We start from the raw sequence: 123,939 nt of genomic DNA on the forward strand, positions 1-123,939 counted from the left end.
TCCGTTTTTGTATTGTACGACGTCGAGAAGCTCCCCACCGTGCCCGTGGTGATCACATACTGCGACGAAATCTCCTCGGCAATCGTGAGAACCATATACAGCGTGATAACCCACTGCCGGCGTCACCTCCTGAGGGAAGTCATTCTCGTCGACGACCACAGTCAGATAGGTGTTTCCATTACATTAGCATACATGTGGTAATAGTAGTATGTTTGTGTTTAATGGCGCAAGGGTATCTGCGACCAAAGAGCGCCAAGACTCTGTTAGGTGGTCTTTCTATGTCCGGTTTGTGCTTAAAATGTGTATGAATTTAGCATGAGTATGGCACTGCCCAAAAAACTATATATGGGTGCAGTGGACCCGTAGACTAAAACATAAAAATGCTTATAATGGCGCATGAGAGGAACAATGTTTGATACATGACGCCACCTGGAGCCTCAGATCATACTACGCAGCCAGGCTCCCTGTGCGCACAAAAGTCTTCAGAACCTCCCTGAAATAGCAGAGTCAAAGGTCTGAAGTCGCGGCCTATATGAAATGAGTTTTAAGAAATTGACATCTGCAAGATAAGTTAAAAGACATTTGTAAGAGGACATTGGTTCGTCTCCTAAGAATAGTGAAGGGTGCACGTGTAGTGGAATATTGTGTGTGTAGAGTTAGGGAAGTGTCGTTTTCTGGCATCAATCTTGGACGTACACTCAGTTAACACGTTCAGAACGTTGAGCCGTTCCCCACACTTGTCACTATCTCGTGGGAGTGGGCTATTCAAAAGATATGCGTGTGTGGCATGTGTGTGGCCTATTCGCAGTCTACAAATGGATACCTCTGTGAATCTATCTTGTTTCTCGTTGAGATATTTACCTATGGAAGGTTTAATTGCGTGTAAATTGTTGTTGAATTCTTTGTTTCATTCCCGTTGCCACATTTCACGAAGTATCCGTCGTATAGGCCTCCTGCGCTGCCCAGGGGGCGCTGCGCAAGCGGCTTCCGGGCAGTACTTCAGGGTAGTACAAAGCTGCGCGGGTCCCATAGGATCCCGTGTTGACAGAAGCAAAATGAGCTCGACGCTCCCTATTATTTTGCGACGTGGTCACCAGCTCATCCCCGACGCGTCCGATCTATTTCAGCGACCAACTTGGCAGTAGAGGAAAAAGCTTTGCAGCGCTAAACACGTTTACAGCGCCGACGAAAGTGCCGGGACCGTGACGGCGTCTGCTACTCGCAGGTTCAACGATCGATGGTCGTACGAAGTGAAATTTTAAGTGAAATTTCTAGTTTAAACTAATACTCTAGGTGACAAAGACTTCTCAAAAACAGCCAAGAAGAGTGACGCAATCGGCGATGATCGCCAGCGAGTCCGGCGGACCGCAGGCTCGCCTGCTGCGGTGCGCCGCTCGTTTGCGTACCTGCACACTATGCGTGCACTTTCGTTAAACAGTGCTCGTTTGCGTCGTCGTTACGAATACATGGTGCAGCGTTAGCTTGCCGTTTTGTTGCGTGTCTCAGTGACAAAATCAACAAAATGCCGCGACCCTCAGAAGCGTGAAATCTGTTTTGCGATTCCGAAATTAGTGGCCGTAAAACAAAGTGGTCGGGCGAACTAAGAGGCCGCTCGCTTTCCTTGTTTGCTCTCGCTTTACTTAATTACGCTCTTGCAGCATACATTCCCAGTTCGCACTTAATAGCGGCCGAGTTCCATTCAGCCAACACGGTGGAGGGCTGGACGGCAAATCGGGTGGGAGGAGGAGGGGGGCTTTGAATGCAAAGAGAAAAAAATTCTGCGAATTTCTAATAATATTTGACAATAATCTGGCGAAGTGGGAAGATTGGGGGGGGGGGGGGGGGCAATTCAATTGGAGGACGCCAATTCTCTGTTCTTGTGTCGCTGTCTAACTCCATTTGAAGTCGATCAAAACTAGCGTGTCGGCGTTCAGATTCGACGACCCCTGCACTAGAAAACCAACACAGTCAGTGATGATCGTATGTAAATATTCGGGGCCCCACGCCGTGTATGCGGCTGTGTTATGTTATGCTGTGTTATGTGATGTTACAGCAGTACACATCTCTGCAGACAGCGGGCGGGTGATTTGGTACATGTTTTGCGTCCTTTAATAGCGCTTAATTTGTTTATTTGGCGCTATTGCCCCACCTACTCGCTAGTATACATGTACCCTGCCGTTCGTAAATCGTGCGGCGTAAAACGTTACGCAAGAATACTTTAGTTTACGAAAATACGAAACAAAATTTCCACTCGTTTCAAAGGCGGTGCCAGGCCAGCAGTGTCAGCTGAGTCGGCTGCGCAATTCTTGCGTTCGCTTGCATGCTCCCGCTGAAGCAACCTTTTGCAGTTACCTCAGGGTATAGGATGAGCAGCGTTCCGTGTTTATGCTACTCGTGAATTTTCCTTTGTCGACCGCACGCAAGAAGAAAAAACTGTAACTGTCGTCAAACAGTTAAACCACCTGACCTGGCGATACTGTCCCACGCCGCGACCACCGCGAAAGCTCGCTCAAAAGAAAGCCGACAAATCGCCTTCTTTTAGCGGATATTATTTTGTTTAGCCTCTGCAACTACTTTAAGGGCTATTTCATACAGTATGCAGTCATTTAAACACGCCACAAAGCGCCACAACCAACTTTCACTCTGGCTTGTAATTGAAAACACATGGAGGGCGGCGAGGGTCGTCTGCTTTTGTACTACCCAGAGGCGTTGGCCGCTAGGGGCGCTGCATGTCGCCAAAACTCCAGCGCAGGAGGCCTATAGCTGGTTTCATGTCCAGATATGGAACCAGAGGTTCATCCACGCCATTGCGAAGAGCAGCTGCCGCAGCATAGTGGTCGGCGATTTCGTCTCCCCGTATGCTGCGGTGCCCCGGCACCCAGCACACTACTATCATCATATCTGAAGCATAAGCCGACATTATCTTCCTAATGAGCTGGTTTAATACAGGGTTTTTGCTTGGTTTTGCCAAATGCAATGTCAAATGCTTCATTAACTTCTGGTGTATTACCTCCTGACTAGAAAGTTGGACGCATTGCACCTGTGTTTAAAAAGGGCGACTCCATGATTCCTGGTAATTATCGTCCCATTTCCATTACGTCATCTTGTTGCAAAATTTTGGAGCACATTATAGCTAACTACATTACTAAATTTCTTAACGACAACGGTTTATTATCTCCCTTCCAGCATGGCTTCCGAAAAGGTTTTTCTACTGTCACCCAACTAACCTCTTTTGTTCACAGTTTTGCAAGCGTCCTTGACAAGTCCGGCCAGGTAGACGTAATTTTCTTAGATTTCCGCAAAGCTTTTGACCTTGTTTCTCACGCACATCTTATGCGCAAACTGCAGTCAATCGGACTTCCTGCGTTCATAACAAACAGGATTTCTTCCTTTCTATCCAACCGCATGCAATATGTCAGTGTTGAAAATGGTTGTTCCAAATCTTTACCTGTGACATCCGGTGTTCCGCAAGGCAGCGTACTAGGTCCCTTATTGTTTTTAATATATATCAATGATATTGTTAATGTAATCACTCACCCAGTTCAAATCAGATTGTTTGCGGACGAGTGCATTCTGTTTAACGAAATAACTTGCCCCGAGGACCAAATCAAACTTAATTCAAACCTTCTTAACGTTCATACATGGTGCACAAAGTGGAATATGCAGTTAAATGCAGAAAAATCCGTTTTTATGAAAATTACCAAAAAGAAACATAGTTTGTCATTTTCATACGAGCTTCCCGGACAACTGCTTTTCGAGGTGATTGCTTACAAGTATCTTGGTGTTACGATTACAAACAAATTAAGCTGGAACGAACACGTTTCTAACATCTGTACTTCTTCATTTCGCAAACTTTGCCTTTTTCGACATAAACTTAAATTGGCTCCGCCAAGTATTAAACTACTCGCATACACCTCGATGGTAAGACCAAAACTTGAATACGCATGCTCAGTCTGGGACCTGCACAAGCAAAAAAAACATTCGGGCTCTTGAAATGATACAGCGCAAGGCTGTTCGATTTATCTACTCGAAGTATCGCATGACTGACTCTCCCACTAATCTGATGAAAGAACATGGCATCCAAACACTGCAAGCACGTCGTAAAATAGAGAGACTAAAATTTCTTCACCACCTCAAGACCAACAAACTTGGAATTAACCCTGACCAGTATATTCAACCATTGACAGCTCGACGTACACGGCATCGACACAACGCATCACTAACCCCCTACAGTGCCAGGACAAACGTGTTCAAATTTTCTTTCTTTCCGCGCACAATATCTGAGTGGAACGATCTGCCCATATCTGCTATCAGCTGCATAGATGAAATCGATCATTTGGAAAGTTGAAGTGATGTCTCTTTGTGTGTGTGTTCTTTTTCTTTTTTTTTTCCTCTGTTGGTATATTTTTACCCTATGTTGTCAGTGTGTTACACTTCAGTGATTCTGCCCCTCCTGCTTGGACCCCTTGTGGGGTCTGCAGTATGTCATAAATAAAATAAAAATAAATAAAATAATCACGACACTGAGAGAATCTGCAAAGATAACAGACTGTGGTATATTTGTTTTTTTGATGTACTCTACCGTAATTGAAACTGTGTACGCTTGTGCTGTAAAAATGCTACAGCTTCGGTTCAGTGTCTTTGTACTAGTGACGTTGGGGCCATGTGCAGCGTATATGAGACAGCAGAAGCGGAATTCGAAGCATCTGTGTATAAAGTAGTGTAATGGTACGCGTGTTGTAAGTGTAAAAAATGCTGTGAAATAAGTTCTCTTGGTGTGTTTGTTTTGCTGATTTGTCTAAAAGATACATCACAAGACACTGGACGCATGTTCCAAGGAACAACGAGGTCGATGGGAACAGTCTTGTATAAGTCATTAAATGAGACCCCAAGTTCCTGTACCTGCATTCCCGTTCGGAAAGGGAATGGCATGGTGATAGATGGACGGTTAGAGAAGAGATTGCTAGCCGACGTATCAGTGATGATCGAATTACATGGATGCTATCTTGGTAAACGATGCTATCTTGAGAGCATACGTTACTGCTGTAACCGTCCGCTGGTGCTCTAAGCACCAGTGATTGCTTTTCGCAATAAACACGTTTACTCTCTCTCTCTCTCTCTCTCTCTCTCTCTCTCTCTCTCTCTACACTCAACATATAGGCATTGGATGGAACTTGTCCGAAAGGCACCGGACGCAAGCCGGATCCCTAGGCGGAGGACTGGGTCCAACATTTTTAAGGCTGTTTTAGTGGCGGATCTATAAACGACACTGCCATAGTCCAGGCGCGATCTCACCAAGCAGTTGAAGAGACACGTTTTATCTGCTCCGTAGGACTGGTGGGACAAGATTTTCAGTATGTTCATTGGCATGATGCATTTATTCTTTAGTTGTTTAATGTGCAGAAGAAACGTACGTTTGTCGTCTAGCACGATGCCAAGAAATTTATGTTCCTTTTTTACCGGAATGGCCGCACCATTCAGAATAATATCAGGGCCAGGCTCTACACCACGCTGCCTCCAGAACAAAACACAGGTACTCTTTTCGGGGTTCACCTTAAAGCCATTCTCATCAGCCCACTTCGCAAGCCTGTTCACACCGAGTTAGACCTGCCGCTCACATATGGTTAGGTTACAGGATTTAAAACTTCATCATGTACATCACCCTCCTCTTCCCCTTCTGCTTTTGCTCCGATAACATGTTCCCCACCACGACTGACATTTTCGAAAAAAGTTAACCGCTCGGGCTGGAACCAACGTGCTTGCCTGAAAACCCATGACTGTTCCCCTCAGGTCACTGAGGTAGAACAGAAAAGCAGTATTAGCGGTTTCTCAGGATAGTTAAATGAGTGCTCCAAACGAACCAGTAGATGGCATTAGGGGGGGCGCGTCTAGGCGGCCACGTTCGTCAAATACTCATCCGGAAACGTGTGCGCCCATCGCGCTTTAGTTCCTTGAAACTATCCGGTGACACGTTCAACAACAGTGCACATGCACTTGATTCATTACTCAGCCCCCTAGACAAAACAGTGACTATCTGTAATGCAGGACGGCCTTTATATATAGATAGCGACCTGTCCATGCTCTGCGATTCTGCGCGCGGAATTTGATTTGGTTTTTGCTTTTTTTATCCATCTGTGACCCCACTGCAGCGGCCTGCACTGCATTCGATCCTCACTGATTAAATTGGTCGTCCTTTGTAGTCAACTATTAGACTGGTATATATGAGCTGCCTCGGCCTGTCGTCGTTGTTGTTTTTTTTTTCTGGGTCCATTGTGCTTGGCCTTTGCCGATTCACCCGGGGAGAAGTGAACCTTTTCTTTGGGCTCGATAGTGTTGTTACGTGAAGATCGTTTCTTTATTAAAGCGAAAGCATTACTTGCCGTGCGCCCCCATCTGGCGTCCACACGGCTAACCGGCACCGCTTGCTGAATTCTCATAGGCTTCGATACGTTTCACAACGGCGCGTACAATCAATAAAGCGCCAAGAAATATTTAGCGCGTTGTTCATGGCGTCGAACAGGAAAAAAAAACAGTATGAGCACTTTGCGCCCGCTCCCTATACTGCATAAAAAAATAGTCAATTCCAAGCGGATTGCGACACGTTTCGTAGCGGACGTGCGTGTATCCCAAAAAACAAAGAAACGCGCGCGCTTAACAAATCCCGCCTGTAGTCTTGGTTTGCCTTCACCTTCTGTGGAGGCGGTGTCGGCGTAGCATAGACAGTTATTCTACAACAAGTACGAGTCTGGTGTAGAGATTGTATACACGCAATAGTCGCACAATATACGTACAAATCTTGTCAAAAGAATCACTTTCGCGGGGTCGTCGCTACGAATATGCTGAGGAAACCTTCGCAATTTTTGCGTGCTACTTTCAGTGAATGCATTACAGCATACGATGGCATATTGGCAAGGGCAGATGGCAAGGGCAATTTCATTTCATCAGATTTCCGTGGAGTCGGTACGTGGACAGTGGCTCAAAAAGATATCCCGAAAATGACAATGATTCTCGTTGCAGGCATTGACCAGGGTGCGCTTTCACAGCCAGCTTTCCCATTTGTTGGGTTCATAAGCCAACTCGAAAGAGTTCGTATAAGGGTGGCAGAAATTATTATGAAAGACCCGCAGCCGCTGAAGCAGTTTTGTACGAAGGAAAGTTTGAAAGTTTCGCGTATTGTGCTCCCTTCCCTTGGAGGAGCCATGAAAACAAAATGCAAGTTTCGTTCATCCCAAAGATTGCGTCGTCAGAATAACACTAATACCACTTTTGTACCAACTTCACTAAAATAAGTTATATGATGAGGAAAACAGAGAATAGGTATCGGACACTTTAGCTACTTTTCCCGCACTGAACTTTGACGTATTAGGGATTCGCTTAGGGATTCGCTTAGGGATTAGGCTGGGCTCATAAGCTTGCAGAACGAGTTATTTGTGCTTAATTATAATGCAGGTTCTTTTCATAGCAGGAAGAATGGTTGGGTAAACGTTACGTACGCGCACGTAAATATATAAGCACCAGTGCGTACTGCGCCCACTATGCTTGCTATAACTGCACAGCAGACCGGCGCTTTGGTATCGCCTCACACAGCACTGGGCAACTGGCATAAGCGACATTGTCTTACATGTCCCTGTTTGTCGAGAATACCCAATGCTTCACAAAACGATTTGTATCAGCCGTACAAAAACTATCCAGGTGCAAATACGGTCAAGACCAAAGCAGGCGTAGACCATGGTCCTGAGCGTTATTGTGGCGCGATCTGGAAGGCTCATGTTAAACGACAAGACAAGATTTATTTGACCTCAAAGCAGTGCATGCTCATACAAAGGAAATTACAATCAGAAATGGCAACAATGCAATGTGGTGTGGAAAATGAGGAGAAAGCTCCGCAGATGCAGTTTGACTAAGCCCCATCTTAAAAAAAACACGAAAATGAAAAGAAAACAAGAAGGAAGACAGCAGGCAAGCTATGAAATTATTCTTAGCAAAAAAGGTTTCCGCGGTTTGTATCAAATGCATATATTTTTGTATATAACAACACATTCAAAGCACTACTTTCTTATGACCGCAGACTAAGTTTGTAAAACAATTTTTCTATCGCAATACGCTTATTTTACCAAAAAAAGAAGTCACACAGGCAAAATGATAACATTGTATGTGTGTGACAGACACAGGTATCCTATGGTCCGTGGTTGTGTACTACTACGACTGAAGGAGGAATAGGTCGCTCCCCACAATTGAATAGAGCAAAGGCTGGACCTGCAGAAAGTGAGTGCAGTTGTTTTAGAGTAAGCTTATAATTATTTATTACATGCGGAATGGCAAATTTTGAGCATTTCAAAGCCGTTATTTGTTCTCGGTGTAGGGATGTGCCAAAGTTCGCTGTGACGATTACAGCAAGCTGAAACATTTAGCTGTAAGTGAGCTAGGCTTTTCAGTGTAGTACTGTTTGGGCGGATTTCGGATTTTAAAAACATTAAAAGCCGATATTCATAAACCAAGTTAAACATAAGGACTTTAAATTTAGCGAATAAATGGGATGTATGGGCACTGTAACACAGATTCCCAACAGCACGCATAACATTTTTTTGGAGTGTGTATATCTTGTTTTTGGAGGACTCAGTTCCGGATGCCCATTTCAGTTAACAATAACGTAAATGTGAAGCGAAAAGTGTATGAAAAAGGAGAAGTTTAAAAGGAGTTGGTAGAAGCGACTGGCACCTTCTAAGCATACCCAGAGACTTACTTAATTTGCTGCACACAGCTTTGGTTTGGGAGTCCCATACCATATATTCACGAAAAACAACTCTTAAAGTCTTAGCAGTTTGGGACAGCTGAATTTCAGCATTGTTTAGGTGAAGTTTACTCAAAATTTCAGATTTTTGTTTTTCACACGAAAGAGAACCGCCTTAGTTTTTGCGCTGTTCATAAGGAGAGAATTTTGGTGGACTATTTGTGTAGTTTGCCTAATGTTTGGTTCGCTTTCAATATCAGTTTCTTGCAATCACTGCCCGAAAAAAATATACTGGTGTCGTCAGCATAGATAATATATTTTGCCGATTGATCTATATTTATATCATTTATGTAGACATTAAATAGCAGATGACCTAAGATGCTGCCCTTTGGTACTCCGCATTTAATTTTGTAGGGTGAAGAAAGTTTCCTTCGTATACATACACTCTGATGTCGATTCGTTAAATAGCTTTTAATTAAATCGTAAGCAATTCCCCTGATACCATAATAATATAATTTTAGCAGCAGAGTATCATGACTAATCCTGTAAAATGCTTTTGTAAAATCTACAAATATTCCTAGAGTTGGCTTTTTTCTTCAATGTTAACTAGTATAAATTCTTCTTGGTGAAACAAAGCGGTCTCAGTCGAGAGACCTGGCCTAAAACCATACTGAGAGGAATTTATTATGGAGTGTGAGTCAAAGTATTTAGATACCCTAACAAAAATAATTTTCTCAAGGGGCTTCAAAAATATGGGCAACACAGATATGGGCCTATAATCGTACGTAATATTTTTGCCCCGTTGTTGTGAATAACAACTATCTTAGCATTTTTCATTCGCTTAGGGAAAACTCCTGTGCCTAAGACGAGGTTATATATGGGAGTTAACGATGGCAGTAGTATATCAAGGACGAAGGCAACCGGCTCCATTTTTATACCATCGATGTCCTCACTTTTGCCTTTTTTTTAGTTTCATAAAAGCACTAGCAACCTCAGATACATCAGTGATGCGGAGGAAAACTGTAGTAGCTAGAGGTGCGGGCAAGTAGCCTATAACACTGGTGTCGTGGGTGCTTTCTAGAAAAGAGGTAAAGTGATCATTAAATTTGTTTGCTAGCGCTGCACCTTTGTAGACGGACTGTCCAATAGTCATTTCGCATTTGTTTGATGTAGGTTTGCGAAAAATAAAAAATGAGTTAAGTTTTTTCCACATGTGCTTAACATCTGTAATGCCATAAAACATACTAACATAGTACGACTTCTTCGCTTGTCTTAGGATTTTAGTTAGGCTGTTTCTATACGTCTTAAAACATTTGAATGCGTTTGGATCGCGGTTTTTCAAAGAAGATCGGTATAAATTGTTTTTAGTGTTAACCATCTTTGTGTGGGTTGACGCAATTTATGGCTTACGAGCCCGTTTTGCTTTGTTAGCTTCTATGTAGGGAAAACATCGTTTGTAAACTGAGGAGAACTTTTCGATGAAACGGTCATAAGCCGTATTTTCCGAGGTACATGCAAACACATCATCCCAAATAATGCAGGCGAGTTCGTTGCGGAATCTGGAAAAGGTATCCGTCGTTATGGCTTGAAAAGTAAGCTTTATGTTTGGTTCTTTTGGGCAGTAGTGGCGGTCGGAAACTAAAATATGGGCAGGTGATCGCTAAGTGATACTGCAACAGTAATAGAAACAAGGCTATCCAAAGGCAGGTTGGTTACGAAAAGGTCAATAAGTGTTGAGCTATGGGAAGTGATGCAGGTGGGGTCTATTACGACATTGAATGAGAAATGAGAACCAATGAGGGTAGATAATTCTGCCTGTCTGGGAGATTTTCGCAGCATATCAATATTTAGGTCACGCCGAGAACTAATGTGTATTGGTGTGCGTTTACGAACACAAAAATAGCATCCAAACATGAGAAAAAATTTTCCACGTCACCATTAAGGCGTCTGTAAACCACGACAAAAATGAACTTTCCACATTGTATACTTATTGCTTGAATATCGGCGGTGGACCAGGAGAGTTCGTGAATTTGTTTGTAGCTATGACATAATTTAGTGAAAGTGCAAACTCCACCACCTCTGTGCGATTGTCTGTTGGAACAAACCACATTATAGCCATTTAACCATATTATGTCATGGTCAGTGAACCAAGTTTCAGTCATCATGATAACAGGGAAAGAAAAGCCAAACTCGTCGAGAAAGATACAAAATTCGTCGTATTTTCTGCGAGTGGATTGCATGTTTAAATGCACGAACGTTAGAGTCGATACATAATTTTCTACAATCGTTTGCCCAAGCGGAATTATTCATGGTTGAGTTTTTCAGAGCGGCCATAGTAACGCGAGCACATGTGAGGCCGTGCATGCAATATAGTGATTTTGGGAAGTGATTTTCGACTCAAGAATTATATGTATTAAATGCACCAGTATTAACATTGGGCAGAGTTCGGCGACAGTTATACCTAAAAACCTACTCGCAGCTTTATAAACGTTGTCCAGGTACGTTTTCAGAATCGATCACCATGCCCAGCTAATTTCTCAGGATTCCCGCCTGATTACCTAGAAGGATTTATGGTGGGATTTTCGATCGGGTAAATCAAGTTTGGAGGGATCGCTTCATAACAAAACAAACATTTCCAAGTACTGCAACGTACGTAGGTGATTCCTGTAGATAGGTGTGCAGACAGGTGAATATGAGGACTTTAGTTTGGTTCCACGGCTAGTTGTAGTCAGTTCTTCGCTAGGGGTGCTCTATTTGAACCAGAATACGCTGAAGAATCTCTTTCTTCTTCTGGAGGTACACCGGGCACTGGAAAGACATCATGGTATGGTAGGCGCCCTCTTCGGTCACGTCCGGCAGCTCAAGGCAGGAGGCACAGCACTCTTTCGCTGCGTTGCAGTATTTATAGTAGTGTCTCCTTGCGTACCGCACACAGCGAAACTCTGCCTTCTCGCCTGGGAAGTGGATTTCCGTGTGTCCGATCCTTGCAGAATTCACACACGTTGGTACAAACGTATTATCGAATACCGGACAGCGTGTCTAACCGACGTATAGTGCTTCCTTTCTGTCATTTGCTCGTATGCTTTCTTTCCAGTTTTGATTACCGCTCTTTTTCCGGCTTTTCCCTTCCATGTCTTCCTGAGTTCGATGTCTTCCTTTCCAGCATTGATGTTGTTTTGTCCCACTATCTTTTCGACGATTTCTTTGTCTTCGATGTTATCGTCGATGCCGACGATCATGAATTCCGGTAGTTTGATCCGTGGCTTTCTTGCTGCTACGTCTCTTGGTTAAGTGCTCTTCAAGTCGTTTCAGCCCTTCTGCGGATGTAGATGACACAATCACTCCTTCCTTGCTCTGGCGGAGCTTGTCATTCCTGAGGCCAAGCTGGCAAGGGTGGACGTTCCTTTTAATCAAGTTCTCTAGTGCAGCCGGTTTTAGGTTGGCTGCAGTTAGAATCGAGTGCTCCTGTGGGCTGCTCTTCTGTCGTTTTCGCTGTTTTGAAATATTCAACTGTGGGGGCCTTCTGTAGTGCCTTGCTGTAGTCCGCTGTGTGTCTTGGACCTTGTGTTTCCAGTGCCTCAGTAAGTCCTTCCACTTTACCTCGAAGTCGACAGTTCTCCTCCACCATGTCGAGACACATCTTTTTCATGCTGAGGAAGTCATCTAATAACGAATCTGTTAAAGATGACATTCTTGTGTTTTTGTTGCATTGGACTCCAAGATCAATAAATTTCTTTATGACTCTCCTTTCTACTTCTTGAAGTCGTTCCCTTAGAGTGGAAACCTCTTCACCCTCTCCTGAACTGTCAAGGGTGGGTAGTCCTGTACCGTGTTTTGTCCACCGTCCTGGTTCTGCTTGCCCTAGGCCATGGCCGTAGCACAGTGAGACAGCTCGTTCATTTTTAGTGTCGTTTTGTCGTTCGAGCAGGTGGTCTTCTGTCCCGTATATTCTCCATCTGTTATGCCTCCGTAGATCTTGCTAGGGGTGTCGAAGCATGATGGAGTAGACTCACTGTTCTCGTCCTCGTAATCTATATTATATCTGTTGGCATCGTCTCTTCTTCACTTAGTTTTTTGTCTTATTTTTTCTTGTTTTTCTTTTGCTTCTTCTCATTTTGCTTAATCTTCCTCGTTTCCTTCAGTTGAGTCAGTTGCTGCCTCCTTAAGTCGCTTTTTTCTTTTTCCTGCCAAATTTGGCGGAACCGTATTTCTGGTCTAGCCACGTTGTTTCTCAAAGATGGCTGCGCCCATGTTTGTTTATTGTTTCTTTTTCTCTCAAGCGTGCATAACGACTTTTTGGGCTTTTTCTCGATTTCTTAGGCCGTTTTTTGTGCAATAAACGTCCACAGACTGTCTTCGAGCTCTACAATTCCTCATTCAACCATTTTTCAACGTTTGCGTGCACTTTTCAGCTTCAAAAATGCGTTCTCTGTCGCGTAGACGGCGGTATGACAGAACCTAGGATGATTTTGCTGTTCATGCAATGCTTATGCTGTTGAAGCGAAAATTGATGCTCACCGCCTGCTGTTCTTGTATTCTTTACCTTTGGAGAGTCTCCTCCCGGGGTGTTTGCGCTGTCTCCTTGTTCCGCAGGCAATTTGTGGTCTCTTGTACGCGAATCGCCCACGACTGTCGAGTCCTTCGATGATCGTTTCACGTTGTGCGAATCGTGGAGAACCGCGACCCGCGATCCCGAGCCCGCGCGCTTCCGGGGAGACTTGTGCGCTGAAACCGGACCGGCGCTCCGCTGGTTCGTCGGCGTCCCCCGAGATATGGCACCACCGATCTGTGCGGGCATAGGCGCGCGGGGGCGGGCGGCGCGAATGTGTGCGCGCGGGAGACGGGAGAGTCTCGTCGGAGACCCGGTAGGTGCTGGTTCGGCAGAACATCGCGGCGGTGATGGATACATGTATCTCAGTTGGGAACTTTGTCGCGCGCCGTGAGTGCCTGATTCCCGTTCTCGATGACGACCCGGACGGCGTGATTCGTGAACGCCGTCGAGCCGTGTGCTCGCATGCTTTGGGATTCCCCAAATAAACGGCTGTTCTTCGGCACTACTGTCTACTTTGTTCTCGTATCGGCGGACCTCACTGGGGTGCCGTAGGCATGGGAGCACGCGGGTTTGACACGCCGGGAGCCAGCGTGAGGGCCTACCCCAGAGTGCTGGCAAGGTCCCCGAGGAACCCCTCATATCCCACAACGTGTAAGTCAAGTCCGTCGTGTCTGAAACTTCACTCAGGGATTCTCTAAAGGTTACACTCACGATTCACTACTTCCATTTTTGAAAAATCAATGCTGAAATTGCTGAAAACTCAATTTTTTTATCAGAGCTCCGGTCCGCATGGAGCGCTCACCGCGCCCCCTAGGATCCCGCCGTTTCGTCGTCCTCTGCAGGCCCAGTGGGCATACTCACCATGCGTTTCAAATACCTGCCCTGGAAACGTCATCGCTGACGTCACGAAACACAGGATTTAGCAGGAGAATTGCATTTTGGCTTAAATTAGGTGATTTCTCACGGCATAACGCTTCGTTTGCTGCTGGACAAGCGCTGGGGGTGTTATAAAACACCTAATCTTTCGTATAATACCGACTTGTGTATTGTCTTCTGGCCACCTTAAGAAAATGGGTTAGCCCAAGAACGGTGGTGTTAGCCCTATGACGCCTGGTGTTGTAGTTACTACTACAGTTACTACTATGTTGTTGCTGTTTTGTACAAAACGAAGCTCTTCCTGTGAAATTTTGCACATACCAGACAAGCTTCACGCAAAACGAAAGTCCTCAATGTAAAGCCGAAATCGATACGCAAAGGTTCTGAGTGTTTATCTAGGCGGAAATTCTCAAAAATAAGGCATGTTAATCGAGCAGGCAGATATGGTACCATTGTGATTTACTTGTGTGCATTTACATTTGTATTCCTAAGACGCGGTTCTGGACTGTCCAGAAAATTGCAGGTGCTGGCCGGTATTGTAGATAGTGATCGGTACGGTCGGTGTCGATTGGTACAACCGCTGCATTTCATGCCAGCAATCGCGGGTCACCATGCGAGCGAAGTGAAGTTGGTGAGGTTGAAGAATAAATTTAAATCATGTGAGAGAGAGCGGCATCCCTACCCTGCAATTCTTTTGTGCGTTGGCTCCGGCTGGTGCCAGTTGTTATTGGCAGATGGTATATTGTCACGGGAGAGAGAGATTGGTTCTGGAACGGAGAACTCTGTTTTATCTGCTACCTGCACACAGCCCAGAGCGAAGAACTTCATCCTCATCACAAAAAGGTATAGTCCGGGCTACTTGGTGTCCACTTAGTCAGCGCATACCGCTGCGCATAATTAGCGTACCTAGTGTGCCAGTATAAAGAAGGCCATTAAGGAATGATCCTTGAATAACTGTGTTTACGGTGAACTCCTGCTAAGATGACCTGGGTAAAGACAAATTCTCGCTTATGCCCAACAACGACTATGCCGAGATGGGCGGGGTTTTATTCCGCATTATGGGCAGTTTGTTATGTTTTGACTATAATAGGAATGGACTTCTGCTTCCGTTTTTTCGTACCAGGGGAAATAGTTCAAAGTAGCAGACCCAATTTCCTCAGTGGGGGAAAAAAATCATTCCTATGAACGCAGAGCATTCTTTGCCGAGTAACCCTTAAACCCCGACTCCCCAACCGTGCTATGCCCTGAATTTGCACAATAATTCGTAATTATCCGAGTTAAAACATCCCTTCGCTGTAAATTGCGATAGCGTCAATGCATATAAGAGGTCGAACGTAATGTTAAAAATCAAGAAATACAGAAAAGAACAATTACAAATTACAAAAGTGAACGTACAAAATCAAAACATGGATATTATACACATCTTTCAAGAAGCAAAAACGAAAATAAAAAACACCAGACAAGAAAGGTGGAAACACAAATAAAAGTATCGTTGAAGCGGACCTTCATTTGCAGAAAAAAAATAATTTGTGGAATTATAACACTTAATCGTTATAACAACATAAATGAGGATGATTCGCATGGAATTTTAAACCAATAAAATACGAAAGATATAAAAATAAAAATATAATAGCAGCAAACATACAAAATCAAAAATATGCATCTTGCAACACACATACTGCCCATAAAACGGATATTAGAATTAAAAACCCCAAAAAGAATGACGGCAACATAGATAAATAAATCATGAAAACTAACAAACCCGGTGACGCCCTTCATTTGCATAAAAATGCAGAATTGGTGGAGTTAAGACTGTTAATTGCTATACCGTGTTAGCCAAAAAGCAAAGCTATAACACGATGAAAAAGAAAGCAATGTGGTTCCTCACACACAAATTTGCTGTAAACATCTCTATGAAGACAAAATTACTAGGTTTGATGAACATACCAGATAAAAAATACCTCCAAACGAAGACAAAAATAAAAATGCATTGAAAACCGATACAGGAATACAAAAACTGCAAACACGGCTCAACCGCTTGACGTCCTGCGCCTGAACGAAAATGCTTAATTGGCTGAACGTTTCTGAAAAAACAGAAATACCCAAATAGAAATAATTAAAAAATATAAAACCTAACTTTCAAAATAGAAAATATGTATGCTCTCAAAACGAAGACAGCCATAAAAAATCCAACAAAACAAAAACGGAAACATGAATTTAAAAAATTGAAAACGCACCGTGTAACGCCGTGCAATATAGTAACTAAAGATAATCGGTCGAAGGGAATAAAAAATAAAAATACGAAAAACTACATAATACAGAAAAAACACCAACGAAATAAAAATATGTATTTTATAAAGCGCGTTTAGAAAAAAGAGACAAGAATAAACATTTTTTTAAAAGAGCGACACAAACATGAATACAGAAAAATGTGAACAAGCCCTAGCCAAACACTGCGCCTTTCATCTGCGCAGATATGCATACATGGCGAAGCTAAGGCACCTAAAGGCAATGTTAGTGTAAATCTACACCCCTTGTCAAAGTTTTGTAGGCCACTCCTAAGCCTTCTCGACCACAAATAATTCACAGAATCGGCTTTACCTTTAAAGGGGCCCTGAAAGGCATTTTGAGCACACTAAATGAACTAGCGCAATCGTTAGATAGGGTCGTCAACATCATCTGTGCCAAGTATTACTCTTTTACGCGCAGCGGAAAGCTCACACTTTTGTTGCAAAGTTTGTCGCTTTTTTCTCACCCTTCCCTTCGTGTTTTTGACCGCCGCCATCTTCACATGTCTACATCATCGATGCCCATATGTTCGTCATGAGCTAGACATCCTGCTATTGGGCGGCTTTTTCACGCACTTCCGGCAAAGAGATGAGTCCTCTGCTCAGCATCGGCTCGCCCGCTGATCTGCCAGCGGAGTGCCGGAGTGTTGGACATTTTACGACAAACGAAACAAGTGTAATCAAACGCTTAACCGTTTGTATTGAATGCAACACGGCCATAGCACGACATGGATTTTATGTTACATGAGTATGTACCATAAAGAAAGCCCCGTGACACTTATTTGGTGCAATCGCAGAGAACGCCCTGAGCCGAATGCCAGGGTTTGACGCGTACATTTTATTCAACTTCAAAACAATCCAGAGATGCGTTTCGAACGAACGCAACGTCACAACATGCGTTGAAAGTCTGAACCGCGATTGACAGACGATGGGTTGCCTCCTCCTGCCCGTCGTAAATTCGGCACTCACCTCACACCCGGTTTGCGTGGACGAACAGCAAGTCACAACTCTGGCGCGCAAGCGAGAAGGCTTTTAGCCAGGCACACTACACATACCCCATGCGAGGTTGAGTCGTACGTCGTTCGAGAAAGATAATCCAGACCATGGGAAGCACTATCCACCCGCAGAACTAAAATGTCGCATTTCATCCCGAAACGAACGCGTCCACAACACACAGGAGGCGATGCACACACACACACAGCTTCGGTCACTGCATTGGCTTAGCTGCAAGCTTCGTTCGGACAATTAGCGATGCTACGACGATACAGAGCTGCGTGAGGACGACGTGCTAACCACTTCACGTATTTAAAAACACAGGGGCAAAGAACTAGGTTAATCGGAAGCAAAAAATATTTCCTCCATTATAGTGCCTGAAATATACTGGCTAGTGTGCCGAGGGCGGGCTCCAGGCGGGCGCCGGGAGTGATGTACGCGGCCGGCTGTAAGGTCCCTAGGGACCTTAGCCGGCTGCAGCTTGGGGCGCTGCCTTGCGGGAGTGTGCGCGTTCGTTCGGCCCGAGCAGATCGCGCGGTTACCTCCGAGCTGCGGCGCAGACGGCAGCGGCAGAACTTTCCATTCCCGCTTGCGACGAAAGCGAGCGAATGCGACGGAAATTCTGTCGCGCGACGAAAATTTGTCCCGACCATCGACCATTCGACAAAAACGATCGTCGCGCGACAGAGCGACGGAATTCCTGCCGCTTTCACTCGCTTGGTCGCAAGTGCGAACGGGCCTTTATGCGCAATCACATAAAACAAGCTCTTGCTTATCGCCTGAGCATACGGTTTATATCTGACTACGTTACACTGTGCTTGCCAGTGCATTTAAACGATGTCACTAGGTTTGAAACGTACGCGCTCGGCGTGCAGCTTTGTAAACGCAAGCGGCCTCACATACGCACGCTATTTTGCTGCTAATAGAGTTTTAGTACAGCGTTTGTGGCCTTTGCATACGCTAAACGCTAAATTTTTGCATCCCGCTACGTAAACACTGCGAGGGGAGTTTTAGTAGAGCGGTAGAGCGTCTAATCAGTTTTGCGTAGCGACACACTAATGCATACGGCGCCATCTGTCAAATGTTTTCCGAAATGTCTCGCCGGAGTGCCGGAGTGTTTGGACATTTTACGACTATCCAAACAAGTGCAAACATACGTTTTCCCGTCAGTGTTGAATGCAACACATGGGTGCAGCTTGTCAGAACACGGGTTCTCGCTGATCGAGTGCGGCGTTGGTTTGCTCTGCGCCTTCCCGTTCATCGCCGCTGATAAAGCGATCCAATCCGGCGCGTTTTGTGCACGGGTTCTGTGTCGGTTTAAAATGTCCTTTTTCACATGCCGCCGGTAGTAGGAATTACAACCGCTGCAAAATAACACCCGGCACCAGCGGGGTCACATCTGAGACCGCGCTTTTTGGATAAACAGTGCGCGGTGCACCAAAGGGAACGAGCGCACGATTCCCCCCGCGCGGCTGCGAATTCGCCGCCGATACCAACGGCAGCTACGTACACCGCGAAAGGGCAAGGCCAGGCCGCACACATGCGGCCAGGTCCTTCGTTCACTTTTCCAGCCTTTAGAGGAGTGTCCATGGGGCCAACAAAGATGAAAAAGCCGAAAGAGCTGGCCCGTAGCAGACGGCAGTCTGTGGGAGCGCAATAGCGGAAGTTCGTCACCGCTGAGGAGCGGAGCATCATGGGAGGCATGGAGGAAAGAAAATTCTTTCCTCCATGATGGGAGGGGAGGCCAACAGCGAAGAAACAGTTGAAAGGAGGAGGAAATACGGCGCGACGATAATGCGCGGTTTTTGATTTACGATTTCTCAGCTAATACTCATCGCTTTAACAAAATTCTTGCAGGAGGAGATTGCTAATACATTGCTTTATTTGGTTACATGTACATCCATGCATCGGCGGAAGGCATTTCAGGACCCCTTTAAATGTGACAAAAATATTTTAAGGCAGTAAGAAACACAGGTGTTTTCTCAAGCTTTCCTGCAGAAAAAGTTTCAGCCTCACTCGGCACGTAAGCTTGTACATTGAAATTTTTGCAGCCTCCACGTTTCTGGATTGGCCCACAAAATTTTGACAAAGACTCTACAAGGTAAGGCAAAAAAAAAATGGCCGCGTATTTGTTCCTTTCGTTGCGAATGTCGCCGAAAGGCGATAGTAGGCCGGCGACCGTGCCAAGTAAATGCCACCCTTCTCCTTCCCGCGTTGCTCTCCTGCTTCATTCCTCCCACGAAAAAACGCTTGAGGTCTGCTTAAGTCAATTTAAATTTACCGCGTTCTACTGCTCCAAGTCCGGTATCTCGATGCCAGCGCTGCCGTACGGCGGAGACGCGCTTTAGTTGAGGCACCCTACTACAACGTTTATAGAACCGGGTTGGCCAAACGAACGTAGGTCTCACCTAGTGGAACCTTTCGTTGCTATAGGCCTCCTGCGCTGCCCAGGGGGCGCTGCGCAAGCGGCTTCCGGGCAGTACTTCCGGGTAGTACAAAGCTGCGCGGGTCCCATAGGATCCCGTGTTGACAGAAGCAAACTGAGCTCGACGCTCCCGATTATTTTGCGACATGGTCACCAGTTCATCCCCGACGCGTCCGATCTATTTCAGCGATCAACTTGGCATTAGGGGGAGAAGCTTTGCAGCGCTTAACACGTTTACAGCGCCGACGAAAGTGCCGGGACCGTGACGGCGTCTGCTACTCGCAGGTTCAACGATCGATGGTCGTACGAAGTAAAATGTTAAGTGAAATTTCTAGTTTAAACTAATACTCTAGGTGAGAGAGACTTCTCAAAAACAGCCAAGAAGAGTGACGCAATCGGTGATGATCGCGCTTTAAAAAGCCAGCGAGTCCGGCGGACCGCAGGCTCGCCTGCTGCGGTGCGCCGCTCTTTTGCGTACCTGCACACTATGCGTGCACTTTCATCAAACAGTGCTCGTTTGCGTCGCCGTTACGAATACACGGTGCAGCGTTAGCTTGCCGTTTTGTTGCGTGTCTCAGTGACAAATTGCCGCGACCGTCAGAAGCGTGAAATCTGTTTTGCGATTCCGAAATTATATATAGTGGCCGTAAAACAAAGTGGTCGGGCGAACTAAGAGGCCGCTCGCTTTCCTTGTTTGCTCTCGCTTTACTTAATTACGCTCTTGCAGTATACATTCCCAGTTCGCACTTAATAGCCTAGAATGAGCGTCAGCAACGGCCGAGTTCCATGCAGCCGACACGGCGGAGGGCTGGACGGCAAATCGGAAGGGGGGGGGGGGGAGGAGGGGGGGGGCTTTGAATGCAAAGAGAAAAAATTCAGCGAATTTCTAATAATATTTGACAATAATCTGGCGAAGTGTGAAGATGGGGGTGCAATTCAACTGGAGGACGCCAATTCTCTGTTCTTACCTCGCTGTCTAACTCCATTTGAAGTCAAAACTGGGGTGTCGGCGTTTAGATTCGACGACCCCTGCACTAGGAAACCAACACAGTCAGTGATGATCGTATGTAAATATTCGGGGCCCCGCGCCGTGTATGCGGCTGTGTTATGTTATGCTGTGTTAGGTGGTGTTATAGAAGTACACATCTCTGCAGGCAGCGGGCGTGTGATTTGGTGCATGTTTTGCGTCCTTTAATAGCGCTTAATTTGTTTATTTGGCGCTATTGCCCCACCTAGCTCTAGTATACATGTACCCTCCCGTTCGTAAATCGTGCGGCGTAAAACGTTACGCAAGAATCATTTAGTTTGCGAAAATACGAAACAAAATTTCCACTCGTTTCAAAGGCGGTGCCAGGCCAGCAGTGTCAGCTGAGTCGGCTGCGCAATTATTGCGTTCGCTTGCATGCTCCCGCTGAAGCAACCTTTTGCAGTTACCTCAGGATATAGGATGAGCAGCGTTCCTTGTTTATGCTACTCGTGAACTTTCCTTTGTCGACCGCACGCAAGAAGAAAAAACTGTAACTGTCGTGAAACAGTTAAACCACCCGACCTGGCGATACTGTCCCACGCCGCGACCATCGCGAAAGCTCGCTAAAAGAAAGCCGACAAATCGGCTTCTTTTAGCGGATATTATTTTGTTTAGCCTCTGCAACTACTTTAAGGGCTATTTCATACAATATGCAGTCATTTAAACTCGCCACAAAGCGCCACAACCAACTTTCACTCTGGCTTGTAATTGAAAACACATGGAGGGCGGCGGGGGTCGTCTGCTTTTGTACTACCCAGAGGCGTTCGCCGCTAGGGGCGCTGCATGTCGCCAAAACTCCAGCGCAGGAGGCCTATTGCCGTTTTATTTCTGAAATGCCACAGGAGGTAGTGCTGGCAACAGCAGGGGACGGTTTTTTTCATTTTATGAGGTATTTAATTTGCTATCGCAAAAATTAAGCATCCATAGATTTTTTAATAAAAGAGCACTGCAAGCATCAGTTATGTATGGATTTGATACCTTATCTTTGTCTAATGTCTTGTTGTTGTTCAACAATGGTGACAAGTGCGAACACTAACACCGGAATTAAGCGTTTAGATTTGCCTTTGAGTATATAAGACTACTGCGCAGCTTTCGTTTCACTTGCCGAGTGGCTGAATAGAGTCACTGACAGACAGACAGACAAACCAAAATTTAATCGTTTAAGTAGCCCAAGAAAGACTGTCGTCTTTAAAAGAAACAAAGGGAAACCACAAGACCATAAAAAAAGCCAACATACATGGCCTCTCTAATGGCTATAAAGAACTCAGAACGAAGACAAGCGGCGTAAGAACGCTACGCATTATTATTCAATTCTCCCATTTCCTGACCAATTGTTTTTTTTTTTTTCACTTTTTAACAATAATCTGCGCTGAGCCAAACATGAAGAGGCTCCATTTTAGCTGTGGCAGAGAACATGAGCTACGCAAACGCAGTCGAGGTCGTGCTGAATGCACCAAAATGTGCTCGTTCGAATACACTGCCATTCTGGCATCGTTCTGGAGAAACCATATTAAAAGTTGGTTGTTCAGGCTTTCTCACTTCACCACCTTCTGCGCGGCACAATAGACAATTCTTCTTGCGGGTAGTCGTTGTGCAGTAAGTTCGCATTAATTTTACAACGTTCTGAGGGAGGGGAAAAGGGAGAACACCGGTGTGTTCGAGACTTCGGAGCACGTAAAAGATCCCCAGGAGGTCAAAATTAATCCGGAGCCCTCCACTACGCGCCTCATCGCCTGTGAAGCGTCGGCGCGTTAAACCTTACAATCAATCATCAATCAATCAATCAATCAATCAATCAATCAATCAATCAATCAATCAATCAATCAATCAATCAAATTTTTACAACGTTATTTTAGCTACTATATATCCCGTCACTTAAATATCCGTCTTGCCGAGTTCTTGGGATTTATTTTGTAAGGAAGGTAGAGAAAAAATAGCACTAATTCAAATAAAATATTCTGTAAATTAAACAAAACAGGAAACAAACATAATTCAGTTGTACGCGCCGTGAGCCCGCGTTTGTAGTTATCTTTCTTCGTTTTCTTTTGATGCTCAACAAAACCGAAGGACCCATGAATTCAGCTCCGCTTGTTTACTCTAATGGAAGGCGGAAAAGTAGCAAGTAAAACAAAAAAGGCTGCATAAATTCAGAGTATTTTCCACTAATGCGTAATCGTGATACCGCTTGTCTCGAGGTGAATTCTTTGCAGATAAATATGGCTATCAGTAGCAGAAAACTTTGGATTATTTTACCTATTGAAGTTTTCTTTTCTTTCTTTTTGCAAATAGTATAAATTTATACCATTAGTGCGATGAAGTGCCTTTACTTCGGTAATAATTTTTTTTTGAAGATGCAAGGCTTACTGCAGAGTTGGCCCGGCTCCACTATTTTTTATACGTATTTCCAACGTTGCTTTGCGGGCTTTTTGTTTAGTCTTCGTATTTTGGGGGAGAGGCATAATTTGCATATTTTTCGTGGATATGTTCGTTTTTTCTATGTTTCTTACTTGGTTGGTTTCTCAAAATTCTGTACTGCAAGTTATTTCTGTTCGCGCTATTAAAACAATTAAAGGTGTTACTTCCGCGAAATCTGCTTTTTTGCGTGTGTGGAAATTGAGGGCGTTATACGGTCCTGGCTGTGGGTGTACTCGCCAAAGAAAGGTACGCATTAAAAAATAAAGCCGTTACACTCATTCCGAAAGCTGTCGGAAGTGGAAAGCAGTGATTCGCCATAATGGGCTGTAACGCCGTTATCCACTCACTGCTACCACCCCACGCATTTCAAATTTCCCGCCTTCGCAGTGCTCGCGCGCCCCCTGCCTGAAACTGCGCCAGCGGGAGTTCTGTTCTTTTTGTACTTGTTTTGATTTAGTATGCCGGAGCTGTTTTGCGTCATTTCGAACGCGTAATATTGCGTCATTTCGAACGCGGGGATGGAGCTGGGGCGCGAGATGACCAAGACAGCTAATAGTTCTGTGACACGGAAAGGTCGGGCCTACAGGCTTCTGATCTGCTCCTCGCGGCAAAGACCCGCTTGAGCAACTTCTTGATCGTTATGTTGCCACAGTGGTTGCATACTTTTTTGGCTGTGTCTAGAGTGGCCTCCGACGGTACTATAAGCGCTCCACTGAATTAAAGTCTACTGGTGTTTACAAAAAAAAAAAAAAAAAAGCACCGTCTTGGTCTACTTCACACCGCCTTCACGTATAGTAACGTAACATGATCAAAGCAACCCAACATAAATAATTCAGTAGTTTTTCTTTTCCCCGTTTTTATTTCAGGTTTTTTTCCCGCTGGGCTCGAAGGAGGGAAATTTTGCCCTGTTTCTTTCACGTCCAAGCACGAAAACACCACCTTTGGCCGGTTACGAGTGTAGAATGCATTTTTTCCTCTGGGAAACAAAACTCAAGCCTGGCATATCCTCCTCGGTGGGTATAAGTCTTCCCCCAAAGGAAAAGAAGACCCAGGGCTTGTAGTTGTCGCAGTAAAATTCCGTGAAGGCATCATCATCATCGTAATTTCTGCCGTCGTCTCACCATCATCATCATTAGTTGCCGCTGAACCCACATGTTCGCCCGACCATTTTGTCAGTTCTGTCTGTGTCACGAGCACTCTCAGGATAGTTCTGCGTCGTATATCTTGCGACTGCCCCCGTTTACGCAAGAAAGCAACTCCTGTTGCAGCTCATCAGAGCATCCTCCTAACTCCCGCCTCGTAGTTTTGGGGGCCACAACTGACACCGAACCCCATGGCCTTTTTGCTTTTCAAGCGCCGCCGTTCCAGCATCATTCGCTTCCTCGTCGCCTTCATGATTGCCGGAGTGACAGTAATGTTTCTACAAAGCATCAACACGCCGGAAGAGAACGTCCCCTTCAGGCGGCCGTTCGTACAGAAGTACGACGCCGTCGTGGCCAATGGCGTCGTGGTCATTGGCGCCGACGCACCGCCCTACACGGGTGACGAGAGCCCGCTGCTCGAGGACGTGGACGACCCGGACGAGGCCGAGTTCTTCGCAAGGTTCATCCCTCACTGGGGCCAGAATGGTGCGGGAGTCTACTTGTCTGACGCCGAGAAGGAGATAGCTGACAAGGAGTTCGCCAGGGCGGGATTCAACGCGTACGCTTCCGATAGGATTCCGCTCAACAGGACGGTCGGAGAGCGCCGACACTCCAGGTAAGCACGACTAGCCGTTCGGCTTAATGCGCCTCTGGCGCCCACACGGCTTATTGGTTAGTTCAGCGCCAAAGCAGCCCGTATTCATAGCGTGCGCCTAAATGAATGAGGCATTTAGAGGGACGGCCGTGGGGGATTTCCCTGTCCACTCCCCTTTTCCCATCTGCGTACGTAAAGCAACAGGGTAAACTTATTGCCCACATACCCTTACTCAGTGATGTGGGGCGCACCCCCGAGAAGCATTCGGGAATTCGCCTGAGGTAATAACCAATAACACCCGCTACGCTCTTCCTCAGTCCATTGTTCAGACTTTCCTCGCTTCTCTATCTCCCATCACGACGGCGTAGTAAGCAGCAGGAGCAGAAATAGTGGATAGGGGGTGGAAGTTAGGGGGTTCATATATTAAACGCCGACATGCTTTCATCACATGCGTATAGGTATAGTTTCTGAGATGTAAACAGGATACCACCTTTCACCCCTCCTCCGTAGCGTTGAATAGCAGCTCCAGAAAGAAAAGCCCGGTCACTGCAAAGCGAAGAGGAATGGGTTACATAGATTTGCTCAGGCTAACTGCACATGTCCACGCTGTAACCGTTCTATGCATTATATATGTTTCAATTCTATTAACAAATCTTCTAGAGTACAGAATCACTTCTTGCAATTCTTACGGGTGGTGAATGTGAAATCATCAACTTCCAAATGAACCCCTTTCTGAGCTTTCCTTTCTGTTGTGGGGCTGCGGTAATGGTGGCAATTGCGGACGTCTGCTGCGCCGTTGCTGAACAACACTGAACGCCCACATCAGCACTATCTCTCCGCTTTCCCCATGGCTCCTCGTATGTCGAGCTGCTGCCACGCAGCGCCGTCCGTGTAGGACACCATGTTGGGCTAGTTGATGGCCATATACACAGATCTGAACTGCGCACCTGTTTGAGACCAAGGGCGGACAGATGCGCACAATGCATGACATGGAACAAACCTCGTGCAATGAACTTTCGAAGGAGGTAGACGCCTTGAGCCTTCAGACACTGCCGCCAGCGCCAAATTCGTCGTTTTCCCTCAATGGGCAATGTAGTGCTTTCGCATCACTAAGTCTGTGAATATAGTGTAGTGTCGCGACGGCGACGGCCACGAAGGGCAGTGCAGAGAGACGACGCACGCTCGTTGAAGGGGAAACCCAAGAAAAGGTTTATTCAAAATGGTGTCGCCTGTTATAACGCGATAACGGCCCCCTGGAGGTACACCACCAATATGCTGGTATCTGAAAAGCCCGATACTCAATTGGATTATTTGGAGCGTGGCTGGTTTGACAGCGTGGCCGTGGGCGTCGATGTGCGCAGCCGAGAATGGCTCCCACGTGACTGCGAAGCCTTCCATACCACTATCTTAGTACGAATTTGGACCTCGTTCCTAGGCGACGCACTAAGAAAGCTGACAGTGCGGTAGTGCGTGTGAGTACGGTGTTCAGTTAGCAATCAAGCACGCCTCCCACAGACCTCGCACGTCGGCGATACAGCCGGAATTCCTGGCTGAGAAATACTAGAAATAGCACAGAGATGGTTCAGTTGGGCATAAATGCTTTCGTATTCATGACTCAGAAGAAGAGCGGAGGTGCCCCAGCTTTCTTTTCTAGGAAATTTGTCCATTTCGTATGGTGGGAAACACAACCGAGTAACAAAACATAGGGGTATTTTACCATTTTTGAATGCGAATGAGGACGATAAAAGCATGATGCTTGTCCGCGCTCAAATCTCCTTTTGCAACTTCTATGCCTCGGGGGGAGGGGGGGGGGGGGGAATGCCTGGCCATGCATGGTTAACTGTACGCTTGCCATTAGAAACAACTATCCATACATTTTACTGTTCCGTCCTTGTTTCCTATTGCACTACGTGCATTGTTACTATGAAACACTGATCCCTCCCCTTCAATTTTTGCGCAGTTGCCAAAAGGTGGCGTACGATGTCGAGAAGCTTCCCACGGCATCCGTGGTAATCATATACTGCGACGAAATATTCTCTGTAGTCCTGAGAACCATGTACAGCGTGATAAACCGGTCCCCGCGTCGCCTCCTGAGGGAAATAATTCTCGTCGACGACCACAGCCAGATAGGTGAGTCCCTTACATTAGACTACATGTGGTACTGGAATCGGACACAATATTGCTTTAAATAGGACAGTCCGACAGACTACAGGAAAAGTCCTGCGGTATTCGCTAAGAGGCAGTACAGAGATATGTGTGCAGAATACTAAAACAATGTGCGATTCCAGACAATACAGCATTGCAGAACAGGAAGGTGTGTTCGGATTTAAACGTGCGGCCTTATCGCAGACCAAGTGCACGATTCCTGGCTTCTGTCAGAAAGACAAAAGCCAGGTGCGCCTGCACGGGTGGTTCTACTGAAGTATTGGTGATTAAGCTACTGTTCTAGTCCTTGATATGCGACGATTACATTGCGGCTGACAAAACATTGACCGCCGTACATTTGTATGTACCTTGCAACCGCAAATCATTTTAACCCTTTGATGCCCAGTGTTTCTCAGGACCAACCACACAAACAATATTTTTTTTCTCGCGCTTTGTGGTGTTTTCGACATTTAACATCCTCTATCGACAGACAAAGGATCCCGGACCCTCAAAAATTAAAAAAGTGAGGGAAGTACGTACTTTCATGTGCTAAAAAAAACGTTGCTTACGCCTGTCAACTCGCATTGTGCCCAGGTGACTCAATGGGCTAGTGACAGGCAATAGAAATTGTGCAATTTGTTAATATTACAACTGATAGCAATACATACTTTACGTTATCGTCTTCACTTGAACCATAAATCATGGTGATCAAGGTAGCTCTCTTGGTCAAGTCATATATATGTGGAGCCAGTGCCCAGTGCGTCCTAGTGTCCGTTTTAATGAACCAATTTTTTTGTGACTTCATATTTGAGATGTCGGAAGTCCTTTTAGATCATAAAAAAACTGCTGACACGCTTAAGCGAAATATGGAAGTTTTGGGAATCAAAGGGTTAAGTACAACATTGTATAGTCCTAGTGTGGTTTATCTCGGTTGGCACCAAATTTGGCCTGCCCGCGAAAATCGCAAACACGTCAAAATAGTTCAGATTCGCATAAAATGTCTCACGCACTTTCTGCGAAAAAAGGTACATTATTGGCTTTTAAAAGAAACTTTTCTGCGTTTTTGTCTGCATGGGAATCGAACCCGGGTCTTCGGGGAGTGATTAGAACACGCTACCCGTACGCTACAGCTTTTCCACATATCTGAATGAGCAAAGGTGTCCTCGGTTTGTGCGTCGATGGGGGCGTCACATAGTGCAGCCAAAGGGGTGGAGGGTGTGGAGGGCGCGTGCACTTCAGCACCGATGAACGCTGACTGTGGGTATGTAGTGGCGTGAAGTGTGGCCGGTCTGTCTGCCTAAGTTATTCGCACCATGTCTCATGATGGGAAACGCTTCAACGTTGCATGTATCTCTAGTCTTTGTACCGGCAAAATGTAGGTGACCACGCAAATACGCCATCAAAGGCACTGCTCCCGAAGTGAATTTAAGGCAGCGACGGGAGTCAAAAAATGAAGGAAGATGAGTGAAGAATTAGGTGCAACTAGGATTTAGCAGCAAAGAACGCTTTGAAAAGAATAGAGAGGGGAACCCATAACGCTTTCGAACTCACAGCATTCAAGAGGCGCAAGTGCACAGTGGAAGTTTTTTCTTTGCCCGTGTCGTGGACGTTAGTATTATAAAGGGCTTTAGGCTGTTCTGAAGACGCAGTGAGAGCCAGATAATGATGTGGAGGGAGGAATGGAATTACGGCTTTATTTGTCACCAGGCAATTTTCTGATTTCATTTTGAAGGTCTTTCTGTTCTACTGCTGGTTTAGTTTTTTTCGGTGTGCTGAGCTTCTTTCTTCGATACGTTATTGCTATATTTACCAGTGTATGATACAGTTATTTGCTATGTAAGGGTGCCAGGTCGATATCAAGCCGCATTTTGTTTGGGTTTTGTTTGCCACCCCTGACACTTAAATGAATGTAGTTCTTAATTAGGTAGAATTTAATTTATTGCCTATTTATAAGAGACACCACCGTCCCCAAGTATAAATTATCCCAAGATCTTAAACATCTGTCATACAAGAGCACCAATTATAACTTTTTTTTCAAGGTATAGGGTGCAGTTGAGATTAAAAGTACCTGTTCAATTAAATTCGCTTTCTGTGGGCGTGACATATCTGACAGAATATCTCCACGTAGCTTTATACACAAGTTCAGCGACGTTTTCTGGTTGATTAAAAACAGACGAGATGGCCGGCGGTCGCATGGAGCGCTTTCTGCGGAGGCACTTCCGGCCGGGCTTCGTGAAGCTCATCGTGCTTCCGGTTCGCGGAGGCCTGATCCGAGCCCGGTTCACAGGAGCCAAGGCGGCCTCTGGGGACGTCATCATCTTCCTCGACGCCCACTGCGAGGCCACCAATGGCTGGTGAGACTGCAGCCCCTCCCGGTTTTCGCTTCGGTTCGCTTCGGTACTCACACTCACCGAAAGCTGCGACGGTTGGATTCCGGTGCGTGTTTATGGGCAGCCGAAGAAACAGGGAAGCAATACGTGAGACAGGGAAGGGACATGGTCTACTCACAGCACTTTTTATGCGCCAACTTAGGACGCTCAAAGCGGCTTAAAGGGGAGGCATCTGTAGATCGGCGGAGTGGGTGAGCAGTGAGCGCCTGCCAATAAAAGCGATTTGTTCGGGTATATTTCTAGGCACCATAGTTCGGGGAAGAGCCGGTGGCCATGTTTTGAAAAATCACAGCCTAGGGACGGCAGTGCCACCTGGGCTGTACAAAACAAAGCGCACAGGGCGGTTCGCGGAATGGCGGACTAGGTACTTTGTCACTGTCAGTATCCACTCCAGGGGCGGTATTCTTGTGTTTTGGCCCTTTTGTGTCCGCTTAAAAAGTGTCCGTTTTGAGGCAGTCCCGATTGGCTAAAAGCGAACAACCAGATGTGACGTAACGCAAGCACGGTTCGTGGCTTCTCGGAGCAGACGATTTGAATTTGAAAAAAACGAAGGTCAATCATGAATTTTCCGGTTATCGCCTTGTTGTTGGCTCGCCGGCGGAACAGGTGGGAGAGAAGTAATTTAGACGCACTCGAAGTACCCGCAGAAGCATTTCAGCCTCTCGAAGGGGGCTGTGCGATGTCTTTGCTTCGAGCTCTAGGACGAACTTCGCCGTCTGCAGCGCGGTCTCAGTGTCGAGGACGAAGTGATATGCGCCCTTTGTTTCATCGCTACCGATGGCTTCCATTCAGCGATCGCTAGTGAAGAAGCAATATCGCTGTCGCAGCTTCCTCCGTGAGCCGGTGTATCCACTCCGTCGCCATCACGCAGTGAAATAACCGATCATCTGCGACATCGATAGCTGTCGAGCAGACGACCACAATTACACGAGCACTGGGCGTAAAATTCAGAACTGTTTATCGGTGCTTAACGATTATACGTACAAGCTTGACGTTGGTAGGCTTCACGCGCTACAGGTATGTCGTCAAGAAACAAAAATTCTCACCACTCACCTTTTTTTTTTTTGTAGATCATAACGAAAATGTCAACGGCGTAACGCACCATTCGAGGTTCTTGGAAAAGTTCGCGTCAGCATACCAAAAGTGCGTCCATGCCGAAATACGTAACGGTCACAGTCATTCACCGACCTCAAAACGAGGACCAAGTGCAAAAAAAAAACAAAAAACTGGGTGGCCGTGGCATTGTTTACACTTTACTGTCACAGGAAACAGCTCGCTTTGGACGTTCGTCCCCTTCCGGTTAAAAGGTTAAAACTTCGTTCGAAAAAATCTAATCGCGATTACATTTTCATAACACGTCCAAATAAATACATAAAAGATAGTTTTACATGGTTTCAGTTCATTAAAATGCTTTTACAAGGACAGTTACGGTATTATTAAAGGCCCTCTGCTTAACCGGAAGTACGTCACGATTAAAGGGACGCAAAACAGACGTTTTCAAAACAGATTGATTGATTGATTGTGGGGTTTAACGCGCCGACGCAACGCAGGCGATGAGGCGCGCCGTAGTGGAGGGCTCCGGATTAATTTTGACCACCTGGGGATCTTTAACGTGCGCCGAAATCTCGAACACACGGGCGTTTTTGCTTTTCGCCTCCATCAGAAAAGCGGCCGCCGCAGCCGGGAATCGAACCCGCGACCTCGTGCTCACGTTTTTAAAGCAGAATTACGCGAATACCGCCCCAGAGTAACACGTACGGCATCCCCCAAAACGAGAGACGAATGGAGAACTAATCTAAAGCCGCCTTTGGCTGACCCTCAGGCGAACCCGCATCGCGAGCTTCGTTCTGAATTTCTTGCGTCACTCAGAGGACCCAAGGTGATGATTTTTCTTTTCTAAATGGTCGCCGTCTGGCCAACTCCCCAATAGAACAAATCGTTTTTTATTTCCTTTCTAATAAGCAAGCACACGCCGCCGCGCTTCTTGGTGTATGACAAGATATACCATGAGATGGGAGATTCGTGTAAAGGTCAAGCTGGAATGAAATAGAGGGTTTGTTCAGAAAACATATCTGACGTTCACTCTGAATTTCTCCGTTCACAAGCTTACATAGATTATAATTTGCGGCACCGTGCAGGGGTGAAGTTTTCAGCGAAAGCGTCACTGGAAGGAATTTTTCACTCTTATTGTGAGTGCTACAGTTTGATTGACATAATTGGTTCTTGTGCCGCTCGGTCGGAGGAACTCTCGAAGTTTCATTTATTTGTAGGGCGCAGAAAGAGAAAGTACCATCCATTGATCCGTACCCAGGTGTGGCATTGACGTCAGGCTGGTCCGAAATGTGAACGTGACATTGCAAATACTATTTATTTCCACCCATTTCATGGTGGAAATATGTGATAAGCGAAGCTTCCTGTATCACACTGATGACGCTCGATATTGCGACAAAACGCACTGCAAGAAATCCAACTTTACACAGTGAGTTTCAGAAAACGATGATGGTGATAAGCGAAGGCATATCAAGCGCCCAAAGAAAATAAAATTCTGCAGAAATTCAAAGAACTGTATACTAATGCGTAGCATTCTTCTACCGCTTGTCTTGAATGTGAGTTCTTTATATTTTTTGTTTTTCTAAATCCTGTCGGGCCAATTTTCTCCATTTACGCAGATATAACGATTACAGGTGGAACTTCTGCGAAATTGCATTATTGGGGAAATGCAGTGCGTTGTACGGTTTGCCATTGTCTGTATTTTTGTAGTATTCCTATCTTTTATTTTTTCAATAAATTTTTTGACCAATTACCTTCGTTTAGGCTATATAACGATTATATTTCACTTTCACGAAATCTGCATTATTGGGGAAATGCAGGGAGTTACACGGTTCGCTGTTTTCCGCAGTTGTTTTATATTTTTCTTATTTTTTTAGTGTTTCAGAATTTAGTTCGACCAATGAACTCCATTTACGCGATTATAACGATGAAAGGTGGAACTTTCGCGAAATCTGCATTATTGTGGAAGTACAGGGCGTTACACGTTTCGCCCTTTTCCGTAATCTACATATATTTTTTTATTTTTTAGTTTTTTTAAATTTTGGTCGACAATTTATCTATATTTACGCTATTATAACGATTTCAGGCTGAACTTCCGCAATACATATAAGCATTTTTGGGGAACTGTAGGGCGTTATACGGTCCTGGCTGGGGGGGTACTCCGCGAAAAAAAAAATGTTACTCTTTAAAAACGCTTCCCGTGATTCGACCAGAACCTGGGTTTCTCTCGCTATGAAGCCAACGTCTATCTGACTGTGCCCTCCGACACGGTCGAAGCATTTTTCTTTTAATGCGCAGCTTTCTTGGTCTTTCTGATCGAGAACTCTGGTCTTTCGAGAACTTGGTCTTTCGAGAACTCTGCAGGAACCCCTACAACTCCAACGACAGCGAACGAATACCTCGTGAGAAAGCTGAACCACGGCCGGTCCGCAATCGCTCACGAACGCGTCCAGACCGGCCATGGCTGTTCAACCATCGTTGTCGTTAAATGAAGAACACTTTCGATAAACGCTTTTGCTATTTCCTTCGGGTCTGGAAGCACTGCGAAAGCTACAGTTATCACCAGCACGAAGCGGCACTGCGTGATTTGCTCGTCGCACCAGATACGCCTTCCGTTTCTGCTTTGTTTTTGTGGCTTTATTTTTAAAGTTGCTATCGAAAAACTTTCATTGCTGCAACTGAAGGAAAACCGGCGAACAGCCGCTACATGGCCTCAGTGTCGTAATTCGGGCCGTCGAACAACGTCAAGACCGGGAAAGAGAAAAAAAAAAAACTTTTGGGCGAGTTTCCAACTTATCTGATGGGCATAGAGCAGTAATTTTTGGCTGAGGTACTTTGCGTCCCCTAATCTAAGTACTGGGTGTGTTGGGTGACTACGTTCTGCAAGCATTTAAGATTTCAAAAAAAGTTGATAGAAGTGTTCCAGGGTCCCTTTGGGCGAAGGTCATGTGGCTTGGTTCCGTGTATTTTTCAATTATTCGTGTCTGGCAAAAAAAAGAAAAAATTGGCCGCGTATCTGCTTTTTTCGTAGCAAATTTCGACAAAAGACGATAGCCTTTATCGACCTTTGCCAAGTAAATGCCTCCCTTCGCTTTCCCGCTCACCTCTTATGTTGTTTCTCTTGCGTCGCGCTCCTCCCAAGGTAAAGACGCTAAAGGTTTTCTTAAATCATTTTAAATTCACTGCGTTCCAGTGCTCCAGGCGCGGTGTCTCGATGCCAACGCTGCCGTACGGCGGGGACGCGTGTGAATCGAGGCGCCCTACTTCAGCGTTTGTAGAACCACGTTGCCCTACTCCACGTGCGTTCCAAGCAGAACGTGGAACCTATCTAGTGGAACCTTTCGTAACTGCTGCCGGTTGATTTCTTAAAATGGCGCCGGAAGCTATATTGGCGCAGGCGACAGTAGGCGACGGTGGAGTGAATTTTTTTTCTGCAGTGGATGAAGTATTTAATTTCGCAAAAATCAAGCATGTATGATTTTTCATCAAGTACCACTGCAAATACCACTGCTGTATTAATTTGTTGTCTTATATTTGCGTAATGTTTTGTTCTTCTTCAACAATATTGGGAAGTATGAACATTGCACCGTACTTAGACGGGTAGATTTAGCTGTGACTATATAAGACTACTGCACAGACCTTGTATTACTTTCGCCGGGTGGCTGAATCCAGTCACATACAGGCAAACAGACAGACAGACAAACAGACATACAGACAGACCAAAATTTCTGGGTTTAAGTAGTCCAAGAAAGACTATCGTCTTTAAAAAAAAAAAAAAAAAACTTGTGAGGCTCCACGTGTCTTCCAAGCACGAGGGGTTGTATAGCGCGAGGCGTTGTCAACGCAACTTCGAGTGTGTGTGCTGTTTGCACGCTGTCACTACCAAAGTCGCCCGCAGGTCAAAACATGACTGCGACCTAAGGCTTATACGTACGATCGTTTGCGTGTGTATCTTGAGTTAATTAGTTAATAATAGGCAACATGTTCATTAACAAAAGATGATTTAAACCCTGAACTTATACGTCTCTTCGCTTCGACAAAATAAGCCCCGTTTGCAAGGCCCGTAGGGTCACAAGCAATGTGTGCTCATGTATCGATGTTTCGCCTTAGGCAATGATCGACCGCCGTCCACTACCAAGGAAAATAAAATTTGCCAATACCTTTCCCCTAACATCGGTGTCGTACGGTAAACTACGTTGGTCATCCACCCTCACCGAGTGCAATGGATCATCAGCTTTTTGTTGTGCTTGCGTAGGTTAAACTGCAAGGGATTCGCTCATTTCAGCCCTTATAATTCGCCAGTCGTCGTCATCGCAAGACGCCAGCACATCGGCTTGTAGAACACACGTATCTCCTAGAAACGCGCGTGTATCTGCTGAAAATTATTCAAACCGCGGGCCAGGCACTTTAGATATTTTCTGCTAAGATAATTCAGCAATGTTTACAACTCACTGTCCCCTAAAGGCAGCACACAACCTTTTTATTTACGTTCGCCTCAGTATTGAAGTAGTTTAGCTTGCAGGCCACTTGTGATGGGTGTGACGATGAAGGCCGTGAGGACGCCGGTGATTGTGCTGTTGTTGCAGTTCTTGGTTTATATATTGCATCTACCCACAAAAAAGGCTACCATGTAGTATTTTCTCTTTTTTGAACAACAGAAAGAAAGAGTGTTAATGAGGACTTACGCCAGCATTTCAAAGACCAGTGAAACGGACTCTTGCAATATTACGCTGTGATTTTGCTCGTTTTATTTTTCCGCCCAGGCTGGAACCAATTGTCGACATAATAGGGAAGAACCGCTCCACCGTGGTGTGCCCCATGATCGACGCGATCGAGGACAAATCGCTAGAGTACACGGGCTTCGGCTCTGACATCTCGAGCATCGGCGGGTTCAACTGGAAGGGCGACTTCATCTGGATCAGCCTCCCAGACGAGTGGCGAGGAGCACGCAAGAGCCCCACCGAACCCGTGCGCTCACCCACCATGGCCGGCGGACTGTTTGCGGTCAGCCGGGAATACTTCTTCGAGATCGGGGCTTACGACGACGCCATGGAAGGCTGGGGTGGAGAGAACCTGGAAATATCTTTTCGGGTAAGCTTTACGGCTATGAAGTTAAGCGGAGGTGAAGGGCATCTGATAAATAGCGCGTGAGATGAGGCAAACTAGGTGCGGTAGAATGGCTGTATAGTTATGTATACAAACGTGGAAAAGGTACTGAATCGTAGACAGTGCCGCTGACAGCGTCAACTATGCCGGGTGCAGTACCAATTGCCGTCTTCGTCTTCCTCTGTGTTTTCCAACATTCCCTACACGAAGAGGCCGCTTCGTAGCTTCGGCTTCACCAAGAGGGCCTGCTCCGTAACAATATTTACAGAAACTGCGGCCTCTTGGAGACCAAACGAGTGTAGTGAGCGTTTAATATGCCTTAGTGGGAGAAGGTAAAAATATTGAACCATTGTCCACACGCATCTCTATGAAGCAGAATTCGGAGCCGTTTTGACATACCACATTTTTTCCCATCTTCTTCAACATCATGCCCTATGGTGCTTTCCTTAAGATCCGTAGCCAATCGCCGAGTTTAGGCCTATGCATGTGAGGTGAGGTAACCCTAACGTTGCCGCGGTAAGTTGGAGTGACGTAGCCAGTGGAAATTTCTATTGCAGGTGCCTAGCTCCGATTCGTAACTAGTCGCACGTATGTATTCAAGTGAGCCAAGTAATGATCGGGCGATGCTCACGTATTAAAAAGTTATAACCAGCGGGGCGCAAGCTAAAGCTGTGTTACAACTTCGCCTCTCTTGCAATCGCTTCTTGTGGAAATTCTCCCTATACAGTCGTGCTTTGGCCGCAATGCTTATGCACCACGCGATTATTCCTTCTTTCTGAATGTTTTGTAAAACTGGACGGCGTTAAATTGTCGTGTTCGCATTCATCCCAACGGGCGGTTAAGGCTGGTCCCTTTTCCTTTGCTGCAGACTTGGATGTGCGGCGGCAGCATGGTGCAAACGCCGTGCTCGCACGTGGGTCACATCTTCCGCGGCTTCCACCCATTCAAGTTCCCGAGCAACAAGAACACATTCGCCATCAACACTGCCCGACTCGCCGAGGTCTGGATGGACGAGTACAAAGAATTAGTCTACACCAATCATCCGGAAATGAGGGTGCGTTTCAACTTCTGTTCGTAGGCGGCACGCCTATAAGTGTCGATGGATATGTTCCTCTGCGAGGAGACTTGGCTGGGGAACTAGAGCCTTGTTAGGGACTCATTACATAACATATTCCAGATGAAATGAAGGCAGATAAACGGACACCCTGCTACCTACTGTCTTCGCTGCTGTGCGTTAAAATGACGGCAAGCTTCAATAGAGCTACACAATGTTACTTGCGGCACATATAGACTGTAGAAGGTTTGCAAACTGGGCTAGATCAAAAGACATATTCTTCGGTGAAACTAGTGCAAACTTAAACCAAGACAAAGGAAGTGGAACAGAAGGACAGCGGTTGTCCTTGTGTTCCACTTCCTTTGTCTTTGTTTAAGTTCGCACTGGTTTCCTTCAAGAACATATAGACTGATCAATGCTAAGATGCCATTACATCATAGCGGATCCGACGGATCGATAACGAATCATAACGGGAGCAGTTTTAAAATCACCCGTTGTTGAAAAAGAATAATACGGATAAAGTTAATACAGCATTTGAGAAAGCGTTTGATTCCGTACTGAACGCAGCCTTGCTAAAAGGACTAAAAGTCCGGGAGAGGAACCTACATAAGACTTCTAGAATACATATATAAGGAATTCACGGGCAGGATATGCGAAGCGAGAAATTTCCGATCGGAAAGGGAGTAAGAGAAGGAGATACCGTGTCGCCAAAACTATTCCCAGCATGTCTGGAGGGGGTATTTAGAGAGCTTATTTGACTTGGAAAACATTGTACTAAGGGTAAACGAGGAATACTTGAGCCATTTGAGGTTCGCAGACGATATAGTCTTGCTGAGTGAGAGTGCAGAACACCTGCAAACAACGCTTGAGGAACGACAATCAGAAAGCATGGTCACGGGGCTAACAATAAATATGAATAAATCCAAAGTAAGGATTAATAAGCAGGCCAATAACGTCATCTTCAGCTTAGAAAACGAAACGCTAGAAGAAGTAAGAGTATAAGAACCTCCGACAGATGGTTTGTGCTGACCCCAACCACGAGAGAGAAATGCGGCGCAAAATAGGCATGTGTTGGGGAGCACCCGGCAAGCACTCCAAAATAATGAAAAGTAAGTTACCGACGTCACTCAAAAGAAAAATGTACAACCAGGGCATACTGCGGATGATGATATACAGAGCTGAAACGTAACCTTACTAAACAACTAGAAGGCAAACTTAGGTCGGGTCAAGTGGCCATGGTACTAATAATGTTAGGAATAAAGGCCCAACCCCTTGCACGCGTAAAATCGATATACTCGCGCAACGACGTAAACCGGCGTAAGCACGCAAAGAACTGGCGTACACCGGCGCACGCCGAATACATTGCTACGCGCTTGTTACGCCAAAGTCAGAGACAGGCAGACATCGACGTCGACGTAAACTTTCGGACGCACGGTGTTGATGTCGACCTCTGGCGCTGATGTTATCTGGCAGTCAAGTGGCATAACAGGAGAGATGATTAAAAAAATGGCACGTTCGAAATGACGCAGAAAGGCTCCAGCCACTCAAGAAAAAAAAAAAAAACATGTTCGAAATGCCGCAGAAAGGCTCAAGCCACGCAATAAGAAAATTACGTGTTCGAAATAACGCGAAACACCACCAGCGTACGAAATAAAGCAAACACAAAAAGAACAGAACTCCCGCTGGAGCAGTTTCAGGCAGGGGACGCGCGAGCACTGCGAAGGCGGGAAATTTTAAATACATTGGGTGGCAGCAGTGAGCGGATAATGGCGCTGCATCCCATTATGGCGAATCACTGCTCTGCCCTTCCGACAGCTTTCATATTGAGAGGAACGGCTTTAATTTTTTCAATATCCCAAGGACTGTTTTAGTTGTTTCTATATTAAATATGCCTCAATTTCTTTAGAATAGTAATTATTTGCTTTATTTCAGTTAAAATGTTGTATAACTGGTCGCCACAACGCTGAGTCCGGGGTAGTCCAGCCACATTGCGCGGCGCATTGGCCGCGCGTGCGTAGCGGCGATATGTGGTTACCCGTCCTCTCCGACGTCGTCGGTCGGCGTAAAGGCAGCTGCGGATGTTGCCGGCGTACGTCGTTGCGCGCGCACGCCGATGTTACTCGTGCATGCGGTTGGGCTTTACCACTTAGGGACGGGAAACGAGCAACCTGGATCATAGAACAAACTAGAATAGAAGATATTATAGGTCAAATAAAGAAAAAGAAATGGGCTGGGGCTGGCCATTGTTACATTTGGGAAGGCGTACCCGAACCAGGCTCCGTCGCGTACGTCTTGTAAGGTAGCGTGGGGGTGAGCGGCCAGCAAAGGTTGCTGCCTTGGTGACTACGACAAGATGCCGAAGGGCAACTTACCTTATTTACTGCATGGCGAGAGGTGAGCCGAAGAAATGCATAAAAAATACCCTTCCGGGTGACGTTACAGTGCAGGACTCGAGCAGAGTGACAGCAGAGTAACAGAGTGACAGCGCTCAGAGGCATTCCGTATTCGTGCCCGAAGCGCTAACGGTAAAACAGTTCTCTTACTGCTTTTGCACACGGCCCGAACATAGTACAGGCACACACAACGCTCGTTCCGAGTTCCTGAGGGGTCGGCAGTAGTCTGGTACGGGCGGGAGAAGAGACCTCGGCTTCGGCATCCACCCCGCCGGTACAAGTTTTAACTTGAACCGTTGGCTCTCGCTGCAACGGCTTAAGTCACCGACAGCGAGGCGCCCACGCGGAATGCGCACGTAGTGGTAGGCTCCGCCACAAAGCACGAAAGCCCTCCGCAACTTCCACGACGCGCGAACATGGTAGCGGCGCGCAGAATCGTTAACTCCATGTAGCGAGACGAACCGACAACCGATAGACAGTTAGGTCAGCATAGTGGATACCAAGAGATGGGTCTAGAAGAAGGGGAAGGCGATAAACCCGATGGAGAGATGAAATATAGAAATTCGGGGGTATACTGTGGACTCGAGCAACCCAGGACGGGAGTGGTTGGAGGTCAACGGGAGATGCCTTCGTCCTGCAGTTGACCGGAGTAGGGTAATGACGATGACGAAGACGATGATGATGATGATGACGTTGTTGATGATGATGATTCAAGCTAGCGTTCATGATTTAAACTTGTCCGTTTTCAAGGGCTGACCAAGAAAACCAGAAAACTATTTCACCTAAAGTTAAATTACAGCTGGGCATCATAGAACGGCAAAAAGTTACAAAATTAGCGGTCTTCCATGCTACAGATATAAAGCTAGAGAGAAATACTTTTTTTTTTACGCGGAAACATTCTGCGTGTCTATGCGGCGCAAAAAAGCCACAATTTATTTATGGATGGACTTGGTGATTGCCGTTTAAATTAAATTTTTCGAGGTATTCCTTAAAGACCATAGTTTTATTGTCATATGGTTGCGGTGAATTATGTCTTCATCCGCTCTTCAACTAGACCATACCCCACGGCGATGTCTCTGAGCGGAAGGCACTGCGGAAAAGGCTGAACTGCAAGTCCTTCAAGTGGTACCTGGATAATGTGTACCCAAACAAGTTCATCCCTACCGAGAAGGTGTTCGCCTACGGATACGTGAGTGTATTTAAATGTTAATGCTTCTATACGAAGGAGGCGCTACACATAAAGCTACGTGCACACTAGCGTCGAACTTGCCGTGCCGCCCCGCCGACGGCGGCCAGAGGCGTCACGCCACAGCCTTCACCCGAAGTGTGGCTTGACGCCCCTGGCGGCCGTCGGTGGGGCGGCAGGGAAATTTCGACGCTAGTAGGTACCTAGTTAAAGGGCCATGCAGGCAGAACACAGTTTGGTTCATTCGGAAGATTGCCTCGTTCGAATCATATGACACCAGTTTTAACGTAAACTTCGGTCAAATGAGCTACATAATTAGGAAAAAAGGCAATGACCATGCGACCCACACACCTCATTTCCCGCTACAGAACCTATGATGTCATCACACCTGCTGTGCGTTTGGCTGAGGCCGACAAAAGCAAACGCAAATTAGGCAGGGATTATAAGCTTCTCGAACAGGGATTATAAGCTTCTCGAATAAAATATTAGCGCTCAAGTGGAGGGCACATTCTTTTTATAGCAGTAAAGATTGTGGGGTGAACAATTAAATTTACGGACGAACACGTAAACCCCGAAACAGGTAGTGCGGCATTTTGCGGGCTGACCGCTAACACAGCAGTTGGCCGCGCTGGAATTGTCCCAAACAACACTGACCAACTGACACAAGCAGCACGGTCACTTACGTCACCATGTTGTCCAGTCATAGCTAATGTTCCAGGAAACGATTAGTATGAACCGTAATAAAAATATGGCAGGTGTAGAAGTCCGACCAGAAGGAACGTGCGCACACCACTGGCACTTCAGCTAAGGCCCCTAAAATTAACTTTCGCAGTATTGCAGCGCCATCTCTGAAATTGAAGCTGATCTACCGATCTGTCTGATTGGGAAGTTACTAAACTGAAATTTAATTATGCTGCAACCAATACATAGACAAAACCAGACGTTTCGAAGCCGGCTCGGCTTCTTCTTCAGGGGTGACTGGGGCCACATTGCAGCTGCGTCTTAGTCTTTCACTGTTGCTGCCCTCGCGCAAAGCCCTCCGATGCGGCACGTAATCCGTGTGTGTACACCGAAGAGAAAGTACCAAGGGACCGATTAAGGTTCCCAGGGGTTCGTCGGATATGCCACGACTCAAGGAAAAGCTGCTTCCTGCAGTTCGTTTCCCTTTCGAAGGGCCGTTCCCGAGAAGTCAATTTTGTGATCGGCCACTTCACAGTGTTCGGCGACTCCGCTGCGTTCTCTGTTCTGTTTCCGTACGTCGTTTGTGTTGCCTGATCCTCTACGATAGGTTTTTGCTTTCACCGATGTATGAGGCGTTGCACTCAGCGCACGGAATGCGGTAAACGACCCCGGGCGTTTTGTATATTGTCGGCCGGTCTTTGGGGCGGGGGATTAGGCGGCCTATAGTTGTCGAAGGCTTGTGGGAGGTGTTCACTCCTACTCCTCTGAAAATGTGAGCCAAGGCCTCGCTCGTTCCTGGGATATAAGGCACAGGCACGCGTTTCAGAGTTCCGACGGTCGATGTCCTCGGAGATTTGGTCACCCTGTTCTGCTCTTTGCGCGGGTTACGGAGTGAATGAACTTTTTCAGGTAAATTGGGCGATAAACAAGATAATCAAACGGGCCCCTGTGGGATGGCAGCAGCCCTAGTCAGCAGGCTTTATTTAGTTTTAAGGCCCTGCTCTGAATACACCATTGTCGACGCCACAAAATATGAACAAACTATGATGACATTCATCATGGGAGGAGACAGAAGTGTCGGGAGAGGGTGAATGGTGGGATGTCAACAGGAGAGAGTGAGTTACATGGCAAGGGTGGCAGAATATACTGTCGTCTTTAGACGACAGCGGCTGCGGAACAAGCAGGCACGCAGCCAATTTTTCCTTTCCGAATTTGCCACTCCTTTCCGAATTTCCTTTCGCATTAACAGTGCAGCCAATGTCAAGTCCTAGGCGTGAAAGGATGTTCGGTCAGGTGACCACGCACGATTGGGAGCGATGTCGGTGCTGTCCAGCTCCCTCTTTTGCGATCAGCTCCTGCTGGTTGAGAGAGCGGTAGCATCAAGGACGGCACATGGCTACCTGTAAGAAGACTACACTCCCACAAAGCTCTAGCTGCCAAATAAATATTTTCGAAGTAAAGCCAACGAATTACAAATATTTTCGAAGTAAAGCCAACGGATTACAAAAAAATGTAAATGTTTCGACGAGCGAAACGAAGACCAAACCCGGGAGAAGAGCGAATGAACACGAACACGGGGGGGTCTCCGCAGCCGACAGAGCTTTCGCAAAGAAACTTGTCGCCACTCTTCTAATCAATCTGATCGCGAAATGACTGACTGACTGCAACGGCTTACTTGTACGAATGCTTTGCTCTGTGGACAGTCAATGCACTCGCCATTTGTACAACTGCGGCACGCACACACACAGCTGGCTGGCGCCGCATCTTTTCAAAGTGCTACGAGTTGTGCCGCGCCTCCGCCAGATGGCGCCACGGGTCCCGCGACCGAGAGAAGACGCAGTGAAACATCCCCCTCGCGAGGGGCACGATCAAATGCAGGGCATTTCCGGGGGCGCACGACGTTAAGTAATTTGCGTTACGTTAATGTTGTTGCACTTGTGGCAACTGCTGACGAGAGAGCGCTCGTCAGCAGTAATTGGAATGAGTCAACGATATAAGGCGCGTTCGTAGCGTCCCATTCTGTGTCGGCTTTGTGGCGCAGTGGGTAGAGCACCATGTACATTGCGTTCCACCCGCAGGGTCGAGGGATCGCAACCGGGCGCCGGATAGTATTTTTTTATATATATAGTAGGGAGGGGACGGTGCGGACTACGGAAGTCAACGCGGGTGACATCGTGAGTTACTGAAATGCTCTGCATTTAAAAAGTTTCCCTCTCTCTCTCTCTCTCTCTCTCTCTCTCTCTCGGCGCGTCGCTGTGGCATGTGGCGCGTGCCTGCTGTGTTGCTACTGAGGCCGAGCTTTGCTGATGCGGATTTCCCCTGAAGTAGTGGACAAGCCCAGCCGAAAGTAGAAGATTGGTCTATTGCCGGAACTCTGAATCGGTTCCCGCGAAGCGTAAGTGGGGTCTTAGAGTGGCTCGAACTCGGAGGAGGAGGAGGAAAAACTTTATTAATGTATAAAACAGAGTTAAAGAGAGGGAGAGGCGGTTAGGCCTCTCTAGCGTGGGTGGTATTCCTCCGTCCGGGATCCCATTGGTCGAGGCCGCTGCCCGTGCCCGCTGGACGAGAGCCCGCTGAGACTCTAGGTCCGAGCAGCCGGACAGGGCCTCCTCCCAGCCCTCCCCTCCAGTTGAAGCTCGACCGAACGCTTCTCCCTCTTCGAGACGCTCTCAAACCACGGCCAATTCCGTTGAGAGCAGGCGCACAGCTACGTTCTGAACGCCTGCCACGCAGTGAAGAAGGAAACAAGAAAGCGTGCTACGCGGCACGCCGATCAAGGTAATGAATCCCTGTAGCCCTCGGTACCCGCCACACGGGCTTTTTGTAGCGTGAGCTTTACTGGTCGAGGTTGAGCAGTTTCGTGTGGCTCCTGGAGAGCAGTGTGCGCAAGTGGGGCACGTGGCGGCCCGGTCCACTTGATGATCATGCGAGGGGTGGCCGGGTGTGCAATCGATGGCTCGTGCGTCGCAGGAACACCGGTGTGCCCCTGTGGAACCAGCTTAGCTCTGTCTGGGGCGATTGGCGAAGCTGCGCCGGGGCCGCTTGATGTGTCACATAATGCGTATACCGTGTATGTGTCACTGAAGCAGCAGTAAGCATGATAATCAAGATAATCCTAGACAACCAAGAAAGCTAAGAATAACCAGCTGAACCTTAACTCACGCTACGTATATCCGGGCATAGCTGAGCCAAGCCACTGCTAATTTTTGTACTCCGCGCACCCCGACGACACACAAGGCTTCCGGTTACAAGGGACGGCCACGCAGAGGATGACGGATGTTGACGTATAGCAATAACCACATCAACATGGCGCTAACGGTGCTCTCTGCAATCACCGCATTGTTTGCAGGTGAGGAATCCGGCGACGGGCATGTGCATTGACTCCATGGGCCACGACCTTACCAAGAGGGAGCCTCTCGGAATCTACCCGTGCCACCGGGAAACCGAGATTGGCTACAATCAGGCAAGGGACCATAAAAATGTGCTGAAATTGTTCCGTTTCGTCTTGTTAGTAAATAATGAGGGGATTTAAACTCAGTGTACATATGAGAACTGGTGGGAAGGAACTCTCTTATATATTGTTTCCTAAATTGAAGCAGTTATTGGTGAACTTTTCGCGTTTTGGCGTTGGTTTATTTGTCGGTTTGCGAATAATATGCCTGGAGTATACATTGGACAAATATAGCAGGGAAAAAAATATTACGAAAAGAACTAAACTCAAAAATACAAATTTTTATTATAAAAATCCAATGTGCAGATAGAAGGGCAAGAAATGAAAACAGTAAGATGTTAAAATAAAAAATAAGCAATAAAAAGAGTCAAGTCGCGTTTTTAGATCTGTCTAAAAAGGTGTCTACTTTCTTGTAACCGCTTTTTAAACTGGAGCATCTAATGTCTTGGGGCCGCCGTTTGTTTAAAAGAGGTCCCTCATTTGATTTCGACGTGCCCTTTTGCGCACAGTATAACTAAGGAAGTCAACGTCTCCACGAATACGCGATGCCAATTCGTAAAATAACCGCTCATAATACACGCAGAATTGGAGCCCGCGAACTTATATTCCGTATTTTATTGCGCACCCTGCTGCGGAAGGGCTCGGGGCTCTGTTCGAAAAGTAGTCGAGGAAAACCAGCCACATTTAACATTTCGACATCCATTGTTCATTTTCGAAGATGGAGAAGACAAACTTTGCGTGCACACTCTACGAAATACATTTTTTGTTGGACTGCCTAATTAAAGATCCATCGTTAATAATCACCAGGGAGTGCTCCCGTATATTATGAAAGAAACTTTGGGTAGTCAAACCAGGCAGGTATACCAGCAGGTGGTGTTGGTAGCCAATAGCTTTAGGCACAGAAGGCAAGTTCAGAGCGCCCCTGTTCCAAGTAGCAAACAAGATTTTTATTTTTAGCGTGGGGATTCCTCCAATAAGAAGTCTCCCGCAGAACAGGTAAAACTAGTATAATGAGGTCCTTTTTTCTACGCAGTTTGCGGCGTACACTTGGGGACACGAGCTCCGCAAGGAGGACCTATGTGCGGACGTGGGCCCCCAGTCAACGGTGAATGGCAAAGTCCAGGCGAATGTGATCATGTGGTCTTGCGCTGAAAATCGGGTGTCCCGCGGTATCCAGCGCTGGGACCACACGCGCGGCGGACCCATCCGGCACCGAGAGTCGGGGCTGTGCATTGAATCCAACACCACCCACCAGGAAGCTGTGTTCGCCGTGCCCTGCACCGGCGCGGACAACCAGAGATGGACGTTCCTGCACTACCCGGAAGCTCGGCCACCGGACACGACCCCGCGCAACCAGGACTAGGCCTGCACTCATTTGGCCCCCTGCTGCAACCTGCGCGCACGCCGGGCTTTAGTTCCCCGACGCTATTTAAAGCCATGTACACGAACTCTGGCCGTGCGTTTTTTCATTACTCAGCACCCTAGAAAAAAAATTTATTGAATGGTCTATCTTTAATAAATGTGTATATAGTAACGCTTGCTTGTTCATTCTGGTTGGGTTTTTAAAGCTAAGGCTTCCCTGCCTCTCTGATGTCGTCTATCGTTACGCTCAAAACTCACTGCAGGAAAGAAAACTTACCCAATGAGTTTCCACAACGGCACATCAAGCGCCCTAAGAAAAGAAAAAAGAAACTTTGGATGGCCAGAAACGAAATTGCGTCTCTCCCTTTAAGAACCTAACCTCTATCCGATTGCGCCATTCTAATTTTTTTAATTTATTGCCAGGCTTGCACTTTACAACCAAAATACATGCAGGGTTCAACACATGTATGACACCAAACTGACAAAAAAAAAAAAAAAAAACGCTACCAACGCGACAAGGGCTGGCGTTGTCACTCAAAGGGTTTTAACGCTGCCAGTGGCGTGACACTTGAAAGCCATTCCGGCACGCATTCATGCAATTTCTGTTCTTCTATATACCTTGAAATATATTCACCGAAATATACCCGCGTCAACCGAGCGTCTACATCGCTGTAGACATAAGCCGAGCGGGCTCGCCAAATACTCTGGAGGCCCAACAACGTTATGTCCAATGGCATACCTTCATCGTCATCCACTGCCAGGTAATAAATTCAGTGTGGGCTCAGAGCGAGCTCTTTGCGCATAGTCCTCTGAAGAACGTCCCAGAATAAGACACCTTGCCAACAGTGTAGGAAAACATAATATACTGCTGCGGGTGTTTTACACAGTGTATAGTCCGTACTCCATGGGACAAACAAACCCTTTTCTGCCATCCATGTCTTTGCGGTTAGTGTGTTGGTGTGAAGTTTAAGGAAGAAAGACTTCACCCCTAGCAGTACTGGCATTTTCTTCACACGTTTAAGTACGTTTTGCTCAGTGCCTCCAGCGTATAGGCTCGACACATAGGAACGGGGAGGATAACGCTACATACATCATTATGCCATTTCGTTAGTGCAACAGCACTCAAAATACCCCTTTGAAAACCGCACGCTCAGTAACCTCACCGCGTCGACTACTTACTTTAGATAGCCGTGGAGGCCACCACTCATGCGACGGCTGGTCACAAAAAAATCGGGAAAAGCTCGTCCGAGTCGAAACTGACAGACAGCCCTCAAAAAAGGATCGCGTACATTGCGAAAAAATAACCCGCTAACAAGCTGTCGCCCGAAGAAGTGGGTCAGCCTTAGCCCACCCACTTGAACGCACCTGAAAAGGTTTCTTTGGCTACTTGTATCCCAAATTGAGGCCCAAAAAAATACCGCGAACACGCGATGAAGTTTCTGCACATCCACTCAAAAACAATGTAGAACTTGCATCACATGCCACAATTCTCTGGCAAGAAAAACGTTGCATGCGTTGCCTTCTCGCGCACCTCTTGAGCTTGCGCACGCCAATAGGGCACACTGTCTTTATAATACTCCAGTGGAGTGCCCAAGTACTTGACGGGATGCGTAATCCAATTGATGTTGGCGAAAATCTCTGCGTTTGTTGGCCAATCGCCGTGCCAGAATCCAACACACTTTCCCCAGTTCACCAGGCTTCCTGTGACAACGCCAGAACGTTCCAGGATTTAGACTACTTAACGACACTTTCCTTGTTGTGACAAAACACCGCGACATCGTCTGCAGAGGTCAGAAGTTTCACTTTTTCACTCCACACGTATGCAAACGTAAACCTCGAATCTGATCCTTCTTTATAATCGTTTAACACAACATTTAAATGTATATGCAAAAAAGCGATGGGCTGAGTGGGCAGCCCTGGCGTACCGAACGCTGCACGTTAATCGGCGCTCCCAATGACTTGTTTATAATTAACCGCGTCGTACACTTGTGGTACGCCAAGGTCACTCCGTCTCTAATGACGGCTCCCACTTCGACATGGTCCAAAATAGAGAGCAGAATATTGTGTGTGGCACAATCAAATGCCTTGTGAAGTTGAAGAAGTGCGACGGCATATCCAGTGCTGTCACAACACTCAAGTACACACCTCGCTGTGTGTATGTTCGTTGTGATGGTGCGTCCTTTGATGCCGCACGTCTGGTGCGATCTAACCAGGGTTGTGATAACTGTTTGCAGCCTTTGCGCAAGCACCTTCATTAAGACCTTGTAGTCTACGTTAGTCAACGCTACTGGTCAGTATGACGTGAGACTTTAATTTTTCTGCTTGCTCTGTTTTTGGTATCAAAACTGTGTGCGATGATGCATGCGACGGAGGAAGGGTTTTCATTCGGAATGACTTATTAAACGTTGCCGTAAAAAAGGTGAAACCTAAGCTTTTAAATTCTTATGATAGGCCGCACTTAGCCCGTCTGGGCTGGGCGACTTTCCAGGGTTTAAATTATCTAAAGCAGCCTTCCCTTCTTCAACAGATATGGGTTGTTCCAAACTGTCTTTTGTTTCGTCCTCAAGGATTGGCATGCAGCTAAGATACTCCCTTTGTAAAGTTTTTAGATTGCAGGGTCGATACGCGAATAACCGTTGGTAATATTCAAAGAAAAACTGGTGAATTTCCTCTTTTTGGCTTGACGCGCTTCCTTCCCATTCAATTTTATCGATCGTGTTTCGCAGAACACGTGCCTTTAAAATTCCAAGCGCACGTTCGGTGGGTGCTTCCCCCAATCGCTCGCCTCTCGCACGAACGAGCGCTCCGCGATAGCGTTCTTCGTCCATTAATTCAAGTTGATGTTTTAGTTTGCGTATGTCATCTTTAAACACACCTGGTGTTTTCCCTTACTCTAAAGTGAATCTTTGTAGAGTGTGACGTAGCATCCCTTCTTTTATTTTTTTCTCGTATCTTATGCAGCTGAACCTTTCGATGGCTTTAACTTTGTTCCCTAAAATTATTCTCATTGTTCTCCAATTTTATTATCCTCATTTTCTATTTCTTCAATTTTTTTCCTAACTGTGTCGGTGAACATATCGTCCTTTAAAAGTTCAGCGTTTAATTTCCAGATGTCCCAAGAAAAGGTCGCTTTTTGCTTTCTGGGCTCAACGCTACATTTAACGAGGCATCTGAAAACGATACTGGATGTACTATATACGATTGGCATTTGGGGATTAATTCGAGTGACACACAAAATCTGTCAAGCCGCGCGTGATTGGTTCCCTTAAAGTGGTTGAAGCGCACATTTCGACCGCTCTCGAGGCATTCTGCCACATCTACCAACCCAAACTCGTCGATAAGTAGGGCCAGCAAGTCGATACTTGCGAACTTGTATAGACTGCTGCTTGTCTTGTCTTGCGGGGATAACACACAGTTGAAATCTCCCGTCATTATAATTTGCTTCTCGTTAGTGCGATATTGACGTAAAGTGCGAAAGAAAATCTCTGTCCTCTCTCCAGTTCGGCGCATACAGGCATATCACACGCCATTCGGCGTTATTGAACGCGAAATCACACCCAACCAAACGACCGAAAACACACGATCGAACACTTTCAACCTCCAAGCCCGAATGCTTTTTCAGAAAAAAGCACACAGCTTGCAGAGTTTCGTACAGCATGGCGGACACACGCAAAATACCTAGCCGTGAAGCGCTGCACCATGCTCCCAGTCTCGTCCTCTCGTTCTACGTTTGTTTCCTCCAATGCCACCACGTCGAGATCCTCCTCAGTAAGTAGGCGGTGCACCTGACTTTGTTTCTTTTTGCTGAGAGCCCTCGAACGTTTAGTGTAGCAAAGGTCAGCGGAGCTTCAGTATGCATTTAAAAAAAAAGCGAGGGGTGGGGGCCGGGAGCATGGTGCTTACCGCTCTCGTCACGACGTCGCTAGGTGTGTCCGTCCGTTGTCGGGCCTCCCGGACGTTGTGGTTGTCCCGGCGTTGTATCCGGCGGTTTGTGGTCGACCTGAACTTTCGACCGTAGTCGCAAGGACGACCGCCGCGCGACTGCCGCCTTTGGCGGCGGCTCTCCGGTGCCACCTTCTTCCACCCCCTTCTTGTGGCCAGCCTCGTCGTGGGGCCGCTTGGCGGTCGCGTTGACGCTGCTAGCCCGAGAGGCGACGTTCGTTTCCATCTCGTATGGTTCAGTCGCCTCCAGTGTGACTTCCACAGAGGGGGCGTCAACACCACCTTCCGCCTGTTGGACAGGCAAAGGTGTAAACGCCTCTGTCGGTTGCCGGCCGTTGGCTTGGTCCCTGGGACCGTGGCCGCTGGGTCCCCCTGAAGCCGCCGATGCCTCCGCCGTCGAATCCTCCTCCGCACCTTTCGCTGATTCCTCCGCTTCTTCTGTGTCCATGAGTAGCTCGGACGAATTCTCTCGCTCCGTGGTCCCGGTCACATTCGCGTACGTCTTGACGCATTGCTCGTCTCGGTGTCCGAACCGCCGGCATCTGGATCAGCGCGGCACCTGGCAGTCTCTGCGTACGTGGCCGGCGGTGTGGCAGCGCAGGCACTGCATGGGACGGCGGCGGCCACGATGAGGGCCAGTTCCCCTGCGACTCGAATTTGGTGGGGCAGGTCGCCAACCTTCAGTCCGGATTTCAGCTTGAGGAGCACGGTGCCGGTGGTGGTAACCATTGTCGTGCACACCTTGTACGCGCCAGAGTTCCCGGGTGACTTCACTAACTTTGCCATATATGCCGCAAACACCGCCCGAATGTCTTCGTCCGCAACACCGTCTAACAGCCAGTGAAGTTTCAATTTTACCTCTTGGTCGTGCCGGTCGATGACCAGGCAGCATCGTCCCTTCACTTGCAGTTCTCCGGTCGCAAGCATCTTTTTCGTCGCTTCGGGGCTGTTAAACGTGACCGCCCAGATGTGGTTTATCTGATATGCCCCGAGGCAACTACCTCGGAAAGCATACCAGGCTTGGCCAGCGTATCCCTGAAAGCTTCCACTCGAAAAGTTCGAGTGCGCACGTCACCATGACGAAAAACTATATTTAAAACGATATGCCCGGGAGGCAGAGATGGCAAAATCATCTGGTACTCTTCCTTATCATTCACGTCAATCTTTTTCAGCGACTAGGCTGCGCCGCAAATGCCGCCCCTTGGGAGCACATGACCATACGTCCTTGCACTGCAGTGGCCGGAAGGAAAATGCGCCATTCCGACACGGTCGGAGAAATTTAGATTAGATTTTGGACTTCGAGTCAGGTCGCATGGGAGTAAGCTTCGCGTTTTGACCGTCTTTCTCTTAAAGGGGTACTGACAGAAATTTTTGGTGCTAATATTATTACACAGTTCGCTTCCTTTACACAACAGATTACATTGGCTGAAATACGAGCGGCCTGCGACGCGTGGAACGTATACTTCAATTTGTTGGGATTTATCGCGCCGACGGAATATCTCGCGGAGCGGTGCGCAGAAAATGGACATCAGGGTGACATTACTCCGTGTGAGGCAAAAGAAGTGATGTAGCCGTCTGCCTCCAACGCTCGTCAGAAACTCGTGAGGTCACTTCATGTGCGCTGCCCGGCGAGCTGCGTTTGGGCGCTGGCGCGTCCCCGAATTGGTTCACGTAGCCAGAGCTGCAGGCATAACCGCTGCCCAAAAGGACACTCTTATAAAAAAAGTTCCACACATGGGAAAAGAGCCGATAATAAAGCCCAGAATCGCAATAGAAGTCGCATCAGGTCTTTTATTGAAGGCGGTCATCAAATTTCCCCCGCAATGATAGGCCTATCAGGCAGCTCATCCGCTCAGCTCCGGCGGCGGTGCTGTCGAAGTAACGCCTCCTCCGGGCTTTGCGGTAGAGCACTGCGCGAGCCTTACTTTAAGACCCGGGCCCGGCCCAAGCCCGCGTTATGAAGCCCGAGCCCGACCCCGGCCCGTAACACGTAGCCCAGGCCTGCCCCGGGCCCGGGCGTCCATAAGTAAGCCTGGCCCGGGCCCGGCCCGGGCCCGTCGTGTTAAGCCCAGGCCCGGCCAGGCCCGGTCATTTATTTTTAAGCCTAGGGAGGGCCTGCGTATGCGTGTACAGGCCCGGGCTTCAACGTGGATTCAAATTTGTTCAAAACGTGATAGTGTTATTAGGCTCATTTTTCGATTCCCCGGTGGCTCCTATAGCCGTCCGCTATCGGCCAGCTATCATCAGGCGTCCGCAGAAATACGCCACCGCTGCCACCCGGAAGCTACGACTGAGGCAAAAAGATTCGAGGGCTCCGCTGAACCTGTAATATGGCGCTACGGCAACCGAAGCTTGGAAACGAGGACAATGATTTTGATTGATTGTAGGGTTTAACGCGTCGACGCAACGCAGGCGATGAGGCGCGCCGTAGTGGAGGGCTCCGGATTAATTTCGACCCCCGGGGATTTTTAAAGTGCGCCGAAATCTCGTACACATGGGCGTTCATGCTTTTCGCCTCCATCAAGGAGGACAATTCTATAACGTCGGATACGAAAGAAAGGACGCGCGTTTTCACCAGGTGCCGCGCCTGCGCGGTGAAGTTTGATCTATGCCCACTCGGTGGTAGCATACTCGGCAGACACGGTCTCCAGCCGTGCCCGCAACTTGCGTCATCCCACCAAAGCGGGTTTCCACAAGAGACTCAAAATATAACTTTTCGGTAATTCATGCGCCGAGGCTAGTAGTGGGCTACGAGGCATGTCGTCGCGGAAGGCTCCGGAAGAATTTTGACCACTTTAAGACCTTTAACGTGCGCCGAAATCTCGACAACCCGCCACGGTGGCTCAGTGGCTAAGGCGTTGCGCTGCTGAGCACGAGGTCGTGGGTTCGATTCCCGGCCGCGGCGGCCGCTTTTCTGATGGAGGCGAAAAGCATAAACGCCCGTGTGTACGAGATTTCGGCGCACGTTAAAGATCCCCAGGTGGTCTAAATTAATCCGGAGCCCTCCACTACGGCGCGCCTCATCGCCTGCGTTGCGTCGGCGCGTTAAACCCCACAATCAATCAATCAAATCTCGACACACGGCCGGTTTTGTTTTCTGCTTCCATCACAAAACGACCGCGGCGGCCGGAAATTGAACCAGTAGCCTTGGGCTCAGCAGCGCATACGCCCTACCCACTGAGCCACCGCGCTGTGTTTGCCGTCGGGTTATGCCGGCACCAATACTAAAACAGAGAACAAAAGATGAACGCCGACCTCAGGAATCACGGAAGGCATCGAATATAAGCCGAAAATAGCTAATACAAAGCCCACTATGTAGTGTCCAATGACAAAAGTTTTCAGAATAATTTTCAATATTCCCACGGTTATGTCTCCGCTGAAACCTCGGTTCGCTAAACGACAGATGGCGTCACGCGGCCAAGTTAAAAATCACCCTACAAATAGGTACGAATATCCTCCCAAAAAACAGCCACGTAAGAATGCTCGGCGGCGTTCTAGACAAGCGGGTAGTTTCAAACCGCAATCGCCAAAAACAGAAAATCTTTAACCAATTACTGCCCACAAGCAAAACGTCCAACCCAAAAAGAGCAAGAAAAAGAGAAAAAAAAAACCGATAAGGCTCATGCAACCACTGATCATGACCATAATATTGCAGAGCCTGCCGTACCACAAATTTACCCGCAGCAAAGAAAGTGAAATAAACACCATCATTAGGCCAGCACATAAGGGAGTTCTCAACATCGCAATTTTGACCATGAGACGAAGTAACAAAGGGTGGACCCCCCGGGCAGCAGAATGAACATGCATAGACGGGTCTAGGAGAAAGGGACGGCCATTTAACCGATGGAGGGATTAAATAACAGTATTCGGATCAAAGAATGGACTCGGGAAGCGCAGGACATCAGCGAGTGAAGGTCAATAGGAGAGACCTTCACGCTGCAGTCGTCCTAAGTAGGATGATGGTGATAGCGACGATGAACAGGTCCCCAAAGTGTGTCTTCCGAGCGCATTTCAAGAAATCGGAGGAGAAATACACTCTCTTAGCCCCAAGGAAGCGGATGTAAAAATAAAATCGGCAGGTGCCACCATACCCCCTTTGAAAAGAAACAGGCTCCCCCAAACAGAAAAGAAAATACAGGCACCCCCATCCCTTTGAATGGAACCCACTGCACGCCATTATAGACGCGGAATTGGTCCAGCGACCCCGCATAAAAAATCTCGTCTACCATAATTATGGATACAATCCTACACAAGAAGGGCCGGTATGGCAGGCTCAAGTTCATTCTGGGAAAGTTTCGAGATCATGAGACCACAGTGTACACCGACTACGCGATGTACGAAAGCCCGAGGCCCCAATTTCCGTAGTTGACTATTCTGGCAATCTTTCTGACTCCATGACCCTCCAACATACATGAACAAAGAAGTGGAAGTTGGAGCCATCCTCTTGGCAATCCGAAAAGCGGAAGTATCAAATAAAAGCATAACATCACTACAGACTAAGGACATTATACTGTTTTCTGGGGGTAGAATATCAAGCGCTGCGGTGAGATAAAAAGTTATTTAAAGTTCCCTGTACAGCCGGATCCAATGGTTTGGAAGCGAACGACACACTATGCAATATGCACACGAACTCACATACCACGCTCCTTCTGACGCATGCCCTCTTCGAAAAGCGTTAAGAACGAATCCTCATCATATGCCTAGGAACACAAACTTCCCCCTTTCTGCAGAGAGGTCTCAATGCCGAATCACTAAGTCTGTGGGCGAAAAACCAACACAGTTATCTGAAAATCCATGTGCGTTAGGGTGTTCGGTGGGAACATCACACATTAACTGAGAACGCTGCTAAAATATGGGAAACATCCACCCTCTCGCGCGCAATCTAGCCACGTCTAAGGGTAGGGACAGGGGAGAACAACTCAAACATAACATATTCCACTTCTTCGAAGCATGGCTGGTAGATTTGACCAGCTCGTTACCTCAAGATCAGCGCGAGCTGATTGAGAGGGAAAGGGAAAGAGCTGCTGCATCTGGGGCCGTAGACTCAGGTTCCAACATTAAGCTCCCTGCCATTTTTTACTCAATTTTCGCAAACCACAGCTATTTCTTCCTGAACAAAGATATCTCTATCTCTCTGTCTGTCTCTCTCTTTGAAAAAAAAATTGTTCAACCCGGCCTAGACATCCCGGAATAAAAAATTTGGTACACTGACACTGACTCTTCCTCGCTCAAACTGACCAACACCTCGCATGTGGAACCTTTCACGCTGACATTTTAAGCCGCAGAAGCGCAGAGAGCCTTTCTCTCTCGTGGGACACGGCGATTAAAAAGCGTGGTTGCTAGTTTTTTTCTCTTTTTGGTAACCTTTCGTGCTCGGGAAGCATAGACCGGAAATGCAGCAGCTGCGTACGGAAACGCTCCATGGGAATCGAAGTAACGCTCTCGCGCCTTACATCCTAGGGTATAAACGTAGATGTCTCTACAACTTTTTTTTTTCTCTGGTGGCGATCGCTGTCTTTACGCGTAGTTCAATTACGTGTTTATGTATGACAGGTGTAGTTTTTTCCTCCTATAGCGTGCGCTTGCCTGCTACTGTTGCAGCATTGCTCTAATTTTTTTAGGTGCGGAGCGCCTTAGGACCTCACAATATCTATCCGCGTCCGTGCCCATAGCATTTACAATCGCAATAAATCACTCAGGCACCGGCAACATTCGAGCCTGTGTCTGGTAGACCCTGGAGAGTTAGTGTCAGTCGTCTTACCCACTGGGCTACGACCGTGAGTTAGTACCCGAGAGTCACACGGCTTACTCCCTCGCCTGTAACGGTGCGGAGTACAATAGGACCTCCCAATGTCCGACTGCGTCCATCCGCGCGCACACCACCATCAAGCGAAACTCTGTGCGGAAACTACCTAAAAAGATACAAGAACACCCCAAAACACTCGAAAACAGGCACAAACATAACATAGCAACGAGAAAACGCGCAACACCGGTGTAGTCAGGTTGGGATAAAGTTGTAATATACAGTGACTGCATCTAACTACGCTAGATGGCGCTGCGCGTAAACACGAGATGGCGCCATGGTGCACCGCGTATACGCCTCGAGCGCGGCCTGTAGGGGCGCCACTGAAATCCCCCTAGCGGCCCGTTTCGAAAGCAGGCGCGGGAGTCCCTGGCCCGTTCCGCCCTGTCGCCGTTGCTTTTTGGCTCGTTCAAGACAGCGATTTACCGTTTGTCCGCGTTCGAAATACCGAATAACGTGGAGCAGGCACTCTGTTTGCAAGCGTGGTGTGTTCATGAGAGTATAAACGTTTATGACGCGATCTTAGTGAGATCTATATGAGCGCCGGGCGTGTGCCACAGGCCGGCGTCCCGAAGCCAGCATTTGCATGCAGCTGATTGCAATTCCGCTGCCCTAAAATTTAGTGGCAGTGTCTCCGTATGCGGCCGTATACACACTATGATGTAAATCGACTTTGTGCACTTAAAAAATCCAGCGGAGCACTCATACCTGACAGCACGTAAGTTACGCCTGCCAATATCACATATCAGATATTGATCAGTACCATGAACAAGCCAATGCGACATAAATTTCACAAACACTGTACCAAAGAAGTACGATGGATAATGCAAAATTACACCCCGGAGTCAGCACACGACGACAAATTTAATGATGGGTCGTCTTGCCCGGTGTGAGCGCTCGCAAAGAATCACCTGTTACATTTATCCTCCATGAGAAGCGCGAAGATGGGCTCATAGAGTAACCCGCGTCCGTGACCAAACTCTTCTTCGAAACATCACATATGACACAGGGAAACTGCAGAATCTAGCATAAACCGAAATCAGAGACCCTTATCAGATACGACACTCTTCCAACGAGCCCGTGTGTACGAGATTTCGGCGCACGTTAACGATCTCCAGGTGGTCAAAATTAATCCGGAGCCCTCCACTACGGCGTGCTTCATCGCCTCCGTTGCGTCAGCGCGTTAAACCCTGAAATCAATCAATCAGCTCTTCCAACGACACCTCGTATCGCTTGTGAACTGCCTACCCTGTATTCTTCAAAAAATGCGTTCGCCGAGTGATCAGCCGTTCGTTGAAGGCAAAAAACAAACGAAAAGTGAACACGCAGCTTGTGTGTGTGATTACTAAAACGTTCAGTCGTTGATTTCGCTCCGCATTTGTAAACAAGGATAGTTGAGCGTCCTCCTCCTCAACCCCCCCCCCCCCCCATGTCTAGCGAAATATCAGTGCATTTCGCATCTAGTTGGTCTGGTGAACACTACCTTGCTCAAACAAACGTCTTTAGCATTTCAGAAGCTGCACTCGGTTTTTTTTTTCATTCCCGTACGACTATTATATTTATTCCTGACTTGCCGACCATTCATTTTCCCGTGGTTTCATTAACATATACCGTACCTTGGTTCTTACTATAAGGCATGAGTGGGCACATATCTGGCAATGCATAGCCTTTGAGTGTACTTAACATTTTCGCGTGGCTTATATTCCCATAAAAGGCACAAGTTTTTGTCAGCTGTTGGGTTATCACATCCCCGAAACATATTTTTCTACGACGTACATATTCGAAGCAAAGCCGCATTTGTTGTCTGCGCTGCAAAACGAACCAACCTCTTACAGTGCCAATATCAGGACTAAACGAGGCGACAATAAGTAGAATTCACTTGTGCTGACGTGTTTGAAGGTGACAGCGGTGATATGCTGCTGCCGTCGCCGACGCCCGCAAGAGCGCCAAGACGCGCGCAGAACCGCCTCCCCGGGTAGCTCTTGTTGGCGTTAGAGCGCTCTACCAAGACGCAGCTGATTTTTTTTTTAAGTGCCCTAAACATGCAGTTAGCTTACAGAGGTCACCATAACAAGTTGTTTAGTGCGCGGAAAGGCAAAGAGAAGCGAAAGAGAACCAAAACACTGCATGACCACCTATCAGCCACGCAGCGCTAATCCCGCTAACGCCGCGGAGAAGCGGCGGCAGGCGGCGCAGCGATCGCGAATCTCGAGGCGTATATAAGCGGGTTCAGGAAATCACACACCCTCTTCCCGCCATTTACGAAAAGGAACGTTAGAAGCGTCACGCTGCCGCTCAACGTCTACGAAGACAACTAGCTTCCCCGAATACGATAAGCGCGTAAGCGTAGGTAAAGCGACTAAAATCGAATGACGGGCGGCCGGCAACTTGGATTTCATTTCGAGTCCCCCTACTCCGTACCCTCGCCATCAACCACGGAGTGAAGGTGCTTCCATTTTTTGTTGTTACCTCTGTACCATCACACAATATGCTTTCGTATGTGCACGGCGCATGTGCTACGGTTTTCCTTGCCATTTTTTCTTGTTCTTTCTGGTGCAGTCACGTTGTACACACCGTTAGGGCTCAGCGTGCCCTGTGCTTTCCTGTCGGGCATTGTATTACTGCCTTGTGTGTTCCGCCCACTCCTGCCTAATTTCTTGTTTCAAGGGTGGCAGTACTAGATAAATAGATTTAAATAAGTAAATGAATAGATAAATAAAAAGGAAGGAACACAAAACATGCTCCCGGCGTCCCCCAACTTCGCGTCCCTGCGGCTGCATGAACGGAACGGAGCTTGGGAGCTACAAGCGGAGGCAACGCCAATAGATGACCTACCGGCGGCTTTCATTAATTAAATGAGGAGCCCGAACTTAACAGAGGGTGGCTCACTCTGCGCCACCAGAACGCCCGAGCGATGGAGCGCCGGTTCGAGGAAGGTGAGCCAAAGTCCGTAATTAGTTATAGGGACATTACGAACCATTACAGGACGCAGAGACGACGTTACCCCGAACCTCACAAATCGTATAGCAGAGAACACCAAGCGATTTACGGGCAGATACAAGCAGGGCCACCCTTGCACCCTTACCTTCAAAACAAGATGTACCCGGAAAGGTACGAAAAGTAATGTAATTTCTTCAAGACTCAGTTAGGCATGCTCGAACACGTCATTGGAGCATACGATTTCTTCAAGCCAATCCCCCACCTGGTACCTTTCCCACTACCCCACCCCATCTCTCATCTTCAGTTACCGAGCGATGGGAGGCCTTGCTAACAAGCCCCTCTCAGAAAGACCAGCACGTGTTGATATTACACACTGGACCAAGCGGGGGAGTGTTGCCTGAATATAAGAAATCCTCCAAGTTGGTGTGACAACTGTGGTAGAGGGCGCTGCCCTCGCTGGCCCCCAATGCTCCCATAGAAAGCCAGAGCTATTGTTTCTACGTCCAAAGAAAAGGCGACATTAGAATCCAAACATCCATGTTTATATTGATTCAACCCGTACGCCGATTGTTAAGGGTACGCTTTCTTAGGCTCTGCTCCCGCTTTTACGGGGAGCCGCTGCTACTGCTGATTGATGCTGGAACTGCTGCTTTCTTGTCGCGTCCGCCGGTGGGCTTTGTATTGCACCATATAACGCTGGCTTCCCGTGTCGCACCCGCGGGGATGGGAAAGCGTCTCGCCAGATAACTTTGCCCTCCACGTACCACTCCCGAGGGGCCAGCCGAGGAAGCTACTGGCAGTACAGCGAGCGGTGGATGACGCCCGAGTTCATGCGTGTATCATGTTGCCGGTGCTTGGAGCTCGAGGCGCCTTCGCCAGGCAGGTTCAGACGTTGAACGTTTCTGGTTACATCTCGTATTTATTCAAACGCAGTCGCCACTACTTATCATTATGAAAAATCAGCAACTAAACGCCAAGCGCAAAAACACTAAAAAAAAATGCCGCAGATAAGTTCATTTCAACCCCAGTATATATCCATGAAAGCTTCGCATTACGGCTATTTTTACCTGTGCGTCGGTTCCGCCCATTTTTTGTGTTCTTTGTCAGTTACTTTAATTTTTTACCTGTTCTTTTCTTTTCCGTTTTACTACATGCACCCACATCTCAAGAAGCAAGTCCTGCCGTTACTGGGGCTGACTTTACTTCACTGTCGAGCTCCCTCTCTCCCTATCAATCCCTTTTTCTCAAGTCAATATGTATAGCGCTTTAGAACTCAAGGCAGACCAAAGGCCTGGAATTTATGAGGCCACACCTTAGCGTTTCGCTCTGGCAAAGTAGTTGTGTTATAACAACAAATAACGCCAAAGGCCCAATAATTTGATTACCGCGCTAAGTAATGTGCACAAATACTCGATTTGTTTTTGCTTTGAGCAGCTGGTGTTTGCTTGTTCTCCTTTATCTCCACATAGAAAAAAGCAAAATTTCCCTAGCCCATTATTGTCATCAAGTAGCATGCGCTGAGGTCATCAGCAAATTTCTGCCCTCCAACGTCCACGCTGCGTTCTGACTTAGCACACAAGACGCAATAAATGAAGCACACAGATGGAGTTGGAACGCCCACCATGATACAATCAGCCGAAGAACCTCCACAGCTTCGGACAATTCCTAAACATATCACTCATCCAGAAAAGGCAAGCCAACGTTACTATATACAAAGTTATTCAGAGTAGGTACATCACAGAGAACTTTGTTTTTGCCTACGGGGATGAGTGATGATTAAAATGCACGGCTACAATCATTAAGCATGCCGTTCGTGATTTGAGTAGAAAGCAGAATATTCTAGGCCTAGTCCTGGGTCGGCGAGGTGGTGTCCGGTGGCCGCGCTTCGGGGTAGTGCAGGAACGTCCACATCTGGTTGGCTGCACCAGTGCAGGGCACGGCGAGCACGGCTTGCTGGTGCGTGGTGTTCGATTCAAGGCACAGCCCCGACATCCGATGCCGGATTGGTCCGCCGCGCGTGTGATCCCAGCGGTGATGCTGGAGGGACACCAGAGCTTCGCCGCAAGACCACATCACCACTTTCGCCTGGACTTTGCCGTTCACTGTTGTTTCGGGGCCCGGCTCCGCGCACAAGTCCTCCTTGCGGATCTCGCTTCCCCAAGTGTATGCAATCAACTGCGTAAAAAAAGACCTCGTTATAGTTTTGCCTGAAGCTAATTAATTCAGAGGTACAGTAGATTGCAAATTACAAGCCGCAGTGTTCCGTTTCTTGTGCTTTTTTCGACTGTGCCACGGCCTCTCAATCATTAAAGTGAATCACTTTGGTTCAGTGCAATGCCTCGACACATTAGGTCTATAGATGCATTTACATCCGTCTAGAAGGAGGCTCGATGGCATCCCCGAGGGTCGACAGCTGTAAGCGAAATAGGGGACGAAGGGGGGTTATAGCCATGTGAGAGGTCCGGAAATGTAACATTAGGGGCTGCGTCGCGTTCAGAGTACAGCATGACGATGAAACGCGATCGGTCGTGATTCTTACCCCACCGGGCGCCCGACGAGGGATTCCTAACTTTTTTATCGTCCGTGTTAATTGTAAAATCTCGCCCGTTTCTTTTTTCTTTTTCGTTTACATTTCGACCGTGTTATTTCTTACCATTTAAAGGTGTTTTGCAGTAATCCTCTAAATGACTAGAAGGGCCTTTCGAGGAACCACGGCGCATGAGAGACAGGAAGGAAACACCGAGTTGGATAGGAGGTAGGAGCAAGGGGATAGGGAATGTCTGGGTCTTTGTCTTCTAACTGATGCGTGTTGGTGACAAACATATACTCTCACAGCGTCGGTGTGGAGTGCACATCTTTCAAGCGTGAGAGATCGAGAGGCAAGGGAAGGTTTGGTTCTTCCGCAGCGTGTTACGCAGCGCTGCATGAGGGTAGTGAGCATGTGTCAAGTATGAGGGGACAAGGGGTGACGGAACTTCGCGTACTTCTTAAGAGCGGTGTCGCGAACCGCGCCGGGAATCCTCTCGCCAACCCGTGCTTCCAACACTGCGGAAAACGCCGTGGATGCATTCCCGATGCCGAGTGCATGCATCCACGTAGAGCCACCCTGTAGCTCGCTGATTGATGATGGTTTTGCGAAGCCGCATGGGCGGTATTTAAATAAACAATGTGGTAAACCCAATCCAAACATGTCCGTGTCTTCACATCTCGGCATACAGGGGTGCGTGGAGTGGCATATAATTGCGCGACTCATTTCGGAATCACTTTAACTTCGCATGATAAACCTTAAGATGAAAAACGTGGCCGCTGCCTTCACCCATCAACAATGCCCACGAGGTCTAAGGTTCGAACAGTTTTTAATCAATCCTTTTATTTCTTTCCTCTTGGTATGACTAGATATTCTTTCATTGTCATATCTGTGTCGACGCATGGTCCGGGCATACCAGTTGCGAACTGACCGACCAGGCGGCACCAAAATGCGATAAGTTCGCTCATGAATGTTAAACATGCAAAAGATAGAACTCGCTTGCAACAAGCCATCGTGCGTACACCAAGTCGAAATCCGCAGGTTTCTAAATACCAAGCCAAAAAGCATAATTCCGGCGTTTTATTGTTTACACTCGCCTGGTTCGATCCAATGGCGTTTTCAGGGTGGCACGGGTAAATTCCGAGTGGCTCCCTCTTTTCAAGGTTGTGGTTCATGGAGTCGATGCACATACCCGTTTCTGGATTCTTCACCTGCAAGCATTGGGGTGATTAGACAGCGCTTCGTTATTATTACGAGAAACGAGGAGTACGAGAAACGACACCATCCCCACATTATAGACTTTTAGCTGCCCTAGCCTGGCAGTGGAAGTGACCTGGGGGACTTTCGGCGCAGTTTTGTAGATTTTAAGTGAGAGGTAAATGATTTTCAATAGTTTTCATTGCGTAGGGATTCTCTAGAGGAGGTAATAGGTAAGGCGACTGATTACGAAGACCTATATTAACCTGATTCGTTCCCCCTTTTTTTAACCCTTTGCTTCGGGCTGCTATTCCACAATTGAGGTCGTTTGTAGGGTTCGTCAGGGAAGTTCGCTGACCTATACTTATTGGGTGTCGGACTGTGGCATTGTATGTGTATACAGTATTAGATGCGACTGCATCTTATTCACTCCCCTTGTCCCTCCATACGGCGTTGTTTGTCCGTCCACACCCCTGCGCCATTCTCCTCGCCGCCCGAGCTGCGCTCTCCGCCGCTCACCCCCTCTCCTCTCCGATAGCGAACACTCTCTCGCGAGGGGCATTGGATTGGATTCGATTGGGTTGGCTTAGCTTGGCTTTGCTTAGATTGGATTGGATTGGATTGAATTTGGATTGGATTGGATTAAAGTGGATTGTGTTACGTCATAGCCGCGCCACGTTGCGTCATAGCCGCGGTCGTTCCAGCACCGGCGTTCCGATTTCCATCGATGCGTTGAATGGAGCCTAACAATTCTGCTGACCAAGCCCACCTTCCCCCCACAACATCACTCGGTGGCAGTGGGCCAGTCTAGCACGGGTGAGCACTGCGCGGTCTCCATCGGCAGTGGCAGCGTTACGGTCACGACCGTGTACCTCGCACCCAACCTCTCACGCGCTCAAATCGAAGAGTACGTGCACAACGCGTTGGAGGAGTCTCACTACAGCGTCAACTCGACCACACCGTTCCTCTTTGCCGGAGTCTTCAACGTGGACGTGCACAGGCACGATTGGTTCGTGCGTCCCACGGCGGTCAAGCGGTCAAGTACTCGCTGGAGTGCATGACGACTAGTGCCCCAACAACGATACGGGGCACGTGCATAGACTTGATCTTCGCTGCAAATTGCACGGTGGTCCCGTTACTTCACCATCCACTACCCGTACACTTCAGCGACCACAAGGCCGTCATCGTCAACGTTACGCCGCGTGTTAAATAAAGAATACATCATACGCGTTCCTCACACGTGTCACGCAATTAGAGAATCAACCCAACGGAAACACCAAGTGAACCCCCAAGATGCGTCGCATCTCCACAGGGTTCCCCTCGCGGGAAGTTGGGGTAATTTTTTTAAGGTTTGCTGGTGTACTTCTCTTCCACTAACATGTGCATCGATTCTGTGCTGTGCGGGATTATTCCCGTATTTTTTTGCTATGAGTGTTAGAATGCTTTTCTTTTTCCAAGTGAAAACTCGAATCCTATTTACCCGGCTATGGCAGCAACATTTTCTTATTGCTGCAGGGTTTCCTCTATCTGTGCCTCATTCTCTGCCGCTTTCCACAGTCTTCGGCGTATATGCGCGGGATTGCTTCTACTTTGCCTGGCAGGTTTAGCAGTGCTATGTTAAATAAGGACGTGATAGCACCGCTCTTTTCAGAGTGGTTATGAACGAGAGGTGTATTATTTTGGATTTCGGGTCATTTATATGAATAACAGCCGTACGATCCGCCCTGAAGTTTCTCATATACCGTATTTACTCGCGAGGGGTGACTTTTCTTTGTACCCAGAAAGAAAAAATAAAACCGCGAAAGAAACGCGAGGGGTAACTTCTTGTCGCGTCAAAAAAAGAAAAAGAACCGCTCCAATACTCACGCGAAGCCAGCGGAAGCAAGGGAAGGCACGTGTATTTTTCAAAAACTGTGACTAGACGACCACCTGTGGCGCTATGAACATCGTTCGCGGGATGCCCATCTGCCGAGAGACATAGCTTGTCTTGAGCTGTATCAGACCAACACTGACCGCCGTGAGGCTTCAGCTGCACTGTTGCGTGACGAAATCAGCAGCACGCTTCTTCGATTCAACGTGGGGGCGAGGCCCTCGGTAACCTTTTCGGCCAGGTTCGCACGTGAAAAGGCTTGCTCCCACTGAGCCGCCATTTGCGGATTGTCGATATGTCGATCTTCCGGCAGCAGCTGGATTGCTCCAGTTTTCAGCCGTAGTGGAGGGCTCCAGATTAATTTCGTCCACCTGGGCTTCTTTAACGTGCGCTGAAATCTCGTGTACACGGAAGTTTTTTTTTTTTTTTTCGCCTCCATCAGTTAACCGGCCTCCGCTGCCGAGAATCGAACCCGCGTCCCCATGCTCAGCAGCACAACGCCTTAGCCACTGCGCCACTGCGGCGGGTGGTTAATGAGACTTAACAAATTCTTTCCACTTAATTGTCTAACTCAAGAAGTTCTTTCCTATACATTACATGGTCAACGAGGCACTTGTAAGAACCAACGAGAGGTATTTTCAGTGACGAACTAATTGCGTCATCATTTATTCTGACTGATAAAGAACCCCCGCGAAACGTCAAAAAATACCACGTGACGGCTCTCCCGCCCGTCTCTTAAAGCAGCGCCCTCAAATAAGCTGATCGAAAGCAACTACTTCGCTTATCACCTGTCTGAAGACAAAGCGCATTACCTTGATAAAAGCATGCAAGAAAGGAGCAGCAAAAGCAAGATTGTCGGGGCGCTTGTAGCAGACACGGCATAGAGTTTCTTAGTATGTATACTAGAGAGGAAACTGCACCTCGGAATCTATGTCGTCGTGAGGGGTTCTGGGAAGACCCCTGCTTCTGGCTTGGCATGACAATTAGATTCTTGAGCAATTTTTTGGATTTGCTTTTTTCACTATGCATTACACGTCTACAAGCTACGAAGTAGCCCAAATCCTTTCTGTTCTGTGGTAGCCGTGCGCCGTGGCAACTCCGTGCTCGGTGAAAGAGCAAGCAGTCTGTGGTCGAAACTAACGTTGGTCATGCTGGAGTCGAACGACCGTTTGACTGAGCGGGTAATATGCCGCCGCGAAAGTTGCACCTGATTAAGAAAAAGAAACCAAGCGTACCGTGGCGAATACGAAATACGACAGTCACGAACGCCTGTATCCGTCCTATCTTGTCTTCGTCGCCCACTGTTTAACGCCACATTTTCTTTTTTCTTCAAGTATGAATCAACTCGCTCAGCCACAAGTTCTGTTAAACTGTAGCTGACGGTCGGTGCACCGGTGCACCACGAAAGCCACGTTTTTATAGGCAGACTCAAACCTTTCCAAGCTAATAAAACAACGTATCATTTGAAATAACGGTAAATTTAATTAAATAAGAGTCTCTAATGAGTTTCCCCCAAATTTTAACATTGTTGTTAACTACCAGCTTAGCCTGCAGAATAGTAGGCTCAACAGTTCTGGCAAAAATACGCTTTACTTCTTTCTTCCTTAGCTTTCCACAGCCTCTTTTATTTTCCACTTATATAATAACACACCATTCTTTGCGTTCTTGTGACCCTGTGTTCAACTATACGGCCACTAAAACGTTTCAATGCAAGCCGATGACGAAAGCAACGGAGCGCACATTATTAATGGCAGCCCACGGCGACACAGACGGCCTTGGTATGAGCCGTATCGACGCTATACCCGGGTACAGCTTAATAACAGCAACGATGATGATGATGACGATGATGATGATCGCTGGTGGTATCCTCATGGTAGCGGGGGAATGAGGTGTCATCTTACCGAAAAAAACTAATATACTTATGTTTTGTACTCTTTGTTTATTTCTAGCGCTGCTGTTTGGGCGGGAACAAAAACTGATTAGGCACAGAATACTTATTTTTTCTATTATAGGGGGTAGCTATCCTAGGCAACATTCCCCTCTCTGCTTTTCGTGTACCAGCACTCTAATCTTCTCTTAGTTTCCTCGACAGCCTTGAAGTTACCTCCCTCTGTGCTACCCTTAACTCCTAGGGCTTCTCGAAGCCGAATATTTCCCCCATGTAGATTTGGATGCATACCGTCGCATTCTAACACTATGTGCCCCACAGTTGGTTTCTTTCCCGCAGGCCACGCATACCCTGTCATTTTGTGTATAGTTCCCCAAAAAGCTCGTAGAAATTTTCCTTTATTATGTGCAATTTCTCAGCCCTGCCCATCTCTAGCGACGATTTAGCTTGCATTTTTTCTCTCCATTTATTCGTTTCTATCTTCCTTGCCTTTTTTTATTACCTTGGCTGTCTTAGCGTCTCCACTGTTGTATCCGCATTTGATCGTTAGCCTTCTAGTCCTCCTTAGCCACTGTGTGTCCACGCTTTTCATGTATAGGTTCCTAAAAACTTCAGCTGTCCACATACGCTTATCAATTGCTCTCAACCTCCTCTGAAAACAATTTACTTTGCGCTTCTGGAACTTCAGACAACGCCCAGCCCATATCTCCATGCACTGCTTTGTTCGTTGTTTTTCCATGCGCTCCTCAGGCCAAACGGCCTGCCGTTCTCTGGTTCACTTCAAGGCCTGCTATAGAGTGATTTTAAGCAGAGTACTGCATTCGCAAATGAAAATCATTGTTCGCGATTTTTCTGTGCTACACTGTAACCCGAGGCCTGTGCCTTCCTGTCCAATAATATTTATGAGCTGTTGCAATCGTTCTGGTTGTCAGCTAAAACAACAATGTCGCCTGCGTATAACATTCACGGAATACGCTGCTGTACCATTTCGTCTTGCGACATATGCGTTAGGTTGAACCCTAATTGACTTGTAGTTTCTTTTCTAACCCTGCCATGTAAAGCATAAACAGTATTGGCCTCAAATGGCGTTCCTGTTTCAGTCTTCGATGGGTGTTGACCTGCTGTGCGCATTTATGCCCTCCCCATGTCAGGCGTAATCTATAATCTTTCTAGATTGCTATAAGGAACTGTACTAAATCCCGATCTCTAAGCCGTGCAGTTTCAGCCCCCTCCACAGCAAGTTTCCCTATACGTTATCATATGCCCCTTTAATATACAAGAACGAGATCCCTAATGGTCTATTCTGCGCTTTCGCAATTTGAATGCACTGTGTTATCCCTAACAAATGATCACCCAATCACCTGTCTTCTCTAAATCCATTCTGAAGCTCCCCAAGGATTTCATTTTTGTACATCCATGCTCTAATTTCTGATTTAATCACCTGCATTACGAATTTATACATCACTGACGTTACTGCGAGAGGTCTGTATGGATCAATACTGGCTACGTTGCCTCTGCCTTTATATATTAAATTCATCCTATTTTCTAGCCAATCCTCCGGTATTTGGTTTGTATCCTCTTACCTATCGCCCTCAGAAACGATGCCTTACTTTTAGGCCGAAGCATAAAGTTGCCGCTGTGATTCATCACCGCAGCCGGAAGTTACTCCGCGGGGCGCAAGCAATGCGTTACTGGGAATATTTTGAGGATGACAGGAGCCATTCTGCTAGGTCTTGTGGACGTAATATGCTTATGAACTACTGCAGCAAGCACAAACAAACTACATGAGAAGAGGCAGGCGATATTACGCATTCACGCAACCTCATTTTAAAACGCGTACTCCCGTTTACATCCGGGTCCATCGCTTAGTGATACCGTGGATGAGCTATTGCCGATCTTAACTTGGTCCCAAGTATAGCACCAGATTCCCCTCTAGTGTACATAGTAAGAAAGTCTATGCTCTTCTCGACTACATAAATTCACGGTGAATTCCCCATGCTTTTTGCGTAAGCAAAACGTTAGCAATTAGCGCGTGATGCACGTATAGCTATGACGACATACAGTGTAATATGACACTTAGCTTATAAAGATTAAAATCAACCTATACGGTATTGCGCATAAGAGGTAAAAAACACTTGAGATGTATTGTAAAAATCCGGACGGCAGTTGAGGCTGACAAAGGGAACACATTTCTTCAGGTTAAAAATGACGTCAACACCACAAGGCGACCAAGTAACGTTAATCCAAAAGTGAGCGAAATGCGGGGGTAAAGATACAAAGAACACCGCACAATCTTTCTGTGAGTTATCTATTTATTTCAATCGCTTTTAGTAGCATAGTTGAGCTGCTTCAATGCAAACTTTGTTGTGTTATAAGCTTCCCGACCATCAACGCCACCACGCTGTCGTCTGGTGCTATGTTACATGTTTATGTCGTGATCGCAGAAAAAGACGGCCGTGAGAGTAGGTTGTATGATACGGTAAGGACAGCAAAACGCTACGCCTGGTAACAGTGGAGAGAACTTATGCTTCCGATTCACTCCTTCGTAAAGCTCGAACTCAATCAGCGCAGTAATGAATAAAACAGTCAGATTTCATTGCTATTTTTTCTTCAATTCTATCATGTGGTCTGCCAGATTACTAAGGCGGGATTAGTAAAGCGGCTAAGACTAAGGTGCGACTAAGAATAAGATGCGATTATTGCATGTTTGAACCCTAAGTGCACATTTTTGGTAAAGAGACCGGCCTAAAGCCGAACATGCTATGAGAAAATTGACCTGTTTTGGTTATGTACTGCACGAGTCTTTCTTGAATCACATACTCCATCACCTTCTCTAGGCATTCTGTAAAGGTGGTAAGACTGAAATACTCTAGCTAGTTCTAATGGTATTTATAGTGTATTTCCATTTTGTGGGCAGCAAACCGTGCAGTGTTCTTTCTTGAGGCCAACTTCCGTGCAGAGGAAAAAAAATGAGCAGTGGCTTAGCACAGGTATGCCAGGATATACGTAACGTGAGCTAAGGTTCAGCAATCCAATCCAATCCAATCCAATCCAATCCAGTTCAGTCCAGTCCAGTCCAGTCCAGTGCAAACCAGTCCGGTCCAGTCCGGTGGTAGTTCAGTCCAGTGACTGCTCCTCGCGCATGCTACGCAGGACTCGCCAGGAGTCACGCGAAACGGCTATCAAGCGGCTCCGGCGCAGCGTCAGACTTGGCTACTGCGCAACAGAAGCACACAGCTGGGCACGCACCGGCGCCAGTGCGTCTGCCGCTGCTATGACGTCACTCCTCTGGAATGCACAGACCGGCCAATGTGCAGGCCCAATTCTCTACACACCCGTACTCCAATTGGATTGGATTTCCAATCCAGTCCAATCCAATACAATTTCATCCAATTCAATCCAATCGAATCGAATGTTCTTTGCGCTTGCGTAGCACGGCCCTCCACGGTCCGTGCGAAACGGCTCAACATCGGCTAGTGTAGCTTACGCCACAAAATTCACTGACGATTACTATACTCCCTAATAGGAAATTTGAGCGCAGCGCGAACTGCAGTCTTCTCAGCGACGGATGATAGGGGCTGCGTCTCAGGAGGTTCTGACGTCATCAGGGAACGTATGACGATGCGGGCTAATGGGGCGTTAACTCCTAGCGCGTTGCCGCCGGAGAACCCGACTCGCAGTCACCGTTGGCATACCGCCCTCCCCTTCACATTTCGCCAAACTCTCCTCCCTCGCTGTATGTTCAGGGTCCTTTCCGTTCTCTCGATTAAAACGAGCCCGATTGCGAGGGACGACACGAAACATCAGGAGCGGACGCTTTAACATCCGTGTTCTAAAACCGACAAAGATGTGGCGAACGACGCCCAGTGGCGGCCGCGCAGCCCTCGACCACGGCACCTCGGCTTCGGAGAAACCCTTGTTCAGCGATGGTCTCTCAGAGGCGGACATAAGTCGCGCATTAGGCGTCTGCCATTCGCGGCCACAGGAAGCGGCCAAGCGTTCCTTAGGGCTGCTACCATCCAGAGCTTTCTACTGCTGCTCTGCGCTAAGGCTATGTACACCCAGCATTCTACAGCAGACGATCGATTGCCGCTTCTTTTTTCCAGGCAGCGGTGCCTTTTTTTTCCTCAAGCCAACGAAAATGGGCATCTGCAGGAATGATCGTCTGGTGCTCGTCGGAAGGACGTTGGTGAGAGCATGGTTCCGAGTTGCGCTGAGCGGGGCAATCCTAGGTCAGGTCTAGTAATGCAATGTTCTAGGTCAGGTCTAGAAATGCAAGTGCTTGGGACACAGGGAGGGATGGCTTGTGGCGTGCACTTCTGCACGGCTTTACGGCGATGCGAAGGAGACGATGGCTACCAGCGCCCGAAGAGATAACTCAAGTGCGTTGACACTGCAACTGGACGCATAGTTATCTCTTCTCAGTTTACCTTCCTCCACAAATCACCTACCAACCCTACGATCACCCATAGCAGCGTCCCAGCGCAGTAAAATAAAAGAAACGTGCTCTCACTCCCTGAATCGTCGGGGTCCGGGTGCGAACGGTCGCCGTTCACACCTTTGTATAGACTTTTAAATTGTACAGACGACATAGTGAGACGGAATTTTAAATGAAGGATCGACAAATCCAACCCAATTTTGCATCAAGCTCATGATAAACTCTTAAAAACGTTCTACATAATCTCAATAAAAAAAACTCTACCTGAGGACAGGTAAATGTGTTCACGGAATATTTTCAGCCTAATGCCTTCTCGGCATCAAGACGAAAATACACTCACGTTTCCGTAAGCGAAGACCTCTTCATTTGGAATGAACTTCTTCGGGTACACATTATCCAGGAACCACTTGAACGACTTGCAGTTCAGCCTTTTACGCAGTGCCTTCCGCTCCGAGACGTCGCCGTATGGTATGTTCTGCGTGAAGCGTGCAACAAGGGAGATTTCAGCGCAACTACGAGAAAACAAAAACGACGCTCTATAAAAACAAACACAAACATCTTATGCGCAATGGCAAGCTCTTGGTCCACCCATATATAAATGTTAGCTTTTTGGCGTTTTATAACGTAGAGAGGAAAGATAATCTTTTTTTGCGGGAATAAATATATATTAACGATTTCTTTGCGACTTAACATCTAGTGCATCCACGGCTTCAATAATAGCCCCTAATTTATTACCATTTTTTGTTAACTGATGCTTAGTGACGACTGAACTTGAGGTGTACTCTACATTGTTTGCTTTTGCACCCTCTAATACAAACTGGTTATGTAACAAACGTTTTTGCCCTAATTGTTTCTCACCATTAAAGGCTCATGCGGGCAAGAATTTTCTAATGCAATAATGCTGAAGGATTAAACATCAGACCATTTAGGATAGAATAAAACTACTTTTTATTTCAGGCAAGAAGTTGTAGAAGTAGATCTTTCAACCGTCACAAAAACAATTTTTCACCATATCATGGTTTGTGAAGGCTAGTTACTCGCAAGCTGCAATTTGTTTTTTGCAAGTTATTTTGATGGAGTTACTAATGAAAGTGAGAGCTTTCTTTTCGTGTTGAAATAGTGTTTTGCAGCAGCTCTGCCGGGTTCTGGATATACAGAAACTGTAAACTTCAAATTACGATGACGATTTGCGCAATAATTTTGCAGTATCCTACAAAGTATTTGAAGCAGCGTTGTCCGCGCTAAATATGCGGTTTCAGAAATAATTCTACGAGGTCTACGAATGGCCTTTTTAGAGGCTTTATATATCTCGCCAAGTAAAACAAACTTGAAAGTGAAAAACAGATGTGCCCGAGGGCGTGTAACGTCCCTTAAATCATGACGAAAAACAATCCGTCTGCACCTAAGATTCCGAGGTTGGACCTGCTCTAAGAGGCCCACCGTAATAGGGCTGAGGATTCATTCAGACCAACTGGAGATTTTTAGCCCGCCACGGAAGGCCATAAGCCCACGGGTGTTTCAGCAGCTAACTTGCACCAGGAATACAAACTTACCAACCGGGCATCGAATCCATAACCTTCTGCATAGGATTAAAACATTCCTACGTCATTGCTGACGTTGCAGACTCCAGTTTTGCTAGACTAACCAACGTAAAACCCGGAGAGCCCAAATGTAGTTTTAAGCTTGTAAAACGAAGTTGGCCGAAAATAGTTATGGACAATCCATCATTTCGGAGCCTTTTAATATGTGAATATAATCAGACATACCATATGCCTCCTCAAAAACCTGGGTGACATATATTCAATGAATAATGATCCAACATGGCCCCCATCTCCAGCGGTTTTCCTCGCAGCCAGCACACTGCATTCCGCCCCCGTGGGAATACCGCCCTAGAACGATGGTTGCAACGCACCTTCATGTCTGGATGGTTGGCGTAGACGAATTCTTTGTATTTGTCCATCCAGACCTCGGCGAGCCGTGCAGTGTTGATGCCGAACGTGTTCTTGTTGCTCGGGAACTTGATTGGGTGGAAGCCGCGGAAGATGTGACCTACGTGCGAGCAGGGTGGCTGCACCATGCTGCCACCGCACATCCATATCTGTAGACGAAGAAAAATGACTCGCTCAACTCACTGGTGTGGATGAAGGCGAACAGGGCCGTTTCGTACCGTCTGTTTTTTTTTTCAAGAAACAATCAAGAGGAAAGAAATACTGCTCCTATGTCCTTGTGGTAAAGTTACTTGCTGGAATTTCAACAAGATATTTCAAGCTAGGCGAAGCGGCAGCTGTAATGTTGTACGGTATTTTCTAGCTGATGCCCCATCATTCTCAATTTTTTTACTGAGTGAGCATCGCTAAAGAATTACTTCGCTCATTTGTTACCAGAAAATGAAGTTAGGAAGTTGTCATCCCGGTATACCCATTGGCTTCCAACGCTCATATGCGTTGTCCTGACCTCTTTATTGGCTGTGAGTCATCAGGTGACTGAAGAAAAGAAATGGCTGCGTGTCTGCTCCTTCCGTAGCAAATGTCGCCGAAAGACGATAGTCGACGGGCGCCTCTGCCAAATAAAGACCTCCCTTTTTTTCCTGCTCACCTCTCATGCGGTTCTTTTCCCCTCTCGTTCCTACCAAGGTAACAGGCTAGAGGCTTTCTCAAGTAAAATTAAATTTCCCGCGTTCTACTTCTCCAAGTCGGGTGCCTCGATGACAACGCTACGGTACGGCGGAGGCGCGTATGAATTGAGACACACAACTACAACCTTTATAGAAGCACGACGCCCTAATGCGTGAGCGCTCCAAACTAAACGTGGATCCCATCTTATGGAACCTTTCGTTGCTATTGCCGTTGGATTTCTAATGGCGCGAGGAGGTGGCGCTGGCAACAGCAGGCGACGGTCTTCTGCCGTTGATATAGCATTTCATTTGCTATCGCAAAAACCAAGCATCCATGATTTTTTTTATTAAAGGAACACTGCAAATACCACTTATGTATTGATTTCCTGCCTTATATTTGCGTATTGTCTTGTTCTTCTTCAACGTTGCTGACAAGCATGAAGAGTGACGCCGGACGGAAACGTTCAGATTTGGCTGCGAGTATTTTACTTTGGCCAGGCACGAGTCACCGACAGTCAGTCAGACAGACAGACTAATATTTCTGCGTTTCAGTAGCGCAAGAAAGTCTATAGTCTTAAAAAATGTTCATGGTGAAAAGACGAAGTATAACCAGCCAAACCTGCTGGCGCCGCAGTCGTGAGGGACAGCCGGGTAAATGACGGGGTCACGTTAGTCCTAACCCAACGCTTTGAGGCTTAATTGTCGTTTACCGATACCTGCCGCCTGACTTACAGTAAGTCTAACGTTACTTGGTACCCCAATGCACTTCGGCTCAACCTTAAGGGATCTAACATCCAACCTAAAAATGGCGGTTGGGCTCAGCTCTTACCCTTAGTAACAGATGGAAAAAAGAGCAAAGATGCAAAGGAAATTGTGAGCTTCGTCCATACATACACTCAGGAACCCTAAACTCAACGTCACAAAATTAAAAGAGACGACTGAAATCTACGACTTAAAATAAATTTGACATTTCATGGGGTGCCGTTAGGCTCCACCTCAGGGTTTCGTCACGTTAAGCCTCAAAATAGGCCAGACAAGTGTGATTGGTCGAGTCTGTTCGTCATGGTAACGCAGAAAATAGGGAAAAGAGGCAACACAAGCTGCGTTTTTCTGGACGTAATACACTAAGCATCGCTAAAGACAACCACAAAACTCAGCAAAGGTACTTGGCGGCATTATTTAGCGTGAAGTCATTCTCGAAAATTCTTTCATCATAAGAAAAGGCTTAGGTATCCTGTAGTGTTTTCTTTAACTTGAATGCCAAAAATGAGGGCGTCGTCTGCGTGTTCATGAAAGCAAACATTTGTTTAGGAAGTGCAGGATGTATGCGACTCGCTGCCGTTACAGACCGGTATACCGCACATATCATTCCATCTCCCACGCTAAAGAAAAGCTATGTAGGGATATCAAGTAGAGGAAAAGAGGGCCGATGAGCGAGAAGCTCAAAAAAAAAAGATTTTCATTCCTTTTCACAGACATGATTGCGGTCCATGGTTTGGGACTTCTATGCGACTATACGATCTCCTCCCTGTTGCGACAAAAAAATTCAGAGTACGTGGACGTACACGATGTGTGTCCTGTTCCCTCTCCCACATGACCTTCTTCCCCTAAAGCAAATTGTGTGCTTTTAAAAGTGATTCTCCTTGTCTTGCCTCTGCTCGTGTGTAGCGTTGTTCTTCACTGTTTTTTTCCGATGAACACGATGAACCAACAGGCAGAGACTTCCACTATAAAAGTCACTTGATCTCGAAGCGGCTGTCATTTATTTTTAAATACATCTGGGGCAACTCCTCCTTCCCTATCTCAATAACCGCACCGCTTACTCGGAATGATATCTCCAGGTTCTCGCCGCCCCAGCCCTCCATGGCGTCGTCGTAGGCACCGATCTCAAAGAAGTACTTCCGGTCGACGGCGAACAGTCCGCCAGCCATTGTCGGCGACCGGATGGGTTCGGTGAGGCTCTTGCGGGCTTTTCGCCACTCCTTAGGCACGTCGATCCAAATGAAGTCGCCTTCCCAGTTGAAGCCGCCGATATGGAAGACGTCTGCGCCGGAACCCCGGTACAGCAGCGACTTGTCGTCGATCGCGTCGATGATGGGACACACCACCGTCGACCGGTTCCGCCCAATTATGTCGACAATTGGTTCCAGCCTGGGCAGAAAAATGCAGTGAGACAGTGCGCAACGAAACCACGCGAGAGCACGTTTTCCTTAACTTTGAAAGGCTGCCGAAAGTACTGATTTCGGTTTTTTCGCTTGTACGAAAAAAAAGGAACGTCCAGGTGGCGATGCTTTGTGGGTGTATATGCACTATCTAAACCGAAAACAACAACAACAGTACAATCGTTCTGAAACGGAATCAAGAGTTTGGCGGAAGTCGGCCTGGTAGAGAAAACAAATGACAACAATAAGAAACTGACAGCGACCAAGAAAGTTTACAAAACGATGTTCCGGCTTCGTTCAGAATCTTTGAGTTATGAAGTTTATAATCTTTTTATTAACGTGTTCGTTTTTATCAATTATCATTATCATTATCAATTTATCAATTATCATTATCAATTTTTATGAACCTCTTTGCTTTTATGAACTTTCTTGGTTGGTGTCAGTTTTTATTTGTTTCATACAATCATTCTGGTCGCCGCAGTCACTATGGGAATGCTAATCATCATCGGCCTACAAGCTTACAGAAGAATAATAGAGCAATGTGATGCATCAAAAGGACACGGCAGCTAGTCGCAAACATTGTTTAAATATCTTTACTGAATCAAGTCCAGAGAGCGAAGCTAATATTCTGAGTTTCTTTTTTAAAGAGGGTGTTCGGTAGTGTCATTTATTGTTGCATCGTCTCCACTCCAATGTGTAAATTTGAGGGGCTTACAACCAAAAAAGCTCTATACTGATCGTGAAACAGATGGAAATTGTAATTTGCAATGCCGGGATAGGGTGCATTCCCCTTTCTAACCACCGTCACGTCTTAAAGGGCAGTGCCAAGAATAGCGCATGGTATTTTCTCCTCTGTCTCCACCTGCAAATAAACGAATTATCTAGACCTCTCCAAAATAGTCAAGCATCGAAGTGTGTGCGTTAAACAAAAGCAGCCACAATAATCATTAGAAATTCCCTCGAGTGCCCTTTCAGACTGCAACCTCTGTGCCTACAGCCTGTCCCAATTTAAGAAATAGAGTTTGGGACCGCAGCAACACGATGCAGTCACAAGTAGGTCAGCGCCTTTAAGTGTTTAAGGGCAAAGCCCCTTAGTTGCTCGGTCTGTCGGTGTCTCCTGCCGGTGTCGTCGATCGGCTCATGTAATCACGGTACTAAAACACCGGGGCGGTCGTTTTCCACCACCTTGCGCCACAATGTTTCATCTCCTTGGGAAAAACGCGCACTAAAGGAACACACTGGGACACTCGTTTTCGAACGCCTCGCGCCAGAACATTTCCTGCTTCAAAGTCACGAAAGCTGTATACCTGTACCACCCAATGGTATCATCTCCGTGGGCAAAAAAGTCAAGGCACCACTCATACACTCGGAGCTCCATGCTTCGCCTTCTCCAGGTTTCCCGTTATGGTTTCACATCCGTGGGAAAAAACACGAAGGCGCCAAGAAAACTCTTGTGCACTGCATGCTTCGCCCCTTCCCAGGTTTTACGTCAGTAAAGAAGGCCTGAGATTTTTTCTGATCCGACCACTCTCTACCCGGCGCTTGAACTTTACATGAAGATCGCCAATCGTTGTATATTTTTTTCTAACACCTATCGAGGCGACGCCATTTCTCCGGCTATTCGAATGCTTTCCGCCTATGGAAAAGCCGCGTTCATCAAGAAAACAAAAACACCTTGGAATGGTGGCGGCACCTGTGGTATTTACGGCGAAACACAAGATTCCTGGTCCTAGGAGGGCCAAAGTGTGAGAAAATGGGCCAAGTGTTGCAGATTAAAATTTTATTTCCCCCGTTCGTTTAGTTGATTGATCGATTGTAGAGTTCAACGCGCCGACGCAACGCAGGCGATGAGGCGCGCCGTAGTGGAGGGCCCCGGATTAATTTTGACCACCTGGGGTTCTTTAACGTGCGCCGATATCCCCGTTCGTTTAGTGGGACCCCACAAAGTTACCTTAGAGTGGATATGGACTCTAATAAAATAATTCACCACCCCGGTAACCACATCACCCGTTTCGTTCTGGATACCACCGGTAGCGGCGCTGTTCGAGGGTGGCCAGTTTCTGAGATGGCAGCCGGGTCTTTGATAGACAAAAATTGTGTCTTGCGGCTGATGCTGCGTCCACAGGGAGAAGCAGGTGAGGCCAATTTCAGCCTGCTATGCTTACTGAGAAAAGCAGATGTGAGCGGGAACCCTGGGAACCCATGTCCATTTTCTGTCTGCCGTATTTCTCAGTTAATTGCATTGTGGTTAGACGACGCATCGAAATTAGGCTATCGCAGCTTTCGGTGTGTGTGCTGCTCGTACAGCGAACCAAAGCGAAGACTTGGCGCGCCTGCAGTCTCACCATCCGTTGGTGGCCTCGCAGTGGGCGTCGAGGAACACGATGACGTCCCCAGACGCCGCTTTGGCTCCCGTGAGCCGGGCCCGGATCAAGCCACCGCGAACCGGAAGCACGATGAGCTTCACAAAGCCCGCCCGGAAGTGCCTCCGCACGAAGCGCTCCATGCGACCGCCGGCCATCTCATCTGTTTCGATATCATTCAGACGACGACGTTTGTACTACAGTGGCACTAGAAGAAGCATTTTAGATACATGTTCGAAGTGTTACAGAAAGTTCGGTTGAACGGACGCTTTTAAGCTGAACGCTGCTCTAACAAATTATTATAGCTCTTGATTGATTTGATTGATTGCAGGGTTTAACGCGCCGACGCAGCGCAGACGATGAGGCGCGCCGTAGTGGAGGGCTCCGGATTAATTTTGACCACCTGGGGATCTTTAACGTGCGCCGAAATCTCGTACACACGGGCGTTTTTGCTTTTCGCCTCCATCAGAAAAGCGGCCGCCGCGGCCGGGAATCGAACCCGCGACCTCGTGCTCAGCAGCGCAACGCCTTAGCCACTGAGCCACCGCGGCGGGTTATTATAGCTCTTAGTGACGCTCTTGTATGAAACGTGTTTAAATCATTTTAGGCAATTTCCACGTAGAGACTGCCGCGTATTTGGTAAATAAACATGAAATTAACTTCAATTTCATCTACTTTAACATTGCATTTATACATTTGCGAAGGAGGGCGGGCAAAAGCCCCACAATATTTACGTCTTGACCATGGTCCGGGTGCTTTTACTAGCCAATATTTGTCTCCATTCTACGCTAAGAAATATAGCAATAAAGTATCGTAGCAGCGCACAGCGAGGAATAAAAAAAGGTTAGTTTAATTAGTACATTAACGTATCTGTCACGTTTTCTCGAGGAGATAGCAGGGAACACAGAAAAAAAAATGAATCCATCAGAATAAAAAATATCATGAAGACAAAAAGGTTGCAATCTGTTCCTTCCTCCACGCAGTTCTCTGGCTCTCTACTTGCTCATGGCAACCTAAAGCCGTTTTCTAAAACCAATGAAAAAAATTCACCCTGGAGCTTTGGTGCTTTGATTGCAAAGCATTATTTCTTCCGCCTGCGATGCCTTTCACGGCCTTCCTTACTGAGCACTACACCCTGTCTACGTCTCTTTCTTCCCTTTCCTTTCTTCGTCTTTTCTATCATCTTGCTGCACTCTTCGGTTCCTGAGCTTTGGCCCTGGTGGTGTATTTGCGTGGTCAACCGCTTCAGTAACTGGTGGTAAATCCAAAGTAAATGGCCTTTCCAGCATGACACTTCGCCTGCGCTTATTACTTCGAGAGGCACAATGCACTCTTAGGCAAAAAGGACTAAAAGTTCGTCCTTTCGAGGACTGACGGCCTCTGCCACAATCATTAGTCCCTTTGGGGACTAACTGCGAGGGGACGAATGGTTAGTCCCCCACCCGGATGGTCCGTTCCGATACTTCCCAAGGACGAACTGCGTAGAGTCGCAGAAAAAAGAAAAAACGTTGGCACCAGCAGGGATCGAACCACCGACGCCAGGAAATACACACAAGAAACCCGACGCGCTACCGCTGGACCACGCCGCCGGGTTTTTTTTTTTTTTTGGTAACAATAACTTTATTTACAAATATATACAGAGCCGTATGCAGTGATTACAGTGGTTTCCGAGCACATCAGAACATGGCTTCACTTAAACATAAAAAGGAGGCGATCGGCTATCATGCGAGGAGAGGGTCAGAATGCTTTGCCAAGTAACTGTAAGCCAATCGGGGAGTATTGCCCGCGAAGTCACAGAGCGTTTGTGAAGGCAGCGGTAGATCATATTCATGTGTACAGCGTGTAGTTGTGCATAAGTCGACAGATCCATTACATCTCGTGTCCGAATTTCTATCCGTGCAAGCGAACTTGACCGGGATAATTGGGCTTTGCGTTGAGCGCTTTGCTAACTTTCGGGACTATTGCTCAGTTTGATTTTAAGTACAGCTTCACAACCGTAGTTTTTTCTTGTAAATAACAAACTACTCGTCGTCGCCTAGTTGAGGTAGGCAGTTGGGCGATCGGACGACTCATTTGTTTCCGCACAAATTAGCGCAAACTAGGTGTATTCTTAGTGTCCGATGCATATGTTAAGTGCTCTAGGTAACGTATGTGAAAGGTGTCGTCTGTGTGAGTGTCAGAATAAGGAAACATGTCATATTTTCCCGCATCGGCGAAAGCGAATTCGGTGTTGCTTAGCCTGAATTCTTCAAATTCGCGTCGCTAGACGATTGCGACTGGGAAATGCAAGCGGGTTTTACAGCAGTTGCAGCATTGTCATAACTTTGGTGCCCAAGGCAATTATGTACCGAGTGTAAAAGATAACTTCGAGACGCTTACGTGTAGCGAGCACGGTTTTTGTTTTGCAGTTGTCATCAGCAACATGCGTTTTTTCTCGTCTGTTAAACATATACATATTCATTACGCTCAGGAATCCACTTTTGCTATTGTCACTAATTTTTGCGTTACTGTTAAGGCGCTTGAAAGCTTTCATTGGACGTTATTACCTCGCACGAATCGTATGCAACACAGCGTATCAACATAACCTCGCCGAGAAGCGTCTGGCCATCGCGCTCGCCGCTTCTTGCCATTACCCGGCGCTCTATTACCCTAGGCGATTTTTTTATAGTTAACATCGATATTTTATCCCGTGGCATCATCTAAAGGACCCACTGACTGCAATGACTTGTGTTTCGCAAATCTAAAACTGTTCACAGACATATGCGCGAAAGGACAACGACGACGCCATTAGGGGATTAACGATGCAGCAAAGAGACTAACTGCATGCGTTTCGTCTTCCCGTTACTCCTCAGCGATCCGCGGGGACGAACAGTTAGTCCGCATTTGTGCACACGGCACATACTCTGCCGCACATACTCCCCTTGAAGATGAACGGTGGCCCCTGAAGACTAAAGGCTGTATTTTAGTCCCTATTTTAGTCCTTTTTGCCTAAGAGTGTGACGACAATTCACGCCGCCACTTCCCCAGAATGAGCGTTCTTCGTGGCTGGGGTACACCTGTCCTCCTCAGATGCCGTCACGTACACCCTCTCCCCATTAACTGCGCCCTGTGTCGTGCACAATGAGGCGCTGTCCAGGCACACCTTTAGTCCGCCAGCACCTTGGAGAAGACGAGGCGACAAGGTATGGTCGCCTCACTCCAGAGGTCGGATTTGATTTTCATCCAGACCTAAACGTACAGACTTTTGCCGTTTCCTCCAATAAAGGCTTGAATCAATCAATCGATAAATTAAAGTAAATTTTGGTTTCGGTACAGAAACACTTGTGAGAAATTTGACGTTAATCCGGGCTTTTCGAACGCATTTGCGCTCTTCGAGCATTGGCCATATTTGGTGCTGTTTGGCGCTTTTTGTCCTTGTTAGCCTTCCACCACTAAAGGCAAACCACCGCTACCACCCAATCATCATCATCAGATACCATCCGCGTAAACCGACGCCGGAATTTCAACTTGTCGTCGGGGCCATACAGTGTTTTATCCTTTCAAAAAATGACATCCCACTTAGGACACTTTTCTGCTGTCTCCCGAATCGTACAAATGCACGGCGACCACAGTTGGAATAGGTACTTGAGCCTGGAATGTAAGCCACACATGATGTACACCTCCTCCTCTAACAAAGCACCACATTCAAACCTGAAGATCTAATCTCTGTTTCAGCGCCTCATTTATCGGAATCCTACATCTTGCGCTATTTTTGCTCAAATATAATCTAGATTCCATGCAAACTTTCAGCGAATAGCTTAAGTCTACCTACTCTCTTTCGTTGTTACAATTAGCAGTACTGTCTCTTTCTTTGTTACGGTTAGCAGTACTGTCGCGGAGTGCAGCGCCATCTGTAGGTTCTTTCCGTGAACTCACCTATCTGGCTGTGGTCATCGACGAGAATAATTTCCCTCAGGAGGCGACGCGGGGTGCGGTTGATCACGCTGTACATGGTTCTCAGGATCACCGAGAATATTTCGTCACAGTATATGATCACCACGGACGCCGTGGGAAGCTTCTCGACATCGTACGACACATTGAGGCAACTGCACAAGGATGGAAACGAGACAGGGGAATGTTGAAGAGGTAGCAAAGCAAGATGGAAAACAAGCCGAGCCGGCGACAGTAGTGTTTAGCTTCCAACAGCAGGAATTCAGGTCACTACGGTGAGCGATTTTTTTCCCGAAGGCAAACCCGCTCCAAAAGGGATGTGTGCAGCGAAGAACTGCGCGCTCTTTTCGCCCGAATGAATCCCCCGAAATCGCAGTGAAGCCCATATGCATTTTGTTTTTTGGTCATGTTTCCCACCATACCCGGCTCTTCGAGTTTTGTTTTCGCTCTCTGAAACTATGAAAACGCCTACGCATTACGTGTGACTTGTGAATGCGAAAGCATTCAGGGCAGATTGAAGGCATCTGAGTGCACTTAGAGCTTCGTGCTGCGACGAGGCGTGCGTGTAGTGCCACTAAGTGGGGTCAGCGTGCTTGCATATTGCCAGCTCAACACCGCTCTGGCATCCGCAGCTGCCCTCTTGCGCTTCCCCATGGCGGTGCCCAGCAGAGCGGTCCTTTGCGTGTGTTCTTACTAATGAAAGCGAAGCTCGTGGTATGGGACGCTTCGCATACGCGTGCGAGCCCTTCTCGGAATCCGACTCCGACGCCGTCTTTTCAACAGCCAAGCTTCTCTTCGTTGAGGCTTTCATTGGACGAAACGTGGTAACGCGGTTGCAGTGATTAGGAGAGGGCATGTCCTAGCGAGCAGGAGCGCGAGCGCCAAGCACACATGCAGAAAGTTAAAAGAATGCTTCAACGACACGCTTATATAGGCAGAGCTTTTCTAAGCTACTAAATCTGGTGACAGTGTTTATGCTTGTAAACATTGTTCAGCAAAAAGAAAACATTCAGCATATTTGAGGCGTGAAATCAATACGTTATTGACATTTGCATTGTTCTTTTAAGTAAGCGTGGTTGGCTGCTTGATTTTCGCGATAGCAAATACAAAAATACTCGATTCAAAAAGAAAAAGCGCTTGCAGCACCCTTCGTGGCAGTGTTCCACGTTGAAAAGCAACAAGAGGTTCCAAGAGATAGCGAGAGCAACGGAAGATGGCAAAAATGGTTTGGCGCGAACGGTAATAGGTCCGCTGGCTTTGAGGAGTCTATGAAGCTTAGCCTTGCGGTTAGGGAACGCCAGGTAACATCGCTGTAAACATCAGCTTCCGGGACGTTAAGCTAGTGAAGCTGGGGTAATTTTCTCCCTATGAGCCTGTAGCAGCGCGTCCGCGACGCCCCACAAGGGCACGGCAGAGAGACGTACCCTCGTAGCAGGGAGAAGTCCAAAGGGCTTTGTTTAAGATGTCGTCGCCATTTATTACCTGGTCACAGCTCCCTCGTGGTAAATCATCGAATAGTCAATTCCGAAAATATCGATACTGCATACTCCCTCCCTTAAGATGAAGTGCCCAGTAAATGCAGAAAAGAACGTAACAAGCACGGGCGACTCACATGTACATTAATGATGAAAGCCCATGCAAACCCGTCGTCGTTATCCATAAAATATGCATACCTAGTGACCGCCAGCTCGTAACTCTATCTTCTTCAACTCGCTCACGTTTCACCGCCGCTTTACGGGTGCGATATTCGGGATTGGCTCGAAGTCGTCGCATCCGTTATCGAGTAGCGGCGCGGCGGCTTTCGCGCAACGCTTCCTCTTGTTGGGGGAGTGGCGCTCTTTTTCTGTCGTCCCACCTCTTCCTTCGTCAAAGATCCGTCTGTTGAACCTCCCGTGGATTTCTGAACTTACCATGACTGGCATGCCCGGAGCGTTTTGTCAGCAAGCTTTCACATCTCTCCCAAAGTGCATACCGCGTTAGCACGCACTAGAACAGGTGTCAATTAACTGACTTCGCGAGCTCCGCGTCTGTAGCGCCAGCTTTTCTGTACTTTCCACTTGAGGCGCGAAGGCACTTGAACTGGTGAGGAGAAAAGCACGCGAGTGGTCGCGTCATGAACGCTAGGCAGTGTGTTCTCGAAAGTGGAGCGGCGCCGGCTAGCGGGATGACGCCATCGTTCTGCGAGATTTTCATGCGCACGTTCGCCGGCCCAACGCCAGGTTAAATAGCATCGCTGTTAAAACACATCAATGCCACTCACAAAGCAGAGACTTTCAGCTGGGTCTGTGAATACGGTGTTCGGCGGAGTTCCGCAGCGGCGAGTGAGCTGCACAAGCATGCCGCTTATGAAAGGATTTCTCCTTTCCTATAAGGACCGACTGACCCATGTTCAACCGCTGCTCACATCGAAACCTCCTCTTCTTCAGTCCTCAGGGTTCTCAATTGAGTATTTGCTAAAACCACCGGGGCAGCGGCAAACATCGCCGCAAATGACCTCGCATAGCAGCGCAATAGCCACGTTGACTTGTGCTAGGTGCACTGGCAGTTTTCTAGTGAAAAAAACTGAAAGAGTGAAAAACCAAGCTGCAGCGTGGACGATTAGACATCCTTAGCAAACTTACCGAATTATTTCTTTTTGCACTGGTGTAACCAGGGTGGAATTGAAATGATTAGTCAAGGGGGTAAGAGGTGGTCATGTTTTTACATTAAAGAAACTGCGTATACGCCTGTCATGTAAGCGTCTCGTAGGTGAGAATGTAATCTTACTAACCTCTCTCCCTCTCAACAATTCCATCAACTAATATCTCTCCCTCTTCACTACGCCAGGCTGATCGGGACAAGATACAAGCGAGTAAAGTTTGAACAATGGACTAAACCGGTGAACAACCAGCTGAACCGTATATTCAAGTGGCACAGTTATAAACAGGGAAGCTGGTGATAAAAGCTCCCCCCCCCCCTTTCCCGAGGCCATTCCTCGAATTTGTCATTGATTTTGACGCAGACACTCGCTGGAGACATGGGTTGGGGCTAGACTAATAACGGTACATGGTGGCGACTCAAAAGTGAATTAAGCCAAACAGCCAGTCGGGCTTACCTGTGGTGTCGGCGCTCACCAATCGTTCTGTTGAGCGGAATCCTATCGGAAACGTACGCGTTGAACCCGGCCCTGGAGAACTCCTTGTAAGCCGTGTCATTCTCGGCGCCTTTCAGGTAAACTCCCGCACCGTTCTGGCCCCAGTGAGGGATGAACCTTGCGAAGAAGTCGGCCTCGTCCGGGTCGTCCACGTCCTCGAGAAGCGGGCTCTCATCACCCGTGTAGGGCGGTGCGTCGGCGCCAATGACCACGACGCCATTAGCTGCCCCTGCAGCTGACTTGTCATCGGCGGAAGCTACGGCACCGCGCTTTCGTGCGAACAATCCCATGAAGGGGATGTCCTCGTCTGGTGTGGTGCGACTTTGTAGCAACATCACTATGACTACGGAGATCGTGAAGGCGACGAGGAGGCGAGCGATACTGGAACGGCGGCGCTTGAAAAGTAGAAAGGCCATGCTGTTCGGCGTCACTTGTGGCCCACAGAACGGCGAGGTTGATGCTAGGAGGACGCGCTGATCAGATGCGACAGGCGTTCGCTTTTTGCGTAAAGGGCGACAGTCACGAAATATGCGGCGTGGAACTATTCTGAGAATGCTAGTGGCACAGACCCGGGTGGCGAGATGAACGTGCACGCACGTGTCCTGCACCCACTAATGATTATTGTTGCGATGACAATGACGATGAAGCCTTCAACGAGTTTTACTACGCACGTTCCACGTCTTCTTCTTCTTCTTCTTCTCTTTAATAGGAATATAGACCCGCCAACCAAGGGCTGAAGAGCCGCTTACCGCCAAAAATTTACTCAAAAACATAAACGTTTATAATTGCAAGACAGGATATTACAAAAACAAAAGGAAGCCTTAACAAAGTACCGTCCTGATGACGCATTAACGAGAGAGAGAGAGAGAGAGAAGCTTTCAACTTTCCCGAAAACAACAGTCCTAACGGCCCAGGCTTGCTACTGCCTGTGTGAAGATATAAAGAATGAGCAGCATACAGGACTATGCATTTTACTTCAAAGTTTATTTCAAACGTATACAAAGGTATCTGTTACGTACGATAGGTTGAAGGATCCCCCTTCGAGCGTAAAGGGTTCGCGAGCCCGAACCCGCCCGACGAAGTAACACCGCTCCGCATGAGAACGAATCACCGGTTTATTTCGGGAAAACCAAGGCAGGAAAAAACAAACAAAGCAAGTTAGGAGGCAATGTAAAAAGAGTACAGTAAGCAAGCACGGAAAGCGCGTGAAGAAAACCTTGCGGCGGTTGAAGCACTGCTTGTCCAGAAAGTTACAGCATGGTGCTGTACACTCACGACGAAGTCTTCAGTCCCTTGTGCCGACGTAGGGTGAAGAGCGTCCGCCGCGGACGCTGGTTGCTTCTCGCTGTCCGGGCGTCATGGTCGTGGCTCGCGGCCGCCCGCGGCCGCAGCTGCTCTCGCATGTCCCCCGATGCGCACTGTCTAACTGCTCCTGTGAGCACTGTGAGCGCCGCTTTTAAGCCACTCTGTTGGTTGTGCGCATGCTCCGGGTTCTGTTGCACTACACGTGTCCGTTGCGGCTCACTGTTCATCGCACACGCGCGCACGGGCACATGACGCACTGACGCCACTATCGGTGTTCGACCGGCACTCACAGCAGTCTAATCACCCTCCGCGGGCGCACGTAGGGGCTGCGTCCCTACAAGGTATACAAGAGGTGATGTGAAGTAGAAAACATGAAGTCCTGACAGTCTATCATAGTAATTTATCTTTCAAAAAGAATGAATAAATGGTGGCGATATTTCTCTGAACGCGAATACGTCGTAATCTCCGAGACAGCAGAATGTATCCCCACGTGCCCCACTCACAAGCCCGTGTCACAAGCAAGCATTTTAAGCTTGATACCACGGCTACCTGGGTCCCTAGACACACAGGTGTAAATTTTAAAGACATTCTATTCTCCGTCGGGTATTACTCCGGCCCTACCGGCGCGCTGAAGAAGGATAAATCATAACAACATGCAAAAACATAAATAATTCACAGTACATCCCATAGACATGCAGTCAAAGGAATGCATAAAAATTTTGGCGGACACACACTACGATTCTAAAGAGGGAACCCGCCGGGGGTTCAATAAAAGGAAACATAAACACGGTGTAAAAATGCCAGAGTGATACAACAGTAACCCCCTTTTAGCATTTGCTCAGCAGGACAACAAAAGTGCTCGAAGCAAACCAGCGGATTTGTATGCAGGATTGGCCAGGCTTGTAACCCACAATGGAAACGGAATGACGCAAAGGGGAATGGAGGGCCCACGTCCTAGCCAGAGCTGTTCCTCACGATGCAGTATCCCAATGCCATGGCCAGCTTCTATTCCCCCGTCTCCTGACACTGGTCTTTTTTGACGAGCAGGAACAAATATACCAACGCATCACATCTATGGTCTTCCAGGCACTCCGAAAATCTCGCGTTGCGGACAATGACTACGCACTCTGAACATCCGCGCAAATGTACAAACCACCCTCAGACTAAAATTCCAGCCAGTTTCCGGCACGAAGCACCCTTCCAGCGGTGGAGGGGGGCCCAAGTATCACAGCCCGTAATGAGCTTGAAGAGCTCTACTGGACCACTTTTTTAACCCATATCCGTATGTCTGCACAACTGCACGCACGAGTCAAGCAATGCTCGAGACATACACCTCCAAATAATATTGCATCCCTCCCTCCCCACCACTACCTCCCTCTGAAGTAGCTGATCAACAAAATATCTTTACCTTGGAACAAAAAAAAAAAAAAACAATGGCAGCGGAGCACATATTTTTCTAGTGACTGACTGGTCACTACAAATACAAAAAAAGCTGAGTAGCAAACCAATTAGAAACACATTTAATTGGCCGAAGAGAAAATTAATCAAAATATCAGTGCGTCACTTCAGAGGTCTGCTCATTGGTCACTTGGTTGGCGACCTCTAAAAATGACACATATACACGCACTTATAGGATGTTTCTAGTAACTGTAAATCTAAACTAAACATAGCTATCTTTTTCGGAAACTACAACGAAGGAGAGATGGGCTGAAATTTAGCACACTGTAATGCCCTATATAAAGTACCTATCACGATGACAATCCAAAAAACGGTCACTGGATAATATATCCATAAGGCAGGAACTGGATATAGTACGCTGAAACTGTACGCTGAACAAAAATATGATAATCGGCGGAAATGGCTGCTAAACTAGAGGAAAGATCGTTTCCGGATAAGCTTGTCGCATTCATGAAAAATGTTCACAGATATAAAATATTGGTGTAGATGTTCCCGGTTCATTGCAAACAGGGATAGAAATACGCGGAACCATTTATCCATCGGCGAAACTATAGCATGGGTGTGCTGTGACTTCGTATGACTGCACCTCGCATTTTTGACTTTTGGATATTCGTGTATTTCAAGAATGCATCAAAAAGGTGAATAAAGTAAGAATAAGAAGATAAACACACTGTTGCCGTTTAATGTAGCACAAAGCGCGAAAAGTGGCCTGAAAAAAAAAGCATGTTTAGCTCTAGGAATGCTGATCGCATTGAAATGGACGCATTAGAAAGCCATTTGTTCTTCAAGAATGAATTTAATTGAATTGAATTGAACTTTATTGACGAAGTGGGAACATTAAACGTGAATGGGTACAGATGCACTGGAAGGTCTCAAGGTAAGAACCGCAGGCGGGCCCTCCTATGACGATTGTAAAATAAAAAAAATGAATAAACAACAAGCGACAATAGAATACAATGTCGGCAAATAAACACTAAGCATAAAACAGAGAAAAATGAATACAAAAACCAAAGAAAAAAAATATTGCACTCAGTACAATGAATACAACTCCAATGTATTCCAAAATTGGGATATGAATGCCACATCAGCAAAAATACACAATACTGCAGTTACGATTCAATCAAACAGAACGGCCTAACAAGGAAGTTTTTAGTTTAGATTTAAAAACGCGAAGTGATTTAGAAGATTTAATATCAGGGGTTACACGAGGTCGCAGGTCCAATTCCCGGCCGCGGCGGCCGCTTTTCTGAGGGAGGCGAAAAGCAAAAACGCCCGTGTGTACGAGATTGCGGCGCACGTTAAAGATCCCAAGGTGGTCAAAATTAATCCGGAGCCCTCCACTACGGCGCGCCTCATCGCCTGCGTTGCGTCGGCGCGTTAAACCCTACAATCAATCAATCAATATCAGGGGTTAGTGAATTCCAGAGGGAAATGGCGGAGAATTGAATCATATGTTTGCCGTAGTTAGTGCGTATACACGGAAGTAGCAGATTCTGGCGTGAAGCAAAGCGCGTTGAATTGAGATTATAAGTGATGCATTGAGGAAAAATATCTAAAGCAAGGTGATCATAAAAATGTTAAAAAAGAAAATACCGATGGTGTAGCTATAAAGCTGATGTAGGGGCGAAACACGAAGCTGATTGAACAACGGGGAAGATTCTGCTTGTCGATGGGAAAATGTAATGATGCGTAACGCTTGATTCTGCAGTGTTATTAATGGTGCGATGAGTGGATCCCTAGAGAAGGCAAGCGTAGCAGGGGGCGGCAGAAAGTTAGATGGGCGGATGAGATCAAGAAGTTTGCAGGGACCAATTGGTCACAGTTGGCACAGGACCGGGGTAATTGGAGAATAATGGGAGAGGCCTTTGCCCTGCAGTGGGAGTAGATAGGCTGGTGATGATGATGATGATGTGTGTGAGTATGATACGTGCCACCCCAGGAAGAAATGCAGCAATTTAGGCGACTGTGGACAAAAGCGTAATACAAAGTTAGAAGAGTTTGCAAGGAGAAATATGTTCTAGCTCTAATCGAAACTCTGATACAGAACGTAACTTTCTTTGAAATGAAGATTACGTGCTCATCAAATTTAAGGCGAGGATCGACTACTACCCCAAGAAAATCAGTGCTACGACGAAGTTCAATTTTATCATCGGAAATATAGAGAGAAGGGATGGCGGAAAGTTTTCTTTGAGGGAAACTAAAAAGCAGAAAGCAAGTTTTAATTACGTTAATAGATAACTTGTTGAGGAGACACCACCGTTCAAGGGAAGACAGGTCAGCTTGGAGCATTTGGGTTAAGGTACACATGGTTTGATGGGAGTTAAAGATGGTGGTGTTGTCAGCATACAGTATGCATTGGGAAGAGGTTAAACAGCGAGGAATATCATTAATGTAAATTAAAAAGAGCAATGGACCCAAGATCAAGCCTTGCGGAACGCTTCTGTTACCTATGACCGGGGGTGATGTTGCTGTGGAAACTGAAACTAAAAGTTGCCTATTTAAAAGAAAGCTGCGTAACAAAGTAAGAGCACGACCTGTAATGCCATAACGCTCAAGTTTAGTCAAAAGAATGTCATGGTCAATGGTGTCAAATGCTTTCGAGAAATCTATGAAAACAGCAGCAGCAAGGTCGCCGCGATCAATGAAAGATTTAATTTTGTCTGTTAGGCATGCAGTCGCAATGTTAGTAGATAGGGCAGAACGAAAATCAAACTGAGAAGGGGTGAGTAAGTTGAATTTTTTAAGGTAGCGGGAAAGACGGGTCTCAATAGGTTTTTCTAGACCTTATCTAAGAAGGAAAGAATAGATATGGGCCGATAATTATCCATAAAGCGCACATGACCTTTTTTTAGTACAGGAATAACTTTTGCCATTTTTAAGGTCTGTGGAAATGATCCGGATTTAAAAATTAGGTTGAATATGTAACAAAGAATCGGCGCAACAAGTCGACGTACAAGTTTCATATGGAACCCATGAATACCGTCTAAGCTGGCCCGGTAGTCTAATCCTGCAATGGTAGCTCCGATTTCATCAGAACACGTTGGAAAAAGAAAAAAAAGATTGGGGACAGCTTAAAAGGTCAGAAGAATAGGGGTACGAGGTAAGTTGTCAGCAAATCGCCGAAAAATGCATTAGCAATATCTGCAGGTTCAGTAAATGATAAGTCGCCTTGAACAATGGATTTAATGGGCTGATGCTGGGTAGCATTATTCAGGAGTTCCTAAACTAATTTCCCCTTTTTTTTATGTTAATACCACACTTATTGAATTCGTTGTCGTAGTAGCGGCGCTTGGCGGCTTTAAGAAACGAACACAGTACTTCGTTTATAACGCCCTCGGAGATTAGAATTTAAACGTTTACGCTTCATCTTTTTATACAGGTTATCTTTTTGACGCAAGGCACAAAGAAAGTAATTCGTAAGCCAAGGGCACCGAGCGGCGGTGTAACGCCTATTGGAAGTTATTAATATTGTACAGTCATCGACAGAATTAATCATTGCGTCAGAGAATAGCTGTAAAGCGATATCAGGATTCGAGACTTTGAATATGCTGGACCAGTCTTTTTTTTATACGAGGTTCATAACTTTTTTACGATCAAAGATTCAAAGATAGAATGCTTGTAGGTTTCAGTTTTTCTTTTTTACTGCTTGTGCAAGTAAAAAAAAAAAAACGCAGGGAAGTGATCGGTAATATCACAATCAACAGTGCCTGCTTGCACTGGAGAATCGTGATTAGAAAAAATATGGTCAAGGAGGGAATCGGAAGAATGATCTACCACACGTGTAGGCGTATTTATGAGTGACTCATACCCGTAGCTACAAAAGGCACTGGTATAGTTCGAAGTGATAGGATTAGCAGAATCAAGAAGATTGATGTTAAAGCCACCCATAATGAACACATTTTTGTTTTCGAAAGACAGCTTATCAAGCACAAGAAAAAGTTCATCACAGAAATCAGCTGCATTAGATGAAGGAGAGTGGTAAACGGCACCAAAGACTGTATTTTAAGTGCGAATGCACTTCTTAAGCGACCCTGAACCTGCGTCCACCGGCGATGTCCGCATAGCATACCCACGTGGGGGATTGGCCAGGAATCTCCGCGTCTTCCTTGGCAACGGGGGGAGATGGGCGCGCGCTGCCTGGCCGCTGACATGGCACATACCCACGTGGGGGATTGGCCAGGAATCGGGCGTGAGAAGGGCTAATGCACCCGCTTAAAGGAGTACTGACACGAAATTTCAAAGCTGAGATCCGCTCTAGCAATCAAGTACAACGACAACACAAATAGGTGTCTGTGAATAAATGCATCTTTCTTTCTTTGTAGTTGCGTGTGTGTGTGTGTGATCTCTCTTTCGCGAACATTACCGAACCGCGCAAATTCAACTCGTGCATTCGCACTTTCACATTCTTCCCCTCGGGGAAATGCGGGGAATTTTTTAACATTTGATGTACCAATTGGATCGAGCTCAACCCAGACAGATTCGCATTTGGGAACATTTATGTTTAGATCATTGCGTCGACAATACGTGAGCTGTTTTGAAACGAGAATGGCAGAGCCTCCGTAAGGGCTACCACTACGATGATCGTATTCGCAGCCATAGTCGGCAAAGCCATACATATCGCGATCTGCACAAGTAAGCCAGGTTTCAGAGAAGCAGACAATGGAGAAATGGTGGTTCAAAGTATGAAGTAGTGTGGAAATCTTGTTACAGTTTTTTAAGGCTACGAGCGTTGAAATGAATGGCGCTGAAAAAATTCGCGTTACCTAAACATTTAGCTACCTTTGCTGGTGAATCACAATTCATTACAGAAGGAGAGAGAAAGCTACAAAGCCAAGAAAGGTAGCCTACTCCTCAAAAATTGCAAGGTCGTGGTCAGCCAGAGTAAAGTTTGGTTCGTTGAAGAAGGTGGTTGGTGTCGCCGTGGATGGGTGAAAGTAGCCGGTGACGCTGACGCAGAAGGTAGATGATGAAAGGAAGTCTATTTACACTTATTTACAGAGCAGACGATGAAGCATACATAAGACAAGGAAAACTGGATTAAAATTAAAAGGCGCCGCAGCGCGCAAGGGGGTATCGCGGCACGATCCCTGGTGGGGGCCCGGAGGCCAAAAAGGTGCCAAACCGCCGCACGGTTGGCTGGAAAGATGCGTGGGGTTCTGGTGCCCAGAAACCGCCACGGGAGCGAGTCTTCGTGCGACCGCTTGCAGTCGCAGCTCTCGACAAACTCGTCGAAGCATGCGCGAGCAGGGCGCGAGCAGTGCCGCCTCCCCCACAGCAGCGCACATGCCAATAAGGATTTTGACCTCCGCTCCCCCCCTGGCCGTCCCCGAAGGTCAGGATGAAAGGAAAGCCTCCCCCGACGCCGCGTAAAAGCCGCCGGCGAGGCCCAACAAAGGGTTGCGACTGGCCGGCGTCGGCGGAGGCCGCCCCAACATTCCGCCACCGGATGGGGAGACCCAACAAGGCCACGAGAAGGGAGGGGGGTCATCGTCAAGACGGGTTCATCGGCGCTGCAATCATTACAGCCAGTATCCGAAATACATGACTGTTGGTGGTTTTTCGCGCCTTAATAACACAGTTCTCAGTCCACACAAACATCCAGTTGTATATTTCTTTAGCGCGCGCGCCTTTCCGAGCAATTTCTTGTTTTCCGGGGTAAGGTGTTCGTTGATGAAAATGGCTGTATCATCTGTGTCATTGAAATGGAGGGATGAAGTAGTAAGACGGGCTTTGCGGGCTTCAGAAAGGAAACTGGAACGTTTGTCTCGAGACCGAAACCTGGCAATGATGTTCAGCTGATTTTTTTCATGTGTGGGGACCCGATGCACATTATCAAGATCATCGGGAGTCACTGGGCAACCGGCTTTCTCTCCGATTAGTTCTAGGATCTCGGAGCAGTTTTCGCCTTGATTTACAGGAACTCCCCTAATCTCAACGTTATTTAAACGTGAGTATTGCTCGACTTGAGCCACTTTTTTGGAAAGGCGATGATTGCACTCGGCCTGTGACTTGTTATGTTACTGGCAATAAGGGTGGCATTGTCCGTCTTGACAGCCTCAAACGTTGTTGGAAGGAATGCTTGCCCGGCACCACGCGCATGACGTCAAGGGCATGGCGCGAAGCGCGGGGCGGGAGAGCTTTATTCTTTTCACTACCCTACACGCGCGGGTGTAGTAGATTGTCCCACATCCTCCCCTTTCAAGGAAGGTTACAGCTTGGAGTCCGATGGAGCCGCCTCTCTGGACCGGCTCGCCGCTGTACGGTTCCAGCTCGGCCGGATCTACAGCAGCGATGGTATGGACTTGGGGTCGATCCGCTTTTCGTCCGTGTCACCCTGGTGAAAGCTGTCGCCTCCGCTTGTGTCCTCGCTGGTTTTTCTGCGAGCGGCTCCTCGCTGCTGCTTCTTAGCCTTCGCTGCGGGTCCGACAGTAGAACCTCGGTCGATGCGGACAGCGACTCGTTGCTCGGGGTGTAGTCTGAAAACTGCCTCATACGCGATGGTTTGGGCTGCTGCTCTGATGGTCTGTGCTGCTGCGCTGTGGATGCCCCTCGCACGGCGGCACGGGCCTCTTCACTATTTTCCAGCATCGTCTCCGTATCCGCCGCGGGTGGCCGCTCCAGCGCGCTGGTGGTTCGAAAGAACTCGCCGTCAGGCAGCCAGGAGACCGAAGGTTCGAGCAGCGATTAACCCCTGTTGGCGAAATTGCTGTACCACGGATCGCTCGTCTCCCCGCGAAGGTGCCGCGGGCGCCTGTAAAGCGGGATTCACACGACGGAGAAACCCTCTCACGGAGGCGGAGGGATATGTGACGTCAACACCACGTGACCGGATTTTCCGTCTTGGTGGCGCATCCACACGTGCGGAGCTGCCCGGAGTGACTAGCAGACGACAGCGCAGAGGAAGCGAGGGCGAGGCTCGCTTCCTCCGCGCGAGCCTCGCCCTGTGTGCCAAAAACTGGTTCCTTTCCCTACGGAGGGCCGCCGCCGCCGAGCGAAAACATGCGGTGGCATTTTCTTTCCCGGAGCATCCACGGGCGATCCCCACCGAGGGGCGGAGCCTAAAACCGGTCACGTGAGCGGCTCCCGCGGGCCAAAAACAGAGGGGTTCTCCGTCGTGTGAATCCCGCTTCAGCAGGGCTGTCACGCGGATGGTGCGGGCGCTGCGCCAGTTGTGTCATGGAAGCTGCTGGGGGATGTTGCGGAAATTTCCAGCGCTCGGGCGTTGCTTGCCGCGAGGGTAGGAGGGGGCCGCCACGGGGAGTCCAGGGCGGTGTCGATAGCCGGAACAGAATCGGGTCCGCGATGTACTCGGGAGGGCGGTGCTCGATGTCCTGCTTCGACGGTTGGTTGTAACCGTAGGTGTAGCTCATTTCTTCGGGACTAAGATAGCGCTCTCGAATCAGCTATAAGAAGGTTTCCAAGCACATTCGCTGAAGCTCTGCCCTGGTCTGCTCGTACGGTGTAAGTGGTACCGACACATTGTTCACTGACGGGAACAAATAAAGGTTGGTGATGGCTGGTTTTCCAAGTAGGGCTGTGTTAAGTTCGGGCTCCTCATTTAATTCAGGAAAGCCGCCGGTGGCTCATATTCGGCGTCGCGTACGCTGGTAGCGGCTATCCCGTGTCCCTTTCATGTAACGGCACGGACGCCAAGTTCGGAGCCGCGGAGAGCGCGTTTCGTGCCCGTCCTTTTGTGTGTCAAAAGAGGGGGGCGATTAGCCTGAGTACCTCTGTCGCGTCGGAGGTGGCTGGGTCATTCGGCATGACAGGCTGACGGGAAGCTGAATGATGGTGTGTCTCTTAGTGTCGAAAGGGCGCATGGTGTAAGTTTTTGAGAATTTGCGAGGCCGGCGCCGGGCGCCCTTTATCGACGGGTCGTTCGCCTCGACGATGGTCGCCTGGGCTGGCAGCGTCTCTCCCGTGGTCTGTTCAGGCGGGCGGCGCCGCCCCTTTAGTCTGGGAGGGGATTAGCAACGACTCCCTCTTTGTCCCGGCGCGCGCGCAGACAAGGCGCCAAGGTGAGGACGCGGGAGGAGGTTAGCCGCGCGAAGACCGCTCCAAGCGTCGGCTTGGCTTTTGAGCAGATGCCACCCGCTGAACGTAATGGTGTGTCCACTTTAGGCCGCAGACGTCCTGTATTTGCTTGTCGGGTGTAATAGCGTGCATGGGAAACGCGCTATGAGTGTATAAGAGAGAGGGTTGGGTCACGTGACCGCAGGTGGGGACATGTGTGTGATTGGCTGGTTCCTGTGGCCAATCAATGGTTTGCATTAATTGTTTTGAAAGGTTTTTCTCTCTTTCTTGTACGCCCGCTTCTTGGAGGCGGGGTTTTGGTATCAAAACCGGAGTGTTGGGTTTTGTCGGGGGTCGGTCGAGAGGGGATCTAGTTCAGTATAGATCTCGGCCGAACAGGCTGCTGCTGTCAGAGTGACAATGTAACCATCACTCTGACCTGATGTAAACTTGGAGTAATGTAAATAGTGTAAATAAACCTAATATCCAGCAAGGAGGGCAGTACTCATCCCCCACCTGCTCCAAGCATCGGTCGTCGGTCATCGGAGTGAGTCGAGATCGTCCTCTCGGCTCTCACATCAAAAGAACATCACTATTTCGTCTCCATCAGTTCGCCAAGAAGATGGAAAGGCGAAATTTAACTGGCTGTGCGTAGTCCAGGTAAGATGTAGACTTTTTCCACGCTTTCTCGGCTGTTGAGCTTGAAATGAAGCCTTGCCAGTCCCGAGACGCGCAGTCTTTCCATCTGGACCCTGAAGCCTCCGGTCGGGGGAAGTCAGAGCGACGTGCTTGAAGAGCTGTCGAAATTGTCGCTCCGGGATAACAGTCTCGTCCGCTCCCGTGTCGATTTTGAAGACCAGGGTCTGTGACTCGACGAGGGGAAAGACTTCCCACTTGGATGAAGCCGTCGTCGCCATGAGGCCCAGAAAACCTGGCTCCTGCTCGATGTTCCGAAGAGCATTTGCTGAGCGGCAGACGGTTGAGAAATGGCCCTTTTTCCCGCACTTCTGGCAGACGCAGTCTTTGGCAGGACAGATGGCCCTCGCGTGACGCTCTTTGCCACACCAGCCACATGATTTCTTGAAGCCCCTCGGGTGGTGTGTGGTTGGGGGTGGCGTTGCAACTGGGTCTTTAGCGGGTCTACTTCGCCGTACTTTCAGAGCGTCGAGGTTGACTGCTTCCTTTGGCGTGCTCGATAAGAGTTCTGCCTGCTGCTGTTCGACTGCTTCATTCTGACGGGCGGTGGTTAAAGCCTTCATTAGGTCTAGGCTGGGGTCAAGCTGCAGAGTTTGCGACAGTTTATGGTTCTTGAGGCCCATGACTAATCTGTCACGAATTAACTCTTCGCGGAGCTCCCCGTAGTTACAAGAATCTGCGAGTGCGTGTAGAGCTGTTGCGAAATCTTCGACTGACTCACCATCCAGCTGGACTCGGGTGTTGAATTTCGCCTGCTCGTAGATGATGTTTCGCCGAGGTAAGAAGTAGTCCTCGAAGCCCTTAAGCACTGCGTCGAAGTTATTCTGCTCGTCAGTGGTCAGCTTGAACGTATTAAAGATGTCTTCTGCCTGGGGTCCCATGAGGTAGACCAGTGCATCCACCAGGCATTATTTGGGTCGATCGCTGAGCCCTGAAGCAGCCCGGTAGCGGAGGAAACATCTCTTCCATTGGAGCCAGTCTGACGGTGAGAAGGTGAACGGGTCAGGTGCCGTGATCTGGAACGAGGTAGCGCTGCCGTTCTTGTTGGCCATCGAGGATGAGTCGCTCGCGAAGGGCGCAGGCAGGTCTGTAGTCAAGCGAAGGCCCGTAGACGAGGCAGAAGCAACTTCAGAACGAGGGTTGGTTGGGTGTGCTGACGTGTCGTTCAGTCGGAGAGCAGCGGCCAGCACATCCCGCTTCTGACACCATGTTGGAAGGAATGCTTGCCCGACAGCGTATTTCCAAACGCTTCGCTGCACAGATCACCCACGTGACATGTCTGTTTGTGCGATGCAGAACGGTAATTAAACGTCTTCATTGGCTGCGCCCCAAACGTAACGCGACCTAAAACATATCACATCACTATTATTAACAAAAAACAACCCGTACATTTCAGTTTATAAAAAAAATTAAATTTAGAAAAAAAATTGAAGCAATGAAAAAAAAAAGACATACACCGCTGCGGCTCGAACCCAAGCCTTCAGCGCCAGTACGCCGTACTTTACATCAAGGCCACAGAGCCCGAACGGAGGGCCCGTTTTAGCAGGCACTCAAAAGAATAGCGCGCGCAGTGACATCACACATGTCATGTCGGTGCTCTGTGCAGCGAAGCGTTTGGAATCATGCTGCCCGGCACCACGCGCATGACGTCAAGGGCATGGCGCGAGGCGCGGGGCGGGAGATGTGGGACAATCTACTACACCCGTGCGTGTAGTGTAGCGAAAAGAATAAAGCTCTCCCGCCCCGCGCCTCGCGCCATGCCCTTGACGTCATGCGCATGGAGCCGGGCAAGCCTTCCTTCCAACAAACGTCTTATTTATGAAATCCATGGAAACTTTCATCTCGTTTAGTTCACGCTGGAGCTCCTTGATTTCGGCAGACTTGCTGTTTACCAATGAGAGTATCAGTGCGTCCAGTGCTTCAGAATTTTTTTCCAATTTTTCATCAACAGCAACCTTATACTGTTCGAACTCTTCAGAAAGTGACGCGACAGTGTGTTTCATGGCTAGGGCGAGTGATCCAGACACTGCGGTACCAATTACAAGTTCAAGAAAATAATTCGCACTGAATTACCTGGGTCAAAAGATGGTTCCGATTAGTTGCCGCTCTTGAGCCGTCCGCAGTGGTGGATCGCTCGCCCAAAAGTGATGGTCGTTGTCGCGAAGAAAGCCATATGACGTTCGTTCAAGAGCGTGATACGGCTTTGTTAAAAATCGGCTGCCCATAGGTTGTACATCGGGAATGTAACTACTGAAACAGGAAATATTTACAGAGGGAAAAGAGAACGATAAATGTTTGCCCAACCTGCTTCTATTGTAGATAACGCGCCGCAGTCGCTACTCAAAATAGTCCACTCGTGCAGTTATATCTGATACATTATTCGCGTTAATCACAGACTAAAAGCATACAAATCAAATCCGTCCAAACTGTCTCCGTAAAAGCTTGCACGCGCACGGCTAAGTTCCCGTGCACACGTCGCGTATACACTAGGATGTTCGATAAACCTTGATTACACAACTCGTGCTGAAGGTACGCCTGACAAACCAACGTTAATCGGCGCCAGGAGGGCCGAAGGGCCACAGAATGGCTTCCTTCTTTCGCATCGAGGTTCTGATGCGAATGGTGACTTCGCCCGAATTTAAATGCTCCACTTCGTCATCATAGAACTCGCTGGGATTCAGAATGGACCCAATGCCACTAAAGTAACCACTGAACCACCAGTCGGCTGGCAGCTCAATAGTCGGGCATCGCACCAGGCTTATATACGGGTGCCTTTCAGGTCTTTCGCCACCCTGCGTGTCCTTCGGGGCCATGGCCACGACACGCTCTTTCTTCTTGATCTTCGCAAGTCCTTTCTTTCTGCGCCTGTTTTTCTTCTCATGCTTGTGGTGCTTTTCCCGCGTTTGTTGGGGCGACGAAGGCTGTGGCGCGACTGCGACGTCGTCCTGTATGTCCCTAGGGTCTCCGTCCTTCGCGGCCAAGCCACCTGAGGCAACAACGCTGCCACCGCTTCCACTTGACTCTTTTCCGGAGAGGTGAACGGCCACTGCACTTTCTTCACCCGCACTGTCCGGACATCCGGCCGGCCTGCTGCTATCTGCGAAACAGTGTTCCGGACTTGTTGTCTCACATGACAACTCGCTGACTCCGGGCCCCACTTCCCTCGTCTGGTCATTCTCAGGATAAGGACAGACAGAAAACGCCTCAGTGGTCTCAAGCGTTTGTCTCCTGCTGTGGGCGGCCATTGGTTTTCCAGGGAGAGAGCCGGCCTTGGGTGGGCACGAGCCGGTCGACGGCAGAACAGCGCTGGTGGGATTACATTCGGAAAGTTTTGTCAGCTGCTGCGTATCAAAGGACGACCCCGGTCTCAAAGTCCCAGTTGTTGCATTGGTGTCTCTTAAGGGAGACCTTCTTCCAAACCTTCGCCTAGCGCTCATTCTCGATCGGTTTTCAGCGAGCTCTAGTTCAGCAGACCCGCGGTGGACCATGTCGGGCTGTTCCATCGTCCACGTAAGATCATCGTATAAGGCTCGGCCCGGCTTCCTTGAAGGCTCGGTTGTCTCTAAGCATAGGGGATTTGTCAGATCCTCTGGAGAGCTGTTAATGTATTGAACCCTGTCGGGCGGCTGGGACTCCTGCATGTTGCAGAAATCCGACATCTCTACCTCTGACAAATCCAGCTCAACCGAGGATGTCAACGCATAGTTGTCCTCTTGTGTAGGGTCCCACGAGGAGAGCTTTTCTTGTAAGTCCGCCTCGCCTTGCGATATCGTATCCAGCAGTGGTTTCTGCTTTCCGAACTCAACGAACGTGGTCAAGTTCCCCTTATCTTCTAAGGCGTCGCACACGCTTTCCTTACTATCTGAAAACTGGGGATAGATTTCTTGTGAGAGCTCCAGGTGCAGTAGTTCGAGACTCAGAGTCAAAGTTTCTGTTTGTGACGCTGTTTCATGCGTCTGGCCATTCCACTTGTTGTCCAACGTGGTTTCTTGGCCATCGTTGCATCTCTCCATTCGTGTCAAGCATCGCTGCGTTGTCATCTCCTCCTTGGTTTCTGGATTTTGGCTTTCGCTTTTTCGTGCGGAAAGCGCTGGTGCCTGAGGGGACGAGTACGTTTCCCATTTCACGGCGTCCAATTCTGTTGATTCTACTTCGCTTCCCGCAGCATTTGTAGCGTTCCGTGGCAGAAGCAGCACTTTTGCGTTCCTCGCTTGTTCCCTTGGCACCCAAGCGTTGCCTCCGCCAAAGCGCGGAACGATGTCCATGTCAGCAGACGATGCACTAACCTCGGTGGAACTCTCTGAGTGGTGTAGGGTGGGCCTGGTCCATGTGGAGTAGCGCTTCTGATCAGCGTGTCTCAAACTGTTCAAGTGGTCCCCTGCATGCTCAGAAGTGAACAGTCCGCGTATCGCTTCGGGATCCTTTTGTACGCGCAGTGAATTCATTCCACTGCTGTTTGATGGGCCACAACCATCATCGGGCGTGCGGCTGATCTGCCGGTAGATGGGAACGGCAGTTTTAGCCGTGGGTTGGCCACGGAGGGTCATCGCAGAGTCTTTATCAGCGCCCCTGCACTGCGTATCGCTACCAGCGGTATGTTCGGGCTGGTCATGCCGCCGCGAATCGGTGTGCACGTCGCTTCGGGAAGTCACTTCATTGGTTTGGGCCGTGCTGCGCTCACATGAGTTTTCTGTGGCTGAGCGGGTCCCCTTAGGCATCCCTATCACGATTCCTACAGGAAAATTATCGCTGGCCATGTCGAGTGACGAATTTTCGGCTCTGAACTCACTGGTTCTGCGCAGGCTTGAGAGGATGATGGAGACGATGGGGGCTGCCAGGTATGCCGACAATTGATGGGCAGGACGGAAGGGGCCAAAATCTGCGGTGGGCGACAATGGCAAAACCTCGACGTTGTGCACGTCAGAACTCAATGAGGGCTTCGCAGTCACGGCCATGCTGGCCCGAGGAGAATATAGTCAGCCAGACTGGTGGTGGTAGGGGGGCCAGAATAATGGCTCATGAGCTCCGCCTGGCACGGTCGTCTTCTGTGTCTCGATGCACGAGGCACGCAGGCAGGATGAAAACCACAACTTTAGAATTATTAATATTACTACCACTGCTACTAGTACTACTACTACTACTACTACTACTACTACTACTACTACTACTACTACTACTATATTATTATTATTATATTATTATTATTATTATTATTATTATTATTATTATTATTATTATTATTATTATTTTCTTCTTTTCCTCCCTATGCTGATGATGTCAAACTATTTCGGCACATTAGCGGTGTTCAGGACTGCTGTGCCTTGCAAAGGGATGTGTCGGAATTATCGGTCTGGTGCAGGAAAAACTACCTAATTTTAAACCCCGCTAAAACAAAGGTTGTCACCTACAGCCGGAAAACCCGCCGTCTGCTGTTTTCCTACAGTATTGAGGGAGCTCCTCTGCAAAGGGTTGAGGAGATTAGGGACCTAGGGGTGCTTTTCGACAGTACCCTCTCTTTTTCTCATCATATTAGGCTCATCACCCAGCGAGCGCTCCGAAGTCTTGGAAATGTGTGTCGGATTAGAAAGGAATTCTCTTCTCCAGATCCATTTCTAATGCTATACAATGCAATATGTATACCACAGTTAGAATATGCTTCTGTTGCCTGGAACGGTATCTCCAAATCTAGTAGTGAATTAATAGAACGTGTGCAGAAGACGTTTTTATCCATATTTAAGCACCGTCATCACAATCACAGTTTTCATCCTTATTCTGACTTACCCATAGTCCATTCCATAACTTCCTTGAACTGCAGACGTATGCGTGCAGACCTTACATTTCTTCGCAAAATTGTTCATGGTGACCTTTCTTGCGTAGACCTGCTTAACTGTTTAGAGTTTAGTGTACCACAAAGGCCCACCAGGTCGCATCGCCCGTTCTTGACAGCTGCGCGCAACTCCAATCATTCTCCTGTGCGCAGAATACAGAATTGTTACAATCACTTCTTTGAACGCCTTGACATCTTTCAGAAATCCTTTACAATTTACCGTACAGCCCTGTTGAATACAGTATGTTAAACATCTATGATGTGTCTGTCGTTCTTTTTTTTTTCTGAAATTTGGTTTCTCTGCGGCTGTGTCTATCCAACTCATAGTTCCCTATTCTTGAAACTGTTTACTGTCATTTGTTCGTCTTGTCATTTGTCTCTACACTCTTGCCGCTGTTTTTAAGTGCGAATGCACTTTATAAGCGACCCTGAATTCCGTTGACCGCCGTCCGTCCACATAGCAACAGCTGCGGGTGCGCGCGCTCCTCGTCTTCCTTGGCAACGGGGGGAGATGGCACATACCCACGTGGGGGATTGGCCAGGAATCTCCTCGTCTTCCTTGGCAACGGGGGGAGATGGGCGCGCGCTGCCTGGCCGCTGACATGGCACATACCCACGTGGGGGATTGGCCAGGAATCGGGCGTGAGAAGGGCTAATGCACCCGCTTAAAGGAGTACTGACACGAAATTTCAAAGCTGAGATCCGCTCTAGCAATCAAGTACAACGACAACACAAATAGGTGTCTGTGCATGGCACATACCCACGTGGGGGATTGGCCAGGAATCGGGCGTGAGAAGGGCTAATGCACCCGCTTAAAGGAGTACTGACACGAAATTTCAAAGCTGAGATCCGCTCTAGCAATCAAGTACAACGACAACACAAATAGCTGTCTGTGAATAAATGCATCTTTCTTTCTTTGTAGTTGTGTGTGTGTGTGTGATCTCTCTTTCGCGAACATTACCGAACCGCGCAAATTCAACTCGTGCATTCGCACTTTCACATTCTTCCCCTCGGGGAAATGCGGGGAAATTTTGTTGTATTACTGTCAAACTTTGTTACTCTGCCTGTCGTGTGGTCTTTACGACAGGCAGAGCAACATAGGCATCTTCTTTTTTTATTTTTTACCTGTACCCAGGCTCCGCCTGTGCTTTATTTCTGTCATTTTCACTACTTCAATTTGTGTGCGTTTTGTCGCTTGTTTGTTTCTTGCTATATGTTTCTTATATAGACGTTTCTATAGACGTTTCTTATATATAGATGTTTCTTATAGAGGAGATAGACAACCCACCAGTAACGACCGAAGAAGTAAGGAAGGCTTTGAAAGAAATTAAAGGAACACTGAAGTGAATTTGTCAAGCTCCCGTTTTTGCTTGCACTGCGTAGACTGGCTCAAATTAGCACACTTTTCATCGTTTATCCGGTTGACAAATCGGTAATTATTTTACAAAGCGCGAAAGAAGAAAAACTACCATGCGCGGTTTGCGGCGGCCGCACCAACTAAGGCTGTGACGTTGAGAGGAGGGGCGCCGTGATTGGACGATGCCCAAGGTTAGCAATCACACAAGTTTCGGTTTCGGTTTCGGTTCTGTAAAACATAACCAATGGCTTTGTTGGATGGGCATTCTCAATATCTCAGTAATCATCGTACCGCGCTTCTGCCATGTTGTCGGCTGTAAAATGCACAAGATAAGCCTCCCAGGACGGCTTGTAGTCGTAGCATTCACTAGCCGAGACCTACGCAGTGCATGAACGCCCTCCGCGTACCCGCAGACGCCCAAATGTCATGCGCTTTTCCCCCATATTTGGAGCTTGCCTCCCTCATGCCTGTATCGTAAAAAGCGTGCTCGCACCAGGCCAAGGGTCTGTTCATTCTGGCCTGTGCCCACTGCCTGCAAGCAGTCGGTGCTTATGGCAACAGCACGCCAACGAGAACTCGCTAGCGCGCCAGTGCCAGCCGGCGCGCGTTTTGTGAACTAGTTCGTGTAGCCATGAACGTTGCGGCCCCAAAAAAGGTGAACTCAATATAGAAAACATCGGCGGAAAACAAAAAAGTTAACTTACAAAAAAAAAGCACGTACCCGCGGGGATTCGAACTCGTGACTCGCAAAACATTTGCCGCGAATTCCTAGAGCCTCAGACCGCTAGGCCACGGAGCGGCACGCCAATGCATTTCTAATATAGGGTATATATTGTACAACCGGTTTACACTTTTATTTAGTTTTGGCATTTCAAGCCGCTTAGGTGACTATTTGTTGTACTGCGATCGTGCAGTAAGCGTCGCCCGAGTTTCCACAGTAGCTCACGTCTAGCAATTGCATTTCGTAGACGGAAAAGCGTTCGCAGATGCGTAGTCGTGCTGCTGACCGCTGTGCTTGTTCGCCCAGCGCAAAAACGTGCTTCCCGCGCCCTAGTTTTACGCTTTACGGTAAAAATATCAGTTGATTTTATTTGCTTAGTACCTATATTGACTTCGCTGACTCTTCTCCCGCCTTCAAGAGGCCTTATATTTTCCTACTGGCGTACCAGTCAGCGAAGCGTCGCATATGCAGCGCTTGTGTGAAGCGACCTTGACTTGGAGCTAGATACAGTGTACAAACAAACCAAGTAAAGAAAGGCACATTCTTCCATTCACAAACGTGTCCTGGCTTCGTTTCAACTAAGCGAACGAATTGCGACCAAGCAATTTTTTTTAACCTCCTTGATTGCGACGACCCGCCGGCGGCCGGCGGACGAAACGCTGGGCCGACTGGCTCTGTCGGCCGGGGAGCCGTGCAGTAGCGCAGCCGTGGCGCAGCCAATTGCCAGCTCATCCCCTCCTGACGTCACACGAAAACGCCACAGAAAATGGGCGAGCGTAAAGAGAGGAGGACAGCGTTTTCGAATTAGTTTTTCTACTAAATAAAATCGCGTAAACGCGCCTAGAGTGGTCGAAACATGGCCTGGGGACTCCTGAGTACAATTTGCGCTAGTAATCCCGCAATGTTTACATATCACTTCAGTGTCCCTTCAAAGGGGACAAAGCACCTGGTGAGGATCAGATAACAGCAGACCTCTTGAAGGATGGCGGAAAAATTGTACTTGAAAAACTGGCAAACCTGTTTACGCAATGCCTAATGACCGCAATGGTACCGGAATCTTGGAAGAATGCGAACATCATCCTAATCCATAAGAAAGGCGACATGAAGGACTTGAAAAATTACAGGCCGATCAGCTTACTGTCAGTCGTCTACAAGGTATTTACCAAGGTAATCGCTAACCGAATCTCTGCAACCTTAGATTTCAGTCAACCTAAAGAACAAGCAGGGTTCCGTAAAGGTTATTCAATAATGGACCATATTCACACGATCAATCAGGTGATAGAGAAGTGCGCTGAGTATACTGAACCCCTATATATAGCCTTCATAGATTATGAGAAAGCATTTGACTCGGTCGAAACCCTAGCAGTCATTCAGGCATTGCGGAACCAGGGAGTAGATGAGCATTATGTAAGAATACTAGAGGATATCTACAGTGGGTCTACAGCTACCATCATCCTCCATAGGGAGAGCAGTACAATACCTATAAGGAAGGGTGTCAGACAAGGAGACACAATCTCTCCAATGTTATTCACAGCATGCTTACAAGAAGTATTCAGAACGTTGGATTGGGAACAGGCGGGAGTAAGGGTTAATGGAGAATACCTCAGTAACCTCAGATTTGCTGATGACGTTGCCTTGCTAAGTAACTCGGGGGACGAATTGCAAAGCATGCTTTCCGCACTGGGCGAACAGAGTAGAACCGTGGGCCTGAAAATTAATATGCAGAAAACTAAAGTAATGATCAATAACCTCGGGACAGCACAGCAGTTTGAGATAGGTGGCGAGGCAGTGGAAGTGGTAAGCGAATATATCTACTTAGGCCAAGTTGTGACGCAAGATCCCAACCATGACGCAGAGATAATTAGAAGGATCAGAATGGGGTGGGGTGCATATGGCAGACATTCTCAGATAATGAATAGCAGCCTACCATTGTCGCTGAAGAAGAAAGTGTATGACAGCTGCATCTTACCGGTACTCACCTACGGGGCAGAAACTTGGAGGCTCACTAAGAGGGTTCAACTTAAATTGAGAACGACTCAGCGGGCAATGGAGCGGAAAATGATAGGTGTAACATTAAGGGACAAGAAGCGAGCGGAGTGGGTCAGAGAGCAAACTGGTGTTAAAGACATATTAGTAGAAATTAAGAAGAAGAAATGGACGTGGGCAGGGCATGTAATGCGAAGGCAAGATAACCGCTGGTCATTAAGGGTAACAGAGTGGATCCCTAGAGAAGGCAAGCGTTGCAGGGGGCGGCAGAAAGTTAGATGGGCAGATGAGATCAAGAAGTTTGGGGGGGAAAATTGGTCACAGTTGGCACAGGACCGAGGTAATTGGAGAATAATGGGAGAGGCCTTTGCCCTGCAGTGGGCGTAGATAGGCTGGTGATGATGATGATGATGATATGTTTCTTGTATTTTGTTTTCATGTAACTATCCGTGCGCCAGCACTCAGGCCTCTGGCTGTTCCTGGGCACGTAAATAAACATGATTGATTGATTGATTGATTGATTGATTGATTGATTGAATATTGTTATTATTATTATTATTATTATTATTATTAATAATATTATTATTATTATTATTATTATTATTCTCGGCGCATGAGGTCGTTGTCCTCCCGCAGCCGGGCCACTTGGTCGCTGAGGAAAGAAATTCCGTCCAGCGCGTCGATGAGGAGTGCGCGAAGACCAGCAGCTTCGGCGTCAAGGTCGACCGGCTGGGACGGCGGGGCCGGGGCCTTCTCGACGACGGGCGGCGAGTCTCGTCGAAGGGAGCAGGGGGAAGGAGCCCCGCTTGCGGACGTGCCGATGTCGTCGCCGGCTCCGCTAGGCCTAGCCGCCGCCTCAGCCGTTTCACAGATGTTGCACTTGAACGGCCGAACGCCAGAACTCAGGAGTTGAAGCTCAGCGTCCGGCCACACAACACACTTCGCGTGCACGCGTTTGTTACAGGAAAGGCAGCGGAAAAACTTTTGTTTTCCGTAAAAAACACAAGAGCATAGAATACAGCAATCCTTGCTGGGCGGCATCTTGCCGATAAATCTTGGCGTTCAGTGGAGCCATCTATCCTGTTCCCACCATAACCACCACATCGAACAGAAGGGTAATAGATTACTAGATTTTTCGTCTTTCACTTCCATGGCACAGCATAATCACATAGAAAACTGCAGTGGAAACATTTTGGACCTGTGTTTTTCGAATTTTGATGATGTTAGTGTGTCACACTCTGATTGTCCTTTAGTTAGACCTGACAGATTTCATCCCCCTCTTTCTATTTCCTGTTCCCTTCCCACAATGCTCCACCATTCCGTAAGTTCCTGCAACACGCAACCTCGCTACGCTTTCGCCCGGGGAGATTACGTTGGGCTGTATGATTACTTTTCTGCTGCCCCTTGGTCGACAGTCATTGACGAACCTGATGTCAATGAACAAGTTCACCGTTTTACTGAGATTGTACATTTGGGTATGAAGAAATACATCCCGCAATATTTACCAAAGAAGTTCAAATTCCCACACTGGTTTTCTTCTGAATTGCGGGATGCCCTTAAACTCAAAGAACGTGCGCACAAAAAGATGAAGCGCTCTGGTGCGAACCAGTTCGCTCAGGAGTTTCGGCGCCTACGTGCCTTATGCAAAATATTGCATAAGCGTGATCATGCTTCGTACCTGGCGTCAGTAGAAGCTAAAGCAACCCATCAACCGGGAGCCTTCTGGAAGTACATTCATTCAAGATCTAGTAAAACTAAAGAATCTATTCGTTTACTAGACTCCAACGGCAATGAGGTTGCGGAGGTGGCCGACTGCTTTGCTCGTCAGTTTTCTTCTTTTTTTGGAATTAGCGGTGGCAGTGATAACAGTAGCGCCCCTTGTCACCAGGGCGGTAACTCTGGCTGTTTCCAACTGGATGAGAACATCGTGCGGACCAGTATCAAGCGGCTAAAACCCTCGCTTTCTTGTGGACCAGATGGTATTCCTGCCGCCATTCTAAAAACTTATGCAAACATATTCGTTCCAGTGTTCACTTCAATGTTTAATAACTGTCTCCGGTCTGGCACGTTCCCTCGCTCATGGAAAATCTCTCGCGTATTCCCTGTATTCAAGTCAGGCCCAAAAACTGACGCCATAAACTATACGCCAGTCTCGCTCCTTTGTTCTGCCTCTAAACTATTCGAGTTATCTCTTCATATGGTGTTGTCTTTCTCACTTAAACACGTCCTCATTCCTAATCAACATGGCTTTATGCGTGGTCGTTCAACTTCCACAAACCTCGCGTGCTTCATGGAGCAGGCTGTCCCAGCAATCGTTGGTACAAGCCAGCTTGATGTGGTCTACTGTGACATGAGCAAGGCCTTTGATGTAGTCAACCACTCGTTATTGCTTGCCAAGCTCATTCTGTTAGATGTCCACGCTTCTTTGGTGGGTCTTATACGTTGCTATCTCCAGCAGCGATATTGCTATGTAAGTGTTAACGGTCAAACTTCATTTAGGTGCAAAGCAACCAGTGGTGTACCCCAGGGATCTGTTCTGGGTCCCCTTCTTTTCTCCATTTTCATTAACGATGTTGCTTCTGTAATTCAAAATTCTTCTTTTTTGTTGTATGCTGATGATATGAAAATCTTTAGAGAAGTGCGCAATATTTATGACTGTAATTATCTTCAGGCTGATATTGCGTCATTCCATCGTTGGTGCACCAAAAACGACCTAATTTTGAACCCCTCAAAAACGAAAGTTGTCTCCTATAGTAGAAAAACCCAACAGCTGCAATACTCTTATAAAATTGCAAGCACTGCATTGCCGAGGGTGACTGAAATTCGAGACTTGGGAGTACTATTTGATACTTCTCTGACTTTCTCTTCCCACGTTACACAAATTACCCGTCGCTCTCTTCGATGTCTGGGTGCTGTTTGCAGGTATTCTAGAGAGTTTAAAGGTCCTCTTCCTTTTTTAAAGTTGTATTCGGCTCTCTGCTTACCTCTTCTCGAATACGGTTCTGTTGTTTGGAATGGAACTTGCAAGTCCAATAGTGACCGCATCGAAAGGGTTCAAAATAGGTTCCTTTCTATCTTTAGGCACCGTTTCCGTCATGTACAAGAAGACGCAAATGGCAGCATGTCTTGTCTCAAAAGTATTCCTTCCCTTTGGTGTCGACGAATGAGAGCTGACATTATCTTTCTTCATAAACTTCTTCATGGTGATATTTTGTGTGATGACTTGGTTGCACTTATCAATGTCAACTTGCCGAACAAACTTTTCCGAAGATTTCGAACGTTCAGAACACATGCTTTAAGTAGACGACGCTCGTGCATCTGCAGAATACAATGTGCATATAATGAATATTCTGATCGTCTTGATATATTCCAGAGCTCTTTGTCTTTGTTCTCAAACGACTTGAAAACTGTTGTAGCTTAAAGGGGCACTGACACAAAATTTTGAAGGCGAGATAACTTCGCAGATAGATTGGTGGGAACACATATACATCATCTGCAAAATATCAGCGGCGAATACAGCCTGGAACATATTTAAAATCAATTTTGAAGTGTGCGAAACGCAACCGAGCAGCCAGCGGAGGACCACGCGCAATTGTAAATAAACAACATCCAAACACGTCACGAGTTTGTGTTTGCCGCTTCCGCACGACCGGCGTTTTTCGCCGGTCGCCCGGCTCGCCGCTCCAATCGGAGGGCCGGAGGGCGGAGCTTCTGCTCTCGAGAACGAACGACCCGATCGTTGGCGGCGGAGGCGCCGTGATTTCGTCAGCTCATCGGGCAGCTGGCCGCGACCAAAGTTCTACAGCGATTCCAGGCACTATGTTTCTATTACTGTTTATTACCATTGGATGCGAAAACGCGCCGGAGGCACGAAAAGCTCACTGAGCTAGCCGCACGGTCGCTGTGCAGGTGGCGGCCACGGCCGCGGAGTGGCCCAGGCCGGCGCAGGTCCCAAGTCCCGACCATGGTGGCTTACATGAGAAAGGAGTTAATGATGCGATGGCGGGTTGCATTAAAAATTGTCATCTGCACCGCTTACGAGAGCGGCACTCGAATATCCGCCGCAGTGCTAAGCCGAACACATCTGTAGGCGGACCTGTAGGCAGACCGGCCGGCTGCTCCCGGAGCGCGTCTTGCCACCCACCGTCTCGAGCGTCGCGCGTCGTTCTTTAGCCGCGGTAGCATTTGCACTCGCAGAGCCTGCGTCACATCTACGGTCGCTTTTTAATTAAGCGCCTCACGAGATCAGTACGTGTGGGCATTCGCAGAAACTGCCGTCGATGCGGATTCGACAGTGCTACGGCGGCTCTGCTCTGTGATATCCCTCCGATGGTCACGTGGTCAGCTTTGTTCATACAAAATCCACAAAATCCATCGTTTCGCGGCACTCGCTTAAACCGAAACTGCGACTGGCCGCATTGAAAATGCCTCTAATTAAACAACCGTCGCACGCTGAAGCAAATGAGGTTTCTACAGGTTATAAGTACGTCACTAGCTACTTATCGCAACAAAAAAAAACAAGATGCAAAATTTTTGTGTCAGTGCCCCTTTAAGTGCCTTTAGTCATTGCAAATTTATGTGCTGTATTTATTTTAGGCAAATCATGTTCTTGTTCGTTTGTTTTTCACATTTCCTGGTTTTGCGTTGCTTGAATTCCTGTAGGTTTGAGTGCCAGTGCTTGTAATGCTGAACTTCTTTCAAAGTTGAAACTTCCGAACATTTTGTTATAAAACCTTCGTGTTATGCGTATAACTTATCTCTGTCATGTTCAGTGAGTATTTCCTGTTTTTCACGTGCCTTGAACATTTCGCTGTCCGAGTGTCATGGCTTGCAACGCTAGGTCTCCCGTTTCTTTTTTTTTTCTTTTTTTTTTTGCTGTTTTGCTTTCTGAGATTATTGTAACTATCTTTACTTTATTGTTTCTTTCATGCATACGGTTTTGTGTGTTGTGTTGTCTTGATTTTAGTTTGTTTTTATGTACGATTTGTATATGGTGTACCAGTACCAAGACCCTAGGGTTGTTCCTGGGCACCGAAAATAAAGGTTTATTGATTATTATTATTATTATTATTATTATTATTATTATTATTCTGCAATGCGCAACCTCGCTACGCTTTCGCCCGGGGAGATTAGGTTGGGCTGTATGGCTACTTTTCTGCTGCCCCTTGGTCAACAGTCATTTACCTCTCTGATGTCAATGAACAAGTTGACCGTTTTACTGAGATTGTGCTTTTGGGTATGAAGAAATACATCCCGCAATATTTACCAAAGTAGTTCAAGTTCCCACACTGGTTTTCTTCTGAATTGCGGGATGCCCTGAAACTCAAAGAACGTGCGCACAGAAAGATGAAGCGCTCTGGTGCGAATCAGTTCGCTCAGGAGTTCCGGCGCCTACGTGCCCTATGCAAAATATTGCACAAGCGTGATCATGCTTTGTACCTGGCGTCAGTTGAAGCTAAAGCAACTCATCAGCCGGGTGCCTTCTGGAAATACATTCATTCTAGATCTAGTACAACGAAAGAATCTATTCGTCTTCTGGATTCCAACGGCGATGAGGTTGCAGATGCGACCGACTGCTTTGCTCGTCAGTTTTCTTCTTTGTTTGGACTTAGCGGTGGTAGTGATGACGGCAGCGTCTCTTGTCACCAGGACGGTAACTCCGCTTGTTTCCAATTGGATGAGAACATAGTTCGGACCAGCATCAAGCGGCTAAAGCCCTCGTTGTCTTCTGGGCCAGATGGTATTCCTGCTGCAATTCTAAAAACGTATGCAAATATATTAGTTCCTGTGTTCACCTCGATATTTAATAACTGTCTCCGGTCTGGCACGTACCCTCGCTCATGGAAAATTTCTCGTGTATTCCCTGTTTTCAAGTCAGGCCCAAAAACTGACCCCATGAACTATAGGCCAGTGTCGCTCCTTTGTTCTGCCTCTAAAATATTCGAGTTATCTCTTCATGCGGTCTTGTCTTTCTCACTTAAACACGTCCTCATTCCTAATCAACATGGCTTCATGCGTGGTCGCTCAACTTCCACAAACCTCGCATGCTTCATGGAGCAGGATGTCCCAGCAGTCGTTGGTAGAAGCCAGCTTGATGCGGTCTACTGTGACATGAGCAAGGCCTTTGATGTAGTCAACCACTCGTTATTGCTTGCCAAGCTCATTCTGTTAGATGTTCACGCTTCTTTAGTGGGTCTTATACGTTGCTATCTCCAGGAGCGATATTGCTATGTAAGTGTTAACGGTCAAACATCATTTAGATACAAAGCAACAAGTGGTGTACCCCAGGGCTCCGTTCTGGGCCCCCTTCTTTTTTCCATTTTCATTAACGATGTTGCCTCTGCCATTCAAAATTCATCTTTTTTGTTGTATGCTGATGATATGAAAATCTTCAGAGAAGTGCGTAATGTTCAGGAATGTAATTCTCTTCAGGCTGATATCGTGTCATTCCATCGTTGGTGCACCAAAAATGACTTAATTTTGAACCCCTCAAAAACTAAAGTTGTTTCCTATAGTAGGAAAACTCAACAGCTGCAATACTCCTATAAAATAGCAAGCACTGCTCTGCCGAGGGTGACCGAAATTCGGGACTTGGGAGTACTATTTGATTCTTCTCTGACTTTCTCTTCCCACGTTACACAAATTACCGGACGCTCTCTTCGATGTCTGGGTGCTGTTTGCAGGTATTCTAGAGAGTTTAAAAGTCCTCTTCCTTTCTTAAAGTTGTATTCAGCTCTCTGCTTACCTCTTCTCGAATACGGTTCTGTTGTTTGGAATGGAACTTGCAAGTCCAATAGTGACCGCATCGAAAGGGTTCAAAATAAGTTCCTTTCTATCTTTAGGCACCGTTTCCGTCATGGACAAGAAGACGCAAATGGCAGCATGTCTTGTCTCAAAAGTATCCCTTCCCTTTGGTGTCGACGAATGAGAGCTGACATTATCTTTCTTTATAAACTTCTTCATGGTGTTATTTTGTGTGATGACTTGGTTGCACTTATCAATGTCAACTTGCCGAACAAACTTTTCCGAAGATTTCGAACGTTCAGAACAGATGCTTTAAGTAGACGACGCTCGTGCATCTGCAGAATACAATGTGCATATAATGAATATTCCGATCGTCTTGATATATTCCAGAGCTCTTTGTCTTTGTTCTCTAATGAATTGAAAACTGTTGTAGCTTAAGTGCCTTTATGTCATTTATGTGGCGTATTTCTGTTCCGTATTTATTCTATGCAAATCATCATCTTGCTTGTTTGTTTTTCACTTTTCCTGATTTTGTGTTGCTTGAATTTCTGTCGGTTTAAGTGTCAGTGCTTGTAACGCTGAACTTCGTTTTTCCATTTTGAAACTTCCTAAGATCTTGTTACAAAACCTTTGTTTTATGTGTATAATCTATATCCTTCATGTTCATTGAGTATTTGCTTGTGTATTTTCAATTTTTCACGTGCCCTCAACGTTTTGCTGGCCGGGTGTCATGGCTTCTAACACTAGGCTTCCTTTTTTTTTGCTGTTTTGCTTTCTGGGATCTCTGTAACTATTTTTACTTTATTGTTTCTTTCATATATATGGTTTTATGTGTTGTGTTGTCTTGATTTTAGTTTGTTTTTATGAATGCTTGTATATGGTGTACCAGTACCAAGACCCTAGGGTTGTTCCTGGGCACCAAAAATAAAGGTTGATTGATTGATTGATTGATTGATTCTTTCGTTTGGAATGGAACCTGTAGTTCCAACTGTCAACGTATAGAGCGTGTACAAACCAAATTTTCATCAATATTTAGGCATCGTTTTCCTTCGGAGCCTATCCCTATAACTGTTTCTCTAAGTTCCCGGCGGACCCACTCAGACCTTCTTTTCATGTACAAATTGCTTCATGGTATTATTTTATGCCCGGAACTACTTGAATCAATCAGTTTTCGCGTTCCACAAAAAGCTACAAGGCTCGCCCACCCTTTTAAAGCAGCTGGAGCTCTCAGCACACGTTCTCCTCTTCAAAGGATGCAGCATCTGCATAATGTTCACCCCGAGAAGCTCGATATCTTCCAGCGTCCTCTTCGGGAGTTTTTGGCCGGGTTGTCAGCTCTGACACACTAGGTTCATCTTGGCAGTGCTCTTTTTCTTCACTTATCGTCCTGACGTGTGCATTGACTTCACCGAGCTTGTTCTTGTTCCTGGTTATTCATGTATTGTGCTGATACTGCGACTGTAATTATCGTAGAAGTTTTCTTTTTCTGCCGTTTTTATCATTGAAAGTTGCCATATTCACTTCATGCGTCCATTTGAAACCGAAAATGTACGCTTCCAGAATCTTGTAAAAACTTTCTTCTTTTCACTCACCCTTCCGTACAGTTACGCTTATTGTAAGATGTCTTCTTGCAATTGACCAGACATTACAGTTTCTATTGATTGTGTAATGTTGCCTAAAATTACACTATGGCATTTTTACTCTTCTGTGAAGTTGTAGTTTCTTCTTATTTTTTGCTCACTCACTGTTCTTTTAACAGCTGTTGATGCATTTCATTGCTGTCTTATACCTTTTCTGTGCGCCAGCACGACTTGATTGTGTAAAGTCGGTTGGATTGCACTATTTTATTTCTAATCTTCTTTGCCGTTTTTTGTAGGTCTTTCTTTCTTTTCTTTTTTTTTTTTTGCTCACTGAGTGTTTATTAGCACATTGTTGATGTACTACAGTGCTGCATTTTCCCCTCTGAGTGCTCCAGCACGAAGGCCTCCGCTGTTCCTGGGCACTATAATAAACATTGATTGATTGATTAATTGATTGAATGATTGATTATTATTATTATTAATCTAGTAGTGAATTAATAGAACGTGTGCAGAAGAAGTTTTTATCCATATTTAAGCACCGTCATCACAATCACAGTTTTCATCCTGATTCTGACTTACCCATAGTCCCTTCCATCCCTTCCTTGAACTGCAGACGTATGCGTGCAGACCTTACATTTCTTCACAAAATTGTTCATGGTGACCTTTCTTGCGCAGACCTGCTTAACTGTTTAGAGTTTAGTGTACCACAAAGGCCCACCAGGTCGCATCGCCCGTTCTTGACCGCTGCGCGCAACTCCAATCATTCTCCTGTGCGCAGAATACAGAATTGTTACAACCGCTTCTTTGAACGCCTTGACATCTTTCAGAAATCCTTTACAATTTACCGTACAGCGCTGTTAAATACAGTATGTCAAACACCTATGATATGTCTGTCGTTCTTTTTTTTTTCTGGAATTTGGTTTCTCTGCGGTTGTGTCTATCCAACTGATAGTTGCCTATTTTTGAAACTGTTTACTGTCATTTCTTCGTCTTATCATTTGTCTCTACACTCTTGCCGTTGTTTTTGTTGTATTACTGTCAAACTTCGTTGCTCTGCCTGTCGTGTGGCCTTTACGACAGGCAGAGCAACATAGGCATCTTCTTTTTTTATTTTTTACCTGTACCCAGGCTCCGCCTGTGCTTTATTTCTGTCATTTCACTACTTCAATTTGTGTGTGTCTTGTCGCTTGTTTGTTTCTTGCTATATGTTTCTTGTATTTTGTTTTCATGTAACTACCCGTGCGCCAGCACTCAGGCCTCTGGCTGTTCCTGGGCACGTAAATAGACATGATTGATTGATTGATTGATTATTATTATTATTATTATTATTATTATTATTATTATTATTATTATTATTATTATTATTATGCCGCGTGATGGCGCCCAGTAAGGACAAGTGCCTCCTCTGCTGCCTCGCTTTCTTCGGCAGGCAGGAGTTTTTTCGATGTTCTGCGTGTAAACGCCGTGCGCACGGAAAGTGCATTGTTCTTCCGGACGAGGAACTGCAGCGTTTGACCTCCGGTGAGCAGCCGTTCGTCTGTAATCTGTGTGTGGCCGCGGCGTCACCCGCTAGGCCTAGCGACCCCGGTGACCAAACCAGTGATGACGGTGAGCCAGCGAACATCCCGGCCAAACGAGTGGCGTCCCCTGTCGGAGCATGCTTCAACCCTTCGGCAGACCTACGCGCAGAGGTAGCTGCTTTGAAGAATCTCCTGTCCGAAGCCTGCGACAGCCTCTCTTTTCTTGGGGATGTTGTCACCGAGCTGCGGGAGGAGAACCGGCTTCTGCGGCGGGATAATGTGGCAGGGCTTGCCCATCAGGCTGCAATCGTCGCGTCCCTGCGTGAGGAGGTTCGCTGCCTGCGAGGGGAGCTCGCCCGTCCGCCGCCTTCCCCGAAGCCTGCTAGCCGTTCCACGGTACCGGTGACGTCACCCCACTCCGGTCTCCCCATGAGGTCGTCGTTCGCCGCAGCTGCCGCCGGTGCAGCGGGCGAAGGCGGCCCCCTCCTGTCCTCGACGAAAGCTTCGGCATTCTTAGAACGCTCCAGCGGTCAACCAGGTGCGGTGCTGAGTGATTTGAGTTCCCCATCGGACTGCCCCTTGCCTCCGCCTCTACAGTCCGACACTGCGAGTAATGGCCCGCCGGTGAACTTAGTGAAGAAAAGAAGCCCTCCTCGCGTTGGTGCATCGGAAGCTTCTGAGTTGGTTGTGGTGCGCCGACCGCCGAGCTCCAGGGCCATGTTTGTTTCGAAGTTGTCGGCTAACACGACATCTGGGCAACTGTTGGCCCACTTGTCGAATGTGCAAGTAACGCCATTGTCGTGCAAACGCCTTAAAACCAAGCATGACTCCTATTCCTCTTTTTGTGTAACTGTTGACGCAGAGTGTTTCAGGCGCCTGTGCGACCCGTCTATGTGGCCAAAGGGCTGTCTCTTCAAGCCGTTCCAAGGCAAGCTCCACCCTGGCATGGTGCACAGCTGTGAAACTTCTGAGAATGACCAGTAAGAACGACACTCTCGACATCTATTATCAAAATGCTCGGGGTCTACGTACTAAGTCCTCCGAATTTCTTAGAAATGTTGTGTGCTCCAAATTTTCTACTATTGTTATTACTGAAACTTGGCTTTGCGATGATATCTCATCTTCCGACTATTTTCCTCCGACCTATGAAATTTTTAGAAGTGACAGAAAGTTAACTGGGCCTAAGCAAAAGGGTGGCGGTGTTCTCATTGCCATCGATCGCTCAGTGCAATGCGTGCGGCGTGCAGACCTCGAGACTGAGGAATCAGTCTGGCTTGAGGTAGGCCTCAAGAGGGGAGAGAAGCTGCTCATCGGTGCATTCTATATAACCCCGGATATCTTACCTGCTGAATATAATCTCAAGCTCACATCTATTGAAAATGTTTCCAATTCACACTCCAACCATAAGCTAATTATACTTGGGGACTTCAACACCCCAGGTATTCACTGGAACAGTCTTTCATTTCAGCATAAAAACCATTATGCAGCGCAGAAATGCACCATGTTATTAGATTTTCAATCATTCACCTCCTTGCAGCAGTTCTGCCACATAGAAAACTTCTGTGGTAATGTCCTAGATGTGTGCTTCTCGAACTTGAAAAACGTACAAGTGTGTGCCTCCGAAATATCTCTTGTACGCCCCGACAAGTTTCACCCCCCTCTTATTGTCTCTATCTCTGTCGCTGCCCAGCATTGCTATGGTGGTGTTGACGATTGTGCAGTCCCGCGATATGCTTTCAAGCGTGGAGATTATGTTGGGCTCTATCACTTTTATTCATCTGCTGAATGGTCTAGTGTTTTTGATGTCAATGATGTTGACGAACAGGTTCGACGTTTTACCGAAATTGTCAGGAGTGGCATGGAAAAGTACATCCCTTTTTATAAGCCTGTTCATTCCAAATTTCCCCACTGGTTCTCTAAAGAACTTCGAAGTTCGCTTAAACTTAAGGACAGTGCCCACAAAAAGGCCAAGCGGTCTGGGCTTGACAAGTGGAAAGCGGATTTTAGTCGGTATCGCTCACTTTGTAAAAGCCTCTACCGGCGTGACCACCAGCTCTATATAGAGTCGTTAGAGGCTTCTGCGTCTCAGAAACCGGCTGACTTCTGGAGGTATGTACGCGGCCGTTCTAAGGCGTCTAAAGAACACATTAGTCTGATTAATTCCGATGGGGAACAGGTTGAGGATGCCGCCACGAGCTTTGCTCAGTACTTTCATTCTGTCTTTCAACTGCCAGATGGTCCCGACGAACGCCTATCGTTTAATAATATGTCTAATTTTAGTACACTTATGTTCGATGAAAAACTTGTCAATGATAGCCTTAAACGGATGAAACCGTCATTTTCCTGTGGTGCAGACGGAATTCCAGCAGCCCTCATGAAGGCTTACGGCAACATTTTTGTGCCTGTCTTAACTTATATTTATAATAACTGTTTGCTTTTCGGCAAATTTCCTCGTGCATGGAAGATTGCTCGAATTTTTCCAATATTTAAGTCTGGTGATAAGTCAGCCGTTACCAACTATCGCCCAATCTCACTCCTTTGTGTCGCCTCAAAACTCTTTGAGTCAGCTATGCACAACGTTCTTGCTGCCTGCGTCAAGAACGTTCTGATACCAAATCAGCACGGCTTTTTCTCGGGTCGATCGACGGTTACAAATCTTGCAAGCTTCATGACTCAGGCTTCGGCTGCAGTTTGTGAAAACGGCCAGTTGGATGTAATTTATTTTGACCTCAGTAAGGCGTTTGATGTAGTGAACCATAAATTATTAATTAACAAGCTTACTATGTCCGGTGTTGATGCAAGTCTTGTTGCCTTGTTGTCCAACTATCTCCTTGACCGGTCCTTTTACGTAGATGTAAACTTCAAAAGGTCTAGTGTTTACACTGCAACGAGTGGTGTACCTCAGGGTTCTGTGCTGGGTCCACTATTGTTTTCTATCTTTATCAATGATGTGTCAACAGTGTTAACAAAATCTTCATTTCTTCTCTATGCTGATGATGTCAAACTATTTAGGCACATTAGCAGTTTTCAGGACTGCTGTGCCTTGCAGAGGGATGTGTCGGAATTATCGGTCTGGTGCAGCAAAAACTGTCTAATTTTAAATCCAGCTAAAACAAAGGTTGTCACGTACAGCCGGAAAACCCATCGTCTACTGTTTTCCTACAGTATAGCGGGAGCTCCTTTGCAAAGGGTTGAGGAGATTAGGGACCTCGGGGTTCTTTTCGACAGTACCCTCTCTTTTTCTTCTCATATTAGGCTCATCACCCGGCGAGCGCTCCGAAGTCTTGGAAATGTGTGTCGGATTACAAAGGAATTCTCTTCTCCAGATCCATTTCTAATGCTATACAATGCAATATGTATCCCCCAGTTAGAATATGCTTCTATTGCCTGGAACGGCATCTCCAAATCTAGTAGTGAATTAATAGAACGTGTGCAGAAGAAGTTTTTATCCATATTTAAGCACCGTCATCACAATCACAGTCCGGGTCCTGATTCTGACTTACCCATAGTTCCTTCCATTCCTTCGTTGACCTGCAGACGTATGCGTGCAGACCTTACATTTCTTCACAAAATTGTTCATGGTGACCTTTCTTGCGCAGACCTGCTTAACTGTTTAGAGTTTAGTGTTCCACAGAGGCCCACCAGGTCGCATCGCCCTTTCTTGACCGCTGCGCGCAATTCCAATCATTCTCCTGTGCGCAGAATACAGAATTGCTACAACCGCTTCTCTGAACGCCTTGACATCTTTCAAGGCTCCTTTACAATTTACCGTACTGCTTTGTTGAACACAGTATGTTAAACATCTATGATATCTCTGTCGTTCGTTTTTCTTTTTTTTTATTGCTGAAATTTCGTTTCTCTGTGGTTCTGTTTAACCAATATAGTTGCCTGTTTTTGAAACTGTTTACTTATCATGCTTGTCTTATCATTTGTCTCTATACTTTGTCATTGTTTTTGTCGTCTTACTGTTAAACTGTGTTCTCTGCTTGTTGTCTATTCATTACAATAAGCTGAGCCACAAAGGCATCTTCTTTTTCTTTTTTACCTGTACCCAGGCTCCGCCTGTGCTTTATTTCTGTAATTTTCGCTACTTCAATTTGTGTGTGTGTTGTCGCTTGTTTGTTTCTTTCAATATGTTTCTTGTATTTTGTTTTCATGTAACTATCCGTGCGCCAGCACCCAGGCCTCTGGCTGTTCCTGGGCACGTAAATAAACATGATTGATTGATTGATTGATTGATTGATTGATTGATTGATTGATTGATTATTATTATTATTACTATTATTATTATTATTATTATTATTATTATTATTATTATTGCCTCCCTTGCCTCCGCCTCTACAGTCCGACACTGCGAGTAATGACCCGCCGGTGAACTTAGTGAAGAAAAGAAGCCCTCCTCGCGTTGGTGCATCGGAAGCTTCTGAGTTGGTTGTGGTGCGCCGACCGCCGAGCTCCAGGGCCATCTTTGTTTCGAAGTTGTCGGCTAACACGACATCTGGGCAACTGTTGGCCCACTTGTCGAATGTGCAAGTCACGCCATTGTCGTGCAAACGCCTTAAAACCAAGCATGACTCCTATTCTTCTTTTTGTGTAACTGTTGACGCAGAGTGTTTCAGGCGCCTGTGCGACCCGTCTATGTGGCCAAAGGGCTGCCTCTTCAAGCCGTTCCAAGGCAAGTTCCACCCTGGCATGGTGCACAGCTGTGAAACTTCTGAGAATGACCAGTAAGAACGACACTCTCGACATCTAGTATCAAAATGCTCGGGGTCTACGTACTAAGTCCTCCGAATTTCTTAGAAATGTTGTGTGCTCCAAATTTTCTACTATTGTTATTACTGAAACTTGGCTTTGCGATGATATCTCATCTTCCGACTATTTTCCTCCGACCTATGAAATTTTTAGAAGTGACAGAAAGTTAACTGGGCCTAAGCAAAAGGGTGGCGGTGTTCTCATTGCCATCGATCGCTCAGTGCAATGCGTGCGGCGTGCAGACCTCGAGACTGAGGAATCAGTCTGGCTTGAGGTAGGCCTCAAGAGGGGCGAGAAGCTGCTCATCGGTGCATTCTATATAACCCCGGATATCTTACCTGCTGAATATAATCTCAAGCTCACATCTATTGAACATGTTTCCAATTCACACTCCAACCATAAGCTAATTATACTTGGGGACTTCAACACCCCAGGTATTCACTGGAACAGTCTTTCATTTCAGCATAAAAACCATTATGCAGCGCAGAAATGCACCATGTTATTAGATTTTCAATCATTCACCTCCTTGCAGCAGTTCTGCCACATAGAAAACTTCTGTGGTAATGTCCTAGATGTGTGCTTCTCGAACTTGAAAAACGTACAAGTGTGTGCCTCCGAAATATCTCTTGTACGCCCCGACAAGTTTCACCCCCCTCTTATTGTCTCTATCTCTGTCGCTGCCCAGCATTGCTATGGTGGTGTTGACGATTGTGCAGTCCCGCGATATGCTTTCAAGCGTGGAGATTATGTTGGGCTCTATCACTTTTATTCATCTGCTGAATGGTCTAGTGTTTTTGATGTCAATGATGTTGACGAACAGGTTCGACGTTTTACCGAAATTGTCAGGAGTGGCATGGAAAAGTACATCCCTTTTTATAAGCCTGTTCATTCCAAATTTCCCCACTGGTTCTCTAAAGAACTTCGAAGTTCGCTTAAACTTAAGGACAGTGCCCACAAAAAGGCCAAGCGGTCTGGGCTTGACAAGTGGAAAGCGGATTTTAGTCGGTATCGCTCAATTTGTAAAAGCCTCTACCGGCGTGACCACCAGCTCTATATAGAGTCGTTAGAGGCTTCTGCGTCTCAGAAACCGGCTGACTTCTGGAGGTATGTACGCGGCCGTTCTAAGGTGTCTAAAGAACACATTAGTCTGATTAATTCCGATGGGGAACAGGTTGAGGATGTCGCCACGAGCTTTGCTCAGTACTTTCATTCTGTCTTTCAACTGCCAGATGGTCCCGACGAACGCCTATCGTTTAACAATATGTCTAATTTTAGTACACTTATGTTCGATGAAAAACTTGTCAATGATAGCCTTAAACGGATGAAACCGTCATTTTCCTGTGGTGCAGACGGAATTCCAGCTGCCCTCATGAAGGCTTACGGCAACATTTTTGTGCCTGTCTTAACTTCCATTTATAATAACTGTTTGCTTTTCGGCAAATTTCCTCGTGCATGGAAGATTGCTCGAATTTTTCCAATATTTAAGTCTGGTGATAAGTCAGCCGTTACCAACTATCGCCCAATCTCACTCCTTTGTGTCGCCTCAAAACTCTTTGAGTCAGCTCTGCACAACGTTCTTGCTGCCTGCGTCAAGAACGTTCTGATACGAAATCAGCACGGCTTTTTCTCGGGTCGATCGACGGTTACAAATCTTGCAAGCTTCATGACTCAGGCTTCGGCTGCAGTTTGTGAAAACGGCCAGTTGGATGTAATTTATTTTGACCTCAGTAAGGCGTTTGATGTAGTGAACCATAAATTATTAATTAACAAGCTTACTATGTCCGGTGTTGATGCAAGTCTTGTTGCCTTGTTGTCCAACTATCTCCTTGACCGGTCCTTTTACGTAGATGTAAACTTCAAAAGGTCTAGTGTTTACACTGCAACGAGTGGTGTACCTCAGGGTTCTGTGCTGGGTCCACTATTGTTTTCTATCTTTATCAATGATGTGTCAACAGTGTTAACAAAATCTTAATTTCTTCTCTATGCTGATGATGTCAAACTATTTAGGCACATTAGCAGTTTTCAGGACTGCTGTGCCTTGCAGAGGGATGTGTCGGAATTATCGGTCTGGTGCAGCAAAAACTGTCTAATTTTAAATCCAGCTAAAACAAAGGTTGTCACGTACAGCCGGAAAACCCATCGTCTACTGTTTTCCTACAGTATAGCGGGAGCTCCGTTGCAAAGGGTTGAGGAGATTAGGGACCTCGGGGTTCTTTTCGACAGTACCCTCTCTTTTTCTTCTCATATTAGGCTCATCACCCGGCGAGCGCTCCGAAGTCTTGGAAATGTGTGTCGGATTACAAAGGAATTCTCTTCTCCAGATCCATTTCTAATGCTATACAATGCAATATGTATCCCCCAGTTAGAATATGCTTCTGTTGCCTGGAACGGCATCTCCAAATCTAGTAGTGAATTAATAGAACGTGTGCAGAAGAAGTTTTTATCCATATTTAAGCACCGTCATCACAATCACAGTTCGGGTCCTGATTCTGACTTACCCATAGTTCCTTCCATTCCTTCGTTGACCTGCAGACGTATGCGTGCAGACCTTACATTTCTTCACAAAATTGTTCATGGTGACCTTTCTTGCGCAGACCTGCTTAACTGTTTAGAGTTTAGTGTTCCACAGAGGCCCACCAGGTCGCATCGCCCTTTCTTGACCGCTGCGCGCAACTCCAATCATTCTCCTGTGCGCAGAATACAGAATTGCTACAACCGCTTCTCTGAACGCCTTGACATCTTTCAAAGCTCCTTTACAATTTACCGTACTGCTTTGTTGAACACAGTATGTTAAACATCTATGATATCTCTGTCGTTCGTTTTTCTTTTTTTTATTGCTGAAATTTGGTTTCTCTGTGGTTCTGTTTAACCAATATAGTTGCCTGTTTTTGAAACTGTTTACTTATCATGGTTGTCTTATCATTTGTCTCTATACTTTGTCATTGTTCTTGTCGTCTTACTGTTAAACTTTGTTCTCTGCTTGTTGTGTATTCATTACAATAAGCTGAGCCACAAAGGCATCTTCTTTTTCTTTTTTACCTGTACCCAGGCTCCGCCTGTGCTTTATTTCTGTAATTTTCGCTACTTCAATTTGTGTGTGTGTTGTCGCTTGTTTGTTTCTTTCAATATGTTTCTTGTATTTTGTTTTCATGTAACTACCCGTGCGCCAGCACTCAGGCCTCTGGCTGTTCCTGGGCACGTAAATAAACATGATTGATTGATTGATTGATTGATTGATTGATTATTATTATTATTATTATTATTATTATGTTCATCCTCCTTTGTGAATAACAATGAAAATTACAGGGCTG

The 123,939-nt window shown here is 47.1% G+C and overlaps 2 protein-coding genes across 3 annotated transcripts; one reads left to right on the plus strand and one right to left on the minus strand.

Annotated features, from left to right (window-relative positions):
• The first annotated feature begins 10,206 nt into the window (after positions 1 to 10,206).
• Positions 10,207 to 46,025, plus strand: LOC144170664 (polypeptide N-acetylgalactosaminyltransferase 1-like). Of its 2 annotated transcripts, none has more exons than XM_077700593.1 (8): positions 10,207 to 10,323; positions 24,662 to 25,065; positions 27,005 to 27,174; positions 29,363 to 29,543; positions 35,393 to 35,720; positions 36,604 to 36,789; positions 40,237 to 40,371; positions 44,399 to 45,655. In XM_077700593.1, exons 2-8 carry the CDS (start codon positions 24,701 to 24,703, stop codon positions 44,579 to 44,581), a joined length of 1,548 nt encoding a protein of 515 aa, XP_077556719.1. In that variant the 5' UTR covers positions 10,207 to 10,323; positions 24,662 to 24,700; the 3' UTR covers positions 44,582 to 45,655. The 2 variants fall into 2 exon arrangements, with proteins under 2 accessions (XP_077556719.1, XP_077556720.1); XM_077700594.1 differs by lacking the exon at positions 10,207 to 10,323 and having other exon boundaries at positions 22,669 to 25,065; positions 44,399 to 44,512; positions 45,534 to 46,025.
• Positions 46,026 to 59,526: 13,501 nt separating this feature from the next.
• Positions 59,527 to 85,127, minus strand: LOC144168622 (polypeptide N-acetylgalactosaminyltransferase 1-like). Its single transcript, XM_077697569.1, has 8 exons — positions 84,631 to 85,127; positions 81,522 to 81,691; positions 77,589 to 77,769; positions 74,905 to 75,232; positions 72,380 to 72,565; positions 70,808 to 70,942; positions 62,133 to 62,285; positions 59,527 to 60,722 (listed from the first exon to the last, which is right to left on the minus strand). The coding sequence occupies exons 1-8, from the start codon at positions 85,083 to 85,085 to the stop codon at positions 60,393 to 60,395; spliced, it is 1,938 nt and encodes a 645-aa protein (XP_077553695.1). The 5' UTR covers positions 85,086 to 85,127; the 3' UTR covers positions 59,527 to 60,392.
• Between the last annotated feature and the right edge of the window lie 38,812 nt (positions 85,128 to 123,939).

The sequence above is a fragment of the Haemaphysalis longicornis genome, unplaced genomic scaffold (genome assembly GCF_048455015.1).
Source record: "Haemaphysalis longicornis isolate Haplotype H1 unplaced genomic scaffold, Haemaphysalis longicornis Haplotype H1 scaffold_2, whole genome shotgun sequence".
NCBI lineage: Eukaryota > Metazoa > Arthropoda > Arachnida > Ixodida > Ixodidae > Haemaphysalis > Haemaphysalis longicornis.

What these genes read in the sequence shown, in the direction of transcription:
- LOC144168622 (XM_077697569.1), bottom strand. Translation starts at nt 85,085, where the DNA reads ATGGCCTTTCTACTTTTCAAGCGCCGCCGTTCCAGTATCGCTCGCCTC. An exon ending in CGATGACCACAGCCAGATAG is followed by an intron (nt 77,770 to 81,521) that starts GTGAGTTCACGG and finishes ATATCGAAACAG; the next exon opens with ATGAGATGGCCGGCGGTCGC. An exon ending in AGGTCTTCGCTTACGGAAAC is followed by an intron (nt 62,286 to 70,807) that starts GTGAGTGTATTT and finishes CAATGCTTGCAG; the next exon opens with GTGAAGAATCCAGAAACGGG.
- LOC144170664 (XM_077700594.1), top strand. Translation starts at nt 24,641, where the DNA reads ATGGCCTTTTTGCTTTTCAAGCGCCGCCGTTCCAGCATCATTCGCTTC. An exon ending in CGACGACCACAGCCAGATAG is followed by an intron (nt 27,175 to 29,362) that starts GTGAGTCCCTTA and finishes GATTAAAAACAG; the next exon opens with ACGAGATGGCCGGCGGTCGC. An exon ending in CCGAGATTGGCTACAATCAG is followed by an intron (nt 44,513 to 45,533) that starts GCAAGGGACCAT and finishes TTTTCTACGCAG; the next exon opens with TTTGCGGCGTACACTTGGGG.